Genomic DNA, 136341 nt, shown 5'->3' with positions numbered 1-136341 from the left:
GACACACGGACGGACGCCTGGGACGTGGCTGAGTCCCCGCCGGCCCTGGTGCAGCGGTTTGTTAACTTTGAAAACTGTTGGTGACGCTTCTGTCCCCCCGGCGGGCGGCGGGGGCTTCTCTCGGGCGCCAGAAAATGTCCCCCCGTTTTCCCAGCTTGATGCATGGAAGCCCCGGCCACAGCCTGCGGCCACCTCTAGTCCAGGCTGGTTGCAGAGTCCCCCCAGGTGGCCGTCTCTGCGTGGGCTGTGCAGGGGACAGCCGCGGCCAGCCTCGGAGTGTGGCCGGAGGGTCCCCAAAGTGCCATCGGGGTGGCCGGCCCAGCCCCCTCGAGCAAACCGCGAACACAGCCACCTCCCACCCCCTGCCCGGCCCGACTGCCCACGTGAGCGCTGTCTGCGGACCGCCTGGCCGAGCCTGGGGACAGGCGCCCGGTCCCTTGCGGGGGTTGCCGTGGCAACGGGCTCCTTTGCACAAATGATGCTCCTGACACTCACGGCCGCGGCGGTGGCGGCGGCGTCCTCGGCTTGAGACTCTGCGGGGGACAGAGGGGGGGTGGTACGAGCCGGCCACTCCGCGGCTTTCTGCCTCCTGCCCAGCCCACCACCACATGCTGGGGACGCCGCCCGACGCGGGCACAGGACTGCGGGATCCTAGCAAGGGCTGGGACCTGTTAAGATGCTGTCCCCGGCCGGGCGTGGTGGGCTCACGCCTGTCATCCCGGCACTCTGGGGACACCAGCCTGGACAACATAGCAAGACCCCGTCTCTAAATAAAATACAAAAAATCAGGCTGGGCGCGGTGGTGGCTCTCGCCTGTCATCCCGGCACTCGGGGAGGCCGAGGCGGGAGGATCGCTCGAGGTCAGGAGTTCGAGACCAGCCTGAGCAAGAGCGAGACCCCGTCTCTACTAAAAATAGAAAGAAATGATCTGGACAGCTAAAAATATATATATAGAAAAAGTGAGCCGGGCGTGGTGGCACATGCCTGTCATCCCAGCTACTCGGGAGGCCGAGGCAGGAGGATCGCTCGAGCCCAGGAGGTTGAGGCTGCTGTGAGCGAGGCTGACGCCACGGCACTCACTCTAGCCTGGGCGACAGAGCGAGACCCTGTCTCAAAAAAAAAAAAAAAAAAAAACCAATAATAACAATAATAATAACTCAAGGGGACAATGAGTCCTGTTGCTGGAATCAGAAGGCTCAATTGGTCGTGTAAACTGGAACTTTCTAACCAGCTGTTTCCCCGCACCCACTTCTTTCATGGGCCTCTTTGCTACGACAAATAATCCAAAATACCACGCCCGGCTACTTTTTGTATATACATTTTTAGCTGCCCAGCTAATTTCTTTCTATTTTTAGTAGAGACAGGGTCTCGCTCTTGCTCAGGCTGGTCTCGAACTCCTGACCTCGAGCGATCCTCCCGCCTCGGCCTCCCGGAGTGCCGGGATGATAGGCGGGAGCCACCACTGCGCCCGGCCTGATTTTTTGTATTTTATTTAGAGACGGGGGTCTTGCTATGCTGTCCAGGCTGGTCTCCCCAGAGTGCTGGGATGACAGGCGTGAGCCACCGCGCCCGGCCTCTGTGAATTCTTATTTCTGATTTTAGCGCAGTTCCGGGAGGCCGGTCGGTAGCTGACGGGGGGGGGGGGGGGGGGGGCGGTCACGTAGCTTCGTGTCTACGCGGTAGCAATTATCCCCCGAGTGAAGTCACCCTGCCCTCCTGGATCGCCAGAGTCACCAACGCTGAGCCCGTAGGAGCTTCTTCCTAAATGTTTACCAAAGGCTGTAAAAGATTCTACTAGAAAACATTTCTTTTTTTTGCAGGACGCTACCTAAGCTACGGGAGAGGGCATTCACCGTGTTATGAGCACCTACTGTATGCTATTCCCGAATAATTCCTTCGAACACTTGATGTGATAAAAAGTAACGGATTCCAATAAGTATTCTGCTTCCTCCTTCTAAAAAAAACAACAACAACAACAAAAAAAAAAACCGATGCCCAGGTGAGCTAAGACGCAGACTGAACAAAACGGGAACAGAAGGGGAAGATAAATCTGAGACCGTCCGGTGTGATATTTGCTCTCCGGGCTGTGCAAATGCAAATGGGAAATGTCACCAAGGAACCCAGAAAAGCCGACCTGAGCCTGAGGTTCGGCGGCTTTAGGAAAGGAATATTCGGAAAGGTTCTATTTTCATATTCGCAAATACAGCCCCGGGGATCCAAGCAGCGTCTCATGAATAAAGCAAGCTCGGAGCTAGACAGCAGGAAGCACAGGTCACGCTGCGGGTGGGTGACATTCTGCAATGCGCAGCTGGGACCGAGGACGGTGGTGACGGCCGTGGCCGGGGACACCCTTCTGAGGGGACCAGGGAGCACCTTCCAGGGTCATCTGACCCCACGGCCAACCCCAAGTGACGGAGCTGCTCCCCCCCCCGCCCCCCGTGCAAGGACGGTCCTGCTCTTGCAGCAACCCCGGCGGCCTGACGTCCCCGTAGAAGGTTCCAGATGCTCCTGTCTGGAAGGCAGGTGACGTCCCTTCCTTACAGAGATCGCCGCGGGGCGTGCAGGAGGCTGCCTCTGCCGTGTGGCTCGCGAGAGTGGGCGGCGGGTGAATCGCCACCATCGCGACGGTCAAGACCGACGACTGACTAGCAAAAGAAATGAATCCGGAAGTATCGGAGAAAAGGAGTCGGCGCTGAGGCCCGGGGTCGGAGTTCACGGGAGAGGCACCTCTATGGGGGGAGACCAAGACTTGTGCCCAGGAGCACTTGACCCATGACAAAGCGTGTTTGCAGCATGCTTTTTTTTTTTTGAGACAGAGTCTCGCTCTGTCACCCGGGCTAGAGTGCCGTGGCGTCAGCCTCGCTCACAGCAGCCTCAGACTCCTGGGCTCAAGCGATCCTCCTGCCTCAGCCTCCCGAGTAGCTGGGACTACAGGCATGCGCCACCACGCCCGGCTCATTTTTCTTTTTTTGTAGAGATGGGGTCTTGCTATGTTGTCCAGGCTGGCCTCAAACTCCAGGGCTCAAGCCATCCTCCTGCCTCAGCCTCCCGAGTAGCTGGGACGACAGGCATGCGCCACCACGCCCGGCTCATTTTTCTTTTTTTGTAGAGATGGGGTCTTGCTATGTTGTCCAGGCTGGCCTCCAACTCCAGGGCTCAAGCCATCCTCCGGCCTCAGCCTCCCCAGTAGCTGGGAGGATGACAGGCATGTGTTGTGACTCCCATTTCCCACCGAAGCGCACGCCCGTCCCCGTTTCAAAGTGCCACCTGGGATCCCGAGATCCCCTGTTGACGGAGGAAGTCAGGTGTTTCCGAGGCAACGCCGCCAGCCAGAGCCTCCCAGGCTGCCGACCGCGGACCGTGACACTTTCCGGGAATGTCACAAAATACGAGCCCCGGGAGTGACGCGCAGGACCGTCACGCTGCTGGCGGGCCGCTGTGTGTGTGTGTTACCTCGCAGGCGCTTGGCGCGTGCAGACACACATCCCGGGGCTTCTGGTGACAGAGCTGACAACCGCCGCTTGCAAGACTCAAACAGCCTTCACACCCTTCTCCCCGGCACCTCTGTGTTTGGCTTCTAGCCGCTCAACTCAGCAGGCTCCTTCCGAGCACCCTGCACCGTGACGCCCGCTTTTGCATGCCGGGCCCCGTGACGAGTTGATCGAGAAGCATCCTTTTAGGTAAAATATTGACGGTTTCAAAAATTAAAAAAAAAAAACCAAAAAAAAAAAAAACAAAAAACACACATCCTTCTGCCGTGAGCTCACTGGCTCAGTGATTCATTCAACAAACGTTTCTCCAGAATCTGCAAAGCGGCGGCCACAGGAGCCGGCATCTGGCTCACGGGAAGCATCCAGGAAGCGTTTGTCCCCATGCCAGGCTGGGCACAGTCACTCGTATAATATCCAGCCACCGGCAAAGTAGCACACTCCACGGGACGTCCTATTTATTCTACCGAAAGCTGGTGTTGTCATGGGATGCCGTTAGGATAGCAAAAGATATTGGCTGGGCCGGGCGCGGGGGCTCCCGCCTGGCATCCCGGCGCTCTGGGAGGCCGAGGCGGGAGGATCGCTCGAGGTGAGGAGGTCGAGACCAGCCTGAGCAAGAGCGAGACCCCGTCTCTGCTAAAAATAGAAAGAAATTAGCCGGACAGCTAAAAATATATACAGAAAAAATGAGCCGGGCGTGGTGGCGCATGCCTGTCGTCCCAGCTACTTGGGAGGCTGAGGCAGGAGGATCGCTTGAGCCCTGGAGTTTGAGGCCAGCCTGGACAATATAGCAAGACCCCATCTCTACAAAATAGAAAAAAAGAAAAATGAGCCGGGCGTGGTGGCGCATCCCTGTCGTCCCAGCTACTCGGGAGGCTGAGGCAGGAGGATCGCTGGAGCCCGGGAGTCTGAGGCTGCTGTGAGCGAGGCTGACGCCACGGCACTCTAGCCTGGGTGACAGAGCCAGACTCTGTGTCAAAAAAAAAATAAAATAAAAACAAAAAAAAAAAAAAAAAAAAGAAAAAAACCAAAAAAAAAAAAAACACCACCAAAAAAAAAAAAAAATGAAAAAACCAAAAAAAAAAAAAAAAAAACCCGCAAAAGCCCGATCCCAACCTGCTCTCCCCCACGACCACACTCCACGCCGTTTCAGGTGACCAAGGATGACACCGAAGCTGATGCAACGTTCCCCTTGTACAGATCTACACGTCAGTTTCTAAACTTAAAAGAAAAATGGGAGGAAGGAAAAACTCAAAAAAAAAAAAAAAAAAAAACCAGGAGAGCAGCGTGATGATCACAAGGTCCTAGAGCCGTGTGCACGGAGGCTAGAAAATGTCAAGGTCTGTGAGCATTTGGCCACTGAGGGAGGAACTGTATAAAAAAGCAACAGCTAATAAAAAAAAAAAAGATTGTCAGGTTCTGCGTTTTTTTCCCATCTTCCCAGCCACGACGGGGATAGAATTATCCACGGAGAAGATTGAAAACCTTTCCTAAAACTAATGCAATTAAAGCCTGATTATCCTGCCTGCTCGCTCTGGCTTCCGCGTAAGCCCCTTCTATCTCCTGGACCGATCTCCATGTCCCGAGACGTTGCAAGTGGCTTCCTTTTTTTTTTTTTTTTTATTATCGCCAGCAAAATGCTATGTTAAGGACATCATCATATAGGAAAACCTGGATTTTTTTTTTTTTTTGAGACAGAGTCTCACTCTGTGGCCCGGGCTAGAGTGAGTGCCGTGGCGTCAGCCTCGCTCACAGCAGCCTCAGACTCCTGGGCTCAAGCGATCCTCCTGCCTCGGCCTCCCGAGTAGCTGGGATGACAGGCATGCGCCACCACGCCCGGCTCATTTTTCTTTTTTTCTTTTTTGTAGAGATGGGGTCTTGCTATGTTGTCCAGGCTGGCCTCAAACTCCAGGTCTCAAGCCATCCTCCTGCCTCAGCCTCTCGAGTAGCTGGGACTACAGGCATACGCCACCATGCCCGGCTCATTTTTTCTATATATTTTTAGCTGTCCAGCTAATTTCTTTCTATTTTTAGTAGAGACGGGGCTCTCGCTCTTGCTCAGGCCGGTCTCGAACTCCTGACCTCGAGCGATCCTCCCGCCTCGGCCTCCCCGAGTGCCGGGTGGGATGCCAGGCCTGAGCCCCCGCGCCCGGCCTGAAAACCTGCATTTTTTTTTTTTTTTTTAAATAAAAAGCCACCATCTGCATATATAAGGAGTCTGGACTCCACTGTATCACGAGTCGGGGGGGGAGAGAGCAGATGAGAAAGAAAGACTCATCCGGAAGAATCTCCTCTCCGCCAGCAGAGCAGAGAATGGGTGGTGACAGAGGACCAGGGCGCAGAGGACAGTCACGGGGGACAATGGGTTTCGGGGGAGGGATCTCGCTCTGAGGCTCGTTCTCTTCCAGCCCAGACAGACACACGCCTCCCGCAGCCCGGCCCGGAGAGAGAGGCGCTCGGCGAGCAGAGAGGGAATTGCAAAGAATTGCACAAATAACCAAAAAGAAAAAAAAACAAAAAAAAATCCTTGTGCCCATGAACATATGGGCCGCTGTGATAATTGGAGCCCTGGCTGGCGGAATTTTTTTTTTTTTTCTTTTTTTTTTTCCCATTTCCAGGAATGTCACAGTGCAAATCCTTGTCATGACGAGCCGCAGTGGAACCTGTGCGCGAGGCCGCCCTGGGAACGATTGGCTTTTAAGCGGCCACTCTGAGGGCAGCTCGCAGGGACCCTTGTCATTCCTCGGACTGCGGGATGTCACCGTTGATGAGCGCTTCGTGTTGGTGGCCGGTGCGGTCCGGCTGTCCCTTAACCACCCCGCGGAGGTGGACAAGCGGGTGTCCACGGAGCAAGGGACAAGTTCCCCCCTGTCCCCAGCACCCCGAGATCCAGGAAGCCGGGTTTCCGCCAGGTTCCGAGCCACCGCGCCGTGGAGGGACAAAACCCCCGTGGAAATCAGGCCCCCGGAGCAAACCGTCACTTCCAAAGCTCCAAACGGTGACAAATGATTTGGGGACATTCGTCCGCATTTAGCTGCTTGTCTCAGGCACGAGGAAGAACCGTTTTTTTTTTAACCTCCCAACCAACCATCCCCTCCCACGTCTGAAGCCACTTGCTTTGAAAAATCTGTCATGATCAACAAATGAGACCAAAAAAAAGGGAAAAAAAAAAAAAAAAGAGAGTGAGCGAGTTATCCGATGAATTTTCAAGAGTTGCTGCTTTTTGCAAAAAGGCGTCATGATGTGTCTTTAAATCTCACTTATTTCAGAGGTTGATCCTTAAAAAAAAACAAAGTAGCGAGTGTGGACTTTGATCTCCCTGACTCCCGGGAGAAAAATCCACAATACGACTTTCATGCGTTTATACCGCAAGACATCGCGGTATTATTGTCATTATTTTTACCCAATGCAGCCTAACGAGAGGGAGAAATAGCTTGGGTCTCAGCACCGCCCTGTGGCGAGAGGGAATTTTTTTCTAAAACTAAACTATATAGCAGAGACAGCAACATTTGACACACAACAAAAGGGACCAATTAAAAACCAATCATCGCCGGGCGCGGTGGCTCACTTCTGTCGTCCCAGCTACTCCCATAGTCCCAGCTACTCCTATAGTCCCAGCTACTCGGGAGGCTGAGGCAGGAGGATCGCTTGAGCCCTGGAGTTTGAGGCCAGCCTGGACAACATAGCAAGACCCCATCTCTACAAAAAAGAAAAATTAGCCGGGCGTGGTGGCGCATGCCTGTCGTCCCAGCTACTCGGGAGGCTGAGGCAGGAGGATGGCTTGAGACCTGGAGTTTGAGGCAGCCTGGACAACATAGCAAGACCCCATCTCTACAAAAAAAGAAAAATGAGCCGGGCGTGGTGGCGCATGCCTGTCATCCCAGCTACTCAGGAGGCTGAGGCAGGAGGATGGCTGGAGCCCAGGAGTCTGAGGCTGCTGTGAGCGAGGCTGACGCCACGGCACTCTAGCCCGGGCCACAGAGCCAGACTCTGTCTCAAAAAAAAAAAAAACCCAATTATCTCTGTGCACAGCACGAGCTACAGGGCTGGGTCTGGGGTACCCGCGGTGAGACACGGGAGGGCATGTCCCCAGGGTGACTGGGGCTTGGGCTCCGGGCTTGCCGGGTCCCCTCCCCCCGCCGTGCCGGTGGCGTGTGTCGCTCAGGAGCCTGGGGGACGCGGCCCGGGGACGGCGGCCGGGACCCAGCCTTACCTTCCTCTCCAAGCACCCCAGCTGCTCCTTGCAGAAGGCGTCGCGACGGGCCAGCTCCGCCTCGCGGCTCTCCAGCTCCCTGGCCTGCTGGGGACAGAACGGAGCCCGCGTTAGCCGGCAGCGCGGGTGGCCTGGGACACCCCCCCACCCCCCGTCCCCCGGGGGCTGCAGGGCGTGACAGGCCCCCAACAGTGTCACCGCCATCAAGGCAGGGCGGGGACGCACGGCCCCTGGCTGAGATTGCCACGTGTCCCCGAGCCTCTCAGGGGCTTCCCGAGGCCGCCACCTCCGCCCCGCACAGGTGACCCCGTGCCAACGCCACGCCGTGGGCGTGGGACACGCAGACTCCCGTGGGCTGCCGTTGGTGGCTGTGCGGAGGCATAGTGCCATCTGTCACCACCGTCTGTCCCCGTGCTGGGGCCGAGCGTGCCCAGGCTCCCGATGGCATTTGCTCTCTCAGCCCCCGCAAGAGCACAGCCGGCCGGCAACGAAGGTGGAGGACTGTGGCCCTGGGTGTGCGTGACTTCCAGGTCCTGGGCCTTTCGCTCTGAAGCCACACCATGGTGTCAGCACGTGGGCTGCGTCATTCAGAAAGACAGGGAGACGGGCCGGGCGCGGGGGGCTCACGCCTGTCACCCCGGCACTCGGGGAGGCCGAGGCGGGAGGATCGCTCGAGGTCGGGAGTTCGAGACCAGCCTGAGCAAGAGCGAGACCCCGTTTCTACTAAAAATAGAAAGAAATGATCTGGACAACTAAAAATATATATAGAAAAAATGAGCCGGGCGTGGTGGCGCATGCCTGTAGCCCCAGCTACTCGGGAGGCTGAGGCAGGAGGATCGCTTGAGCCCTGGAGTTTGAGGCCAGCCTGGACAACATAGCAAGACCCCATCTCTACAAAAAAGAAAAATGAGCCGGGCGTGGTGGCGCATGCCTGTCGTCCCAGCTACTCGGGAGGCTGAGGCAGGAGGATCGCTTGAGCCCAGGAGTCTGAGGCTGCTGTGAGCGAGGCTGACGCCACGGCACTCTAGCCCGGGCGACAGAGCCAGACTCCGTCTCAAAAAACAAAAGAAAAGAATTATAAAAAAGAAGGTTCCAGAACTATGATTTATAGTTCCACTTGCGGGAGCTTCACACAAACCCCAGCTCATTAAACCCCGACTCAGGAGAAGCAGCAATAAAAGCAGGAGCGGAAATCGATGAGCTAGAAACCAAACAATAGGAGGATAAAAAAAAAAAAAAAAAGAAAAGAAAAAATCAACCAAGTCCAAAGTGAGTTCTCCGAGAAGATGAACAACACGGATAAATTCCCAGCTAGACCGATGGGGACGAAAAAGGGGAACAGGTGACCCGTGGGTGGAGTGACAAGGGGAGCTACGTGGCCGGGGCACAGATGGCTCAGGCTCCGGGGGACGGGGTCGCCGGGCTTCGAGCAGGGCCTCAGAAAAGTTCATCGTCTCCACCGGTGAGCCGGGACGGCCACCTCGTTGCCATGGCGATGCGCATTAGAGACCGCCGGGGCCCACGCGGAGAGGCCCGGGCCTCCCACGCCTCCACTGACTTCCCCTTCCAAAAAGCACATTTCGATACGGAGCCGGAACCGGCGCCGAGGCAGGGACGAGAGGCCAGCTGTCACCAAGGGGAACCGGTCACCTCCGGGGACGCTGAATTCAGAACGTCCGTGTGGCCGCTCTGCGGGCATCCGTGGAGCACGGAATGTAAGCCGGGGGGGGCCCGGGCTGGGCTTTGCAGGAGACAGAAATGCACACGCTCCCAAAGCGTCTCATTATGGAGGTAGACGGGCTTGAAAGGCCTTGAATGCCGCCTCCAGAGCCGGAACGGTGCCAGGTTCCGCAGCCAGAGAGAGAAAACAAGAGCGTGCACGACCGATCGCGGTGCAAAGCGGCTCCCCGGCCCCTTGCGCACGGCGCCCCGAGGGGCGGATTTCTGCTGGGGGTCTCGGGGGGCTGCGGGCAGAGGCCAGGACGACCCCCCTGCCCCCACCCCCGCCCCCCGGCAGGCAGCTGCCGGGGACAGGAAGCCAGCGTCTTTTTTTGGTGACTATCGATGCCCTAGAAGTGGCTTTGTGACATCCGCCGGGAAAGCTTTCCATTGACACACAAAAAAAAAAATGCAAGAGGAAAATCTATCCGGCAAAAAAAAACCCCCCAAGGTGCTGGAGAGCGTGTTAAAGACACAGACGCCCCCTGCCACCCCCGCCGCCCTCGCGTGAGGGCACAGTAGGGACTTTACGTGACAAGCTCCCGGCCGGATGTGGCGGCGGCTCACGCCTGTCATCCCGGCACTCTGGGAGGCCGGGGCGGGAGGATCGCTCGAGGTCAGGAGTTCGAGACCAGCCTGAGCAAGAGCGAGACCCCGTCTCTACTAAAAATAGAAAGAAATGAGCTGGACAGCTAAAAATATACATAGAAAAAAAAAAATGAGCCGGGCGTGGTGGCGCATGCCTGTAGTCTCAGCTACTCCTACAGTCCCAGCTACTCGGGAGGCTGAGGCAGGAGGATGCCTTGAGCCCTGGAGTTTGAGGCCAGCCTGGACAACATAGCAAGACCCCATCTCTACAAAAAAGAAAAAAAGAAAAACTAGCCGGGCGTGGTGGCACATGCCTGTCGTCCCAGCTACTCGGGAGGCCGAGGCAAGAGGATCGCTTGAGCCCAGGAGTCTGAGGCTGCTGTGAGCGAGGCTGACGCCACCCACGGCACTCTAGCCCGGGTGACAGAGCCAGACTCTGTCTCAAACGAAACAAAACAGAACAAAACGTCTTCCCCACGAAGGCTCGAGACTGGTGACCCCTTCCTGCCCAGGGCCCCGCAGGGACCGACCTTCCCCAGCCACCCTGGGGAATCTGCCAGGTGGCGCCACCTCCCGCGGTGGGTTGCAGTACACGCCACCACCCTGCGTGCTCGCCGCCACCCAGACACATGTTCCGCTGTCCCCGGGGCAGGGAGAGCAAAGCCCCCTGGTCGCCCACGGCTGCAGAAACGCAGCTCATCAAGGCTCTGGGCCACGTGCCCGATCGGCAGAGCAAGAGAGAGAGGTGGGGAGGGGGGAGGGGAAGAGGAAGAGGAAGGAGAAAGAGAGGCCGGAGCCTGCCCATCTCTATCTGGCAGAAGAACGGCCGGGGGGACCCCCGGGAGGCTGAGACAAACCCTCTGCTCGAGTCCCTGGCCCGGAGGGACGTCCCGGCCAGTGTTTACACGGACTCCACCCCGGGGCTCGGCGCCGGCCAATGCCCCGCGAGCCGGAGCTATGCCAGGCATGCAGGCGGGCTGCGGCACGCTCCCCGGAATGTCGCCGAGCCGGAGCGATCCAGCTGCCGGGGCCCGAGCACCCCTCCTCCCCTTCCTCCTCTCCTCCCCTTCCTCCTCCTCCTCCCCCTCCTCCCATTCCTCCTCCTCCTCCCCCTCCTCCCATTCCTCCTCCTCCTCCCCCTCCTCCCATTCCTCCTCCTCCTCCTCCTTCTCCCCCTCCTCCTCCTCCCCCCTCCTCCCCTCCTCCCATTCCTCCTCCTCCTCCTCCTCCCCCCTCCTCCATTCCTCTCCCCCTCCTCCTTCTCCCCCTCCTCCCTCCTCCCCCTCCTCCCATTCCTTCTCCTCCTCCTCCTCCTCCCATTCCTCCTCCTCCTCCTCCTCCTCCCATTCCTCCTCCTCCTCCTCCCCCCCTCCTCCATTCCTCCTCCTCCTCCTCCTCCCTCTCCTCCCATTCCTCCTCCCCTCCTCCTCGTCCCCTCCTCCATTCCCCCTCCTCCTTCTCCCCCTCCTCCCATTCCTCCTCCTCTCCTCCCCCTCTCCTCCTCCCCCCTCCTCCCATTCCTCCTCCCCCTCCTCCTCCTCCCCCCTCCTCCTCCTCCCCCTCCTCCTTCTCCCCCTCCTCCTCCTCCCCCTCCTCCCCCTCCTCCTTCTCCCCCTCCTCCCCCTCCTCCCATTCCTCCCATCCTCCTCCTCCCCCTCCTCCCATCCTCCTCCTCGTCCTCCTCCTCCTCCCCCTCCTCCTCCCCCTCCTCCTCCCCTCCTCCTCCCCCTCCTCGTCCTCCTCCTCCTCCCCCTCCTCCTCCTCCTCCTCCCCCCTCCTCCTCCTCCCCCCCCTCCTCCTCCCTCCCCCCCCTCCTCCTCCTCCCCCTCCTCCCATTCCTCCTCCCATTCCTCCTCCCCCTCCTCCTCCTCCTCCTCAGCTGCCAGCGGGGGGGGGGGGTGACAGGGTGGCCCTGGGCTTCTCTGCAGAAATGAGCGAGGACGGCCACGTCCGGGTACACCCCAGCCTGAGGTGCCGGCAACCCAGCAGGGCCGTTTAGCACGGCCGAGTTCAAGCCACTGCCGTGGTAGGTGACGTCTCCATGTCCCTCTGCTGGGCTTTGCAAAAAAAAAAAACAAACAAACAAAAACAAAACAAAAAAAAAACATCTATCTGGCTGCCAAAATCGTGGCCGTCCCTCCACCCACGAGAGACTCAGAATCTGCTTGTTTTGCAAAAGGGCCACCGGCTACCGGGAGAAGGACTTGTTTCTGGAAGGGACCCCCCCTGGCTCCCTGCCACCTGCTAGGAGACGGCCACAGACTCGGCTCCGATTTGGGCCTCAACCTCAGGTATTTTTGTTGAGACAGAGTCTGGCTCTGTCGCCCGGGCTAGAGTGCCGAGGCGTCAGCCTTGCTCACAGCAACCTCAGACTCGTGGGCTCAAGCGATCCTCCTGCCTCAGCCTCCCGAGTAGCTGGGACGACAGGCATGCGCCACCACGCCTGGCTCATTTTTCTTTTTTGTAGAGATGGGGTCTTGCTATGTTGTCCAGGCTGATCTCAAACTCCTGCCCTCAAGCGATCCTCCTGCCTCGGCCTCCCAGAGTGCCGGGGTGACACGCGTGAGCCACCACCGCACCCGGCCCAGACCTCAGGTATCTGGCAAGGAAAAGCCAAAGGTCACATGCCGGGGCTGGGCACACAGAAACCCGGGTTCGAGGAGTGCACGCCCCAGAACGCGATCGTGTCTCATTCCTCATCCGATCCCGACTGTTCCTCCTCCTCTGCGTTTTTCTGGTCCCCAAGCCGAGCCACCGGGAGGAACCTTCTGGGTGGGGGGGGAGGGGAGGCGAGAGAAGAAGGGAGCCCCTCCCCCCGCCGGTGGCATTAAAAGGGGCCGGGAGGACAGGACAGCAGGGCGGCCAGTCCCCCCCCACGGGGACAGCACCAGCCTGGTGATCTGCACCTGTCCCCCCACCCCGGGGGTGGCCACACAAAGGGACGTCACGCAAGGCCAAACATCCAAGTCTCCCAACAAAAGGGCCAGGTCAGGCTCGGGGATAAATCAGCGTCAAAGCTGCCACTTAGGGGACCTCATGGGGGGACGGCCCCTCTCTGTCCCCACTCTGCCTGCCCGCGGCCTTCTCCCCAGCATGTGGCCCGGGACTGCCACCTAGCGGGGTCCCGTGGACCTGCAGGGCAGGGTGGGGACAGAACCCAGCAACGCGGCCGCTCTGACCGGGGTCCTGCCCAGGCCTCGGACACTTCCTCCATCCGCAGGGCTCCCTGCGGTCCTCTGGGGCGGCGGCCACCACCGTGACGGCCGGGGACCGACCGGTGACAATGACAAACCGCGGTGGCCTTCCCCCCCAGCCTCCCTAAAGCGAGGCGAGCGGCTGCATGCACCGGGGACAGGCGCGGGGATCGCAATGCACCTGTCCCCGACGTGTCTCCCCACCCGGACCCCGGGTCCTGGGCTGTCCCCACCCCCTCCCCCAGACGCTGGCCTGGAACCTGAGATTTTGACACGGCGCCGCTCAGAGAGCTTTTTCCTACGTCATCTCCAGTGTCGCCGCCACAGCCCAGGGACGGGGCCCGGTCACCACCCCCATTTGACAGACGTCACGGCAGAGAGACCTAAGTGACTTCCGCAAGAAGCGTCACCAGGAAGCAGGCTTTGAACCCGGGACCCGGGCGACGTGGCTTCTGAGTCCCAATCACGTCGCTGCCTCCGATCCCAGCCGGCGGACAGAACAGAAGAATACGTGAATTTACAGCCCTCACCCTGCCTGTCACCCCGGCACTCGGGGAGGCCGAGGCGGGAGGATCGCTCGAGGGCAGGAGTTCGAGACCAGCCTGAGCAAGAGCGAGACCCCGTCTCTACTAAAAATAGAAAAAAATTATATGGACAGCTAAACATATATATAGAAAAAATGAGCCGGGCGTGGTGGCGCATGCCTGTCATCCCAGCGACTCGGGAGGCTGAGGCAGGAGGATGGCTTGAGCCCCGGAGTTTGAGGCCAGCCTGGACAACATAGCAAGACCCCATCTCTACAAAAAAGAAAAAAAGAAAAACTAGCCGGGCGTGGTGGCGCATGCCTGTCGTCCCAGCTCCTCGGGAGGCTGAGGCAGGAGGATGGCTTGAGCCCTGGAGGTTGAGGCTGCTGTGAGCGAGGCTGACACCCCGGCCCTCTAGCCCGGGTGACAGAGCCAGACTCTGTCTCAAAAAAAAAAACAAGAGCTCGAGCTGCAGTCGGGGACCCCTCCCGACTCCCCCGGCCGAGAACGGGCTCAGCCGGGGACGCCCCGACGAGGAATTCCCCCGGCAGCTTCTGGGCGAGTCGTCCTTGCTCACAGAGACACGGGGGCGGCCGCACGGTCTCTCCTTGTGCCGAGAGTCTGCCTGGGACCTATGGGACCGCGGGGACAGCCGGCCTGAGGACGCAGCGGCGTATTGAGGGAGGACCAGGACAAGAAGCAGCAGGGACCGGAGGGTCCCAGCGAGCCACGGAAGGGGGGAGGCGCTTGGAGACCCTCTCGTGTTGGAAAATACATGCTGCACGGAAGCGCGGAGAGTTGTGACCCACAGCCCCGTGTCAGTGACACGGATTAAGAGCCACAGCGCAGGTTCGCGATCTGCCAGGCGTGTGCCCTAAACGCTGGGCGGGTTTGACCCGAGCCGGGAGCGCCCAGCTCGGATTGGCACCCAGCCTGCCACGCTCTGGACGCCACGCCCTCCGTCTCTTAGACGGCGTCACCCCAGGCCCCCCGTCCTGTCCCCTCGCCCCCTCCCGGCACACACAGGCCACCGTAGCCCGTGACGGCTACAGAGTGTCCGAGCTGAGGGACACCAGTCGAGCCATGCTGTCCCCTGCCATACAGCCCTGCGGCCCAGAGAGGCTAAGGACTCAAGCCGAAGGCTGCAGAGCGCGTCGGTTACAAATAAGGTCAGCAGAACCCGATTCCCGGCTCCCACAAAGATACCCCCCGACACGGGGGCAAAGCTCAGCCATCGGATGTCACCAGGGCTTGTGACAGAGACGCCCCACGTCCCAGGGGCGGCCTCTCTGCGTCCCCCGAGTGCCGCACGAGCCCGGAACGCCGGCTCGTCGCAGCCACGCTCACCTGCCGGGCTGACTTCTGCTTCTCGGGCTCGACGTTGCCCTCCCCACGAGGCAGGGACACCTTGGGGTGCTTGGTGGCAGGCTCTCTGTCCCTCTTCGCCACCTGGAACGGCTCATCCTGGACGGCGGCGTGCTCCTGTTTGTGCCTGGGAGGAAGAGAGAGAGGGGGAGGAAGAGACAGAGGGTCTGAGTGGCGGCACGCAGCCCACAGGAGGTTTGGGTGTTCGCGACGGCCACCGGGCGGGACTGAGGTTTGTGATTTGTGGGCCGGCCGGCCAGGGAAGGGGAGCACCCCGCTATTTCACCCCTGAGGTCAGGGGTCAGCGACAGCCCCCAAGGCCAGGGGAGACCAGGCCACTGAGCCAGGACAACAGGGACTGGGAACAGAAGGGGCCCTGGTCACCAGGGGAGGAGGAGTCAGGCAGCCACAGGCCCAAGGACAGACTCGCAGGGCAGGGGCTCAATCCCGTGCGAGCCCCTCCTCCAAAGGGGGTGAGCGGGCTGGGAGCCCCACCCACACCGGGCTTCCACTCCAGAGCTTGAACATTTTGGATAATGGCAATTCTTTGCTTGGAACATTTAACGCTTTTTTTTTTTTTTTGGGACAGAGTCTCGCTCTGTCGCCCGGGCTACAGTGCCGTGGCGTCAGCCTCGCTCACAGCAGCCTCAGACTCCTGGGCTCCAGCGATCCTCCTGCCTCAGCCTCCCGAGTAGCTGGGACTACAGGCATGAGCCACCTTGCCCAGCTAATATTTGTTTTTTGTAGACATGGGGTCTTGCTATGTTGTCCAGGCTGGCCTCAAACTCCGGGGCTCAAGCCATCCTCCCGCCTCAGCCTCCCGAGTAGCTGGGACGACAGGCATGCGCCACCACGCCCGGCTCATTTTTTTCTCTCTATATTTTTAGCTGTCCATATAATTTCTTTCTATTTTTAGTAGAGACGGGGTCTCGCTCTTGCTCAGGCTGGTCTCGAACTCCTGACCTCGAGCGATCCTCCCGCCTCGGCCTCCCAGAGTGCCGGGGTGACAGGCGTGAGCCACCACGCCCAGCCAGTCCTGGCTTCTTAAAACGGATTTTTAAGGACATGAGCAATCGGCTCCCTCATGTCCCCTTTGGCATTTTGTCATCTTTAACCTAGGACCGGTGTCATTTGTACCGCAGGGCTGGCCTTCAATGCCAATGAGGAAAAAATGCGGGACACAGCCTCAGAGGCTGCAGGCCAGGGGACGGGTGCCCGGTGAGGGGCGAGGCTTTCCAGCGGAGCACGGGGCCAGGCGTCCGCGGGCTGTCGGGCTCACCTCTCGAGACCCTCCTTAGCCCCTGAGACCAAGCGCTGGCCACCGCTGCCGTCCAACTGCGGCACTTTGGATTCTGCAAGGAAGGAGGAAAAAGGGTCTGTCAGCCGCATTCTGGGGTCAACCAATGCACGGAGGTCACCCGGAAAAGGGCTCAGGAACCCACCCCCCGGGATGAACCGGCTCCCAAGGAAGACTGTCCCCACTTGCTTGGAATCTAGGTCACCTCCTTCTTTTTTTTTTGAGACAGAGTCTGGCTCTGTCGCCCGGGCTAGAGTGCCGTGGCGTCAGCCTCGCTCACAGCAGCCTCAGACTCCTGGGCTCAAGCGATCCTCCTGCCTCGGCCTCCCAAGTAGCTGGGACGACAGGCATGCGCCACCACGCCCGGCTCATTTTTGTTTTTTGTAGAGATGGGGTCTTGCTACATTGTCCAGGCTGGCCTGAAACTCCCGGGCTCAAGCCATCCTCCTGCCTCAGCCTCCCGAGTAGCTGGGACCACAGGCATGCACCGCCACGCCCGGCTCATTTTTTTTTCTATATATATTTTAGTTATCCATATAATTTCTTTCTATTTTTAGTAGAGACGGGGTCTTGCTCTTGCTCAGGCTGGTCTCGAACTCCTGACCTCACGCGATCCTCCCGCCTCGGCCTCCCAGAGTGCTAGGATGACAGGCCTGAGCCACTGCACACGCCTGGCCTGATTTCTTGTATTTTATTTAGAGATGGGGTCTTGCTATGTTGTCCAGGCTGGTCTCCCCAGAGTGCTGGGATGACAGGCGTGAGCCACCACCGCGCCCGGCCCAAAAAACGGTTTTAAAAGTAAAAGAAAAATCCTAACGTCAGCCAACTTCGGTCCATTTATGCCGACTCCTGGGCATCCAGAAACTCAAAACCTCACCCCCCATCATTTAAACGGCAAAATATTTTGTTAGACCTAAAACCGAATGACAAAAGGATCTCTGTTCTTCGTTTTTAAACTGCTGAAACGCACAAAAACTGACGCAAATGCTTCTTTTTTCTCCCAGCGCTGAAACTGATGTGTAACATACATTGGCAATTTCCATTTAATCATCATTTTCTCCCTGTCATGGGGTAGTCCGGTTTATTACGACGCGCTACCCTGGACCCTGGGTCCACTTAGACCCTCTTCATCCTTCTCCACCAGGCAGCCAGAGAGAATGTGGGGAGGAAGGAACCCCCTTTTGGCAGAGGACGGCGGCCTGGTGTGGGACGTCCAGAGATTTCCCTCGGCCCCTTCCTTGCTGGATGTTCAGGACAATCTCAGCGTGGGTCCGAATCCGGATGCGAATCGGTTCTGCTGTGTGCGGGAAACCCCGAGGCAGGTGACACACGGGGACAGGTGTCAACACGCCCAGATGGCACCCCCGCAGCCTCCAGGAGGAAGCCAGAGCTCTCTGGCCACTGTGAGGACGGCTCCAGGGCCCGGCTCCCGCACCCGGCCGCAAGGTGTCCCCTTCCGCTGTGTTTTGTGTTGCAGAGACGGGAAGCTGCTCCTCCGTCCCCAGACGGGCCGGGCTGCGCCACCCACGCCTCGGGGGGCCTCCGCTGCAATGGTCACCTGCCTGTGGTGACCGTCCACCGCCATTGTGTCTTGCAAAAAGCCAGTGAGCCGCTCCCTGAGAGCGAGACCCAGTCCCTGCTCGAGGATCGGGCAGGACCCTCACGCTACATCGGGACCCCCCGAGCCGGGGGGTACCAGGAGACAGGCTCCCTGTCTCCCTGTCACTGCGTCCTGGCACGAGGCGCAGGACCTGGCCCGCGGGTGGCCGTGAGCAAACACCAGGTGGGCAGGATATACCCACCACCTTCTAAGCTCTCACCACCTAACAAGGAAGATCAGCACAAAACTCCGCCACGAGGCTATGCCTGGGACGAATAATCCGGTGAACGGTTCCACGCCGTGGCACAGGGTCTGGCCTCGGCGGTGACAATGGCCCCCTCTGGCCGACCCATTTTCTTTAAAAATCAACTTAGGCCGGGGGCGCGGTGGCTCCCGCCTGTCATCCCGGCACTCTGGGGAGACCAGCCTGGACAACATAGCAAGACCCCGTCTCTAAATAAAATACAAAAAATCAGGCCAGGCGCATGCGGTGGCTCATGCCTGTCATCCCAGCTACTCGGGGAGGCCGAGGCGGGAGGATCGCTCGAGGGCAGGAGTTCGAGACCAGCCTGAGCGAGAGCGAGACCCCCGTCTCTACTAAAAATAGAAAAAAATTAGCTGGACAGCTAAAATATATATATAGAAAAAATGAGCCGGGCGTGGTGGCGCATGCCTGTAGTCCCAGCTACTCGGGAGGCTGAGGCAGGAGGATCGCTTGAGCCCAGGAGTTTGAGGCCAGCCTGGACAACATAGCAAGACCCCATCTCTACAAAAAAGAAAAATGAGCCGGGCGTGGTGGCGCATGCCTGTAGTCCCAGCTACTCGGGAGGCCGAGGCAGGAGGATCGCTGGAGCCCAGGAGTCTGAGGCTGCTGTGAGCGAGGCTGACGCCACGGCACTCTAGCCCGGGCGAAAGAACGAGACTGTATCTTGAAAAAAGAAATGACCGTGAGCGACACCAGCAGTCAGACGGGGTGTGACGACCACGCTCTCTGCCATTCTTTCTCCTTCCGCTCCCACGTGCACAGAATTGCTGCAGGCCACCAGACCTTTCTGAGGGGCCTTCAGGGAGCCTTCTCCAGGGCCACAGGTGGGCGGCGGAGCAGCGGCCGGTCCAGGGGGGGGTCGCCGCGCTTCGGAAGGCTGGCTGGGATTCCTCATGCGGTTAACCACGTTTTCCGACAGCTGCGGGGGAGAATCGAAAAAGGGGAAAAGACGGAGAAGAAAAAGTCAAGCCGCAGAAACCACAGAAAATGAAGGTTCCCCTTCCTTCACGCCCCAGATTGACCAAATATCCTGCTTCCCCCAGACCGACTGCAAAAAATAAAACTCTACCCAAAGACCTCTCACGGGGCCGGGCGCGGTGGCTCCCGCCTGTCACCCCGGCACTCGGGGAGGCCGAGGCGGGAGGATCGCTCGAGGTCAGGAGTTCGAGGCCAGCCTGAGCAAGAGCGAGACCCCCGTCTCTACTAAAAATAGAAAGAAATTAGCTGGACAGCTAAAAATATATAGAGAAAAATGAGCCGGGCGTGGTGGCTCACGCCTGTCGTCCCAGCTACCCGGGAGGCCAAGGCGGGAGGATCGCTCGAGGTCAGGAGTTCGAGACCAGCCTGAGCAAGAACAAGACGCCATCTCTAATAAACATAGAAAGAAATTATACGGAAAACTAAAAATATATATAGAAAAAATTAGCCGGGCGTGGTGGCAGGGTCCTATGTCCGCCCCCGGAGCTCGGCTCCATAAAAGGCTTCATCTGGAGAGAAAAATTAGGGAATCCAGGGCTCTCTTAGCCTCAGGGCAGACCGGAGACAGATGCCATTTCTCTGCACGCCGGAAGAGGGCGACAAAGGTCCGGCCTGGCCCCGAGAAATGAAACCCAAGAGAGACCGGTGACAAGGGTGCCTGCTTAAAACAGGTGACAGAAACACCTGTGACCTGCGATGCCCAGAGCACACGGCCCATGCCAGGCTCGGGGCTAATGCATTTCCCCGCGCGGAAGGTGCTTTCGGCATTTTACCGACGAAGCAACCGGACGCACGGAAGTTTTGTCACCTAAGAGCACAGACAGCCTAAATGCTGCGGCCGAGACGCGAACGCAAACCCTGGGCACTTAACAGGGACATCTACGCAAGTAAGGGACGTAACACGGAGCTACTGCGAGGTGACCAGTGACCACCTTCATAAAAGGGCGATTCTGGGCCGGGCGCGGTGGCTCACGCCTGTCACCCCGGCACTCGGGGAGGCCGAGGCGGGAGGATCGCTCGAGGGCAGGAGTTCGAGACCAGCCTGACACTTTGGGGAGACCAGCCTGGGCAACATAGCAAGACCCCATCTCTAAATAAAATACAAAAAAAATCAGGCCGGGTGCGGTGGCTCACGCCTGTCACCCCGGCACTCTGGGAGGCCGAGGCGGGAGGATCGCTCGAGGTCAGGGGTTCGAGACCAGCCTGAGCAAGAGCGAGACCCCGTCTCTGCTAAAAATAGAAAGAAATGAGCTGGACAGCTAAAAATAGAGATAGAAGAAAATGACAAGAATGACAAAAGGAGCCAGGTTTCAGGAAAGCTGGGAGAGAGACACGGGCGAACGCACAGACCCTGTCGCATGAAGCAACCGGGGGAATCTTCCAGGAAGAGCAAGGACATCGTGCAGCCAGTGAAGAGGTCTGAGCCTGGTGGGGCAGGTGAGGGAACTGGCCCGAGATGCAGCTGGACAGGTAAGCGCACACCTGTCCAGGTGAGGCGTCTCCCCACCAGGTGCGTTAGGAATGGGGGGGGAGGGGAGGGAATTATCCCAAGATGCAGCTGGACAGGTAAGCGCACACCTGTCCAGGTGAGGCGTCTCCCCCCCCCCAGGTGCGTTAGGAATGGGGGGGGGAGGGGAGGGAATTATCCCAAGATGCAGCTGGACAGGTAAGCGCACACCTGTCCAGGTGAGGCGTCTCCCCCCAGGTGCGTTAGGAATCAGGGGGGGAGGGGAGGGACTTATCCCAAGATGCAGCTGGACAGGTAAGCGCACACCTGTCCAGGTGAGGCGTCTCCCCCCAGGTGCGTTAGGAATCAGGGGGGAGGGGAGGGAATTATCCCAAGATGCAGCTGGACAGGTAAGCGCACACCTGTCCAGGTGAGGCGCCTCCCCCCCCAGGTGCGTTAGGAATCCATCCGTTGCCAGGTTTGCAGCCAGGGGCTGGCATCTCCCCCGAGTGACAATCGTCAACGTGCTCTCTTGGCGGCGCCGGGGACCGGCGACCGTCGCGGCCAAGCGCGGGCCGTGGGGACCCGGGTCGAGGGGACCGTCGCGGTCGCCCGGGGTCGCAGGCGTCTCACGTCTACACGGCGGGACGCGCGCGCCTGGGGGACCAGGGCGTCCGAGGCGGGGGACACAGGGGAAAACGAAGCCACCTGGGGCTGGACCGTGGCCCCGAGCGTCCCTCGTGGCCCCCAGCCTGCCACCTGCCGGGCTGTCCCCTCCGTCGTCCCCGAAGCCGCGGCGGAGGAGCGGGAAGTCCCCACGTCGCCGCTGTCGCCTCCCCCGCCCCCTGTCACCTCCCCCCCGCCGGGCCGCTCACCCGGATGCCCTGCAGCACCCGGACCCGCTCCTCCTCGTCCGCTCCGAAGGCGACCCCGCGACCCTCGCTGCTCCCCGTGCTCCCCATGGCCGCGGGCGGCGGCGCGGCGCCACGGCAACGAGGCAGACGCCACGGCGAGGGCGCCCCGCGCATGCGCCGCCCGGGACCCGGGCCGCCGCCGCACTAGCCAACAACGCCGCGTCCTATTGGCCGCCGCTTGAGGCTCGACCAATCGGGTGGCGCGGCGCCGCGGTGCCTTGTGGGGGCTGTAGTTCCCGCGTGTCCGCCTCCCAGAAGGGCGGGGGGGGCGTGGCCGTCTGAGCCTTGCAAAGCGGGCTAAGGAGCGCGTTCGCTCTGGAAAGTTCCCTGGAGGAGGAGCAGAGCCTCTTGTACTTCCCAGAGTTTCTTTTTGTGGTTTTTTTCTTTCTTTCTTTCTTTTTCTTTCTTTTTCTTTCTTTCTTTTTTTCTTTCTTTTTTTCCTTTCTTTTTCTTCTTTTTTTCTTTCTTTTTTTTCCTTTCTTTTTTTCCTTTCTTTTTTCCTTTCTTTTCTTTCTTTCTTTTCTTTCTTTTTTTCTTTCTTTCTTTCTTTTCTTTCTTTTTTTTCCTTTCTTTCTTTTTCCTTTCTTTTTTTTCCTTTCTTTCTTTTTCCTTTCTTTTTTTTCCTTTCTTTTTTTCCCTTTCTTTCTTTCTTTTTTCTTTCTTTTCTTTCTTTCTTTTTTTCTTTCTTTCTTTCTTTTCTTTCTTTCTTTCTTTTCTTTCTTTCTTTCTTTTCTTTCTTTTTTTCTTTTCTTTCTTTCTTTCTTTTTTTGTTCCCTCCCTGTCTCTACTTCCTAGACTTTCTAAACAGCAAATCCAGCGGGGCTCAGCCATCCGGCCCTTGCTTGTTTCATCAGCATTTAATTCTTCCTCACCTCTGCCAATCATTTCTGGATCTTCCAGCATTTTCCTAAATACACCAGACTGTCCAGTATCCTCTTATGACTCGTAACATCCGGGCTTTCTACTGTTCAGTTGATCAACCCCGGCTTGGAACTACTGATCCATTTGCACTGCTTGTTTTTGACGTCCCTTTGAGGACAGGTGTGTCTCTTACCTGTGCCTTCTAAGTGTTACCTGAGCATGGCTTGGAACTACTGATCCATTTGCACTGCTTGTTTCTGACGTCCCTTTGAGGACAGGTGTGTCTCTTACCTGTGCATTCTAAGTGTTACCTGCGCACAGACCTAGGTGTCCGGGACGTGCTTGTGGCGTGGAAGCCTGAAACAGGCCCCACGGGCCCCGGGCAGGAGGCGTCGCGTGGAGCAGTCCCTGAATATCGTGACCTGTCCCCAAACCTCCCTGATGAGGGGCTTTCTGCACAAGCAGGCTTGGAAGGGGAAGAGGTGGAGACCCCAGTTGCAATGAACGTGCTATGAAAGAACTAGAGCCCGTTTGAAATCGATGGGAAAACCAGGGGGGACTCCAGTTGGGGTCCGCAGCAAAAATGTGCCCTAAGAAGGGGACATCGAAGCCATGACCTGGCTGACCACGGGAGCCGGACTTGCTGGAGAGGATGTCACTGCAGTGGGGCTGCAGGAACCGAGTACTTTGGGACTGGCTGGCTTAAAAACAACGGAAGTTTCTTTCCCGCCGTTCTGGAGGCTGGAAGGCCCAGAGGTCCCAGCACGGCTGGGTTCTGGTGAGGACCCTCTATCCCAGTTGCAGACTGCGTGTCACTGTGTCCCCACGGGGCAGGGACAATGCAAGCCAGGCAGTCATGAGGGCTCCAGCCTTTGCACGTGTGAAATTTGGGGGGACACAGACATTCAGTCCCTTAGAGAGGAGACCATCCTCCAAAAGTGACGCAGAGCACGTGCAAAGACCCTAAGGCAGCTTTGATGTCCTGCGACCCAGGAACAAAGCTAGAAGCACAGTGAACCACAGGGAGAGTGTCAGGAGATGACACCTGACCGCCAGGCAGGGACCAGGGCCTATCTGCTGGGCTTGGGGGTGCAGTGTCTTTATTGGGGTTTCATCAACTCAGTATCTTTTTGGAGCTTGTGTGATAGAGAAACTCTAAGAAGACGAGACATCCCTGCTCCCCTGCAGAACAGGTATTTTAAGGCGGTTCCAGGGGCTGCTGAGGATCAGGAGGGGACAAGGCAGCGTTCAGAGGCGGGCGGGCCGGGAACGCACGCACGACCCCCGGAAGAGCAGAGGGTCAAGCCGGGAACCGGCCCCCAGCGCAGGGCAGCGCGCCCCCGCGCGGCTGGGGGCAGGCGGCCTAGTTCGCATGCGCGGGATGGGGAGGAGGGGCGGGGCGGAGCGTGTCGGGGGCGGGGCTGGGAAGAGAGGCCGCCCGCGGACCGCACGCGGGGGCGTGTCGGAGCGTGCCGGGGGCGGGGCGAGAGCGAGCGGCCGCCGGCGGACTACAGGCGTGGGCGTGTCAGAGGCGGGTCGGGGGCGGGGCTTGGAGGAGCGGCCGCCCGCAAAGTGCAGAAGGGGGCGTGTCGGGGCGAGTCCGGGGCGTGCCCGGGGCGGGGCGAGCGGCCGCGCGCTGACTGCAGGCGAGGGCGTGGCAGGGGCGGGTCGGGGGCGGGGCTTGGACGAGCGGCCGCCCGCAAAGTGCGGAAGGGGGCGTGTCGGCGGCGTTGTGGGGGCGGGGCGAGCGGCCGCGCGCGCTGGCTACAGGCGAGGGCGTGGCAGGGGCGGGTCGGGGGCGTGGCTTAGACGAGCGGCCGCCCGCAAACTGCAGAAGGGGGCGTGTCCGGGGCGTGTCCGGGGCGGGACGAGCGGCCGCGCGCGGGCTGCAGGCCGGTGGCGGGCGGGGCGGCGCGGGCAGCGTTGGCGGCGGCTCAGCCCCGGGTCTCGTCGCCGTCGCCGACTCCGCCGCCGTCCGCGCCTGGGTTTCCGAGCAGGCCCGGCCTGGGCGACCGCGGAGCCCTGGAGCAGCCGCCGCCGCCGTCGCCGCCGCCGGCGCCGAAGTCGCCGAGGCTGGGCAATGCGGGCGCCGTCCCCAACCGCCCCCTGGGCCGCGTCCGCGGCGTCCCGATGTCGTCGCCGCCGGGCCGCCGCGCCCGCCTGTCGTCGCCCGGCACCAGCCGCCCGCCCGAGGGCCGCGAGGAGCTGCGGCGCCGCGTCCTGGCCCTGATCGAGAGCAGCCGGGTGGTGATCTTCAGCAAGAGCTACTGTCCCCACAGCGCGCGGGTAGGCGACAGCTGCGCCCGGGACCCGCCGTCCCGCCCCCCGGGGTCCCCCGCCGTCCCGCCCCCGGGTGACCCGCCGGTCCCGCCCCCGGGTGACCCGCCGGTCCCGCCCTCCGGGGTCCCCGCCGGTCCCGCCCCCCGGAGTCCCCGCCGGTCCCGCCCCCGGGGTCCCCGCCGGTCCCCCCGCCCCCGAAGTCCCCGCCGGTCCCGCCCCCCGGAGTCCCCGCCGGTCCCGCCCCCCGGAGCCTCCGCCGGTCCCGCCCCCCGAAGTCCCCGCCGGTCCCGCCCCCCGAAGTCCCCGCCGGTCCCGCCCCCCGAAGTCCCCGCCGGTCCCGCCCCCCGGGGGGTCCCCGCCGGTCCCGCCCCCGGGGTCCCCGCCGGTCCCGCCCCCGGGGTCCCCGCCGGTCCCGCCCCCCGGGGTCCCCGCCGGTCCCCCCCCCGAAGTCCCCGCCGGTCCCGCCCCCCGGAAGTCCCCGCCGGTCCCGCCCCCGGGGTCCCCGCCGGTCCCGCCCCCGAAGTCCCCGCCGGTCCCGCCCCCGGGGTCCCCGCCGGTCCCGCCCCCGGGGTCCCCGCCGGTCCCCCCCCCCCGGGGTCCCCGCCGGTCCCCCCCCCCGAAGTCCCCGCCGGTCCCGCCCCCCGGGGGGTCCCCGCCGGTCCCGCCCCCCGGGGTCCCCCGCCGTCCCGCCCCCCGGGGCCCCCGCCGTCCCGCCCCCGGGTGACCCGCCGTCCCGCCCCCCCCCCCCCCCCCCGAGGTCCCCGCCGGTCCCGGCCCCCCCGAGGTCCCCGCCGGTCCCGCCCCCGGAAGTCCCCGCCGGTCCCGCCTCGGGGACGCCACCGGGCTCCGGGGACAACGGTGGGAGTCCCGGGAGGTCCCCGTCCTGCGCAGCCCGTGCCCACGGGGTCCCCCTCCCCCCCCCCGCTGCCTGGTAGCAAAGAGTTTATCAAGACAGAAAAAAAGATGATTTTTTTAAAAAGTTCTGGCTTGGTAAAGGGGCGGTTGGCCGGAGCTGGGTTCCAATCCCCCTTCTTCCCGGGGTGACCTTGACCCCGGTTGCAGCGCTCCGCCCAGCCTCGGTTTCCAGCCACGTCTTGCAAAAATGAAGAAAAAGGACGGTTGTCAGGATGGTAGAATTAATAGGAGGTGACGTCAGCTCCGTAATTTTGGGGGGCGAGCTAGGAATCAAGCATTATTATTTTTTATTGTTATTATTTTTTGAAGATGCAGGTACTCGGAGTTTAAAAATAACCCGCTTAGGCCAGGCGTGGTGGCTCGCGCTTGTCATCCCAGCGCTTTGGGGAGACCAGACTGGGCAACATAGCAAGACCCCATCTCTAAATAAAATACAAAAAAATCAGGCCGGGCGTGTGCGGTGGCTCCCGCCTGTCACCCCAGCACTCTGGGAGGCCGAGGTGGGAGGATCGCTGGAGGGCAGGGGTTCGAGACCAGCCTGAGCAAGAGCGAGAACCTGGCTCTACTAAAAATAGAAAGAAATTATATGGACAGGTAAAAATAGAAAAAAATGAGCCGGGCATGGTGGCGAATGCCTGTAGTCCCAGCTACTCGGGAGGCCGAGGCAGGAGGATCGCTTGAGCCCTGGAGTTTGAGGCCAGCCTGGACAACATAGCAAGACCCCATCTCTACAAAAAAGAAAAAAAGAAAAATTAGCTGGGCGTGGTGGCGCATGCCTGTCGTCCGAGCTACTCGGGAGGCCGAGGCAGGAGGATCCCTTGAGCCCAGGAGTCTGAGGCTGCTGTGAGCGAGGCTGACGCCACGGCACTCACTCTAGCCCGGGCGACAGAGCCGGCTGTGCCGCTGTTCCCGGCCCCTGTTTGCGTAGCAAGGCTCTGGTTGTTCAAGCCACCAGAGAATGGGATACATTGTCACTTCCCTTGACCGTTTCCCTACCCAAGGGACAGGGACTGTGTCTTGTTCATTATTATATCTTGAGTGCTTACGACAGTAGGTGACCCCCTTCAAGGTGCTGGGTGGATAAAAATGTGCCGAATGATTTAACGGGTGTTGAAAGGAAATGCAGAAAGAGGAACAGATACGTGGAAGATCAGTTGCATTTTGGGGGTGTCGCCTGAGAGGTCCAGACCTCCAGGTGGAAAAATACATGTCGCCTGTCTTGAGTTCAGGAAAGAGGTTTGGGCAAAAGATGGAGATCTCGGAGTCACACGACAGAGTCAAAAGAAGGCAAAGGGGTGGGCTGAGATTATTCTGGGAAAGTGTGTTGAGGAAAGGGGAAAACACTCCTATTCCTAAGGAAACTCTTATTCCGGGCAACCCTATTTCACAGCTGTGGAATCCTCCGTGGGAATGAAACTTAGCTAATTTTTTGTTACAGGTTAAAGATCTCTTTTCATCTCTGGGCGTCGGATGTAACGTCCTGGAACTCGATCAAGTTGGTAAGTAGAACGGTTACGGCGTAGCGTTCTTTGTGGTAAATACCAACGAGATGGAAGATACCGAATAAGGTATTCTTAAGAAGTCCTGGCCCGGGCCAGGCGCGGTGGCTGACGCCCGTCATCCCAGCACTCTGGGGAGACCAGCCTGGACAACATAGCAAGACCCCGTCTCTAAATAAAATATAAAAAAATCAGGCCGGGCGCGTGCGGCGGCTCACGCCTGGCATCCCGGCACTCGGGGAGGCCGAGGCGGGAGGATCGCTCGAGGTCAGGAGGTCGAGACCAGCCTGAGCAAGAGTGAGACCCCGTCTCTACTAAAAAAAATAGAAAGAAATTAGCTGGACAACTAAAAATATGCAGAAAAAATGAGCCGGGCATGGTGGCGCATGCCTGTCATCCCAGCTCCTCGGGAGGCTCAGGCAGGAGGATCGCTTGAGCCCAGGAGTCTGAGGTTGCTGTGAGCGAGGCTGACGCCACGGCACTCTAGCCCGGGCGACAGAGCCAGACTCTGTCTCAAACAAAAAAATAAGTAAATAAAAAGGAAGTCATGGCCCAGTTTTATCTTTAGGGATGGAGGATAAATTTTAGACGGTGATCATAAAGATTTTTCTGCTATAATATTCATCATAGGAAACATTTTCTGAGTTATTGTTACAACAGATTTTATCTTGATGTGTTTCTCTTTAAAGAGAGTTCTTATCTGTTTATCTTGCCGTGGTCATTGAATTGTATATGAAAATCTCATTTGGGATTATTTCTTTTAAAAGGAATCAGTAGACTGACCTTTATTTTTTAAAGTTTCCTTTAAAAGCACGGGAGTTTTCCCTTCTTGAGTCACCGTTTTACCAAGTTATATAACACACTTCTACAGGTACGTACATGTGAGCACTTGGATGTTGCAACACTTCAGCTCACAAAGGTTTGGATCGTTTTCAAAATTTTTATTTGATTTTTTTTATCCTTTAGATGATGGGGCCGGTGTTCAAGAAGTGTTATCAGAGATCACTAATCAGAAAACCGTGCCCAATATTTTTGTGAATAAAGTCCACGTGGGCGGGTGTGACCGGACGTTCCAGGTAGGAATCACAGTACTGTATGTTCTTCAGGGCTGTTTGTTTCCATTTTATTTTAAAAAGTACATAACAAGAGGCCGGGCGCGGGGGCTCACGCCTGTCATCCCAGCACTCTGGGAAGACCAGCCTGGGCAACATAGCAAGACCCCATCTCTAAATAAAATATAAAAAGTCAGGCCGGGCGCGGTGGTGGCTCATACCTGTCATCCCGGCACTCTGGGGAGATCAGCCTGGGCAACATAGCAAGACCCCATCCCTAAATAAAATATAAAAAGTCAGGCCAGGCGCGGCGGTGGCTCACGCCTGTCATCCCAGCACTCTGGGGAGACCAGCCTGGACAACATAGCAAGACCCCGTCTCTAAATAAAATATAAAAAATCAGGCCAGGCGCATGCGGTGGCTCATGCCTGTCATCCCAGCACTCTGGGAGGCCGAGGCGGGAGGATCGCTCGAGGTCAGGAGTTCGAGACCAGCCTGAGCAAGAGCGAGAACCTCCACCCCGTCTCTACTAAAAAGAGAAAGAAATTATAGGAATAAATAAATGGTTTTGAAACTTTGAAGTCATGCGATACTCTTTCACCTCGCTTTAAACCGTAGGCCCATCAGAGCGGCTTGTTACAGAAGCTCCTTAAGGAAGACTCGGCATACGAATATGACCTCATTGTCATCGGCGGTGGTTCCGGCGGCCTTGCGTGTGCAAAGGTATGACCATAGAAACGCTACTCTACGACGACATCTATACTCCGAGATCATTTTCCTGGTGATGACCGTGAGCATTTCTGCTGCTGAAAAATAATTACAATGTCGCGATCTAAGTTTTTATCGTAATGGCAAGTTTAATTCTGGGAAAAGACTCTGTTATCCCACAAAAACGGTCTGTTGTCCTTTAGCGGAGAGAAAAATTGGGGGAGTGTGTCAGGGAAAATGATGAGATCTTTATATGTAGCCTTTTTTTTTTTTTTTTTTTTTTTTTTTGCAGGAAGCTGCTATTTTGGGAAAAAAAGTGATGGTGCTAGACTTTGTGGTCCCGTCACCTCAAGGGACATCCTGGGGTAAGCCGTTTTTCTTTGTTGTTCTCTGCGCTTTACTTGCCATTGTTCACCGTATATAATCTCATTTAATCCTCCCAACAACCTCAACAGCTACGACCAGCCTGTTTTCGTAAAGGAGGGAATTAAGTCTCAGATTACAGTTAACAGGTAGTGACGCTGGAGAGATAATCGAAAAATTATTGAGTGAGAGTTTGCAAAACGAAAAAAAAAAAGAATTCTAGGACCCTTGTGTTCTTATGCTTCTGCCGTAGTTTTTTTGCACGTGTGTGCTAATCCTGTTACACAGCTGTGTAGACCGTGTCATGGTCCCTAAAGTTGTCATGAACATTTTTCTGTGTCTCTGCATCGGTTTTACAGTGATGACTTTAAGAGCTGCACGATAGTTGATTGAGTCAGTGAGTGTAATCATTTCATCATTACTTTTTTTTTTTTTTTTTTTTTTTTTTTTTGAGACAGAGTCTGGCTCTGTCGCCCGGGCTAGAGTGCCGTGGCGTCAGCCTCGCTCACAGCAGCCTCAGACTCCTGGGCTCAAGCGATCCTCCTGCCTCGGCCTCCCGAGGAGCTGGGACGACAGGCATGCGCCACCACGCCCGGCTCATTTTTCTTTTTTGTAGAGATGGGGTCTTGCTATGTTGTCCAGGCTGGCCTCAAACTCCAGGGCTCAAGCCATCCTCCTGCCTCAGCCTCCCGAGTGGCTGGGACCACAGGCATGCGCCACCACGCCCGGCTCATTTTTTCTATATATTTTTAGCTGTCCAGATCATTTCTTTCTATTTTTTAGTAGAGACGGGGTCTCGCTCTTGCTCAGGCTGGTCTCGAACTCCTGACCTCGAGCGATCCTCCCGCCTCGGCCTCCCAGAGCGCCGGGGTGACAGGCGTGAGCCCCCCCACACCTGGCCCCCAGAAAACTTTTCCCATCCGTATTTTCGCTCATCCCCGGGTCTCCGGCCACGGCTCCTTGGTTAAAAGCTTGGATTCATCCCTGGTGTGATCAGTTCGGAGGGAGGTGTTGTCTATATCTCCATGCAAGCTTGTCACGAATGTTTTAATATGATAACGCTGTGTGCGTGTGTGAGAGACCACAGACACACGCACAGACACACGCACACACACGCGGATGAAACGTTACAACCGTCCTTCTCTCTCTCAGGTCTGGGGGGCACCTGCGTAAACGTGGGCTGTATCCCTAAGAAGCTCATGCATCAGGCGGCCCTTTTAGGGCAGGCTTTGCAGGACTCGCGGAAGTTTGGCTGGGAATATAATCAGCAAGGTGAGTGACGGCAGAGACGGGGAAAAGAAGGAGGAACGAATTTTCTAGATAAAGACTCGCCGCGGCCGGGCGCGGTGGTGGCTCAGGCCTGTCACCCCGGCACTCGGGGAGGCCGAGGCGGGAGGATCGCTCGAGGTCAGGAGTTCGAGACCAGCCTGAGCAAGAGCGAGACCCCGTCTCTACTAAAAATAGAAAGAAATTAGCCGGACAGCTAAAAATATATAGAAAAAATGAGCCGGGCGTGGTGGCGCATGCCTGTCGTCCCAGCTACTCGGCAGGCTGAGGCGAGAGGATCGCTTGAGCCCTGGATTTTGAGGCCAGCCTGGACAACATAGCAAGACCCCATCTCTACAAAAAAGAAAAAAAGAAAAATGAGCCGGGCGTGGTGGCGCATGCCTGTCGTCCCAGCTCCTCGGGAGGCCGAGGCAGGAGGATCGCTTGAGCCCAGGAGTTTGAGGCTGCTGTGAGCGAGGCTGACGCCACGGCACTCTAGCCCGGGCGACAGAGCCAGACTCTGTCTCAAGAAAAAAAAAAAAAAAAAAACGCTTGCTGCGATTTGCATTTTTATATTTGAGTTTGCAATTCGTTTCACAAACATTCGTCCGTGTGTCATCCAGGCACGGAGGATGCAAAGAGGGCCTCGCTCTCGTGGGCCACCCTGCAATGGCCGAGGCCGGGGGGATCATTTCCTGGATAGGAATTCCAGACCCTCAGAAAGATTAAATTATCAGTATTTTCAGATTTCTTGCAAGAACGGGGCACCGCCCCGGGAGCGGGCGTTGCTCGGGGAAGGGGCCATGTCACAATCCGCGATGCGGGTGGCCCGGGACGGAAAGGAAGACAGAGCCTCCGCGTCTCAAAGGGAGGGGGGGGTCGTGATTGTTCCCAAATGATTGTCCCTTGGTTGCAAAGGGGGACAGCGAGGACCACGGCGGGCTGGGGCCGGGCAGGCAGCCGCGGGGCGGGTGTCGTCCTGCGCAGGTGTTCGCTGGGTGAGGTGTCTTGATGGCCTTTGCGGAAAGCTGTGCGTGTTGCAGTGTTTGGTGACACTTTTGTCACCAGGCACACACACGCGTGCCTCCGAGCCCGCTCTCCGTGGGCCTGCGGGAACGGAGAGGACTGGAAAAGACATCTGTGTCCCTGCAGCCCCACGTCCCCATGTCCCCAGGTGACCGGGGGGCTTTTCTAGGGAGCCGTAGGCGGCGGGACGAATCGCCCAGCAGGGTCCTCGACCACGTGTGTTGCAGAGAAACGTGACATGTTCAATGTCATGAAACCTCCGTCCGGCGAGCCCAGCGGGCGTGGGACCGCCGTCTGGCAAGAGGGGCCTGCCGTGCTCCCTGACTTGGGGGTCTTCTCCCCATCTAAGGGGCCAAGGAAACAGCAGGAAAGGTCCCCAAGGACATTGGACCCTCCTGCCTCGCACCGTGGCGGGCATTGCCAAACGAGGCCCATTGTCCGCCATTTTCTCCTCCCTGGCCTCTTGCCTACTTTTCTTGTTTACAGAACTTTGCTTTTTACATATGATGTGCAATGCACACCGGGAACAGGTAGGAACCGTAGCTGGTATAAAAAAAAAGATTTCAGTTGCTAATTTTCCCTGCCCGCCTCTAGACAACGTGTATAGCGTGACTCACGTGTAGTGTTGCGTATCATGCAGCGTGAAAAGTAAAATTCGCTTTTCCGTCCTCACCCTGACGGCCTCTCCTCAGCGAGGCACAACTGGGAGACCATGGTGGACGCCATTCAGAGCCACATCAGGTCCCTGAACTGGGGCTCCAGGCTGTCCCTGCGGGAAAAGGCCGTGACCTACCTCAACGCCCTCGGAGAGTTTGTGGAGCATCACAAAATAAAGGTACGGTTTGGGTTTCCCGTCTTGCTCATTGCCTTTGCTTGTGACTGCACCTGCCTTGAACAAAATCTCCATGTTGCACACTCAAGACCGTAGCTGTCATGTACGCACACGCACGCACACACACACACACGCACACACACACACATACACACACACAGCCATGTGTAAGCGTTCCATTTCTCCCCCAGGGTTCGTACCTTCCACAGGTCTGGCTAGATGGAAAAAATTGTATTTTAAAGAACGTTTAGGCCGGGCGCGTGCGGTGGCTCACGCCTGTCATCCCGGCACTCTGGGGAGACCAGCCTGGACAACATAGCAAGACCCCGTCTCTAAATAAAATATAAAGAAATCAGGCTGGGCGTGTGCGGGGGCTCCCACCTGTCATCCCAGCACTCTGGGAGGCCGAGGTGGGAGGATCGCGCGAGGTCAGGAGTTCGAGACCAGCCTGAGCAAGAGCGAGACCCTGTCGCTACTAAAAATAGAAAGAAATGATCTGGACAGCTAAAAATATATATAGAAAAAATGAGCTGGGCGTGGTGGTGCATGCCTGTAGTCCCAGCTCCTCGAGAGGCTGAGGCAGGAGGATCGCTTGAAGCCAGGAGTCTGAGGCCAGCCTGGGCAACATAGCAAGACCCCATCGCTACAAAAAAGAAAAAAAGAAAAATGAGCCGGGCGTGGTGGCGCATGCCTGTCGTCCCAGCTGCTCGGGAGGCTGAGGCAGGAGGATCGCTTGAGCCCAGAAGTCTGAGGCTGCTGTGAGCGAGGCTGACGCCACGGCACTCTAGCCCGGGCGACAGAGCCAGACTCTGTCTCAAAAAAAAAAAAAAAAACTAACTTTTAAAGTTATGTGCCTTTGATTTTTTCCTTGCCATCTTAAAAGAGAAAATATTTAGACTAAACAGTTGAAAGTTCAAAATATTAAAAAGATCAAAATTTTATATGACTGGAATCCTTTTTTTTTTTTTTTTTTAACAACGAAACCTTCACTAGAACTCCGATATATATATTATTCATAAAACCATTGATAAAAGTAGTATTAGATAAGTTTATATCTGTAACGTTGGCAACATATCACGAGATCCGTGCCTAAGGCAAATGAGGTCATTTTGATGAACACACACATTTTATTGATTTTTCTTATTTTTTTTTTCTTTTATTTTGGCATATCGTGGGGGTACAGATGTCTAGGTTACGGATACTGCCCCTGGCCCCCTCTCCGCCACCGCCCCCCGAGTCAGAGCTTCAAGCGTGTCCGTCCCCTAGACGGTGGGCGTCGCGCTCGTCATGTATGAACACACCCATCCCCTCCCCCCACCCACATCTGCCCGACACCCGGTCAAGGTTATTCCAAATTTGCTCTTAGTTGTTGATCAGTTAAAACCAGTTTGATGGTGAGTACATGGTGCTGCTTGGTTTTTCCATTCTTGGGATACTTCGCTTAGTAGAATGGGCTCCGGCTCCATCCAGGAAGACACAAGAGGCGCCATATTGGTTCCTACAGCTGAGTAGAACTCCTTGGTGTCCATAGACCACATTTTATTAATCCACTCATGGATGGATGGGCACTTGGGGTGTTTCCACGTCTTCGCAATGGTGAATCGTGCTGCTATAAACATTGGGGTGCAGGTATCTTTGTGATAGAATGTCTTTTGTTCCTTTGGGTAGATGCCCAGTAACGGGATTGCTGGATCCAATGGCAGGTCTACTTGAATCCGTTTAAGGCATCTCCACATTGCTTTCCACGGGGGTTGCGCTAGTTTGCAGTCCCACCCGCCGTGTACGAGTGTTCCCGTCTCTCCGCATCCACGCCAGCATTTATTGTTTTGGGGGACTTTTAGATAAAGGCCGTTCTCACGGGAGATAAGCGATATCTCATTGTGGTTTTGATTTGCACGTCTCAACACAGACATTTTTTTTTCTTTTTTTGAGACAGAGTCTCACTCTGTCGCCCGGGCTAGAGTTCTGTGGCATCAGCCTCGCTCACAGCAGCCTCAGACTCCAGGGCTCCAGCGATCCTCCTGCCTCAGCCTCCCGAGTACCTGGGACGACAGGCATGCGCCACCATGCCTGGCTAATTTTTCTTTTTTGTAGAGATGGGGTCTTGCTATGTTGTCCAGGCTGGCCTCAAACTCCTGGGCTCAAGCCATCCTCCTGCCTCAGCCTCCCGAGTAGCTGGGACTACAGGCATGTGCCACCACGCCCGGCTCATTTTTTCTATCTATATTTTGAGCTGTCCAGATAATTTCTTTCTATTTTTAGTAGAGACAGGGTCTCGCTCTTGCTCAGGCTGGTCTCGAACTCCTGACCTCGAGCGATCCTCCCGCCTCGGCCTCCCTGAGCGCTAGGATGACAGGCGTGAGCCACCACCGCACCCGGCCAACACAGACATTTCAAATCGCAGTTAGGAAAGACGATCAGACGCTCATCCTCCCCATCCCGTTGATTTTTGTGCTTGGTTTGGCCGGCCCGGCGGGAGATCCCGGGGGTGAGATTTTAGATGACTCCACAGCCCGTCGTTAGCTCAGCTCCGAAAGCTGCAAGGTGGTGTCTCGAAAGCTGCCCTTCTTTTAAAGCCTGGCATGGGCCAGCTTGAATTGCGTTAGCCACGTGCAACACGGCACAAAATGCCCGTGAGTTTTGTTTCTGAAATTGCCTGGCACCCGTGGTCGAATAAGCCCAGCCTTCCCCAACCAGACCTGCCTCTCCCGTGGTCCCCATGGCTCCAGAATCCTCTGACTTTGCTCGCTTCCCCCCAGACAGTCCGTCACTCCTTCCTTGCAGCCACCCTCGCTTGGCTTTCCTGCGTGCCACCCCGTTCCCACTGTCGTGCACTGATCAATATTCCCTGAAGACTCCTAGCTCCCACGCGGGTGTTTAAACCGTTACGTTATGCATTTGTGCACGTCCGTTGTTCCCGTGGAACGAGCAGCCCCGTGGAGGGTGGTGACTGTTTCTGTCCAGGTCGCGCGACCCTCGACGGCGTTGGTGGAATAAACAAGGGAGATCTCGCTGTTCTTTTTTTTTCAAGGCGACCCATCGGAAAGGACAGGAAACGTGTCACACGGCTGCAAAATTTGTCATCGCAACGGGTCAAAGACCGCGGTATTTAGGGATCCAAGGAGATAAAGAGTACTGTATTACGAGGTAAAATTAAATCAACCGTTTAACTTTTTTTTTTTTTTGAGACAAAGTCTTGCTCTGTCGCCCGGGCTAGAGTGCCGTGGCGTCAGCCTCGCTCACAGCAACCTCAGACTCCTGGGCTCCAGCGATCCTCCTGCCTCAGCCTCCCGAGTAGCTGGGACTACAGGCATGTGCCACCATGCCTGGCTAATTTTTCTTTTTTTCTTTTTTGTAGAGATGGGGTCTTGCTATGTTGTCCAGGCTGGCCTCAAACTCCAGGGCTCAAGCGATCCTCCTGCCTCAGCCTCCTGAGTCGCTGGGACGACAGGCATGCGCCACCATGCCCGGCTCATTTTTCTTTTTTTCTTTTTTGTAGAGATGGGGTCTTGCTATGTTGTCCAGGCTGGCCTCAAACTCCAGGGCTCAAGCGATCCTCCTACCTCAGCCTCCCGAGTAGCTGGGACTACAGGCATGCGCCACCACGCCCGGCTAATTTTTCTTTTTTTCTTTTTTGTAGAGATGGGGTCTTGCTATGTTGTCCAGGCTGGCCTCAAACTCCAGTGCTCAAGCGATCCTCCTGCCTCAGCCTCCCGAGTAGCTGGGACTACAGGCATGCACCACCACGCCCGGCTCATTTTTTCTATCTATATTTTTAGCTGTCCAGCTAATTTCTTTCTATTTTTAGTAGAGACGGGGGTCTCGCTGTTGCTCAGGCTGGTCTCGAACTCCTGACCTCGAGCGATCCTCCCGCCTCGGCCTCCCAGAGTGCCGGGATGACAGGCGTGAGCCACCGCGCCCGGCCTGCATAGATATTCTTTTTTTTAACTTCTGTTTTTCAGCGATGATCTTTTTTCTCTGCGCTACTGCCCTGGCAAAACGTTGGTGGTGGGGGCCTCGTACGTTGCCCTGGAATGCGCCGGCTTCCTCGCTGGCCTGGGCCTGGATGTCACCGTCATGGTCCGCTCGATCGTCCTTCGTGGCTTCGACCAGGAAATGGCCAAGAAAGTGAGTTCCTACATGGAGCAGCGCCACGGCGTGAAGTTCCTCAGAAAATTCGTACCTGTCATGGTAAGTCCGAATGACGTCTGGAATTCCTTTGGTTTTCTTTCTGATTCGCTCTTTAATATTTTTATTTTACCCCTCCTTGCTCCATCTCATTAAATAACTCAGTCTGAACTAGCATCGTGTTAAAAATAGTATTTGCAGCCGGGCGCGGCTCATTTTTTCTATTTTTAGTTGTCTGGCTAATTTCTTTCTATTTTTAGTAGAGACGGGGTCTTGCTCTTGCTCAGGCTGGTCTCGAACTCCCGGCCTCGAGCGATCCACCCGCCTCGGCCTCCCAGAGTGCTGGGATCACAGGCGTGAGCCACTGCACGCGCCCGGCCTGACGTTTTGTATTTTATTTAGAGATGGGGTCTTGCTATGTTGCCCAGGCTGGTCTCCCCAGAGTGCCGGGATGACAGGCGTGAGCCACCGTGCCCGGCCTAGGCCTGTAGTTGTAAGCGTCATCCAAATGCCAACGCCTCTCAGATTTAGATCTCCTGCTCGGGCATCTCTGCCGAACTCCACGCTCATTTCCACACCTGCCTGCCGGATACGGCTCCTTGAATCCCTCCTGTGCATTCCAGGTTTAACAAGACAAAAATGAAACTCTGGATTTTTTTTTTTTTTTTTTTAGCTCAGTGCGCCGCCCTGCTAACCTTCCTGGCCCATCCCAGCACTAAGTAAATGGTACCACAGTGTACAACGGTGCTCAGCCAACATCTGGGAGCCTGCCTTCATTTCTCCTTCTGATTTCCGCCGATTTGTTAATTCGTGTCTACCCCCAGAATGTCACTTGTGACAGCCCATGTGTCTCTGTCTCTGGCTGGTCCAGAAATCTTAAATACACCCGCTCGCGTACACACTCCCTTCCCCACACAAATGTACACGTACACACATGTACACAGCCTTTGATCTCTCTGTTTTGGGTCACTTTTAGATAGAATCATTGCGTTATTTATCCTTACTAGGTTCAACAGCTGGAGAAAGGTTCGCCCGGGAAGCTGAAGGTAGTGGCTAAATCCACCGACGGGCCAGAAACCATAGATGGAATATATAACACGGTAAGTTTTTTCTTTTCTTTTATTTTTTTAATCAGCACTAAGTGATTCAACACGCTCATAAATGAGCAGAGCTGAAGCTTCTGGAAAAATTGTACCGGGATTAACACGTCTTCATTCTTCGTCAGAGTATAATAAATACGGAAAATAGTTTGGCTGCTGGCGTTTGAGTTTGCAGTGATACGTAGAGAGGGTTCACGGTAAAACATACGTGTGTGAAACTGCGTATAGAACAAAATCTGGACACACATATATCCACATGTCATCAGTGGCTACTTCCGGAGAATTAGGTATTTTATACATTTCTTCATTTTTTTTTTTTTTTTTTTTTTTTGGAGACAGAGTCTGGCTCTGTTGCCCGGGCTAGAGTGCCGTGGCGTCAGCCTAGCTCACAGCAACCTCAGACTCCTGGGTTCAAGCCATCCTCCTGCCTCAGCCTCCCAAGTAGCTGGGACGACAGGCATGCGCCACCACGCCCAGCTCATTTTTCTTTTTTTCTTTTTTGTAGAGATGGGGTCTTGCTATGTTGTCCAGGCTGGCCTCAAACTCCAGGGCTCAAGCCATCCTCCTGCCTCGGCCTCCCGAGGAGCTGGGACAACAGGCATGCGCCACCACGCCCGGCTCATTTTTTCTATATATTTTTAGCTGTCCAGCTAATTTCTTTCTATTTTTAGTAGAGGTGGGGTCTCGCTCTTGCTCAGGCTGGTCTCGAACTCCTGACCTCGAGCGATCCTCCCGCCTCGGCCTCCCAGAGTGCCGGGGTGACAGGCGTGAGCCACCGCGCCCGGCCTCTGTCTTCTCTTCTTAAAGGACACTAGTCCTGTTGGATTATGTATACGACCTCATTAGGCCCTAATTACCATTTTAAATGCCCTGTTTCCAAATACAGTCACACCCTGTGGTCCCTGCCGTTAGGATTCCAACATCCCAATTTTGAAGGGACCCAATTTAACCCATATCTTAAGTTTATTCAGACTTCTGTGTGCGTGACTTTGGTAAATTTTGTCTTTTAAGGAATGTTTTACCTAAGCTGCCAAATTTATTGGCCATACGCTCTTCGTGACATTGTTATTATCGTTTTAATGTTTGAAGGCTCCCTAGTGACATCGCCTGTTTCATTACCGATGTGGGTAATTGGTGGTTTTTGATCCTTTTATCAATATAGGTTTTGTTGGCAATTGGTCGTGACTCCTGTACCAGGAAGATAGGCCTGGAGAAGATCGGTGTCAAAATTAATGACAAGTAAGTACACGTGGTCTCATCCTGCACAAGCACCTCTTAGAAATTGTCATTTAAGGCCGGGCGCGGTGGCTCAGGCCTGTCATCCCGGCACTCTGGGAGGCCGAGGCGAGAGGATCGCTCGAGGTCAGGAGTTCGAGACCAGCCTGAGCAAGAGCGAGACCCCGTCTCTACTAAAAAAAGAAAGAAATTAGCCGGACAACTAAAAATATATATATAGAAAAAATGAGCCGGGCGTGGTGGCGCATGCCTGTCGTCCCAGCTACTCGGGAGGCCGAGGCAGGAGGATGGCTTGAGCCCTGGAGTTTGAGGCCAGCCTGGACAACATAGCAAGACCCCATCTCTACAAAATAGAAAAAAAGAAAAATGAGCCGGGCGTGGTGGCGCATGCCTGTCGTCCCAGCTACTCGGGAGGCCGAGGCAGGAGGATTGCTTGAGCCCAGGAGGTTGAGGCTGCTGTGAGTGAGGAGGCTGACTCCACGGCACTCTAGCCCCGGGCCACAGAGCCAGACTCTGTCTCAAAAGAATAAAAAATAAAAATAATGGTGCAGATATAGTCACCTACCGTCTATGATTGAGAGGGACTTTTCATGCCCTTGGTCAGGCGAGGAGGAAAAATCCTAAAGCTCCAGGTGCAGCTGCAGGGAAAGTCTGGAAATTTCCTAGGCATCCAGGAAGCCCGCACAGTTTCACCAGGCAGATTTTTCTTTTCGAGCTACAGAAACTTTTGTTAACTTAAGTCGTTGACTTTGTAGGCAAATAGAACCGAGGTGCACGAGTTCTTAGAAGCTCTTTCCCTGTGTGCTCAGTCTGGGAGCAGCGCTGGTCATCCGGCCGTACAGAGTCGGGCGTAATTATTTTTTTTTTCCCCTTTCCAAAAACCTAACAGGAACGGCAAAATCCCTGTCAACGACATGGAGCAGACGAACGTGTCCTACGTCTATGCCATCGGGGACATTTTGGAGGGGAAACCGGAGCTCACCCCCGTTGCCATACGGGCCGGGAAGCTCCTGGCCCGAAGGCTTTTCGGGGCCTCCTTGGAAAAGGTGAGTTTCTCCCTGTTGTTTTTGAGATGCTATCGCCATCAAAATCACGATTTTGGCCGGGCGCGGTGGCTCCTGCCTGTGATCCCAGCACTCTGGGGAGACCAGCCTGGACAACATAGCAAGACCCCGTCTCTAAATAAAATATAAAAAGAATCAGGCCAGGCACGTGCAATGGCTCACGCCTGTCATCCCGGCACTCTGGGAGGCCGAGGTGGGAGGATCACTCGAGGTCAGGAGTTCGAGACCAGCCTCAGCAAGAGGGAGACCCTGTCTCTACTAAAAATAGAAAGAAATTATATGGACAACTAAAATATATATATACAAAAAAAAATTAGCTGGGCGTGGTGGCGCATGCCTGTCGTCCCAGCTACTCGGGAGGCTGAGGCAGGAGGATGGCTTGAGCCCAGGAGTTTGAGGCCAGCCTGGACAACATAGCAAGACCCCATCTCTACAAAAAAGAAAAAAAGAAAAATGAGCCGGGCGTGGTGGCGCATGCCTGTCGTCCCAGCTACTCGGGAGGCTGAGGCAGGAGGATAGCTTGAGCCCAGGAGTCTGAGGTTGCTGTGAGCGAGGCTGACGCCACGGCACTCTAGCCCGGGCCACAGAGCCAGACTCTGTCTCCAAAAAAACAAAGAAAAAAGAATCAGTCACCCTTAACTGGACTCATTTATGTTCCTTTTATAAATATAGGCAATAACAGATTTTTGCTGCAAGAAAAGGATCACATGATAAGACACTGTGATTTGTTTTTGTTTCAGTGTGATTATATTAACGTTCCAACCACGGTGTTCACCCCTCTGGAATACGGCTGCTGTGGACTCTCGGAAGAGAAAGCCATCGAAGTCTATAAAAAAGAGAATCTAGAAGTAAGCCTGTGTTTTATTATTTCCTTTTTAACGATTTCTCTTTTAACGACCTGTTTGTCGTTACAGCCACGATTTTATTTTTGTCGTTTTGCACGTTACTGTAGTGGTTGTATTGTAGGAAATAATATTCCTATTTTAGGAGAATGAGAAATTAATTCAAACCCCCTCTCTCTATCAAACTGATAAGAAGAAGAATACGGTTGAGGAAAGAGGGAAGTATAATGTATAAGTTAGGACTTTTGAGTTACAGGTAATAAAAATCTCCCAGGCCGGGCGCGGTGGCTCACACCTGTCATCCCGGCACGCTGGGAGGCCGAGGCGGGAGGATCGCTCGAGGTCAGGAGTTCGAGACCAGCCTGAGCAAGAGCGAGACCCCGTCTCTGCTAAAAATAGAAAGAAATTAGCTGGATAAGTAAAATATATATATAGAAAAAATAAGCTGGGCGTGGTGGCACATGCCTGTCGTCCCAGCTACTCGGGAGGCTGAGGCAGGAGGATGGTTTCAGCCCCAGAGTTTGAGGCCAGCCTGGACAACATAGCAAGACCCCATCTCTACAAAAAAGAAAAATGAGCCGGGCGTGGTGGCGCATGCCTGTCGTCCCAGCTACTCGGGAGGCTGAGGCAGGAGGATGGCTTGAGCTCAGGAGTTTGAGGTTGCTGTGAGCGAGGCCGACACCACGGCACTCTAGCCTGGGCGACAGAGTGACCCTCTGTCTCAAAAAAAAAAAAAAAATAATAAAAAATAAAAGTAAAACCTTATGAGATTATTTTAGGCAGTTGTTTTCAAAGTTTACACTTAGAGAACATTATTTCCTCAGTGTTTCTAATTAGCTCCCTGTTCTGATGAGCCGTCCTTTTTGCAGTCGTGAACTTTTACCTGGGTCTTGGAAAATGGGTGGGGATAATTATGGACTTAAGGCTCCGTTTGAAAACATTTTGAAATTAATGGGAAATTAAGGTCCAAAGGTCGCAGGCGCCCGAGAGGGAGCATGTAGAAGGCCATGCCCCGGTCTTCATGGAATCAAAGAGCCTCTCAAGGAGTGATTTTCAGATACATTAATCTTCGTCTTTTGTCTTCCAGGTGTATCACAGCTTCTTCTGCCCCCTTGAGTGGACAGTGGCTGGCAGGGAAAACAATGTTTGCTACGCGAAGATCATCTGCAATAAATTGGACCACGTATGTAATGTCACTGGAAGGTGAAATACTTTCATTTAATTTAATTTAGAGACAGAGTCTGGCTCTGTCGCCCGGGCTAGAGTGCCGCGGCGTCAGCCTCGCTCACAGCAGCCTGAAACTCCAGGTCTCAAGCGATCCTCCTGCCTCGGCCTCCCGAGTAGCTGGGACAACAGGCATGCGCCACCACGCCCGGCTCATTTTTCTTGTTTTCTTTTTTGGAGAGATGGGGTCTTGCTATGTTGTCCAGGCTGGCCTCAAACTCCGGGGCTCAAGCCATCCTCCTGCCTCAGCCTCCCGAGTCGCTGGGACGACAGGCATGCGCCACCACGCCCGGCTCATTTTTCTTTTTTTCTTTTTTGTAGAGATGGGGTCTTGCTATGTTGTCCAGGCTGGCCTCAAACTCCAGGGCTCAAACCATCCTCCTGCCTCGGCCTCCCGAGTCGCTGGGACTACAGGCATCGCCACCACGCCCGGCTCATTTTTTTTCTATATATTTTTTTTTAGCTGTCCAGCTAATTTCTTTCTATTTTTAGTAGAGACGGGGTCTCGCTCTTGCTCAGGCTGGTCTCGAACTCCTGACCTCGAGCGATCCTCCCGCCTCGGCCTCCCCGAGTGCCGGGATGACAGGCGGGAGCCCCCGCGCGCCCGGCCTGGCCACTGCTCGGCCGCAGCCTGACGCCAGGAGCAGGGCATCCTGCTGCCTGGGCTGGTGATCTCTGCGTCTCCAGCACAACCTGCCGCCTTAGAATTATTCCAACATTGGACTTGAATTCAGATTTACTCTGTTGCTGTGTCGCCCTGTCTCAGCATAATTGGGAAATCGACATCGTACTAATGAACTCCGTCACGCAGTGGGTAATGGGTTGTTCTAGTAGATTTGAGTGCAAATTAACTCTCCATGGGCATTTCCTGGCTCATTTACCAGATCCTTCCAGTGACTCAGTTTCACGGTAGCGTTTTTTCGCTCGCTCGAACACTGGAGCGCTTTCCCTAGAGCGGACGCCGTGAATTTTAGCTGTGAGCTTGCAGGGAACGGATTCCGGCTCAGACCGTTCACCCGCCGGGTTTCTGTCTGATTTGTCCCTGTGTTAAAGGACCGGGTGGTAGGATTTCACGTGCTCGGGCCAAACGCCGGCGAGATGACCCAGGGATTTGCCGTCGCGATGAAATGCAGGCTCACAAAGCGGCTGCTAGATGAGACCGTTGGAATTCACCCCACTTGCGGGGAGGTAGGAAACAGAGAGGTTTAATTAATTTTTTTTTTTTTTTTTTTGAGACAGAGTCTGGCTCTGTCGCCCGGGCTAGAGTGCCGTGGCGTCAGCCTCGCTCACAGCAGCCTCAGACTCCTGGGCTCAAGCGATCCTCCTGCCTCGGCCTCCCCAGTAGCTGGGACTACAGGAGTAGCTGGGACTAGAGGAGTAGCTGGGACTGTGGGAGTAGCTGGGACTAGAGGAGTAGCTGGGACTGTGGGAGCAGCTGGGACTGTGAGAGTCGCTGGGACTAGAGGAGTAGCTGGGACTGTGGGAGTAGCTGGGACTAGAGGAGTAGCTGGGACTAGAGGAGCAGCTGGGACTGTGGGAGTAGCTGGGACTAGAGGAGTAGCTGGGACTAGAGGAGCAGCTGGGACTGTGGGAGTCGCTGGGACTAGAGGAGTAGCTGGGACTGCGGGAGTAGCTGGGACTAGAGGAGTAGCTGGGACTGTGGGAGTAGCTGGGACCGTGGGAGCAGCTGGGACTAGAGGAGTAGCTGGGACTGTGGGAGTAGCTGGGACTAGAGGAGTAGCTGGGACTAGAGGAGTAGCTGGGACTAGAGGAGTAGCTGGGACTGTGGGAGTAGCTGGGACTGCGGGAGTAGCTGGGACTGCGGGAGTAGCTGGGACTGCGGGAGTAGCTGGGACTGTGGGAGTAGCTGGGACTGTGGGAGTAGCTGGGACTGTGGGAGTAGCTGGGACTGCGGGAGTAGCTGGGACTAGGGGAGTAGCTGGGACTGTGGGAGTAGCTGGGACTGTGGGAGTAGCTGGGACTGGAGGAGTAGCTGGGACTGGAGGAGTAGCTGGGACTGTGGGAGTAGCTGGGACTAGAGGAGTAGCTGGGACTGTAGGAGTAGCTGGGACTGGAGGAGTAGCTGGGACTGGGGGAGTAGCTGGGACTGGGGGAGTAGCTGGGACTGGAGGAGTAGCTGGGACTGGGGGAGTAGCTGGGACTACAGGCATGTGCCACCACGCCCAGCTAATTTTTATATATATATATATTTTTTTTTTTTTTAATTGTCCAGCTAATTTCTTCCTATTGTTTTAGTAGAGACGGGGTCTCGCTCTTGCTCAGGCTGGTCTCGAACTCCTGACCTCAAGCAATCCTCCCGCCTCGGCCTCCCCGAGTGCCGGGATGACAGGCGTGAGCCACTGTGCCCAGCCCAGGAGAGGTTTTTTTTTAAGTGGCTTCCATGGGTGTGGTTTGAAAAACGATCAGAAAACACATTCTCAGATTTTGCGTGACTCACCGCTTTGTGTGTTTAAAGGCATCGTGTCAATGGAATATTCAGCGTGCGTTTTCTTTCTTTTTCTTTTTTTTTTTTTTTTATTTTATTTGTATTTCCGATGATTCCACACTGCTCTATCAGCATGCGTTTTCTTAGACCACTGCTAACGCGTAACTCTGTATATTTGTTTTTTTTTTTGTTTTTTTTTTTTCCTTTTGCCCAGGTGTTCACCACCCTGGCCATCACAAAGTCATCGGGCCTGGACATCACGCCGAAAGGCTGCTGAGGCTAGCCCGGCTGCTGTCCCGTCTCCCTTGTCACCGTGTCACGCTGAGCCGTGCCCGTTGTCCCCGGCGCCGTTGCTCGGGGACCGGCACCGGTGACAAGGCGGACAGGGGGACGGCACGGCAGCAGGCGGCGGCCCCGCGGCCCGGCCGAGTGCGAGGAGCAGCTGCCCTGCTTTCTTGACGCCTTCGCTTGCAACCCTGTTGTCACGAGGTGAGCGCAGGCCGACGACGCTTGCACCCCAGAGCCGAGCCTGCCGCCGAGACGCCTTCCAGTGGCCCGATGCGTCCTGCGTCAACCCCCTCCGGTGGCTGAACTCGATCCCCTTTTGCTTTCTGTGTCTACGACCCTATTTATTTTTGCAGTCACGGAAGCCACTAGAACGTGGTTTCCCGCTGCGTGGGCATGCAGTTCCCACATGCTCATGGTCCCTGGAGGTGCAGGTGGGTGGCTGAGGGCACAGGGCTGGGATGCGGGGACGGGGACTGCCACACCCTGCGTGGGTCCCCGTCATCTCCTTGCAACCTCCCGTCACCATCCTGCCTGTCGCGCTTCCCGACGGCAATGACCTTGACGTCGCTCTCCTCTCGTTAGTACCTCTAGACCGAGCAAAAAAAAAACCATCTCACGCCAGGAAAAAACACACTTGAATTTCTTTTCCACGTTGATCCTCCCAGTCATATTAAAAAAAAAAAAACGAAAAACGTTTTCAATTCTGTATCAGGTATAATGTCATTTCAAGCCGCTCAAAAGGACTCAATCGTAGTCTCTGCAACGTTGAGCGGCTTCCAAGAAGGAGCAGGGGACCGAGAGAGGTCTCGTGGGCGTTTGCAAAGACGTCAGCCTCCAGAAGGCCCTGGAACGGGGGGAGGTCTCTCCAGGATCCTTCTGGAAGGCCACACCACACGGCAGGCTGACGGAAGGTCTTTAGGCCACTTGCGGGCTTGAGCCACCATTCAGCCCGGTGCCGGAGGAGTGGATAGGTCTATGGTCAGAATTTCCGGGCACGAGTCTTTTAACAAATGGCTTAAAAGCCGGCTGCGCGGCGGCTCATGCCTGTCATCCCAGCACTCTGGGGAGACCAGCCTGGACAACATAGCAAGACCCCGTCTCTAAATAAAATATTAAAAAATCAGGCCAGGCGCGTGCAGTGGCTCACGCCTGTCATCCCAGCACTCTGGGGAGACCAACCTGGACAACATAGCAAGACCCCATCTCTAAATAAAAGTTAAAAAATCAGGCCGGGCGCGTGCGGTGGCTCATGCCTGTCATCCCAGCACTCTGGGAGGCCGAGGCGGGAGGATCGCTCAAGGTCAGGAGTTCGAGACCAGCCTGAGCAAGAGCGAGACCCCGGCCTCTGCTTCCTTTTAAAACCCGGAGTCTCCCGACAGCACAGGTGGCTTCTCCGGGCCTCTCCCACCTTGTGACTCTCCGGGTCCCTTTTTGGTTTGTTTCTATTTTATATTAACAGCAAAGCAGCTGCGTTCTTGAGCAACCCTAGAAGTACGAGGACTTTCTTCTGGCCTGGAAAGCCTAAAATCTTGCTTTTTTAAGTAAAGCAAATGTTGAGCAATTTTTTTTTTTTTTTTTTTTAGCAGCCCCCTGCCATGGCTGGCGCACGCAGCCGCCGGCCGCCTTGAGCATCCCTGTCCTGAGGGTGACTGTCCCGGGCGGGGAGGCCGGCCCGGGTCGCGCGGGAGCAGCACCTGGCATGCGTGCGATTCTCGCTCCGGAGCGGCCCCCCGGGGGACCCGGGGTGACGCTGTCTCCATCTGAGGCCCGGCCTTGCCCGGGTTCCTCCCACCACCCCCCACCCCGCACCCCTGCCTCCTGCAGCCCCTGCCGCTCCTCTGTGACCCCCCCGTCGTCTGGGGCGCCGCCTCCAGGGACCCCAAGCTATCAGAGGCGTTCCTTGTGTCTGCCTCCGTGAGGCGAGCCCTAGAACATGCGAGCAGAAGGGGACGTGGTCCCCTGCTGTCCCCTCCTCTCCGGGCCGCCCGATCCTTAGAGCTAACCGTGCAACCGGCCGCGGCCACCTCCCCCCTGGCTCAGGGGCTCCAAGCTGGATGCCAGCCACGTGGCCCGGCAGCCGGGGTCTCGCTCATTGTGACTTCAGGGGTTTCTGATGTCACAGTGAGCCTGCGGGACCCGTCTGGCCCGGGCCCCGGGCTGTCCTCCCGCGGTGGCGCGGCCGCCAGGGCCATGGCCAGCTCCAGCCCTGCTGGTGTCACCTAGGCCCAGCCCGGGGTGTCCTGCCGCCCGCTGGCTCGCGTGGTGCGTGGGGCCCGTCCTCGGCGGGTGGGAGCTCCCTGGCGGCCACGGCTGCTCTCTCCAGCCTGCGTCTGCCCAGGCGGGAGCAGTTCCAGAACCTTCTGAGCCGGGATTCGGGGCGGGCGGCCCGGTGAGCTCCGGTGGCCTGCGTGGCTGGGAGGAGGCAGGGGCTGGTGGTGGAGAACTGTCACCCGGCCGCCCTGGGCCCTGCACGGCCCGGTCCCCGCGGGGGGGGGAGGCAGGCTCAGCTGGGTCGGTTGGCAGGGCCACCCGATCGCGTGGAGGGTCGGGCAGTTGGGGACACGGTGGGTGCGGGGGGGGGGTCCCCTGCCTCCCTGGGGACCCCTGGGTGCTGCGGCCTTGGTCCTGGGCTGTCTGAGGCCGTGGGGCGCAGCAGCAGGGGACAGACCCCACACCCCAAAGCCCACCTGCCGTCCCCACGCGCTGTGTGGCCGCGGGCAGGGCTGTCACCTCCCAGAGCCCCGAGCTCCCTGCCTGGGGCACGGGGGCGGGGGGGGAGGGCGATGGTGGCATGTTCTCCATCGGGTCCGGGGATCACGTGACCACACGGTGGCCCCCAGCTGGGGCCCGGCCACCAGGGTCGGGGTGGGGGGGGTGACGGGGGCCGCTGCAGAGCCCGCGGTGGGCAGGGGGTCCCTGACTCGGTCCGGGGGGGACGGGGGAGGGGAGGCCGGCTGTGAAGCCGCCCGCTGCAAGTATAGACGGGCCTGGGGCCCGGACGGGGGCTACACTCTGGGCACAGACCGCAGACCAAGGCCACGGCCGCTTGGAGGGCCGCGTGTGGAGCGTCCGTGTGAGTCTGTGACCATGAGCAGGAACCTAAGCGTGTGACCACGACGGGGCTGGCACCCAGAGAAAGGGCCACCACTTGCTCCCGCCCCGGCTCGGGTGCAAGGACCCAGCCCCCACGGCCTGGGACCCCGCCCCCCCCCAGACCAGGAGTCAGTCCCCTTCCCGGCCGGGCCTTGGCCGTCAGCTCAGGGGACCGAGCGTGGCGCCGGGCTGCGGGCGGGCGGCTGCGATGTCGGAGTGTCCAGGTCACTGGTTACTGCTCGGTAGCGAAAGGGGACGAACCGCAGAGGCAGCTCGGTGGGTCTCAAGGACACAGCAAGGAGAAGCAGGGGAAATTGCAGGGAAAGGGCACACGCACACGCATGCACACGCATGCACACACACCCATGCGCACACATGCACACGCATGCACACACACCCATGCACACATGCACACGCATGCACACATACCCATGCACACATGCACACATACTCATGCACACCATGCACATGGATGCACATGCACGCACACACACATACACACAGATGCACATTCATGCACACATGGACGCACACGCATACTCATGCACACGCATGCACACATGCACACATACTCATGCACACGCATGCACACACACTCATGCACACATGCACACGCATACTCATGCACACGCATGCACACACACTCATGCATACATGCACACGCATACTCATGCACACGCATGCACACACATGCATGCATACATGCACACGCATACTCATGCACACGCATGCACACATGCACACATACTCATGCACACGCATGCACACATGCACGCATACTCATGCACACTCATGCACACATACACACATACTCATGCACACGCATGCACACATGCACACATACTCATGCACACGCATGCACACATACACGCATACTCATGCACACGCATGCACACATGCACACATACTCATGCACACGCATGCACACATGCACACATACTCATGCACACTCATGCACACATACACGCATACTCATGCACACGCATGCACACATGCACACATACTCATGCACACGCATGCACACATGCACGCATACTCATGCACACGCATGCACACATGCACACATACTCATGCACACATGCACACGCATACTCATGCACACACACGCACACGCATGCACACACACATGCACACACATGCACACACATGCACACACACGCACACGCACACACACGCACACGCATGCACACGCATGCACACACACACACACTCACGCAGACGTATGCACACTCGTGGCAGACCGTTGGGGGCAGGCAGCACCCCCTCCTCACCGGGCACCTCTGTCGCTGCCACCCGCCCCCCTCTGACGTCCCCTCTCGTCCCCTAGCCATGCCTGAGAGGCCCCCCCAGAGCTTACCCTCCTCCGCGATGGCCCCGGGGACCAGGAGGAAGACTCGCCCGGGTAAGGCACGGCGGAGCAAGGCCCAGGAGCTGTTCGCCAACACGTTTCCCTACAGGTGCGAGACGCCCGGACCCCCCGGGGGGTGCCACGCCCCGCCTCGTCCCAGGTCACCCCCGGGATCCCGGGAGCAGGAACGCGACCTGCCGGGCTGCGGCCAGGGACGGGGGGCGTCTCCTGTGCACCCAGGGCTGGGCGAGGGGACGCCGCGGTGGGGCTTGGAGAGCTCCAGGTGGCCGAGAGCTGCCGCAGGCGCCGATGGCCGCAGGGCCACCGCGACCTTCCCGGCGCCCCGTTGCAGGTTCTCTTGGGGGACGGAGCCGCCCCCGGAGCCCCCGCAGCGCTGGGAGGCCGTGACCAGCCCGGCGCGGGAGCGGCTGTCCCTCCAGAAGACTCTGGTCCCCACGCGGTCCATCCCGGTCCGCGGGTGAGTTCCCGGCCCGCGTCTGACGGCCCCGCGAGGAAACTGAGGCACAGAAGGGCCCAGCTAGAGAAAGCCAGGGGCCGCTTCTCGGGGTGGCCAGGGGACAGGTCACCGAGGGTGCTGAATGCCAGCGCGGGCCTGGGGGGACCGCAGGCGCCACCCAGGCTGCAGGGCCTGCGTGTCGCTGTTCCGGAAGGCGGGCTGGAAGGAGGGGCGGGAGAGACAGGGCGGTCTCGGGTGGAGGTGGCCTTTCCAGGCGGGGGCGGGCGTGACATGGCACCTCCGGCAGGCGCCAAGGAATATAAGGTCACTTGGACGATGTCCCCAGCCACACGTGGGGCGGGGCCCTGCTAGCTCTGGCTTGGGCGTCTGGGTAGCCGGAGCGGTGGGGGACAGGTGAGCATGCAGTCCCCGGGCGGGGCATTCTGGGATGCCTGGGGCCATCGGGGGGCTCCGCGTGGGACAGGGACAGGATGTGGTTGGAGCCCTCCCAGACGTGGTGGCCCTGGCCGACTTCTCTGGTCCCCCGCCGGCGGCAGCCCGCATGGCTCTGAGGCCCAGGTGTGGCTCCGTGTGGCTTCCCTAGGCTTGGAGCTCCGGACTTCACGGCACCGTCCAGCCCCCGCCCGCCGTGGCCCCCGCTGTGCCACCTCTGGGAGCTCAAGTTACTGAGTCACCGCTTCCCGCGACGAGGCGCTCTGGAGCTGGCCCTGCTGCTTGCAGACGCTGAGCACCCCTGCGCCGCGGAGGTGCCGGGGACGTCCATGGCCTCCCCTAGAGCCCCCCTTGGTCTCAAGACCCCCTCCAGGTGGCGTGGTCCAGGCAGCGCCGCGGAGACCCCCCGGTGAGGGCAGCGGCCTTCCCGGCCACCGCCACCGGGGAGCTCTCCAGGATTGCCTAGGATCCACGCCGTGTCAATAAACTCACTCACTTCCACTCGGTCCGCACACGCGGCCTCTCTGAGCCTCCGTTTCTCATCTCTAAAATGGGCGTAAGGCCGGGCGCGGGGGCTCACGCCTGGCATCCCGGCACTCTGGGAGGCCGAGGCGGGTGGATCGCTCGAGGTCAGGAGTTCGAGACCAGCCTGAGCAAGAGCGAGACCCCCGTCTCTACTAAAAATAGAAAGAAATTAGCTGGAAAACTAAAAATCTATATAGGAAAAAGTAGCCAGGCGTGGTGGCGCATGCCTGTCGTCCCAGCTACTCAGGAGGCTGAGGCAGGAGGATCGCTTGAGCCTTGGAGTTTGAGGCCAGCCTGGACAACATAGCAAGACCCCATCTCTACAAAAAAGAAAAAAAGAAAAATGAGCCGGGTGTGGTGGCACACGGCTGTCGTCCCAGCTACTCGGGAGGCCGAGGCAGGAGGATTGCTTGAGCCCAGGAGGTTGAGGCTGCTGTGAGTGAGGCTGACGCCACGGCGCTCTAGCCCGGGCGACAGAGCCAGACTCTGTGTCAAAAAAAATAATAAAATAAAATAAAATGGGCGTAATAATGATCTCGCAGAGCCGGTTCGAGGATCGAAAAGGGCGTCACTGTCCCTTCTAGGACTTACAGTCACAGATGTGAGAAAAGATATTCCAACGGTGCTGTTCGTTGGAAATGGCAAAACGCTGGAACCCGCCTAATGACAAACTGTTAGATTATGCCACCACCCCGCCCCGGAGCTCTTTATAGACCCATCCGGATGGTCTACGAGGTCCGCGAAGATTTGGGTAAGAGCTCGGCGCAAGGACGCGGGGCACGACCTCCCCACCCTGTCCCCCTTCTGCCCCTCCCCCGCTGTGGGCTGTGACGTCCCCAGGCCCCTGCGATCACTCTCACGCGATCTTCATAACCGCCCGGCGTTCTTGTGCCATTTGGTGGCGGAGGGGACAGGCTCAGAGACTCAGCAAGTTGTCCAGTGGGGGACAGTCCCCGTCCCCCAGCGCAATGACGCAATGAAGCAGAGAAACTCCAAAAAAAGGCAGAAAGTAAGAAAACACGTTTATTTCCAACACATGACCGCCCGGGCTCGCCAGGGTCCTGTAAAATTTGTCACCGTGTGGCACCGTGGGCTCCCCGCTGGCGTGAAGCCGGAAGACCTGTCATGGTGGCCACATGCATGGCCTGGGCGGGGAGAGGTGGCCCCGCTCTGTGACCACAGAGAGAAGACAGCTCGCAGCTGGCGCCCGCGATGGCCCAACCCCAGGTCCTGCCGAGGGCGGACTTCTCTCCTGGGCCCGACTGTCCTTGCCAGGATCGGGGCGGGGGGTGGTGGCCTGGGTTGGGCCACCGGCCATCCGGGAGCCGGGCAGCAGCACTGTGCTCTGTTGCAGAATTCGGGGACAGGGGCCCCCAAAAGTGGCCTCTACAAACCGAAACCACTGACTCTCAAGTGCTGGCCCAGCCAAGGGGACTCACCGGGGAGGGGTCTGTCACCCGGAGCAGATAGACGAAGGAGGTCTCAAGTGACAGGCAGAGGCAGACACACACAGGTGGACGGCCACCCGGGGTGGGCTGCACCTAAACCTGGCCAGGTGTTCCCTGCACCCAGGCAAGGGACAGCGTTGCAGGCAGGGGACCGTGTGAGCGAAGGCGGGGTGTCACCGCGTCTGAGCTGCCCCCGTGGGGGGGAGGGGAGGGTCCCCCAGCTGGGGCTGGGCCTCGTCCCTGCCAAGGTGCCCTTCTTTGCTCGTGTGCCAGCCGGGCAACGGTGCGCGCAGTGGTTCCCAAACAGGGGTCCCTGGGGATCTGGTCAGAAACGCGCGCGCGCTCGGGTGCCACCGGGGACGTCCAAAGCAGCGGTGTCGCAGCCCCGACCTCCCGGGGGACACCGGGGCGCTAGCGCAGCCGCAGGTAGGAGGGGACCGAGTAGTTGAAGAGCAGGAAGTCCATCTTGTAGAGCTCGTACAGGCGCCGCTGGTAGAAGGGGCTGATGTCCCCAAAGAGGCGCGCCGCCAGGTCGCGGGAGGAGGTGGCGGCCGCTCCGGGCCGCGGCGGCGCGGGGAAACTGAGTCCCGGCGCGCCGGCCAGGCCCAGCACGAAGGCGGCGTCCTCGGCCAGCGTCTCGAACTTGCCCACCACGTCGTAGCGCAGCCGGCACGGGTGGCACAGCAGGTGCGCGCGCTCCCAGTGCTCGTTGAAGGGCCCGTCGCGCCGCGTGCGCGGGTCCAGCAGGTAGGCCAGGAACTCGGCGAAGCGCACGTCGTGGCCGCGGGCCACCGCGTCCGGGTGCGCGCCGGGCCGCAGCCGCCGCACGATGCGGGTGCCGAAGCGCCGCTGGAAGGCCACCGCGGACGGGCGCGCCAGCTTGCTGCGGTAGGCGGACGCCAGGCGCGCGAAGGGCTCCCGCACGAACAGGAAGGCCAGGTAGGCGCGCAGGCGACGGTTGACCTCGGCGGGGCCGAAGTCGGCCAGCGACGGCAGGCGACCCGGCGCGTGCGCCTCGGGCGCGGGGATGGCGCGCGGGTCCCCCCGGGCGCGGCCGCTCAGCGCCAGCAGCGCGCGCTTCCAGCTGGTGCAGGCCACCTTGGGGACGTAGCAGTACAGCAGCCCGTGCGCGTCGTCCACCAGCACGTGTCGCAGGTCCTCGGGCCGCAGCAGGCGCTGCCGGCGCGCGTGGCGGCTGCAGGCGGCGCGCAGCGAGTCGCGCCGCTGCCGGTGCACCTCGGCCAGGCCTGAGCGCGGGCCCTGCGTTGGAGGGGACAGCAGGGGACCATGGGCAGGGGCATCCGGTGGGCTCCCGGACTCCGGTGCGCCCCGGGGACTGGGGACCGCGGCTGCGCGCGGGGACTGGGGACTCCAGTGCGCCCGGGGACTGGGGACTCCAGTGCGCCCGGGGACTGGGGACCGCGGCTGCGCCCGGGGACTGGGGACTCCGGCTGCGCCCCGGGACTGGGGACTCCGCGGCTGCGCCCGGGGACTGGGGACTCCGGCTGCGTCCGGGGACTGGTGACTCCGGTGCGCCCGGGGACTGGGGACCGCGGCTGCGCCCGGGGACTGGGGACTCCGGTGCGCCCGGGGACTGGGGACTCCAGTGCGCCCGGGGACTGGGGACTCCAGTGCGCCCGGGGACTGGGGACTCCGCGGCTGCGCCCGGGGACTGGGGACTCCGGTGCGCCCGGGGACTGGGGACCGCGGCTGCGCCCGGGGACTGGGGACACCGCGGCTGCGCCCGGGGACTGGGGACTCCGGTGCGCCCGGGAACTGGGGACCGCGGCTGCGCCCGGGGACTGGGGACTCCGGTGCGCCCGGGGACTGGGGACCGCGGCTGCGCCCGGGGACTGGGGACTCCGGTGCGCCCGGGGACTGGGGACCGCGGCTGCGCCCGGGGACTGGGGACTCCGGTGCGCCCGGGGACTGGGGACTCCGGTGCGCCCGGGGACTGGGGACTCCGGTGCGCCCGGGGACTGGGGACCGCGGCTGCGCCCGGGGACTGGGGACTCCGGTGCGCCCGGGGACTGGGGACTCCGCGGCTGCGCCCGGGGACTGGGGACTCCGGTGCGCCCGGGGACTGGGGACCGCGGCTGCGCCCGGGGACTGGGGACTCCGGTGCGCCCGGGGACTGGGGACCGCGGGTGCGCCCGGGGACTGGGGACTCCGGTGCGCCCGGGGACTGGGGACCGCGGCTGCGCCCGGGGACTGAGGACTCCGGTGCGCCCGGGGACTGGGGACCGCGGCGGCGCCCGGGGACTGGGGACTCCGGTGCGCCCGGGGACTGGGGACCGCGGCTGCGTCCGGGGACTGGGGACTCTGGTGCGCCCCGGGACTGGGGACCGCGGCTGCGCCCCGGGACTGGGGACCGCGGGCTGTGCCGGGTTCTAAGAGCAAGCGCTGCCACTGAGACTGGGGACCCCGGATCTATCCGGCACCTGGGCTTGGGGACAACGGAATCCAACTGTGGCCGATGCTCACGCGTGCGCAGAGGCGCGCTGACGAGGAACCGGGACGGCACCGGCGTCACCAAGGGCGCACACGCAGCGCGCACCGTTTACCAAGGATACGACGCCGTGTGCGACGGTCACCCTGTTTGAGTCCGCGCAGAGTTGGAAAAATGCAGCCACTTGCTGTCCCTTTGGGTCCCGACGTCTCCCTCCGTCCCTGTCCCCACCCCCCGCCCCCTGTAAGATTCTAATCTCAGCGCCAGGGGCGTCTGAGCCTGTCTGTGGCGGAGCAACAGCCAGCATTTATGTGGCACCTGCTGTGTGCCGGCCCCCTTGCCAACCCGCCCCCGAGACTCGCGCTTGTCGCTGCTCTCTGGGGTCGCGGAGGGATCCCCGCTGGCCCCCCCCCCCCCGCTGTGGGTCGGGTCCCACGACAGCAGGTCTACACCGGGGCTGCGGGGTCCCCACGGTTGGGGACACGGACAGTCCTCCCCCCGGGGTGGGGACGTGGCCACCTACCTGGTACAGCTCATGGAGCCTCTGTAAGGGACTCTTCCCAGCGAGCCAGCCGGAGCCCAGGGCGCGACTTTCAAATGCTGCGGGGGACAAGGACAGAGGTGTCGCCACTGCGTCAGAGGGACCCACGTGGAGCTCCGGGCGGGGGGAGGGGCTTGGCCAACCATCTCATCACATGTGACCCACTTCCGGGACTCAGTTTCCCTCTGGTGGCCTGCCTACCTTTGGGGGGCTTAGTGGAGAACAGTGACAGGGGCCCTAACGCCTGTCCTTGGGGACAATGGCGGCAGTGTCATTCCTTGGTGTCATTCCTGTCCCCGTTATCCTGCTCTCTGAAGCTGCAGGGTGCCGGGCAGGAAGGCACGAGTGGGCAGGTGGGACGCAGCCCACCGGCCACCCCGGAAAGGCCCCAAACCCATCCGCTGCTGCTGACGATGTGACCGTCCCACTGTGTCCTCGGAGTCACAGAACATGGAACACGCCCGGGAAGAGCATTGCGGGAACTCAGGAACACGTCCCAGCCCTTGGACTGGTGGCTCTGGACTCAGACTCAGGGAATCTGGACGTGTCCCCAGGGACACCTCTGTCTTCAGAAAGCGAGCAGATGACAGAGGGCAGCCGGGTCGGCCAGTCCCCTCAAAGCGCGGGGAGGCCACAGGCTGGGTGTGGCCACCACCGCTGGCCCGAGTGGAGCAGCCGTCACCGCCTGCTGAGCTGGCACCGCTCAGGCCGCTGTGACAGGAGGCGGGGCCTCCTCCCCGTCCTGTAGATGACAGATATCCCTTTCCCCCCGGGGGGCCGAGGCTGGGGACTGAGACGACGCGGTGCCCACCAGCCCGGGTCTGTGGGCAGCGGTTGGACGAGCTGCCCCAAGGCCCCCGCCGTTGGCAGGTTCCCAGCCTTCCGGAAACGCCAGCTCTCGCCTAGGGCCTCTCAGTTCCTGGCCCGACCACGGCCTGCAGGACACTGTGGTCCCCGACAGACCCCAGGGGCCCGTGGGTGGAGGGCAGGAGGGGACAGGAACCAGAGAGAGGCCCGGAATAGCTGTGGGCAGTGATGACAGGGTTGAACCGCCCTGCAGAGCCCCGCCCTGGCCACCGCGCAGACCCCAGGAGCTCCGGGCCCTGCGGACGGGGCGGGCGGGCTGGCACGCAGGGGACAGATGGGCGCCTTGCAGACCCTTGGGGACAACCCCCCACTCCCATCGCCCCCAACCCAAGCCCCCTTGGCCTGTGTCCTCTGTCCCCCGGCCCCTGCGCTGGGTCGGAAGGGGCAGGAGCAACAGGGAAGGAGCTGCCCACAGTCTGGGAGAGCCCAGGACGTACACACAGCGGACGGGCCAGTCCCGGACTGGAAGGCAGGTCTCGGTCCCCAGCCAGGGGACACCCTACAGTGCTCAGCCCCCGGCGGGCACGGTGCCTACCGCGCTGTGGGCACAGCAGACCCCTGGGGCGGCGAGGGCCCAGCGCTGTGCCTCACGCTTTGCGTCCCTTGACGCGCTTGCTTCTAGCAGGTAGAAACTCACATCACCCCCCATTTAACAGATGGGGAAACTGAGGTCCGAGAGACAGAGAAACTTGCCAAGGCCTCGCAGCTTACTCGCTGTGCCAGAAATGGCATCCACCCCCAGGGCCTGGGCGCCCCTGACTGCACTCTGACGCCCGGGCCGTCCTGCCTCTCGGGCACCCAGTCCCCGTGCGCACATTGTCAGTGCATTTGGACGGACAGCTCAGGGAGGGACAATGGGCCGGTCGGCAGAGGACACCTGCAAACACCACGGCCACCCACCCCCCCCACCAGGGAAGGGCTCACGCGTCCCCCTTGCAGGGCGGAGGGGCACAAGTCACCTTTGGCGGGGACACTCTGAGTGCAGCCAGCGCAGGTTACGACACGGCTGCTGGTTAATCAGTTCCAGCCGGGCGGTGTCGCAAGGGCCGGAGAGCGGGAGGGGCCGGGGGCCGGGGGTGGGGGAGGGGCCTCCCTGCTGGGTCCCCTCTGCCCCCCTCCCCCTCCCCCAGGGGAGTTCTGGGGTGACCTTTTGCGCCCCAGAGCCAGAGACATTCCTTCTGGGCATCAGGCCCAGGGAGGGAGGGACTCCCACTGGGCAAAGCCCTTCACAAGTAAAAAGCAATTCTGAGTTAGTTTTTTTTTTTTTTTGAGAGAGAGAGACATAGAGATCTCTCTGCACCACCACCACCGCTAGCCGGGCCCGTGGCTCTGCCTGGGACAAATGTCCCCTCTGCAAAGAGGGCCCGTCCGAGCAGTCTAAAGCAGGACGCCACGCCAGGACCTTCCCCGCACCCTGCTCTGACATATGCCTGGCAGTTACTCCTGCGGAATCATCGGGTTTGTGCATAGCTTGACCCTTCCGGAAGGTCCGTTCTATGAGGAAAGGGACTGTTTTGCTTCCCTGTCACCCTTGTCCCCTCACCCAGTGTCCCTGACTATTTAAAGACCGATAATGGTCACAGCCAAAGGAAGGGCTCCTAGCCCGGCATTCAAGGCCGTTCACGACTGAGCCTCAGCTGAAAGGATCTTTCCGGCTTCCACACCCCCCAGCCCTCCTTCTCAAGGACCCAGACCTCTGCCCACGACACGTCCCTTAACACACCAAGGCCCCATGCTTTTGTCCGGCCTTTCCCCCTGTCTGTAGTTCCCTGTCCTCCTTGTCCCACCCGGTAAACTCCTATGCAGCCCTCAAAGCCCAAACACAAATGCCCCCTGCCCGGCAGACTAGAAAGAAAACCCAGCCGCAGCTGTCAGTGGGGCTGCCGAGCTGGTGAGGCTGAGGGGTGAGGCCGCCGCAGAGACCGGCCGAAGCTAGAGCTGGAGCTTGTGATCTGAGCCCTGGGGTCGGTCTGTGTCCATGGCAGGGACACCTGGACATTTGGGTCCCATGCACAGACAAACTCGCCCCTGGCCGAAGGGTGTCACAGTTGGGTTTGTCGTCTGGTCTCCGCTCTCAGGCAACAAACCGCACCCCTGCAGCCTCTTCCCTCTGGGGCCATGGCTGCGGGGACATTCAAGGTCCCCTCTTAAGGCCATTTCCAGAGGCCACGGGCGGCGGGGTCCCTGTCTAGCAGGACTGGCCTGGCAGGAAAAGACCCCCCATCCCAGCTGTGTCCCCCCCCTTCAGCCGGGGGTGGCAGGAAAGAGCGGCTGGACGGCTGGACGAGTTGGTTACGTTAACCCTTTTGTCTGCCTGAGGCCCAGGGTCCTGTCGCTTCCCCCACTGCGGCCGAGCCCTGAGGGGACAGAAGCCACTGGGGCCTGCCCTGTCCCAGCTCCCGGGTGACCATCTGTGTACTGAATAGGGTGGACGGAGACGGGGACGGCGGCACCCCAGCCTGCGGGGAGACAGGAGGAGCAGCCCCAGGTGGCCGGGTGGCTCCCAGGTGGCGGGAGCTCCACGCCCAGGGCTGGCCTGCCGGGTCTGGACATGCAGGGCACAGGGGACAGTGACGATGACAAGGCGGATGGGCAGGGGAGTCCCCAGCCCTGCTCTCCTCCCCGCCCCCACTGCCCACGGTCCCCGCCCGCCCTGGGGGTGGGGGGGTGGCCAGTGACTCCCTGGGACTGCGTCCGCGAGGCTCCAGGGGTCAGCCGCAGATTGTCACAGAACTGTGGGGGGGGGGTGGGCGGAGTCGGGACTGACTGCCTCAGTTTCCCCGACCAGCCCTTGACGGAGATGCAAAGGAGCCCCCCCACCCCCCGCAGAGTCCTTCCCAGTAGGGGCTCCGGGGCGCTCAGGGAGTGGGGACAGGGGACAGTGAGGCCACCTCCCGCCACTGGCCGAACGCCCGCGCCCACCCGCAGCAGACCGGGACCCCGGGCACCCGAGGGTCACCTGTCCCCGGGGCACTGGGGGACCCGCTTCCGACGGGGAGCAAAGCGGTTGTGGCGCGCGGCGGGCGCGGTGGCTAAGCCTTCCTGGGCCACCCCCGCAGCCCTGCCCTACCTCCACCCCAGGTGGCAGATGTCCCTCCCCCCATCCCCCCGTCCCCCCACCGGCCACCCCGCTCCGTCCGTCCAGGCTCAGAGCAGCGCGCACTCACCGGGGCGCAGCGCACGGGGCGCGGTGGCTAAGCCTTCCTGGGCCACCCCCGCAGCCCTGCCCCCCCCCAGGTGGCAGATGTCCCTCCCCCCATCCCCCCGTCCCCCCACCGGCCACCCCCCTGCGTCCGTCCAGGCTCAGAGCAGCGCGCACTCACCGGGGCGCAGCGCACGGGGCGCGGCGCACAGGAGCAGCAGCGCGGCGACCACCCAGGCCAGCGCGCGCCACCGCCCGCGGGGTCCCCCCATGCTGTGCCGGCGCCCGGTGGCCGCGGTGACCCGCTGGGGACCGAGGGACCTGACCCCGGGTCCGCCCGGGGACCTTCAGCCAGCCCCGCCCGGCGGCGCGTACCAAGGCGCGCGACGCGCGGGGGAGGTGCCATGGCCCAGCCTCTGGCGACAGGGAGGCGGGGACGACGACCCCGGGTCGCCTTTTCAGGTCCCCTCCCCAGGGAGTGCAGGGGAGCCCTGTCGCCGCCGGTAAGACCCTGTCCCTAGCGTTTGGCGGCATCCACCCAAGGTCAACAAGGGTGGTCACAGTGGCCTGTCTCCCCCCCCCCAGGGCAGTGTCCTTGTCACCGTCCTGTGCGTGGTGGCTGGACTTCAGAGTATCCCCCCGGTTCTTGGGCTCCCGGCTCTGGGAAGAATCAGGAGCCCTGGTCCAAGTGTGCGTCAGGAATTCTCTGGAAGGGCGAAGTTGAGGTCTGTCTACACTCGCGGAGACAGACCCTGTAGTCTGTGTTTTTCCTTTTACACGCGGGCAGGATATGCTGATGCAAAAAGGTCCTTATAATTCCTTGTGACTCTCTGTCACCGGTGTTGGGGGTCTGGCTTGTTCCAGAGAGGGACATAACTTAAACGTTAGGTTCCAGACGTTTCCTTTTGCCCCAACACGTGTGATGGGAAAAGTCACCGTTTACGGTGTTTTCCTGGGTTCTGACTGGCGGCCTAATTACCCGGTTCTCCAAGAGCGAAATAACTGCTTTCTCTGGTTATTTTTTCTGTGACTAGTTCCTTCTTGCTGTTTTTCTTTAACGCTTTCCTCCTCTTTGTTTCCCTGCCTCTATCAATCATTCGCCTCGTCACCTCTAGTTTTTCTGTCCCTAAACAGCCTCTTGCCTTTTCGCCGCCTGAGATACCAGAGTCCCCCCCCCCCCCCCGCCCTCCCCGGGGCCACCCTGGGCTCAGCCAAAGCTCCTTAGATGCCCCCACTGCTCAGCTGTGTGACGTCGAGAAAATCGCTGACCCTCTCTGTTCCCTGCACCGATTTATTTGCCGGTGGCTGCCTTTTTCCGGCAAGCGACGCTGGTGTCTGTGACAGTGGCGATATAAGAATTCTTTGCTGTCCCATTGATTCATGTTTGAAAGGTCTATGGAAGGAAGAAGTTTAAGGAAATGGTGGTTCCGCTGGCAGTTTTTTTTTGTTTTGTTTTTCTTTAATTTTTTATTTATTTATTTATTTTTATTTTTGGAGACAGAGTCTCGCTCTGTCGCCCGGGCTGGAGTGCCGTGGCGTCAGCCTCGCTCACAGCAACCTCAACCTCCTAGGCTCAAGCGATCCTCCTGCCTCGGCCTCCCGAGGAGCTGGGATGACAGGCAGGCGCCACCGTGTCCGGCTAATTTTTCTTTTTTGTAGAGATGGGGTCTTGCTATGTTGTCCAGGCTGGCCTCAAACTCCGGGGCTGAAACCATCCTCCTGCCTCAGCCTCCCGAGTAGCTGGGACAACAGGCATGTGCCACCACGCCCGGCTCATTTTTTCTATATATATATTTTACTTATCCAGCTAATTTCTTTCTATGTTTAGTAGAGACGGGGTCTCGCTCTTGCTCAGGCTGGTCTCGACCTCCTGACCTCGAGCGATCCTCCCGCCTCGGCCTCCCAGAGTGCCGGGGTGACAGGCGTGAGCCACCGGGCCCGGCCTCTGCTGGCTTTAAGACATGGTTCCAAACGGTGACAGTGGTTCTCGAATGGCCGAGGGGCGGGAAATCCAGTTCCCAGGGAGACTCACAAGCTCCTGATCGTGACTCCCGGCCTTGGGGACCCTGCCACTCACACCCGGGACACAGGGATGCCCAGCGTCCTCACTCCCTGCCAGTCCCAAATTTCACCTAAACCTCAGTCGCCGCAGGTCTGCCCCGGGGAGCCCTGAGTGTGAGTCTTGGCTGCCACCTGGTGGCCAATGTGGAGAATAACATTTCAGCCCATCTTTGGGGACGTTCCCGGAGATGCCGCCACTGGGGAGGGGGCCACGACGGGAAGGTCTTGGGGTCTTGGCCAGGGACAGGCTTGAGGAGAAGGTGACATGGCAGCAGAGATGTGACTCGGGGGGGGTGTGTGTCATGCAGGTATTGGGGGGGGGGAGTTCAGCCTGTGCAAAGGCCCTGGGGTGACGTTCCAGTGGCGGTGACTCCGTAACACATTTATGGCTTTAAAACAACCATTTGAACCTTGGTCGCAGTTTTGGGGATCCCGGCTGCGTGGCCATTTGCCGACCCGGCCCGGGGCTGGCATCTGTGGGTTCCCCGAAAATCACAAAGCCTGGCCCAGATTCGAGGCAGGGCCACCCCCCAACCCCAGCCTCGCTTGCAGAAGTGCCCAAGAATGTCTTGTCACCTAGGAAACCCCAGGAGACTCGAGAGCTCCGTGTCGGAAGCTCTGATGACTCAGGCCATGACAAAGGTCTCAGGCCCTAGGACTTAGGGACCGTGTGTGTCAGGAACCGGGCAGAGACCGACGTACATATGTTTCTTACTGTGTCTGCATACCACACCGGTCACGCTGTTCCCACGGCTCCCCGGGACCGCTGGAACCCAACTGTGGCCGCTTCCTGGCCGTGCAACCGAGACTTGAGCCTCAGTTTCCCCATCTGTAGCACTGGGCCGAGCCAAGCAGTGCTTTCTGGAGGAATCATGCATAGATTTGGGGACCACGACCAGGCCCCGGCCAGGCAGGACCGTGACAAAGAGCTTTGGGGGGATGGGGCGCCACGGGGGTCCACCTGTGGCGGGGGGGGGGGCTGGGGGGAGGGGTCCCGCCACACCGGTCAGGTGGCAGGGAGGAGGGGTGGTCGCTTTCTGGGCCAGATTCGAAGTCACGTGGCTCCCGATCGTGAAGACACAAATTGCGACATCGCTTGCTTGCTGGGACGCCCCCGTTAAGACTGCCATGAGACCCCCGCCCCCTCCAGTCCCCCCCCCCCCGGAGTTGTATCAGACAAAACACAAGCCCTCAAGGCCAGCACCCCAGTTGCAGGGGTCCACTTAGCCCGTCTGCTCTGAAAGGAGACTGTCCCTCCCCCAGAGCGCTGCCCCTCCCCCCTGCCAACACTGCAGGTGGCCTGCCTGGAGGCCGGTGACCCTCTGACCGACACGTGGCTCCGTGCGGCACAGGCCCTGGGCCCAATGAGGGGCTCGGGGAGGTGGCCCTGGGGTGGGTGGCGGTCCCCGCCCTGCTGGGCTGTGACTGCCAGTCTCTTCCTGGCCTCCCGCGGAGCTGGCCTCAATCCCAGCTCGCCATGGCCGGCCTCCAGGCGCTGTGCTCCGGCCTGCCCCTGCGTCCCCTCCCCGAGAACCGAGGCCGCCGGGCTGGGGTCCCGCACGCCCCGGTCAGGACGCCGGGCCTCAGCCCTGCGGAGCAGCAGGTAAGGAGCGGGGGGGTCCCCCCACTTCCGGCTGTGGCCCCTTAACTGCCCATCCCCCACCTCTGGGGGCTCCCGGTGGGGTACGGGGTGCCATGTGTGCTGGTCTCTGTCACACTCACGGGTGCAGCCACCCTTGGGGTCACCCCTGGGTGCGGGATCACTGTCCCCAGTTACAGATTTAAAAAAAATTTTTTTTTTTTAGAGATGGGGTCTTGCTATGTTGTCCAGGCTGGCCTCAAGCTCCTCCCACCTCGGTCTCCCAAAGTGCTGGGATGACAGGCACGAACCAGCACCTCCTCCCCAGCTGGTTTTCTTTGTAAACACCCCAGTGAATTTGCATACACGGGACTAGGACTCTATTGTGGTTTGGGGGTGCTGGGGCGGGCCAGGGCAGAAGCTGGATGTCCCCTCACCTGATCGCCCCACTTTATCTACGAGGAAACAGGCCCAAGAGGGAGGGCCGCTTGCCAGGGGGTCCCCCACGCTGCTGAGCCCCACAAGAAGTCACTGGCCTTTGGGAACCCCGTTTTTCTCACTTGGAAGCTGGGGTCCTGCAGAGAGAGTGACAAGTGGCACAGAGCTTTCGCCCACTTGCTCTGTAGTCAGAATTATTCGGGGATTCCAGAACCTGGGGGGGGACCTGGAAGATACAAACAAGCACAGACGTTAAAAGGGGAACCTGCGACCCCCAGTGAAGACCCTGCACTTTGGCCCCCGCGGCTCCTACACCGCCCACCCCTCCCCCAGTGCCGCCCACGCAGGCGGGGGGGGGGGGCGCCGCAGTGGGGGGGGGTTGCTGGGGGGATCTTGGGGGCGGGGCGGGGCTGGCGCTGGGGCTGGAGGGGGGGGCAGGGGCGGGGTGGGGGTGGGCATAGAGGGGGATGGGGCAGGGCTGAGATGGGGGGCGCGAGAGTGGGGATGGGATGGGTTAAGGGGGCGAAGCTGGGCTGAGATGGGGGCAGGGGGGCAGGGGTGGGGGATAGGGGCGGGGTTGAGCTGGGATGGGGCGGGGACGGGGGCAGGGCTGAGATGGGCGGGGCGGAGAGGGGATAGGGGCGGGGCTGAGATGGGAAGGGGGTAGAGGCGGGGTGGGGATAGGGGCGGGGCTGAGATGGGCGGGGCGGGGATAGGGTCATGGTTGAGATGGGGCGGGGATAGGGGCGGGGCTGGGCTGAGATGGGGCGGGGGTGGGGCGGGGTTGAGATGGGGCGGGGATAGGGGCGGGGCTGGGCTGAGATGGGGCGGGGGTGGGGCGGGGCTGAGATGGGGCGGGGATAGGGGCGGGGCTGGGCTGAGATGGGGCGGGGGTGGGGCGGGGCTGAGATGGGGCAGGGATGGGGCGGGGCTGAGATGGGGCGGGGATAGGGGCGGGGCTGGGATGGGGCGGGGGGCTGAAATGGGGCGGGGCTGAAATGGGGCGGGGATAGGGGCGGGGCTGGGATGGGGCGGGGATAGGGGCGGGGCTGAGATGGGGCGGGGCTGAGATGGGACAGGGCGGGGCTGGGATGGGGCGGGATAGGGGTGGGGCTGAGATGGGGCGGGGTGGGGCGGGGCTGGGATGGGGCGGGGATAGGGGCGGGGCTGGGATGGGGCAGGGCTGAAATGGGGCGGGGATAGGGGCGGGGCTGAGATGGGGTGGGGATAGGGGCGGGGCGGGGCTGAAATGGGGCGAGGCTGGGATGGGGCAGTGATAGGGGCGGGGCTGGGATGGGGCGAGGATAGGGGCGGGGCTGAGATGGGGCGGGGCTGAGATGGGGCAGGGATGGGGCGGGGCTGGGCTGAGATGGGGCAGGGATAGGGGCGGAGCTGAGATGGGGCAGGGCTGAGATGGGGCGGGGCCGGGGCGGGGCTGGGATGGGGCGGGGCTGGGGTGGGGCTGGGATGGGGCCGCGGTGCCCTGCCCCTTGGCTTGCCCCTCTGTCCCCCAGTCCGCGACGTCCAGGCAGTGGTTAATGTTACTCCACCCTTGGTCACCTCCCCGCTGGGCGCCCATGGCTTGACCTTCGACCTTCGACCTTCGTCCTGCGGGCTGGAGGCCCTGCCACCCGCATGGCTCACGTGGTCCCCTGGTGAGCTGGCGATGGGCTTCCCTGTGCCGGGAGCAGGTGCGGACCAGCTGGCCGCCATCTGCTGGAGGGACACAGAGCCCCTGGGGTAGCAGAGGGACCTGTGAGTCTGGGGACCTCAAGCCTGAAGGGGCTGGATCTTCCCCCTGGTTCGGGGACAGCCGGCCTCCAGCTGCGCCCGAGCCCAGAGCCAGCCGGCCCTGCAGCTTGCTTTGTGCTGTGGCTTCTTTTCTGCTTTTTTGATTTTTATTTTTTTTTTATTTAAATGCATTTCTTCGATTTTTTTTTTTTTTTTTTTTTTTTTTTTTTTTTTGAGACAGAGTCTCACTCTGTTGCCCAGGCTAGAGTGAGTGCCGTGGCGTCAGCCTAGCTCACAGCAACCTCAAACTCCTGAGCTCAAGCGATCCTCCTGTCTCAGCCTCCCGAGTAGCTGGGACTACAAGCATGCGCCACCACGCCCGGCTAATTTTTTCTATATATATTTTTAGCTGTCCATATAATTTCTTTCTATTTTTAGTAGAGGTGGGGTCTCGCTCTTGTTCAGGCTGGTCTCGAACTCCTGAGCTCAAACGATCCGCCCACCTCGGCCTCCCAGAGTGCTAGGATTACAGGCGTGAGCCACCGCGCCCGGCCGATTTCTTCGATTTTTGACATAAATTTTAAAGGTAATTTTATAAGATAAAAACTCAGATATGGCCGGGGCATGGTGCCTCACGCCTGTCATCCCAGCACTCTGGGAGGCCGAGGCGGGAGGATCGCTTGAGGTCAGGAGTTCGAGACCAGCCTGAGCAAGAGCGAGACCCCGTCTCTACTAAACATAGAAAGAAATGAGCTGGACAACTAAAAATATATATAGAAAAAATGATCCGGGCGTGGTGGCGCATGCCTGTCGTCCCAGCTACTCGGGAGGCTGAGGCAGGAGGATCGCTTGAGCCCAGGAGTCTGAGGCTGCTGTGAGCGAGGCTGACGCCACAGCACTCTAGCCCGGGCGACAGAGCAAGACTCTGTCTCAAAAAATAAAAATTAAATTAAATTAAAGTCCCCAACTTGTGTGTCGAGCCCCAGAGGTGTCCTTGAATTGCACCCGCTGTTCTGACCTCTAATTGCACACCTTGGCCGTGCCTGCTCTGGAACTTTCCATAGATGCAATTGTGCGGCATGTTCCCTTTTGAGTCAGCGTCTGTCACTGACTTTGCGTCTGGAGATTCGTCCCTGCGGCCGGGTGTGGCTGCGGCTTGTTCGTTACCATTGCTGTAGCGCAGCGGTTCTCAAAGTAGGGTCCCGGGCCAGCAGCACCGGCACCCTCTAGAACTTGCCGGAATCACCAATCGGAGAGGGAGCGGGCAGCCCTCTGGGTGGTGCCAGAACCGGGTGACCCTGATGCCTGCTGGAGTCTGAGAGCCCCTGTCACCTCCTGCCTTCCTGTCTGGACCCTGTGTCTCCTCCTAGCTGCACCCCAGTAGCCCTCAATGGAGGTTTGTTGAGTGACTGAGTGAGCACATTCACCACACCCGGCTCCTCCTGGCCCCTGATGCCCGCAGCTGGGCAGCAAGCAGGGTGCCCAGGGAGGGGGACGCTTCTCTGCTTTTGCACAGGGCGCTTGTGGCTGGGGCAGGCTGTCTCTGCATCTCCCCCATCGGGTCACGAAAGCAGAGGGAAGGGGCAATCAGGGCGGGCTTCCTGCAGGAGGAGACATTGAAGGTGGACCGCGGGGGGGCCGGGGACAGCCAGGCGGTCTCCGGGTGGGACAGTAAGGCTTCTGAGCACCGCAGAGGCACATCCAGGTGGGGGAGGGAGGAGGCCATCACGGCGGCCTGGCCTGGAGCCGGGGACCCCGCTGACTGGCCCGCCGTCCTCCCCAGCTGGCGCTGAGGAACGCCCTGCGCTATTTCCCGCCGGACGTCCAGGAGCTGCTGGCCCCCGAGTTCGCCCAGGAGCTGCGACTCTACGGGCACATCTACATGTACCGGTTCTGCCCGGACATCGAGATGAAGTGAGCGCCGGCGGGCTGGAGGAGGGGGAGGAGCAGCTGGGAGGAGGGGGAGGAGGAGCTGGAGGAGGGGGAGGAGGAGCTGGAGGAGGGGGAGGAGCAGCTGGGAGGAGGGGGAGGAGGAGCTGGGAGGAGGGGGAGGAGGAGCTGGGAGGAGGGGGAGGAGGAGCTGGGAGGAGGGGGAGGAGCAGCTGGGAGGAGGGGGAGGAGCAGCTGGGAGGAGGGGGAGGAGGAGCTGGGAGGAGGGGGAGGAGGAGCTGGGAGGAGGGGGAGGAGCAGCTGGGAGGAGGGGGAGGAGCAGCTGGGAGGAGGGGGAGGAGCAGCAGCGAGGAGGGGGAGGAGCAGCTGGGAGGAGGGGGAGGAGGACCTGGGAGGAGGGGGAGGAGCAGCTGGGAGGAGGGGGAGGAGCAGCTGGAGGAGGGGGAGGAGCAGCTGGGAGGAGGGGGAGGAGGAGCTGGGAGGAGGGGGAGGAGGAGCTGGCAGGAGGGGGAGGAGCAGCTGGGAGGAGGGGGAGGAGCAGCTGGGAGGAGGGGGAGGAGCAGCTGGGAGGAGGGGGAGAAGGAGCTGGGAGGAGGGGGAGGAGGAGCTGGGAGGAGGGGGAGGAGGATCTGGGAGGAGGGGGAGGAGCAGCTGGGAGGGGGAGGAGGAGCAGCTGGGAGGACGGGGAGGAGCAGCTGGGAGGACGGAGAGGAGCAGCTGGGAGGAGGGGGAGGAGCAGCTGGGAGGACGGGGAGGAGCAGCTGGGAGGACGGAGAGGAGCAGCTGGGAGGAGGGGGAGGAGCAGCTGGGAGGAGGGGGAGGAGCAGCTGGCAGGAGGGGGAGGAGGAGCTGGGAGGAGGGGGAGGAGCAGTTGGGAGGAGGGGGGGAGGAGGATCTGGGAGGAGGGGGGGAGGAGGATCTGGGAGGACGGGGAGGAGCAGCTGGGAGGACGGGGAGGAGCAGCTGGGAGGAGGGGGAGGAGGATCTGGCAGGAGGGGGAGGAGGATCTGGGAGGAGGGGGAGGAGCAGCTGGGAGGACGGGGAGGAGCAGCTGGGAGGAGGGGGAGGAGCAGCTGGAGAGGGGGAGGAGGAGCTGGGAGGAGGGGGAGGAGCAGCTGGGAGGAGGGGGAGGAGCAGCTGGGAGGAGGGGGAGGAGCAGCTGGAGGAGGGGGAGGAGCAGCTGGGAGGAAGGGGAGGAGCAGCTGGGACGAGGGGGAGGAGGCGCTGGGACGAGGGGGAGGAGGAGCTGGGAGGAGGGGCAGGAGGAGCTGGGAGGAGGGGGAGGAGCAGCTGGGAGGAGGGGGAGGAGGAGCTGGGAGGAGGGGCAGGAGGAGCTGGGAGGAGGGGGAGGAGCAGCTGGGACGAGGGGGAGGAGCAGCTGGGAGGAGGGGGAGGAGGAGCTGGGAGGAGGGGGAGGAGCAGCTGGGACGAAGGGGAGGAGCAGCTGGGACGAGGGGGAGGAGGAGCTGGGAGAAGGGGCAGGAGGAGCTGGGAGGAGGGGCAGGAGCAGCTGGGAGGAGGGAGAGGAGCAGCTGGGAGGACGGAGAGGAGCAGCTGGGAGGAGGGGGAGGAGGAGCTGGGAGGACGAGGAAGAGGAGCTGGGAGGGGGGAGGAGCAGCTGGGAGGAGGGGGACGAGCAGCTGGGAGGAGGGGGAGGAGCAGCTGGGAGGACGGAGAGCCTGAGGACTCGCCGTGCCTCGACTTCCCCTGGCAGGGCCTACCCGATCGGGCAGTACCCCTGCCGCACACAAGCCGCCGCGGCCATCATGCACATGATCATGAACAACCTGGACCCCGCCGTGGCCCAGGTAACAGCCGGGGAAACTGAGGCACGGCGCTGTCCGGCGGACAAACGTCACGTTTTTAAGCTTGTGATTTTGAAACAGTGACAGATTCATGGGACGTCGCAAAGCCGGTGCGGAGAGGTCCCCGTGTCCTCTCGACATTGTCACCAGGGAATGCGTGTGGCGGCCTCAATTTTGTAGCAATGCCACGAAAAAGAAAAAAGACACGGATTTCATTTATCCTCATACGGCCAAAATATTGTTTTAACGTGTCATCGGTACAAACATTAGTAATGAGAATTGTCACTTTGTTTTTTCACACTGAGTCGGACATTGGGGGTGTATTTCACACGCGTGTGGGTGTGTGTGTGCTCAAAAGCCACGTGCAGCCGGTGGCCGCCACGTTGGGTGACCTGAATCTGGCCACACGTGCCCACCCTGGGCATCCTACGAGAGCCATCGTCACCCATATTTCAGAAAGGGCAGTTTCGGGGAGGGGGAGTCCCCGAGTTCCTTGGGGACAGCGTGTGGCTGGGATGTGACCGCTTTGCCTAGAGGCGAGAAGGTCCCCGGACCTTCGTCACGCCTCTGACGCCAGGCTGACTCACAGAGTGACCCCAGACCCGGATGGGACCCGAACCTCAAGCTGAGCCCTCGTCCCGGTCACAGACCTCGGGCCAGCGTTCTTCCAGCTGTCCCTGGTCCCCTGGTGGCCTCTGCCCTTGCCTCCACTCTGCTCCCACGCTCCTTGCCCCGTGGGGGTGACAGGTGACAACCTGCGCTTCCCCGCCTGTGGCTCTGCGGGCCCCTCCGGGACCCTCCTCTCAGACGCCACCCCGTCCTGTCCAGTTTCCCCAGGAGCTGGTGACCTACGGCGGGAACGGGCAGGTGTTCGGCAACTGGGCTCAGGTATGCGGGGGCCGTGGCTTCCCCTGCGTCCCACCGACCGGCCTGTCCCCTGGGCTGGTCCTCCGGTCTGGGCAGAGCCCACAGATCCACGGCTCTGGGGACTCAAGTCACCTCCCGGCGGCGGCGTCTGTCCTGGAGATGCTTTGTGGGGGGTGGGGGGGGGCGTTTCAGTTTGCGGGAACGAGCTGGGGATGCCATTGCTGGGTGGCCTGCAGCAGGGACAGGCCACCCCTGCCCCCCGTCACCGCTGGGGCCGGCAGGAGCTGTTTGGGCCTGGGCGGTGGCAGGGGGCGGTGGCAGGGGGCTGCCACCTCCGCTGACGGAGCCCTCCCCGCTCTGCTGTCCCTGCAGTTCTGGCTGACGATGTCCTACCTGTCGAAGATGACAGAGGAGCAGACGCTGGTCATGTACAGCGGCCACCCGCTCGGGCTCTTCCCCAGCAGCCCCGGGGCCCCCCGGCTGGTCATCACCAACGGGATGGTGCGTCCCACGCAGCCGGCACCGACCTGCCCGGGGGGCTCCCAGAGGGGGGTCCGCTGGGGTGGGGAGGAGGGCCAGGCACCCCGATCGCCCTCCCGGACCCCCGCCTACCGCCTGGCCCTGTCCCCCTCTCCCAGGTCATCCCCAACTACTCCTCCAGGACGGAGTACGAGAAGCTCTTCGCCTTGGGGGTCACCATGTAAGTTGCCATTTCAAGTCTATTAACACGGTGACCCCCGCCCCCCGCCCCCAACCGCTGGCATGTGTCACTAGAAAGCAAAATGACCGGGAGGCCGAGGCCGGAGGATTGCTCGAGGTCGGGAGTTCGAGACCAGCCTGAGCAAGAGCGAGACCCCGTCTCTACTAAAAATAGAAAGAAATTAGCTGGACAGCTAAAAACATATAGAAAAAATGAGCCGGGCGTGGTGGCGCATGCCTGTCGTCCCAGCTACTCGGGAGGCTGAGGCGGGAGGATGGTTTGAGCCCCGGAGTTTGAGGCCAGACTGGACAACATAGCAAGACCCCATCTCTACAAAAAAGAAAAATGAGCCGGGCATGGTGGCGCATGTCTGTCGTCCCAGCTACTCGGGAGGCCGAGGCAGGAGGATCGCTGGAGCCCAGGAGTCTGAGGCTGCTGTGAGCGAGGATGACACCATGGCACTCTAGCCCGGGCCACAGAGCCAGACTCTGTCTCAAAAAAAAAAAAAAAAGAAAGAAAGCAAAATGAAGTGATAAAGGCGAAACCCTCAGCACGGTGACGCGGAGAGAGCTTGGTAGACACTGTGCTCGGATGGGTGTGGGCCCCCCCCGAGACCACACTCCATGGGGGAAGGGCGGGAGGGGTCCCCACCCCCCCCTGGTGGGGTCTGGGAGCTTCACCTGACTTCCTGGGTGGGTCTTTATTACATTAGTATTATTCTCTTATGTTGTGTGATAATCATACGATCTTTCAACGTAAGGATACGTCTGCCCATTTTTTTAGAAGAGGAAACAGAGGTTCTGAGTGGTCAAGTTCCTCGGGTAGGTTACGAGATAGGCTTGGTATTCAGGCACAGCTTTGTGAGACCCCACTCTTGACCCATAGCGGAGAGACGAGGGAGGGGACAAGGGGCCGGCGGAGGTCTCAGAGGGACAGGAGCCCCCGCGGGGAAAGAGATACGAGCTGGAAATTGACAAGGATGAAAAGTGAGCGGCGATATAAGCCCCGGAGAGCGTCCCCGTCCCCGTGGGCCACCACGGCGCCCAAAAGGGAAGTGGTTGATAATTAACCGAGTGACAGAAAAGCAAGCGGGCTCGTGCACGGCTGGCGACAGGCACTGTGGAGTTGGACGGTGTCTGTCAATATTTGAAATGTTTGTGCCCCGTGACGCAGCGGTCCCCTCCCCGGTTTCTACCCCGGAGGGCGCGACCCACAGGCCCGGGGGGGTGGGCAGGAGGCCGATCACGGCAGCACTATTCACGTAGCAGAATCGGAGCCATGGCAGGACCCCCAGGGAGGTGGCGGGAACGGAGCCCTACAAATAGTGCTCCTGGGTGTCCCTTTCCGTCCCTCAGCCCCATGGCGGGGGGCGGGACTCTGCCCATCTTCTCTGCCTCGGCCTCCCGAGTAGCTGGGACCACAGGCATGTGCCACCACGCCCGGTTCATTTTTCTTTCTTTTTTGTAGAGATGGGGTCTTGCTATGTTGTCCAGGCTGGCCTCAAACTCCAGATCTCAAGCCATCCTCCTGCCTCAGCCTCCCGGGTAGCTGGGACGACAGGCATGCGCCACCACGCTCGGCTCATTTTTTCTATATATTTTTAGTTGTTTGGCTAATTTCTTTCTATTTTTAGTAGAGACGGGGGTCTCGCTCTTGCTCAGGCTGGTCTCAAACCCCTGGCCTCGAGCGATCCTCCCGCCTCGGCCTCCCAGAGTGCCGGGGTGACAGGAGGGAGCCACCGCGCCCGGCCTGCTCTGTTTTTCTTAAAGGAGAATGTTCGAATGCATTTTTGGGGAGATAAAAACGGATTTTGAACCTCCCAGAGGGGGCGGCTGGGAGGAGCTGGGTGCAGCCCTGGGCTCGGTCCCCTCTCTGTGGGCAGGTACGGCCAGATGACCGCGGGCAGCTACTGCTACATCGGTCCCCAAGGAATTGTCCACGGCACTGTGGTGAGAGACCGGGCCACCACGGTGGGACGGGGAGCCGGGGGGACGTGTGGGAGGGGGCAGCCGGTGCCCTGTGGCCTCTCCCCGCAGCTCACCCTGCTGAACGCCGCACGCCGGTACTTGGGCGTCGAGGACTTGGCCGGGAAGGTCTTTGTCACCTCTGGGCTCGGTGGAATGAGCGGCGCCCAGGCCAAGGCCGCGGTCATCGTGGGGTGCATCGGCGTGATAGCAGAGGTGAGCTGTCCAGAGCGCCCCGTGTGTCCCGCTGAGTCCCCGGAACGTAGGTGACGGAAAAGACGTCGGTTCCGCAGCTCAAATGACACGCCGGGGCCAACATCTCTAGAGTCTCTTGTGCTTTCCTCGAGGACACAAAATTGCTGCTGCAGCCCCAGCCATCGCACGCACCCTCAAGGCAGGAAGAAGTGAGAAGGGACGCGTCAACTGTCACTGACTATTTTAGCAGGAAAATCATGTCTTGAAACCTCCTTTTTTTAAATCTCCTTGGTCAGTGTCTGATGAAATGGATGTGGTTTTTTTTTGTTTGTTTGTTGTTGTTTTTTTTTGCTTGGTTTTTTTTTTTTTTTTTTTTTGAGACAGAGTCTGGCTCTGTCACCCGGGCTAGAGTGCCGTGGCGTCAGCCTCGCTCACAGCAGCCTCAGACTCCTGGGCTCAAACGATCCTCCTGCCTCAGCCTGGGACGACAGGCATGTGCCACCACGCCTGGCTCATTTTTCTTTTTTTCTTTTTTGTAGAGATGGGGTCTTGCTATGTTGTCCAGGCTGGCCTCAAACTCCAGGGCTCAAGCCATCCTCCTGCCTCAGCCTCCCGAGTAGCTGGGACGACAGGCATGTGCCACCATGCCCGGCTCATTTTTCTTTTTTGTAGAGATGGGGTCTTGCTATGTTGTCCAGGCTGGCCTCAAACTCCGGGGCTCAAACCATCCTCCCGCCTCAGCCTCCCGAGTAGCTGGGACGACAGACATGCGCCACCATGCCCGGCTCATTTTTCTTTTTTGTAGAGATGGGGTCTTGCTATGTTGTCCAGGCTGGCCTCAAACTCCGGGGCTCAAACCATCCTCCCGCCTCAGCCTCCCGAGTAGCTGGGACGACAGGCATGCGCCACCATGCCCGGCTCATTTTTTCTATATGTTTTTAGCTGTCCAGCTAATTTCTTTCTATTTTTAGTAGAGACGGGGTCTCGCTCTTGCTCAGGCTGGTCTCAAACTCCTGACCTCGAGCGATCCTCCCGCCTCGGCCTCCCAGAGTGCTGGGATGACAGGCATGAGCCACCGCGCCTGGCCGAAATGGATGTTCTTATGGACAAGGGAAGGCGGACATAGGGGACGGTTGTGATTATTTTGCATGTGGATCCTCCCCCGGGGCCGAACGGAGTCACCGTGAGCGAAATGTGGGTTCTGTGGATACAGGAGGAGGAGGAGGAGGACCGTACAGTGAAGGCAGCTCGCAGCGTCTGCCCTGAGACTGTGTTTTGGAAGTGGGTGATGCCTGGGCACAGCCCCGAGATACATGCTCGGGGGTGGCAGCTGGGTGACCCCGTGTCTCTCGGTCCCAGGTGGATAAAGCCGCCCTGGAGAAGCGTCACAAGCAAGGCTGGCTGATGGAGGTGACCGACAGCTTGGACCACTGTATCGAGAGACTCAGGTGCAGCCGTGGGGGGAGGGGTGGGCTCCGACCCCTGACCCACGCATGAGGGGACCCTTGACTGCCTGTCATCCGGCCATGCCAGGGGCCCACCCCCGGGTGCCGCGGGCTCAGACACTCGGCTCTGATGGGTCCCGGGTTGTCCCCTGGTGTCTCCGTGCTCGGCCACAGTTCTGGGGAGCACGTGGCTTGTCCTGTCCACTGTGTCCCCGGCACAGTGTGTCCCCTCCACGTGCCCACGCGGCGGCTGCTGCCGGGCCGTCTGTGGGCGTCAGGGCAGCGTGTCTGCTCCTGAGTGGGGTCTCCGGGGGTCCCCAGAGGACCGCTGGGAAGACTGCCCCCGGGGGGTCCCGCTCCGATGCCACTTTTGAAGCCTCCTCCCAGCGAATTCGCCGCGGAGGGCGAGTCCCGTTTGGGAGGACCCGTTAGGGCGGTGGCGGCCACCTGGCCGCGATGACAGTCACCGCAAGGGGTTGGAAGTTGTTTGCTATAAAAATGTTAACTTCGGACGCGGTCCAGTGACCTTCCGCTGTCCCCATGATCCCGCAACGGATGCCGTGTTGACACGGACGTTTCTGAGATACGGACGTGACCACCGTGGAGCCCACGGAAAACGCTCAGATTCCGGAGCAGCGGCCGCGGGGGAGACGCCAGCCCCGGGGGGGGGGTGACTTCCTGGGCTTCGCCTGGGTCCAGTCCCCGCCCGTGCGGGACGTTCGGCGCGCTGAGCACGGGCGCGCCCACACACGGGAACACACGCGTGAACACACGTGACCACACGCATGTGAAAACACACGTGAACACACATGAACACACACGTGAACAGAATATGCACATACACACACTCTCATACACCTGCACACGTATGCATAAACACCTACACAACACACATACACAACATATACACACACATGTATATACACACAACACCCACACACAACACATACACACAACACACACAATACACATACACAACACACACAACACATACACACACTCTCATACACCTGCACACATACACATAAATACCTACACAACACACATACACAACACATACACACACACACACGTATATACACACAACACCCACACGCAACACATACACACAACACACACAATACACATACACACAACACACATGTACACACACATACACACAACATGGATACACATAATGCATACTCACACACACTGACACACATACACACACAACACACAATACACATACACACATACACAACACATATATACACACAACATACATACACATAAGACACACAGTCTCACACACACCTACACACATAGACACATATACACAACACATACACACACCCACAGACACAGACACAGACATACAACACCCACATACATGTAAACACACACAACACACGTAAAACACACACACATATACAGACTCACACACACCTATACAGAACATATACACACAACACACACAGACACAATACACACCCATGTATACACAACACACACAGACACGTACACACACAGTGTCAGACACACACACCCCTACACACAACACAATACACATAAACACAACACACACATACAACAGAACACACACAACACACACACACATAATACACACGTACTCACACACACCGACACACATAAACACATACACACAACACACACATAACACACAGACACGTACGCACACACCCCTACATACGACACATGATACACATAAACACAACACACAACACACATACCCATAATACACACATACTCTCACAGACAGCTACACACAGACACATATACACAACACATACTCAGACACACACAACACCCACACACACATAAACACACAGAACACACACACACACACACAGACTCTCACACAAACCTACACACAACACACACACCACCCAATAGACATAAACACAACACACACACCACCCAATAGACATAAACACACAACACACACATACAACACACATACACAACACACATACACAACACATATATACACACATTCACACACGCACACACACACACGTACCCACATACGTACACACACCCCCCAAGGCAGAGGGGTGACCGCCTTGTGCCCGCCGCCCGCCCCCGAGGCCCGCTCAGATCTTTTGTCCCCAAAACGCGCTTTGATTTCTCCGGTCCTTCCGTTCAGCGGTTCCCACGTGGCTTTGGGGGTGACCCTGGTGAGCCCCGCAGCTCTAGGACCCGGCCGAGCGAGAGCCCCGCAGACCCCCGTTAGGGTCCCGACAGCCTTGCTCTCCAGGTCGCCTGGGAGGGGCTGTCACTGCCGCTGCCTCAGTTTCCTGCTCCGGGGCGCCCGAGTCCGGGTTCCCCGTTACCGTTCTGCGTCCTGGACAAAAGTCGGGGTCCCGAGAGGACACCCCCGTCCCCTGCCTGGCTCTCACGCACACACGATGCTGGCGGTGGCCCCGGGCGGGCCGTGTGTCCTCCGCGCGCGCAGGTGGCCGCGGGCGGGTGTGGAGGGGCCATCTGTCCCCCCCTTGTGTCCCCGCTAGGGAAGCGAGGACCAAGAAGGAGGTGCTCAGCCTTGGCTACCATGGCAACGTGGTGGACCTTTGGTGAGTGCGGCGTGGGAGGTGGCAGCCGTGGGGTCCCCCGGGGAGTCCCCTGTCCCCAGGTGCTGCTGGGAGACGAAGCTCCAAGGCTCTCAGCGGGGTCCCCAGCCTCGGTGGCCGACGTTCCCCTCCACCCCCAGGCTCTGCCGGCGAAGCGGACGGGACGCGGTCCCCACCTGGGGGGTGTGTGCGGGTGGGTGACAGGTCGCAGCCTCCGCGCGGTGGCCGTGCCTAGACTCGGGCACGGGCTGCCTGGCCAACTGTCCCTCGGCGTCTCCAGGGAGCGCCTGGTCCACGTCCTGGACACGACGGGGCAGCTGCTGGTGGACCTGGGGTCAGACCAGACGTCCTGCCACGACCCGTTCAATGGCGGCTACTACCCCGTACAGCTCGGCTTCTCCGAGTCCCAGAGCCTCATGGCCTCGGACCCCGCCGCCTTCCGGCGCCTGGTGCAGGAGAGGTGACGCAGGGTGCGGGAGAGGTGACCCAGGGTGCGGGAGAGGTGACCCAGGGCCAGGGCCACTCCGTAGCCAGGGCAGGGGGGCAGGAGCGTTTGGTCTGGGCAGCTCACCTGTCCTGCTGTGTGGCTTTGAGCAAGATTGTGCCCTCTCTGAGCCTGTGTCCCCACGAGGCTGGCGGGCGGAGACCGGCAAATGCTTGTTAGGGGACTGGCAGGGTGGGGAGGGTTTAAACGGATGACAAGGGACAGGGGGCCACTCCCAGGCAGGTGGCACCGTGGAGGGGCAGACCTGAGGCGCCAGGGGCTCCCCAGGCCGCTTGGTGGGGTGGGCTGGGGTGCCGGCCGTCGGAGAGTGGGGTGGCGCTCAGAGCTGTCACCGTGCAGGGACGTGACCCTCTGCTCCTTGCAGTCTGCGGAGACAGGTGACAGCCATCAACAGGCTGGCCAAGGAGAACTTCTTCTTCTGGGACTACGGCAACGCCTTCCTCTTGGAGGCCCAGCGAGCAGGTGGGTGACGGGAGCAGGGGTGCGCCAAGCCCGGGGGGCTTCCTGTGTCCCTGCCGAGGCCGCCTGGCTTAGCCTCCCTGGGCCTCAGTTTCTCCATGTTCTCGAAGAACACAAAACGCCATCCAGAGCGCGGGTGTCCCGCATCCCCGGGGGCGGTGGTGACTGTCTGGGGGGGGGGCCGTGTCCACAGGAGCGGACGTGGGGAAGGACGGGGACACTAGGACGGAGTTCCGCTACCCCTCGTACGTCCAACACATCATGGGGTGAGTGACGCGTCCGGCGCGGCTCGTGACACCCTGACTGCTCTTGGGCAGGGATGGAGCTGAGGAAGACAGATGTCACTTTGCACCCTCAGGGCCACCGTGGGGTGCACAGAGCCAGGAGGGGGCGGCCACCGCCCCAGGGGGCAGCTGGCTGTCTCTGGGCGGGGAGCAGGGGGACTGGGGGGGCCCATGAGGGGTGCCCCCTGTGACCTGGCCAGCGCAGGAGCCGGTGGCAGGGACTTGGGGGTGGCCAGGCCACCGCACCCCGCCACTGTCATCTGGGAAGGTGAGTTCGTCCAAGGTGAATTTCTGGCGGGGGTCAGCCCGGGAGCCCCAGGTGACGAGGCGTTTTGTCCTCGTAGGGACATATTCTCCCAGGGATTCGGGCCTTTCCGCTGGGTCTGCACGTCGGGGGACCCCCGGGACCTGGCCGTCACGGACCAGCTGGCCACGTCCGTGCTGGAGGACGCCATTGCTGGCGGAGGTGACAGCGCTTGGTTGCTTGTGGGTGGCGGTCCCCCCAAGCTCCCCTGCCTCCATAGTGACAGGGCCGCCCCAGAGCTTGGCAGCTGGGTGGCAGCTTCTTTGTGGGTGGGACCCCCCAGGCCCCGATGGCTTTGGGGAGTGTCCGGTGGACACTCCGCTGGGGACCACAAGGGACTCTAAGAATCTTGAGGCCAGCCAGGGAGGATCTGGGTCCCCAGGTGGCATCTGGAGTCTCCCACGCACAGACCCTGCGCTACACGAAGCCACCGCCGTCCAGAGGACTCTCTGGTTGCATGTCACAAAAAGCCACTCAAGGTGGCTGAAGCACAGAGGGCTTCGGAGCTCGGGGAGCTGGGCCGTCCCCAACAGGCCACAGCCCTGTCTGGCCCTGCCTGTCCCCTGCACGTGGCCGCAGGTTCATGCCCGTCACGGATGCCACCTGCACGCAGGGGACTCCGTCGGCTCCACACCTGCCGGGTCCACGCAGGTCCCCGTGTGTCAGGGTCCCCCACGCTTGCCTCGGGGTCTGCTGATAGGGACTCGGGTGACTGTGCTCCTTCCGTCCCCTGTTCTAAACCACAGGGGGTCCTTGTCGCGTGTATTTGATGCTCTTGTGCGTAACGGGGAGAACAGACGGCAGCTGCTCTGCGAACCTTCTCGGTTGTTCGAGTCTCACCCCCCCACCCCCTCCCCCCGTTTCTCTGCAGCTTCCCTGCGGGTGGGCGTGGCCTCCCCGTGTGTGGGCGTGGCTTCCCCGTGCGGGTGGGCGTGGCCTCCCCGTGTGTGGGCGTGGCCTCCCCGCGTGTGGGCGTGGCTTCCCCGTGCGGGTGGGCGTGGCTTCCCCGCGTGTGGGCGTGGCTTCCCCGTGCGGGCGGGCGTGGCTTCCCCGTGCGGGTGGGCGTGGCCTCCCCGCGCGTGTGGGCGTGGCCCCCCCGCGTGTGTGGGCGTGGCTTCCCCGTGCGGGTGGGCGTGGCCTCCCCGTGTGTGGGCGTGGCTTCCCCGAGCGGGCGGGCGTGGCGTCCCCGAGCGGGCGGGCGTGGCCTCCCCGAGCGGGCGGGCGTGGCCTCCCCGAGCGGGCGGGCGTGGCGTCCCCGTGCGGGCGGGCGTGGCGTCCCCGTGCGGGCGGGCGTGGCGTCCCCGAGCGGGCGGGCGTGGCGTCCCCGAGCGGGCGGGCGTGGCCTCCCCGAGCGGGCGGGCGTGGCGTCCCCGTGCGGGCGGGCGTGGCGTCCCCGTGCGGGCGGGCGTGGCGTCCCCGAGCGGGCGGGCGTGGCCTCCCCGTGCGGGCGGGCGTGGCCTCCCCGTGCGGGCGGGCGTGGCCTCCCCGTGCGGGCGGGCGTGGCCTCCCTGAGCGGGTGGGCGTGGCGTCCCCGTGCGGGTCGCCAGTCTTTGCCACCTGCTCGACATGCCCAGGGCCCACTGTCACCCTGCTGCCAGCTGCCACCTTCCCCAGCCCGCCTATGGGGGTGGCGGGGGCCCGAGTGGCGTCAGGGAAGGGAGAGGGGGCAGGGGGTCTCCTCGTGGGAACCTGCTCAGAAGCCCCCCAGGCTGCCCTGGCGGTGAGGACAGTGGCACGGCCCTGCGCAGGCCGGCTGGCCGGTGGGTGACAATTAGTCCCCCCCCAAGGAAGCCGTGAGCTTCGCCTCTGCCATTGCCTGTGGTGTGAACACCCCCAGCCCGGCCGGTTTCGAGCCTCGCCCGAGACCTGGCTCCGTGTCTGCGGTGACACCAGGCAGACGTCACGGTGACGCCTGGACACCACAGTCCCTAGCAAAGGGCAGGAAAGGACAGGCGCTGAGATTTGAGAAGTACTTTCATTTTTTTTTTTTGAGACAGAGTCTGGCTCTGTTGCCCGGGCTACAGTGCCGTGACATCAGCCTCGCTCACAGCAACCTCCAACTCCTGGGCTCAAGTGATCCTCCTGCCTCGGCCTCCCGAGTAGCTGGGACGACAGGCATGCGCCACCACGCCCGGCTAATCTTTTCTGTATATATTTTTAGCTGTCCAGCTAATTTCTTTCTATTTTTAGTAGAGATGGGGTCTCGCTCTTGCTCAGGCTGGTCTCGCACTCCTGACCTCGAGCGAGCCTCCCGCCTCGGCCTCCCCGAGTGCTGCGATGACAGGCCTGAGCCACCGCATGCGCCTGGCCTGATTTTTTTGTATTTTATTTAGAGACGGGGTCTTGCTATGTTGTCCAGGCTAGTCTCCCCAGAGTGCTGGGGTGACAGGCATGAGTGCCCGGCCTACTTTCATTTTTAATAGAACTGTTTTACAGTTGAGTTTATTTAATTGAAATGTTGAATCTGCATTCGCCCCTGGCTCACTCCGTTCTGGAAACATCCCCCCTCTGTTCTCATGAGCTGGTCCACGCTGACCCCTCCGTGTCTGAGCTCGGCTGGCTGAGCCTATTCCCGCCGCGGGGCCTTTGCCGTGGCTGTTCCCTGTCCCCAGAACTCTGTTCCCTGCTAGCTCCGTGGAACTCGTTCCTTCCCAGCTTGGCGTCGGCCCCGTGGTCACCCTAACACAACCCGCAGGGACTCCCTCGTCACACGCCCTCATTGTCTTCGTGGCCTGCGGCTGTCTTTGTTCCTGGCGCCCTGCATGGTGTCTGGTATACAGCAGGCGCTCAAGAGCTGTTGGGGAGGGGATGGGTGTCCCAGGCGGCAGACTGCACAAGTCCACTCGTTAACTCGCGCGACGGCCGCTGGGGCTCTGTGGCTGGGGCTGGGCGCCCGGCCCTGTGTCTTCTCTCCGGGGACGAGGCGGGCGCAGAGGTGGCGTGTGTGTGTCCCCGGGGAGGGCTCCCAGCGCCTGTGACAGTCCCCTGCGCTCTCCCTGCAGTGAAGGCATCCGTGAAGCGTCAGTATATGGACAACATCCGCTGGATCCGAGAGGCCGCCAGGCACCGGCTGGTGAGGGCTGGGGTCTGCGGGGGGCAGGGGTGGGCCCCGTGCGTTTGTGACATCAGCCCCCCACCCCGGGTGGCCAGGCTGCGTGGACAGAGAAACGCAATGTGTCACACGCACGCCCATCGGAACATCAGCCATAGCTGGACGCGAGGCTTTGCCGCAGGACACAAGCTTTCGGGCACCCAGCACCTCGGGGGTCCGCCTGGGCTGTCCCAGAGGGGCCTCAGGGTCCTGCGGGGGGGGGCTGTCTCCCTGTCCCCGGCGCCCTGACCCTGCCGGCTCAGGCCACCGTCGCTCTCCCCTCCACAGGTGGTGGGCTCCCAGGCCAGGATCCTGTACTCCGACCAGAAGGGCCGGGTGGCGATTGCGGCGGCCATTAACCAGGCCATCGCGCGAGGGGACATTAAGGTGAGGTGTCCTGTGCTCTGGGCGGGGACTTGCCTGAAGCTGCTCCTGTCACCTCTCCCCCCACCCCCCGGCGTGGCCCTGGGGCTTCAGCCTGCCCATCCCCCCCCGGCTTTCGGGGGAGGCCCCCCCAAATCGATCAGCGTCAACAGCCACTGTTGGGGGACATTAACGCTTCCCCGGCTGAGCCCCAAACCGCCACCTTTTTCAGAAAACCTGGTTTCCCTGAAAGCTTTCGTCCCTGGGACCAGGGTGGCGGAGGGGCTCAGGGATGAGCCGTGCCCTGTTGGGGACGCAGGCGTGGGCGGCTGTCGAGGAGGTGACAGGGACCCAGCTCTGTGCTGTGTGTCGGTGTCGGGGGGCGGGTGCCTGGGGCCGGGCGCCATGAAGCTGGTCCTCAAACCCAGGCCGCTCACACTGTGCTGTGTGGCCTTGGGCAAGTCACATGCCCTCTCTGAGCCTTGGATTCCTCCTCCTCTGAACAGAGATGATGTTAACAAACCTCAAAGCATGTGTGTGCGTGGGAATGAAAGGAGTTGACTTCTGCAAAAGCGACTTCATGCATCTTTTTTTTTTTTTTTTTTTTTTTTGAGACAGAGTCTGGCTCTGTCGCCCGGGCTAGAGTGCCGTGGCGTCAGCCTCGCTCACAGCAGCCTCAGACTTCTGGGTTCCAGCGATCCTCCTGCCTCAGCCTCCCGAGTAGCTGGGACGACAGGCATGCGCCACCACGCCTGGCTAATATTTTCTATGTATTTTTAGCTGTCCAGTTAATTTCTTTCTATTTTTAGCAGAGACGGGGGTCTCGCTGTTGCTCAGGCTGGTCTCGAACTCCTGACCTCGAGCGATCCTCCCACCTCAGCCTCCCAGAGTGCTGGGATGACAGGCGTGAGCCACCGCGCCCGGCCTCACTCATAGATTCTTGCGTGATGGCAGCCCCCGGGTGCCACCCCTGTGTGAGCTCCCTGAGTGTCCGGACGGTGCCACCCTGTCCAGAGAGGCACGGCTTTGATCACGGCCATTTTACAGACAGGAGAACTGAGGCTCGGAGAGTGAAAGAGACTCGCCCAACATCACGGCGTTAGGCCTGGACGCTGAGCTGAGCCCTCAGTGTCCAGAACATTCTAGAACATCGGGCGGGAGGAGTCTGTTTCATTGCAAAGGTGAAGCACTCTGGGAGGCCGAGGCGGGAGGATCGCTTGAGGTCAGGAGGTCGAGACCAGCCTGAGCAAGAGCGAGGCCCCGTCTCTACTAAAAATAGAAATAAATTAGCTGGACAGATAAAAATGTATATAGAAAAAATGAGCTGGGCGTGGTGGCGCATGCCTGTAGTCCCAGCTCCTCGGGAGGCTGAGGCAGGAGGATCGCTTGAGACCTGGAGTTGGAGGCCAACCTGGACAACATAGCAAGACCCCATCTCTACAAAAAAGAAAAATGAGCCAGGCATGGTGGCGCATGCCTGTAGTCCCAGCTCCTCGGGAGGCCGAGGCAGGAGGATCGCTTGAGCCCAGGAGGCTGAGGCTGCTGTGAGCGAGGCCGACGCCACGGCACTCTAGCCCAGGTGACAGAGCCAGACTCTGTCTCCAAAAAAGAAAAAATAAAAAAGCTATGAGTCACTACCGATGACGTCGGAAGTGGCCGCGCTTCCTCTTGCCGGAGAGGGTCTATTTTTGAGGAGGAGAAATCCAGGGGGTCCCAGCGTGGCCTGTCCCTTGTGTCCTCCCTCTGCTGGGCAGTGTGGACAATTGCCGGCATCTTTTATCCTCCTTTGGCAGGCTCCGGTGGTCCTGAGCCGAGACCACCACGACGTCAGCGGCACCGATAGCCCCTTTAGGGAGACCTCCAACATTTACGACGGCTCCGCCTTCTGCGCAGGTGACAAAGACAAAAATCTGTCTGTGTGGTTTTTTTTTTCATGTCGTGTTAGATTTGTATTTTATTTACAAATGAGTCGATTCATTCCGTAAATCACGTGGTTGTGCAGAACGTTCTGGCATCCTAGAGACTTGGCGGGCTGGGGTGACCAACCCAGCACCGCGGGGTCTGGGGCTTGGGGACGTCCGGTGCTAGAACCGGGCCGGGGCCAGCACGCTGGGTCTGTTGGATGTCTCCAGACCGGGGTGTGGGTGGGCCCTGTCGCTTGCTGGGTGACACTCAGGGTCTCGCCTTTCCCAGGTTCTAGAGCTGCATTTTTTGCACGTCTTGGCTCTTGGCTCCTTCCCCATCCTTGTCACCCGGCTCCAAAAGGAGGAGAATGTGCTAATTTTTTTTTTCTATATATTTTTAGTTGTCCAGATCATTTCTTTCTATTTTTAGCAGAGACGGGGGTCTCGCTCTGGCTCAGGCTGGTCTCGAACTCCTGACCTCGAGCGATCCTCCTGCCTCAGCCTCCCAGAGTGCTGGGGTGACAGGCGTGAGCTACCGCACACACCCGGCCTGATTTTTTGTATTTTATTTAGAGACGGGGTCTTGCTATGTTGTCCAGGCTGGTCTCCCCAGAGTGCTGGGGTGACAGGCGTGAGCCACCGCACACACCCGGCCTGATTTTTTGTATTTTATTTAGAGACGGGGTCTTGCTATGTTGTCCAGGCTGGTCTCCCCAGAGTGCTAGGATGACAGGCGTGAGCCACCGCACACACCTGGCCTGATTTTTTGTATTTTATTTAGAGACGGGGTCTTGCTATGTTGTCCAGGCTGGTCTCCCCAGCGTGCTGGGATGACAGCCGTGAGCCCCCGCGCGCCTGGCCTCTCGTCTTTTATTCTCTGGCTCCTTCTGCATCCGGGCGCCTCATGGGGACGGCAATAGCAAAAGATGACAGGGCCAGAGATGCCATGTGTCCCTAGCTCCCTGCTTGCCCTGTTCTCCAGGCCTCAGCCTGTCTCGGCCCCGCGCCCGCCCGGCGCAGGCAGTGACAGGCGGTGGCTTCTTGTCCCCCAGACATGGCCGTGCAGAACTTTGTGGGCGACGCCGTCCGCGGAGCCACCTGGGTGGCTCTTCACAACGGAGGGGGCGTGGGCTGGTAAGGAGGTCTCCGGGGATAGAACGGGGGATGGGGGGTGGCCGCGGAGAGACCCGGAAACCCGTCTGCCTCTTGCAGGGGCGAGGTGATCAACGGGGGATTCGGCCTCGTGCTGGACGGGACCCCCGAGGCCGAGCAGAAAGCCAGGCTGATGCTGGCCTGGGACGTCTCCAACGGCGTGAGTCCCCCCCCTGACGCCCCTGCACCTCCTTCTGTCCCCGTGGGTGGCTGTCCCCGTTCACCCTGCAGTCCCGAGAGTGAGCTTTCTCCGCCGCTCCCCGGAAAACGAGAGCTCGTCTTGCCCATTCCTGCGTCCCCGGCTACTTCCAGGGCTCTCTCTTTCTTGGGGACATTGCCAGGGCCTCCTTGGGGTGTCCCTGCCTCTGTCCACGCAGGCGGCCTCGGCCGTCCCAGCCCTGCTTGGCGGAGCCCCCGTGCTGGCGGTGGGTGGCTTTTGCCTTAGTGTCCTCTCTCCTGGCCTCGAAGCTGGGACAGAGGGAGCAGGTGAAGCTGCGGGGGTCTCCGGCTGTGCAACGATGACGCCTCCCCTTGCTGTGACACAGCACGCTCTGGGGGTGGGGGACAGGGGGGCTGGATTGGTCCCCAAGGCCCCATACAGGCAGGCGGGAAGTGGGGACAGGCAGGGCTGAGACCCCAAAGGAGGGCAAGAGAGGGGAGGCCTGGGCTCGGGGCCAGGCGAGGGCAGACAGGGACAGCATCCGAGGTCCCTGACGGGGACGGAGCCGGGACACACGGGGACCCCGGTGACAGCCACGATGACCGCCGCATCCTCTTTTCCCAGGTGGCCCGGCGCTGCTGGGCCGGGAACCGGAAGGCCCACGACATCATCTGCCAGACCATGCGGGAGAACGGCGGCTTGGAGGTGACACTGCCCCATGAGGTGGGGGACGAGCGTGTGCTCCGGCAGGCCCTGGGGCTCTGAGCTGGGGGGGGCCACAGTCACAGCCTCCAGGCGCCCCCTCCTCATCTTCCCGGCCACCGTGCGCCTTCCGGCCCGCATTGCTACCACCGGGCCCATTTCACAGACGAGCATGTTGAGGCCCAGAGAGGCGAGGCCGTTTGTCCGGGGCCACACAGCTGCCCTGGGAGCCCAGGAGGCCGGCGACAGTCTCGTTCAGGGCTGCTTTGTCCTCAAGCCTCCAGGAGCCTGGGGGTGCCAGCCAGGCCCCTCCCGAGCCCCCCTGGGGTTCTCTCTGGCCGGGTTTGTCACTAGCTGGGCCTCTGGGCCTCCGGCATAGATGGAGAAATAAACAAGTAAACAGATGGCTGTGGGCTCGTTTTAGCTGCCCCTAAGGCTAAGTGACAGTTTGCTGGGGACAAAGGAGAGGAGGAGGGTCAGTCCCTCAGGCCAGCCCAGCAGGGACCTGGGGACAACAGCAGCCCGGCTGCTGACAACAGAGGTCACCCGGGGGCCCCGTCTGGGACCTGGGGCCACGGAGGAGCCATGTTGGCCCCCAAGGCCAGGGTCTTGCTCCCCTCCCCCCCTGGGCCCCATAACCCAGGGATGGCTGGACCCAGAGCCCCAGCCTCCTGTGGACATCGGCGCCACCGGAGCCAGCCCCTCGGTGTCCCTGTCACTTGGAGCCCGGCTCTGACACAGCCGTCCCCTGCTCCCCTGAGCTCACTGTGAGGGTCCAGGCAGCCTCGACAGGGAGTGTCATCCCCGTAGCTGGGCCCCACGACGGACTGGCAGGGACTCACCCTGGGCCGGGCGTGGTGGCTCACGCCTGTCATCCCGGCACTCGGGGAGGCCGAGGCGGGAGGATCGCTCGAGGTCAGGAGTTCGAGACCAGCCTGAGCAAGAGTGAGACCCCGTCTCTACTAAAAATAGAAAGAAATTAGCTGGACAGCTAAAAATATATATAGAAAAAATGAGCCAGGCGTGGTGGCGCATGCCTGTCGTCCCCGCTACTCGGGAGGCTGAGGCAGGAGGATCGCTTAAGCCCTGGAGTTTGAGGCCAGCCTGGACAACATAGCAAGACCCCATCTCTACAAAAAAGAAAAAAAGAAAAATCAGCCGGGTGTGGTGGCGCATGCCTGTCGTCCCAGCGACTCGGGAGGCCGAGGCAGGAGGATCGCTTGAGCCCAGGAGTCTGAGGCTGCTGTGAGCGAGGCCGACGCCACGGCACTCTAGCCCGGACGACAGAGCCAGACTCTGTCTCAAAAAAAAAAAAAAAATTGCTTTTCATAAAACATTCACCTGGTCAGGAAGGATGTGCCGGGAGTCTGGGCGTGCAGCAGTGAGTGACAGGGAGCTCTGTGCTCCGGGAGCTGCCACGCGGAGGGGACCAGGGACACGTCCCAGGATTGCGTGATGAAAGCTCCCAGGGGAAGCAAGGAAGATGGGGCAGGTGGGAGATGCAGAAGGGGGTGGGTCAGGTCAGTGGAGTCCTCCCGGGAGGAATCAGCAGGTGTGCAAAGTCTGGGGGGGGGAGGGGGGAGGGGTGACATGAGAAGCGAGGGCAAAGGGCAGGAGGCGGGCCAGTCCAGCAGGGCCACCAGGGCCAGCACGGAGCAGGGGCAGGGTCGCGAGAACTAGATTTGCATTTTGGGGAGAGCCCAATCTTGCCCCTTGGAGCACAGATGGGGACAGGAGGAGGGAGTGGGGGGTGGGTGGGAGGACGGAGTCATTTGTGCAAGGTCCTGGGAGCAAGACAGGGGTCTGGGTCTGGGCGAGGGGGAGGATGGGGGGGAGGACGGAGAGACTCTGGGGGTGCTTTGCGGGCGGGCACGGAAGGCCAGGTCCGGGGAGCAAGGAGCACTTCCGCTGTGCGGTGCCAAATGACAATTGCAACTGCGGGTCCCATGGGGGGGGGGCCCCTGGGGGTCGGGAAAGGACCCGGGAGATGCAAGCGAGGCCGCTGGAGCAGCGGCGGGGGCGGGTTCCCCTCCCCCACCCCCACCCCCGGGTTCCCCTCCCCCACCCCCACCCCCCCCGGGTTCCCCTTCCCCACCCCCCCCCGTTCCCCTCCCCACCCCCACCCCCGGGTTCCCCTCCCGACCCCACCCCCCGGGGTCCCCTCCCCCACTCCCACCCCCGGGGTCCCCTCCCCCACTCCCACCCCCCGGGTTCCCCTCCCCAATCCCACCCCCTGGGTTCCCCTCCCCACCCCCACCCCCGGGTTCCCCTCCCGACCCCACCCCCCGAGTTCCCCTCCCCCACCCCACCCCCGGGTTCCCCTCCCCCACCCCACCCCCCGGGTTCCCCTCCCCCACCCCCACCCCCCGCAGGGAGCTCCCCGGGGAGGGGTCCCGCCGGGATCTGCCAGCAGAGGGCTGTGTGACCTCGGGCAGGGCGCCGCACGTCTCTGTGCCTCGGGCAGCGCGCACACCGGGTCCGCGAGCGGATATACGGAAAGCACTTTCGGGGAGGGCGGACGGGACGTCGCCCGGTCGTACTCGCCGCCCCTCTGCGGTCCCCAGATAACGGCAGTGGGACTCGGAGTCAGACAGGCCTCGGTTTCCACGCCGGGAATCGGACCACGGCGCGGGCGAGAGGAGACGGGCCCGCCCCGCCCCGCGAGACCACGCCCCCGCCCCGCCCCGCCCCGCGAGGGCCCGCCCCTACCCGCGAGGCCCCGCCCTCTAGGCGAGGCCCCGCCCCGTGTCGTACGATGCGGCCCGTGATGTACGTCCCGCCCTTCTCCGTGAGGCCCCGCCCCGTGACGTACGCCCCGTCTCGTGTAGTACGTCCCGCCCCTCTCCGCGAGGCCCCGCCCCATGACGTATGCCCTGTCTCGTGTAGTACGTACGCCCCGCCCCTCTTCGCGAGGCACCGGCCCCCCCCCCCGTGACGTACGCCCCGGCCCGTGGCGTACGTCCCGCCCTTCTCCGCGAGGCCACGCCCCGTGACGTACGCCCCTCCTCGCGTCCTACGCCCCGCCCCGTGACGTCACGCCGCGCGCCGTCACGCCCCCTCCCGGCCTGCCTCACGCCCCGCCCCGGCTGCTCCCGCGCACGCGCACCTCGGGCCCGGACTCTGCGCCGGGCGTCAGCGTCGGCGCCGTCCGCGTCACGGGCTGGGGAGGGCGGGGAGAGAGGGGCGGCCGTACGGCGTCACGCGCGCGCGCACGCACGCAGCTGGGCGGGGCGGGTCGCGTCGCGCTCAGTTGGACGCCGCGGCTTCCCGACGCCGCCGCTGGGCCCGACATGGACCTCCCGACGCTGCTCGCCGCCCAGACCGCGCGCGGCGGCGACAGCGACGGCGGCGACGGCGACGGCGACAGCCAACATGGCGGCGGCCCCGGCGGGCTCCGGCGAGGCCAGGGGGGGCCTCCGCTGGGCGCGGACGCCGCGCGCCGCCGCCTGCTCGTGCTGAGGGGCCCGGAAGACGAGGGACCCGGGCCGAGCCCGCCGCCGCCGCCGCCCCCCGGTGACGCCGCCGGCGGTGACGGAGGAGGTGGCGGCGGCGACTCCATCGTGGTCCTGCTGCAGGTGGCGCTGGGCGCCGGCGCCGCCGCGGAGGACCCCGGGCGGCCGGAGGGGGACCCCGGCCCCGCAGGCCGCCCCGAGCAGGGCCTCAGCGGCGCGGCGACAGCGACAGCGACAGCGACAGCGGCCACCGCGCTCACGGGGACCGTGACCATCCACAACCAGGACCTGCTGCTGCGCTTCGACCCCGGCGTCTTCACGCTGGCGGCCGCCGCCACCGCGCCGCCCGCGCCCGGCCCGCCGCCGCCGCGCCCCGCCGAGGGTCGCCGCGGGGCCCCCTCCTCCGCGACGGCGACGGCGACGACGACGCCGGGCTACCGCTGCCCCGAGCCGCAGTGCGCGCTGGCCTTCGCCAAGAAGCACCAGCTGAAGGTGCACCTGCTGTCGCACGGCGGCAGCCTGGCCCGGCGCCCCTTCAAGTGCCCGCTGGAGGGCTGCGGCTGGGCCTTCACCACGTCCTACAAGCTCAAGCGCCACCTGCAGGCGCACGACAAGCTGCGACCCTTCGGCTGCCCCGCGGGCGGCTGCGGCAAGAAGTTCACGACCGTCTACAACCTGAAGGCGCACATGAAGGGACACGAGCAGGAGGGGACGTTCAAGTGCGAGGTGTGCGGGGAGCGCTTCCCCACGCACGCCCGGCTCAGCACGCACCAGCGCAGCCACTTCGAGCCCGAGCGCCCGTACAAGTGTGACTTCCCGGGTAACGCGGGGACGGGGTGGGGGAGGGGGGGACCCCCAGACTCGGCCCCCCGATGTCCCTGCACAGTTCAGACCCCCCCACTCGCCCCCTCCCCCCCGTCCCTGCACAGTTCAGACCCCCCACTCGCCCCTCCCCCCTGTCCCTGCACAGTTCAGACCCCCCACTCGCCCCCTCCCCCCTGTCCCTGCACAGTTCAGACCCCCCACTCGCCCCTCCCCACTCGCCCCTCTCCACTCCCCCCTCCCCCCTCTCCACTCCCCCCTCCCCGCTGTCCCTGCACAGTTCAAAGGGGGGGGGGGCTGCTCGATGTCAGCGAGGGGTGGGGTTTGCGAGCTGCGGGGGTTTGTATGTTGCTTCCTTCCAGGTGATTGGGTCCCCCCCTGCTTGGGGACACACACGGAGAATGACAGCCAGCCGCCCTTGTCGGCGGTGGCGGTGACAGGTGTGTCTGAAGCCGCTTTGGTCTAATTGCAGGTGGTGACGCGTCTTGGCGAGAGTTGCACTAAGTTCCGAGTCAGGGCCTTTGTTTTTCTCAGTCTCCCCGGTTAGAAGTTCACGGTCATTGCGTGGTTTCTTTTGTTGTTTTTTGTTTTTGAGACAGAGTCTGGCTCTGTCACCCAGGCTAGAGTGCCGTGGCGTCAGCCTCGCTCACAGCAGCCTCAGACTCCTGGGCTCCAGCAATCCTCCTGCCTCAGCCTCCTGAGTCGCTGGGACGACAGGCATGCGCCACCACGCCCGGCTCAGTTTTTCTACATATATTTTAGTTGTCCAGCTCATTTCTTTCTATTTTTAGTAGAGACGGGGTCTCGCTCTTGCTCAGGCTGGTCTCGAACTCCTGCCCTCGAGCAATCCTCCCGCCTCGGCCTCCCCGAGCGCCGGGGTGACAGGTGTGAGCCACCGCGCCCGGCAGTCATTGGGTATTAACGAGGTTGTGGTGAGAACATTTAAGATCTACCATGTTAAGAATTTTCAAGTATCTGTTACATTGTTACTAAGTACAGTCACCGCGCTGTACCATAGATGTCCAGAGCTTACTCCTTCTAACTGATACTTTGTATCCCTTGAGCTCCGTCCTGGAGGAACAAGGATGACCACGGCCAGATCCCAGACCTCGAGACACTGAGGGTGTCATCGCGGGTGTACGGCGGCGGGTCCCTCTCTTTGTGCCTTTTGTACCTTGGTTTCCTTTGGACTTCGCGGTGTGGCGGAGTTGGAGAAAGGATCCTCTTTTCAGGTTTAGAAACGGTGCCCACTTTACAGATGGGCAGACTGAGGCTGAGCACGGTGGGCAAAACCCACACCTGCTGGTTGTCCCCGCCCCCGCCGTCCCTGGGAACGTGAGACCTCAAGACGGCGAACTCCTCGCCCAGGGTGGGCAGGGGCCACGCGCTCTCGGAGGGACCGAGTGGCTCTAGAGGAGCCGGAGGAGCTCCCTGGCGGGGAAGGGAAAAGCGTGTAGGAGTTCGCGCAGGGCAGTTGGCGTATGGGGGGAAAATGGGGCGGGGGGGGTCGCCGCCTGTCCCCACATCCCTCTTCTTGGAGAACGTGGCTTGGGGCCATGACCGGGAGCCTCTCAGCCGTGCAGGCTCGTGGGAGTCCGGTGGTGGCAGCGTCATTCTGTGGGTGACACTGGGAAGATGGGGGATGCCACCTGCTCGGAGGCATGAGGTCCCCCCCGAGGGTTCAGTGTCGGCTGACTTGTGTGACAGAGGTGGCTGGGACCGGGAAAGGAACTAGCGAATGGCCCCGAGGGCCTGAGCCAGGCTGCGGCCATGGCGATGGCGTTGGGGACACCTCCAGGCGCGAGATCGCAGAGGTGGAATCAGAAGGCGCGATGGCTGATGGGGGCGGGGACGGGGGACAGTTCTCGCTAAGGCGGAGAGAGTCCCTGTTCGGATTTAAGTGACCGAGCATGTGGATACCCCCAAGCCCGGCAGGGACAACCTGTGGGACGCGGGGACCAGACTGAGGCCAGAAAGGATGCCTTTGGGGTCTCGGGGAACATCACCCTGTCCCAGTGAAGTGTTCCTGGGGACGAGCAGGTGGCTGACACCTGCCCGGCTGCGCGGTGATTCTCAGGGGTGAGGGTGTGGCGTTACAGGAGCCGCCACAAAGACGCCTGTCAAACGTCCCGGGGTGCGGGGTGACGCCTGGCAGCTGGGCCCTGCGGGACAGAGTGTCGTTCCTCAGTGCCGAATTCCTGCTGCGGGGTTGTCCTGGTTCCCCGGGAGCAGCAGGGACCCCTGACCGCACGGAGGGGACCCTGAGTGTGGCACGCAGGTGGCTGCGATTGGGGCACGGTCTCTCGATCCGCCACTCCGTCCCCAGGTGGTGCTGCCTGCGACAGGTGGCCCCGCGTGTGCCTGTCAGCTGCGGTCGGCCACCCCGATGGCAGCCGTCACACAGCCCAAGGCGAACGGTCATCATCGCTTTGGAGAGCTCGCTGCTGGGTCGCGTGTTCCCTCGCCTGCTTTCGCGGGGACGGTTGCCCCGGCAGCGGGTGGGGGGGGCGGGGGTCGGGACGGCGTCAGCCGCGTCCCTGGTGCCCGTGACGCCGCGGCGAGCAGGCTCTGCGTGTGTGTGTGTGTGTGTGTCCACGCAGGCTGCGAGAAGACGTTCATCACCGTGAGCGCCCTGTTTTCCCACAACCGAGCGCACTTCCGGGAGCAGGAGTGCTTCTCCTGCTCCTTCCCCGGCTGCAACAAGCGGTACGACAAGGCCTGTCGCCTCAAGGTCCACCTGCGAAGCCACACGGGTGAGGAGCCGCCCGGCCAGTCGCGGGGCGCTGGGGACCCAGGGCGCGCTGGTGTTGCAGTTATAATCATGCCATGCCACGTTTTTTTCTTTTTCTTTTTTAAATAAGGTGAAAGGCCGTTTATCTGCGACTCCGACAGCTGCGGCTGGACCTTCACCAGCATGTCCAAACTTCTCAGGCACAAAAGGTAATTAGCTCGCAGGGTGGCCCGTGTCACCGGCTTGGAACACGAACGGCCTGCCGGCAGCAGAAACCCACAGGCATCGGTTCAGTACAGATGCTAAAGTATCTGTGGTTGTTTTTATTTTTCTTTAAGTTACTAAAGTATATTAAAAAGCTCTTAAGAGTATATCAAATATGCTCTTTAAGTCTGTTAAAAAGCTCAATGTAGGCCGGGCGCGGTGGTGGCTCACGCCTGTCACCCCAGCACTCTGGGAGGCCGAGGCGGGAGGATCGCTCGAGGTCAGGAGTTCGAGACCAGCCTGAGCAAGAGCGAGACCCCGTCTCTACTAAAAATAGGAAGAAATTATATGGACAGCTAAAAATATATATAGAAAAAAAATTAGCCGGGCATGGTGGCACATGCCTGTCGTCCCAGCTACTCGGGAGGCTGAGGCAGGAGGATCGCTTGAGCCCAGGAGTTTGAGGTTGCTGTGAGCTAGGCTGACGCCACGGCACTCACTCTAGCCTGGGCAACAGAGTGCGACTCTGTCTCAAAAAAAAAAAAAAAAAAAAAAACTCAATGTAGGTAATTTGGAAAATTTAGAAAACCATAAAAAGAAAATTACTCAGAATCTGATCACCTAGAGACAGTTTTTTTCTATACTTTTTTAAAAAAACTTCATTGGCCTACTTTATTAAAAAAAGACAGTTCCTTTTTTTTTTTTTTTTTCTTTAAACTTATTGTAGAGTAAGTTATTTTCACGATAGCTCTGAAGCTGATATTCTTATGCTCCTGGTTTTACGGTGAGACTCGGTGAGGTTGGGTGGTTAGTCTGAGTTTGTACAGCCGGGGGCCGAGGGGTTTAGTGTAGAAATGACACTTAGGAAAAGATGCCGTCTTTATGAGTTGACTTAAAGAGGGTCTTTTTTTTTTTTTTTTTCAAATTTTTTTTTTTGGAGACAGAGTCTCGCTCTGTCGCCCGGGCTAGAGTGCCGTGGCGTCAGCCTCACTCACAGCAGCCTCAGACTCCTGGGCTCAAGCGATCCTCCTGCCTCAGCCTCCCAAGTAGCTGGGACTACAGGCATGTGCCTCCATGCCCGGCTAATTTTCCTTTTTTTGTTTTTTGTAGAGATGGGGTCTTGCTATGTTGTCCAGGCTGCCCTCAAACTCCCGGGCTCAAGCCATCCTCCTGCCTCAGCCTCCCGAGTAGCTGGGACTATAGGCATGCGCCACCACACCTGGCTCATTTTTCTTTTTTGTAGAGATGGGGTCTTGCTATGTTGTCCAGGCTGCCCTCAAACTCCCGGGCTCAAGCCATCCTCCTGCCTCAGCCTCCCAAGTAGCTGGGACGACAGGCATGCGCCACCATGCCCGGCTCATTTTTTCTATGTATATTTTTAGCTGTCCAGCTCATTTCTTTCTATTTTTTTAGTAGAGACGGGGTCTCGCTCTTGCTCAGGCTGGTCTCGAACTCCCGACCTCCAGCGATCCTCCTGCCTCGGCCTCCCCGAGTGCCGGGGTGACAGGCGGGAGCCACCGCGCCCGGCCTGATGATTTTCTTAAACGCAGAGAGTTTGTGGTTTGGTGCATTTTGCGGAGTTTTAAACGAGGAGTCACCGCTGAGGCCCGTGCGTGTGAGTCGCGTGAGTGATCACCGCGCCGCGGTTTTCCCGTCCTGGCAGGAAGCACGACGATGACCGGAGGTTCACCTGCCCCGTTGAAGGCTGCGGGAAGTCGTTCACGAGAGCGGAACACCTGAAGGGCCACAGCATCACCCACCTGGGCACGAAGCCGTTCCAGTGCCCCGTGCAAGGTAGATTTTAAAACCTCGCTTTGAGCTATAAAAAGGCGCCAATGTTTCCATTGTCAGTTTCGCTGGTCTGAAGGTCATTTTCAGTTGGTTAAAGAGAAAGTAAGCGTGAGTCGCAGTATTTTGCTTGGCTTGTTGAGCGAGTCCTGCTGTCTTGGGAGCAGGATAGAAAGAGCGCACGGGGCCGGGTGCGGCGGCTCGCGCCTGTCATCCCAGCACTCTGGGGAGACCAGCCTGGACAGCATAGCAAGACCCCGTCTCTAAATAAAATACAAGAAATCAGGCCAGGCGCGTGCGGTGGCTCACGCCTGTCATCCCGGCACTCTGGGAGGCCGAGGCGGGAGGATCGCTCGAGGTCAGGAGTTCGAGAGCAGCCTGAGCAAGAGTGAGAGCCCCGTCTCTACTAAATATAGAAAAGAAATGAGTTGGACAGCTAAAAATATATATAGAAAAAATTAGCTGGGCATGGTGGTGTGTGTCTGTCGTCCCAGCTCCTCGGGAGGCTGAGGCAGGAGGAGGATGGCTTGAGACCTGGAGTTTGAGGCCAGCCTGGACAACATAGCAAGACCCCATCTCTACAAAAAAGAAAAATGAGCTGGGCGTGGTGGCACATGCCTGTGGTCCCAGCTACTCGGGGAGGCTGAGGCAGGAGGATGGCTTGAGCCCAGGAGTCTGAGGCTGCTGTGAGCGAGGCTGACGCCACGGCACTCTAGCCCGGGCGACAGAGCGAGACTCTGCCTTTAAAAAAAAAAAGCACACGTTCGACACTCAGGCCCGGTTAGACCTGAGGCCCTGGCACGGCCAGGTCTGTGGCTCTGCTTGGTTACCTGTTCGATTTGGGCGTCGGGGGGCGGCGAGCTGGTCTCGGACGGTCGTGAATGACGGTTCTGGTTCCGCCACTCCCGAATTGGACGGCTTCAGGCAGGCCGCTTCTGCAGGCCTCGGTTTCCCCGTCTGGAGAAAGGGGTGCGAGGCACCGTTGGAGGCCGAGACCAACTCTTAGAACACGAGGAACGTCACCTAAGGGGTGTGACTGAGACACAGTGCCCACTTCCGTCACGGCTGGGGGTGCAGACAGGCGCTGCGGGAGCCCCCGGCCTGCTTGTGGGGTGGGCTGGGTCGCCCAGGCGGCCGGGGGAGGGGAGGAGGCTTCTCCCAGAGGTGCAGGAGCAGCGGGCTGGGTGCTGGGTGCCCAGGCGATGAGTGCGGTGAACAGCCAGGGCCCGAGGGAGGTGCTGCAGCCGCCCTGGGGACGTGGGCGGTGCCCAGGCTGGGACAGGCAGCCAGAAGGGAGCTGGGAGCTGCCAGCAACTGCGGGAAGGACCCAGCTCTTGGGGGACACTCGCTGCTGGGCGTTGGGTTCGCAGCGGTGACATGAGAGGCGTCGGGACTTTGGATGTCCTCGTGGTCCTCGCTCTGTCTCTCTCGCCTTTTATAGACGGTTTGCTTTTGACCTGACTTCCCCGTGTCACCGCTCCCAGGGACGTGTGGTCTGTGTCCCTTGGCCGGCGGCCGGCGGGGGACTCTGAGCCGACCCGCGGGGACGTGTCGTTGGCCCCTGGGCCCCGGGTGGCCGTCCGCTGCGCGCTGGTGGCCCTCGCGCTCTGTCTCTCTCTCTCTGTCTCTCTCTCTCGCAGGGTGCCGCGCCCGGTTCTCGGCCCGCAGCAGCCTCTACATCCACTCCAAGAAGCACGTCCAGGACGTGGCGGCCCCCAAGAGCCGCTGCCCGGCGTCCGGCTGCAGCCGCGTCTTCCGCTCCAAGCACAGCCTGAAGGCGCACGTGGTCCGGGAGCACAGCCGGCGCCAAGGTCTGCGCCCGCGACCTGCCCCGCGGGCAGCCGGGGCCGCGCGTGTGCCCGGCCGGCGGCCAGAAACGGGAGCACAGCCGTTCCTCCCATCCCTGCCGAGGGCTCCGGGACGGGGACGGCGTGGCGTCCTTGCCCAGCCGGTGGCCTCCCGTGCACCCTCTCCTGCCACCGGCTTCCCCGGACCCTCCAGTCCCTCCAGTCCCCCCGCCTGGCCTGTGAGGTGCAAGGACGTTCAGTCCGCACTGAGCCGGCCTCCCTGGCACCTGTCCCCTCCGCCAGTGGCGCCACGGGACCTGCGTCCCCAATGCCGAGCCAGTTCCTCTCTTCCCGGGTCTGGTTCTCTCTCTCTGAGCCCCCGAGCCCGTCTCCTGTGTCCCAGTGGGAAGGTGCTCCCGCTGCCCGGGGCTCGGTTTCCTGCAGGAAGCCGGCCCACGGGAGCGAGGGCTGGAGGAGAGTTGATGGCTTTTTTGTTGTTTAACTTTCAAGTAATATGGCAGCTAAAGAAGATACATTCTGTGGCCGGGAGCGGTGGCTCAGGCCTGTCATCCCAGCACTCTGGGGAGACCAGCCTGGACAACATAGCAAGACCCCGTCTCTAAATAAAATACAAAAAAATCAGGCCAGGTGCATGTGGTGGCTCACGCCCGTCATCCCGGCACTCTGGGAGGCCGAGGCGGGAGGATCGCTCGAGGTCAGGAGTTTGAGACCAGCCTGAGCAAGAGGGAGACCCCGTCTCTACTAAAAATAGAAAGAAATGATCTGGACAGCTGAAAATATATAGAGAAAAAATGAGTCGGGCATGGTGGCGCATGGCTGTAGTCCCAGCTACTCGGGAGGCCGAGGCAGGAGGATCGCTTGAGCCCAGGAGTCTGAGGCTGCTGTGAGCGAGGCTGACGCCACGGCACTCTAGCCCGGGCGACAGAGCCAGGCTCTGTCTCCAAAAAAAAAAAAAAAATGTATTCTGAATCCGATTTTTTTTCCCCTAGAGTAGATTTCCTTTATGGGTGAGCATTAGGGGCGCTCTGGCTTGGGTGTTCACAGCTGCAATAGTAAGAGTTTGGGGTCGGCTCCCGGTTGCCGTGGGAGAAATAAAAAGCCAGAGAACCCGGAGAACCTTTTCCCTCCCCCCGGGGGCCGGGCGCTCGCGGGCTCCGGAAGCCGCAGCGAGTTCTTGGGAAAGAAAAGCGCCGAGGCCGTATTGGCTCTTTGGCCGAAGTTCATTGCCCTCCCATCTTACTCCCTGCTCGGTGCCTAAAGGGGTCCTGTCATTTGGTCCGATCGCTTGTGTTCTCGGCCACGCACCCACCACTGCTTGAATATCCACTGCCATTTTTTTCTTTTTTTTGAAGTATGTTAATGTTTGTTCTTCTCCCAAGGGTATTTCTTTTTTTTTTTTTTTTTTCTGTTTTTTTTTTTTTTTTCAGACAGAGTCTCACTCTGTCACCCGGGCTAGAGTGCCGTGGCGTCAGCCTCGCTCACAGCAGCCTCAGACTCGTGGGCTCAAGCGATCCTCCTGCCTCAGCCTCCCGAGTAGCTGGGACTACAGGCCTGCGCCACCACGCCCGGCTCATTTTTTCTATATACATTTTTAGTTATCCAGCTAATTTCTTTTTATGTTTAGTAGAGACGGGGTCTCGCTCTTGCTCAGGCTGGTCTCGAAGTCCTGACCTCGAGCGATCCACCCGCCTCGGCCTCCCAGAGTGCCGGGGTGACAGGCGTGAGCCACCACATGTGCCTGGCCTGCTTTTTTGTATTTTATTTAGAGACGGGGTCTTGCTATGTTGTCCAGGCTGGTCTCCCCAGAGTGTCGGGATGACAGGCGGGAGCCACCACCGTGCCCGGCCCAAGGGTATTTCTGATGGTGTAAATTACTCAGTTGAATAACAGGCAGCTATTTAATGGCCGAAAGCTTAGACCCCGGATGAAGAGGGTTCTGTAGGATTATTTCTGCTCATCGTTCGGGGCTACACGCTTGCTTCCGTCCGTGTGTGTGTGTGTGTGTGTGTGTGTGTGTGTTTGGTCACCGGGGAGGCCTGGCGATAGCCGGGCGTTGGTGTCCGGGAAGGGGACAGCAGGTGTCCCCGTCGGGAGGCGCTTGGGACCGTCGTGAGCGAGAGCAGGATTTCTGAGTCCTCCGAGGCCGTGGAATAACCAGACGTCCGTTCCTTTTTCAGATCTCTTACCTCAGCTGGAAGCTCCGAGTCCTCCCTTGCCCGCCGGTGACCTGGGCGGCCCCGGCCAGAGCGAGCTCGCCAGCATCGACCTCGCCGCCCTCTTCTCCGACGCGCCCGCCGTTGGTGGCGGCGGCGGTGACGGTTCCGCGGGCACCTCGGACGAGGCTCTGAACTCGGGGATCTTGACCATCGACGTCACTTCCGTGAGCTCGTCTCTGGGCAGGGACGACGCCGCCAGCGGCGGCCCCGCGGGCCAGATGGACCCGCTGGTCCTGGTGGCCCACGGCGACCTTCCTGCGAGCCTGGACGGCCCCCTCATTCTGGGGACAGCGGCCAGCGTCCTGCAGCAGGTCCGGGCCAGCGTGGAGGACGCGGCTGTGACCGCGGGGACGTTGGGCTGTCTGGTGGCTCTGCCCGTGAACAACCTGGCTCAAGAGCCGCCACCCCCCCGTGACCTCCGGGGACGGCTCGGCGGCGGTGGCCCACGGCGCCGCGCCAGCCTCTGTGGGCAGCCCGCGGGCAGGTGGCAGCGTCCCCACACTGCTGGCCGCGGTCAAGGTCGAGCCGGACTCGCCCCCCGGCCCTGGGGCGGCCGGGCCCGGGTGGCAGGACGGAGCCCCAGGGCTGTCCCCGGCTGTGTCGCCCGGCCCGGCGGCGGCGGCGGCGGAGGAAGGACACGGCGGTCCCCGGGAGGCAGAGCTCACGGTGGCCACCGGCGGCCTCTACCTGGTATGAAGCGCCCCGTCCCGCGGCCACCGCGTCACTCTCTTCCCTGACGCTCGGCTCCGAGGAGATTCTGGATGGTTCCTTCTCTGTGCAGACGCTTCTCGCTGGTCGGCGGGAGGACGGAGCCCTGGGCTGCCGGGTCCGGGAATCCGCATCTGACCTTGACCTTGACCTTTTGCTCCCGCGACCTTGAGCAAAAAAAAAAAAATCACTTAACCCGAGCCTTAAATTCTCGTTTGTTTCTAAAATTGAAGGGGATTTGGCTAGATGATCTCTGAGGTCTTTTTCGAGTCTTGGAATCCCGGGATCCCGCGATTCTTTTTTGTGCAAAAAAAACCAAAATCGAGGTGTTTCCTAACGTTGAGATATTTCGCCTTCGCGCTTTTCAGCTAACGACGAGGCCCAGACGAGGAGCGATCGTGACTTTAAACTACCTTTAAAGGTTTCCTGGAAACTTTAAAACCACGCCAAACTATTTTTGTTTTTTTTTTTTTTTAAAAGATCAGAATTAACAAGGAAAAAAAAAAAGTGTGATCCTTCCTTCTTGGAGAATTTTTCAGAGAACTTCTCCAATTCTGAGGCTGGACGGTTCATATTAACTTTAATTGTATTTATATCAATTAATGCATTTAATATAATTTAATTCACAGTAATTTAATTCAACTTTCTTGGGGGTGGGGGAGGGGAGAGTGTGGCTTTTTCTCAGTCTCAGATGGGAACGATCGAGGAGGGTTTTTTTTTTTTTCCTTGTTTTTTTTTTCTTTTCCTTGTTTTTTTTTTCCTTTTTTTTTTTTTCCTTGTTTTTTTTTTTTTTTTTCCTTGTTTGTTTTTTTTTCCTTGTTCGCACAGGTTAAATTGCCGGCGACCTCTTCTCGCCTTCAAAATGTTAAATGTCATTTTTACCACGACTTTTGAAAAAGTGTCAAGGGTTTGAAATGCAGGACAGATCGCGAGGGCGCGTGGGAACGGGTCTGTCGGGGGGCCAGTTTGTGTCTTCTCCTGCAGTCTGTGCCATGGACGATCTCTGTCCTTTGGGTTCTGATGTCCCCCCTGGTGGCATTTGCTCGGGCTGTCCCGGCAGCCGTGGCGTGGGCAGGACGGGGCAGGGGACCGCCGGTGGCCGCCGGGCAGAGCCGAGTGGGGGCTTGGTAGCCCTGGGGGGTCCTCTCGGGGTCCCCGCGATGTCACCAGAGCTCGAGCTACGGCGGGCAGGGGGGCAGGCGGAGCAGCCGGCCAGACCCCGACCCTAACGCCTTGTTCGTTCCCTCGCCGGCTGTGTGACGTGGGGCCCCCTGGCTTCTCTGGTCACACGCGGTGCGCGGGTCACAGTTACGCCACGGGCTGGCCGGGGCCGCCCGTCCCCTCTCTGTAGCGCTAAGCATGAAACATGTTTTCCCTTCAAATCGTTCGCACATTGGTGACAGTTCTAACTCCCCTCTGAATCCCCGATGGCGTGTGGCTCTCCCGGGGGGGACACGTCCTGAGCTTTGGCCAGTTCCCATCTTGGTGACGTTTCAGACGTCGGGTGCGGTGGCCCCGTCAGGCGGGACGGACGTGCCCCAGGCCCGCTGCTGCGCGGGGTGTGCGGCGCCGTGACGACGCCAGGGAGGTGACCCTGGGTCCCCAAGGGCCGGGCGGGCTGGTTTCAGAAGGCAGAGAAGCGTGTGCGTCATTTTATAACCGTCTCTGTGTAAGATATTTTAACATGTTTTCGACTTTGGAGAAATAAACGTTGCTTCTCTGGATACTAAAACTCCCGTCTGTCGTCCCACCTGTGGCGTTTGTTCAGCTGTCCCCATCAGCGGGCGCGTGGCGTCTGGCTTCCCCGTGTCCCTTTGGTGGCGGCTCCGAGGGGGTCACACCAGGAGCTGCCCTAGGTCCCCGGGGGGGAGCTGGCTCGCGGCCCGGCTGTTGTTCCCTTGTTCCCTCCCCTCCCCTGGCGGTCTCCACCCAGTGACTGACACCCTTTTCTTTGGTCTCAGGACAGTGGGGCGTCCGCGGGAAGTGATTGCCAGGCCGCGCAACTAGACCAGGAAAAAAAGCAGAGAGGAAGTCACAGCGCAGCAGGTGAGGCCGTGAGCGTGACGGTCCCCCCGGGGTGCCCCAGGGGCCGGAGTGCGCTGTCGCGCAGGAAAAACAGAGCTGTGTTCCTCGTCGTACCTTTCTGTTCCGAACACCCTCGTATCACCTCCTTAGCTTTATGTGAACCGCAGGAGAAAAACGAATAACGAAATGCCTGGCGTCGGTGTAAATGGTTTTTGTTTGTTTGTTTGTTTTGCCTAAAAAAGCTATGTGAGGCCGGGCGCGGTGGCTCACGCCTGTCATCCCAGCACTCTGGGGAGACCAGCCTGGACAACATAGCAAGACCTCGTCTCTAAATAAAATACAAAAAATCAGGCCAGGCGCATGCGGTGGCTCACGCCTGTCATCCCGGCACTCTGGGAGGCCGAGGCGGGAGGATCGCTTGAGGTCAGGAGTTCGAGGCCAGCCTGAGCAAGAGCGAGACCCCATCTCTACTAAAAAAAAAAAAAAAATTAGCTGAACAGCTAAAAATATATATAGAAAAAATTAGCTAGGCGTGGTGGTGCATGCCTGTAGTCCCAGCTACTCGGGAGGCTGAGGCAGGAGGATTGCTTGAGCCCCCGAGTTTGAGGCTAGCCTGGACAACATAGCAAGACCCCATCTCTACAAAAAAGAAAAAAAAATGAGCCGGGCATGGTGGCGCATGCCTGTCGTCCCAGCGACTCGGGAGGCCGAGGCGGGAGGATCGCTTGAGCCCAGGAGTCTGAGGCTGCCGTGAGCGAGGCTGACGCCACGGCACTCTAGCCCGGGTGACAGAGCCAGACTCTGTCTCAAAAAAGAAAAGAAAGGAAAGTTAAGGGTTCTTACACAAGCGTCAGGTACCTGGAAAAAGCTACTCAGGTAAATGAGCAAAGCCAGGTGTCGGGAAAGCAGGGAGGGGCCGCTGGCCCTGCTGACCTTGGCGTGGCAGAGACCCTGGGGGGGGGGGGGCTGCTGCCACTGTCCCCAAGGGCAGCGGTACCCGGAGCCACCCCTTGTGACCTGTGGCAGGGTGACTTCCAGTCCTGAGTGACGTTGAAATCTTGTTTAAAAATGTCAGCAAGTTAGTTGAATTTTTTTTTAAAAAAAAAAAAAAACAAAACACCTCGTGGACCAAACACGACTCGGTAGGTGGTGGCCTCGTGCGCCTGTCTCTTCCGAAAATGGGACAGGGGGACACAGTGCTGGGAGGAAACCGGTGAATCCCTTTGTGAAAGAATCAGTGAATTGTTACAATGTATTACTTTGTGTATTTCATGTGTCTTGTAGATTTATTTAAAGTTTATCCTGGACGTATTAAGAGGTATATTAAGGTAATATTAAGAGGATCAGTGACAACGATCTTCTGTCTCTCCCTCTCTAGTTTTAATCGTACACCGCGGCTTCTCACTTAAAATAAATAACAACTGCCTGTGTTTTGTTAATCCGTTTTCTGAATGCGAATATTTCCCTATAACGGACGTTGTAAAACGCCGGCGTAGATTATGACTTAGGAAGAGACACCTCCACGGCGCAGGAAGTGCCAAAATGGAACTTTCAAGGTGACCGCAGTGCGGCGGTAGAAATGTCTAGAAAAGTTCAGCGCGGACCGGGCAGAGTTCGTGAAGGCGGCCAGGTGTCTTTATTGAACCTGGTAGATAGTCTTGAACTTGAACGGGAAAAGCGTACTGTAGACGTTCAAGTTTAGAATACACGTCGCATTCAGTGTGTTGCATGGAGTACCATCTTTTTTATTGTTTTTTATTTTTTTTTTATTTCAGCATATTAGGGGGGTTCAAAAGTTTAGGTTATGTATATTGCCCTTGCCTCCCCCACCCCCAGCCCCCCCGGGCTACCATCGGGACAGATGGCTTGATCTTTTGATGACCGTTCTTGTTAAATAGTTCAGCGTTCCGTTTAAAAAAAAATAAGGACACTTTAAAAAAAAAAATGATAAGCACCATTTTTTTTTAAACCACGATGTCACCATTTAAATGATGACGTCACCATTTAAACGATGTCACCATTTAAATGATGATGTCACCATTTAAATGATGTCATCATTTAAATGATGATGTCACCATTTCTTTAAGCCAGCGTTTGCTGAATATCAGCACCTAGCAAGCCTTGCAATTTTGTCAGTCGTCCCCAATGCCACCCGCGTGTTGTGACGGTTGCCGTCCGGATTCTAATGAGGTTCATGCATCCCTGTCGGTTGATAAAATGTCTTAAGTCTCCTTCGCAGCCGGAGTTTTGTCCTCTCTCCTCCCCCGGGTTTTCGCGGAACAAACGGAGTTGTTTGTTTCTGTCGAATTCGCCAGTCTGGATTCTCCCGATGGCGTCAACCGTGACGTAGTTTTAACGGGTCCCTCCGTTTTTGTGTGTGTGTGTGTGTGTGTTTCCTATAAACGGTGCATTCTACCTAGAGATGTGATCTGATGGCTGGGCGGTGGCGGGGGGGCTCTCGCAGGAGGCCCCCGGCCCCTGGTGGCCTGTCCTGTGTTGTCAGCAGCCGCCGATGACGAGCGGCCAGGTCCGTGAACTCTCCGGGGGTTGCAGAAGGGTGACACTCTGATCCCGTCGTTCTTCTAGAACATACCTGCGAACAGCAACGCCTGACCCTTTCTTTACCCTGAGCTACGCGTTTGTACAAGAAAGTCCAGGCGTTTGAATCTTTTATCAGGTTTCAAATGGTGACTTGGTTTCTTAACGTCGTCCAATGATGGTCAGAGTATTTTAACACACGTTGGTTTAGACATTTAATGGCCTGGGACCTGCCAGGTATCTGGTTTCACGTGTGAAGACAGTGGAGAAACGTCCAGGTAAGGGTTGGGGACCTCTTGCCGCTCCAAAAAGCCCCCTCAAAGTACCAGGAACGGCCCAGAGAGACAGGGATCTGAGGACAGGCCACCGTCCCTTGTCCAGAGCCTTTGGGGCCAGCTGTGTTTTTCCCCCGATGTTTCATTTTCTTTTTTTTTTTTTTTTTTTTCTCCTTTGAGACAGAGTCTTGCTCTGTTGCCCGGGCTAGAGTGCCGTGGCGTCAGCCTCGCTCACAGCAGCCTCAGACTCCTGGGCTCAAGCGATCCTCCTGCCTCAGCCTCCCGAGTAGCTGGGACGACAGGCATGCGCCACCACGCCCGCCTCATTTTTTCTATATATATTTTTAGTTGTCCATATAATTTCTTTCTATTTTTAGTAGAGACGGGGTCTCGCTCTTGCTCAGGCTGGTCTCGAACTCCTGACCTCGAGCGATCCTCCCGCCTCGGCCTCCCCGAGTGCTGGGATGACAGGCGTGAGCCACCGCACGTGCCCGGCCTGATTTTTTGTATTTTATTTAGAGACGGGGTCTTGCTATGTTGTCCAGGCTGGTCTCCCCAGAGTGCCGGGATGACAGGCGTGAGCCACCGCACGTGCCCGGCCTGATTTTTTGTATTTTATTTAGAGACGGGGTCTTGCTATGTTGTCCAGGCTGGTCTCCCCAGAGTGCCGGGATGACAGGCGTGAGCCACCGCGCCCGGCCTGATGTTTCGTGTGCTGTGACATTAGACTCAGAGGAAACCTGTGTCCCCGGGGACTGGTGCTGTGTGCGTATTGTCACACCTTTGAGTCCTCCAGCCTCCCCGGGTGACGGTGTCCTGCGCTGGGGAGTGTGTTCATCCAGGCTGTGCCACCGTCCTGGAGCCGGGTGACAGTGCCCGTCTCTGCCCCAGACCGTGTGTCCAGGCTCCCACGTACCTGCGCTTGTCATCTGTCCCTTCCCCCCCCACCCCGGCCTGTGTCACGGCCTTAGCCCACGCTTGCCTGCCACGGCGCCTTTGCAGAGGGCGGGTCCGACCGTCCCTGCCCGCCGGTGTTCCCGGCGCCTGCTCGTCACCAGCGTGAGGCTGGCGTTTGCTGGAGCTGCAGGCGAGACGCCGTCCCCGCTGCGTCCTGTCGGGGTCGGGGGAGGGGCTGTGCTGTCCCCGTGCGGCGGGCGGGCCGACCTCGGTCACTGCCCTGAGCGGTGACCTGGCAGGTTCCTCCACAGTCAACTTGTCACATTTCCCCTTTATGATTAATAAATGTTTATCTTGCGGTAGAGCAAAGTTGGGGGGGGGGTCCCTAAGACCACCCTTAGCTTCAGTAATTTTCTAGACGGACTCGGTCGAAAGCCGTTGCGCTCACGGGTGTCGCAGGCAAAGGACAGAGATCGAAGCCCGCCAAGGGCAGACGGGCCCGGGGCAGAGTCCCCGAGGGCCTCCGGCCGGATATGGCGCAGACTGCCGGGAGAGGGCCACGGCCAAGGTCAGCAGACAGACACTCTGACCAGGGGAGGCCCCTCCGCTTGTGTCCTGTCGACGTGGCCCGTGCTGGCTTTTTGTTCCGAGAACTTCCAGAAGGCACCGCCAGGCTGATCTTGTGTAGACCCTGTCCGCTGCCCTGGCTCCCTTTTCTGGGAGACGGGTGTTTAGAATCCAAGACACGGAGACGACACAGGCTCGAGGCGGCCACGTGTCACCGTGCTGGGCTGTCCCCGGCTGGTGCTGGGACGTGTATTTGTGTCTGTTAGCCCACCCCAGCTGTGTTTGAACTCAGGCTATTTCAGATTCCAGAACGGTAATATGTGGTATGTGTGTCACCTGTTACTCAACGCCCCTAGTGACTACATTGGGGCTTTTCAAAATATACCTAAGTGGGCTCGAGTAAGACCGTAAAGAGCTTCACATCAGGTCAGGTTTTTCTGCTAAATTATTATTATTATTATTATTTTTTTTTTTTGAGACAGAGTCTGGCTCTGTCGCCCAGGCTAGAGTGCCGTGGCGTCAGCCTCGCTCACAGCAGCCTCAGACTCCTGGGCTCAAGCGATCCTCCTGCCTCAGCCTCCCGAGTAGCTGGGACGACAGGCATGCGCCACCACGCCCGGCTCATTTTTCTTTTTTGTAGAGATGGGGTCTTGCTATGTTGTCCAGGCTGGCCTCAAGCGATCCTCCTGCCTCAGCCTCCCGAGTAGCTGCGACGACAGGCATGCGCCACCACGCCTGGCTAATTTTTCCTATATATATTTTTAGCTGTCCAGATAATTTCTTTCTATTTTTAGTAGAGACGGGGTCTCGCTCTTGCTCAGGCTGGTCTGGAACTCCTGACCTCGAGCGATCCTCCCGCCTCGGCCTCCCCGAGTGCCGGGATGACAGGCGGGAGCCACCGCGCCCGGCCTTGTCCTGGAGGTTCTCAACGTTGAAGTAAAGCAAACAGTAATACAGACCTATGGGGAGGAGACCAGTGATTTAGAGATGATTTGACAGTTTATTGGAAAAGCAACCAGAATCACCAGAAAAAATGAGTAAAACTCAGACTCCAGTGGTCAGGGGCAGGGGAGCCTTCAGAGAAGGTGCCGGGAGGTAAGAATGGAGCCTCGGTCCCTGTCCCTGGGCCCAGGGGACAGCCGGGCATCCCTGCAGAGCCTGAGGCAGTTGCTGGAGCGACTGAGCTGGGGGAACGTTCTAGAAGGGCCAGCCAGCTTGATGAGGGCCTCGTACGTCATGGAGTTGGACGGGAACACAGCAGAGGGTATAATTAGAAAAGCGATATTCGAGAGGGTGATTCCAGGTGCTGTTTTGAAAATAAACTCACGGGCGGCACAGGAGGCGGCCGGGGAGCCATTAGGAGCGAGTCTGGGAACGGGAGCCGAGGTCTGGGCGGTGATCGAGCAGGGGCCGGCGCTCGAGTCCCCGGCCTGTCCTCAAGGGACTTTCTGCAGACAGGCCACTCTGCCCGCAGTTGCCTTTGAAAGTCCAAGGAGGTCTCGGGATAATTGTGTAAGGCAGGAATCCCTAAGGGGCCAGGTGCGGGGGCTCCCGTCTGTCATCCCAGCACTCAGGGAGGCCGAGGCGGGAGGATCGCTCGAGGTCAGGAGTTCGAGACCAGCCTGAGCAAGAGCGAGACCCCGTCTCTGCTAAAAATAGAAAGAAATGATCAGGACAACTAAAAATATACAGAAAAAATGAGCCGGGCGTGGTGGCGCATGCCTGTTGTCCCAGCTACTCGGGAGGCTGAGGCAGGAGGATTGCTTGAGCCCTGGAGTTTGAGGCCAAGCCTGGACAACATAGCAAGACCCCATCTCTACAAAAAAGAAAAAAAGAAAAATGAGCCAGGCTCGGTGGCGCATGCCTGTCGTCCCAGCTACTCGGGAGGCTGAGGCAGGAGGATCGCTTGAGCCCAGGAGTCTGAGGCTGCTGTGAGCGAGGCTGACGCCACGACACTCTAGCTCGGGCGACAGAGCCAGACTTTGTCTCAAAAAAAAACAAAATAAATAAAATACCTCAAATGTCCAGTAAAACTGATATACTTTGTGCATGTGTTTTGCTGTCTGTGTTTATTTAAAAAAAAAAAGAAAAAAAAAGCTGGGTGTGTTGATAATAGACGCGTTGGTGAAGGTATTTGCCTAGAAACAAAAACGGCAGGATATATACAACCGCACACAGATGGTTTTATTTTATGAGCGTGGAAGTTGTGGGTATTTTGTTAGGAGCATTTTCTACCTTTGTGTTTGAAAAACACATTGATTGTGTAATTAGGAAGTTCACACCAGAGCTGCTGTGTAAAATGCCAACCCACAGAGGGGCTTTTCCTCCGGCTCGGCCTTGGGACACTTCCGTGGGCCTCCAGGGGTCCTGACCCAGAGATAGGAGTGGTGGGGACCCCCAGTCCCCGGCCCCTGGGCCACGGCCCCGTGCCAGTGGGTGGCCTGTTAGGAAAACGCCTGGCATCAGGGCCTGAGCTGTGTCTCACCCCTCCCCTCCCTGCTCCTCCTCCCCTCCCCTCCCCTCCTCCTCCTCCTTACCCCTCCCCTCCCCTCATCCCTCCCCTCCCCCCTCCTCTTATCCCTCCCTCCCTCACCTCCCCCATCCCTCCCCTCCTCCCCTCCTCTCCTCCCTTTCTCTCCTCCTCCTCTCCCCTCCTCCTCTCCCCTCCTCCCCTCCCCTCCCCTCCTCCCTCCCCTCCCCTCCCCCTCCCCTCCCCTCCCCCTCCCCTCCCCTCCTCCTCTCCCCTCCCCCCTCCCCTCCTCCCCTCCACCCCTCCCCTCCTCCCCTCCACCCCTCCCCTCCTCCCCTCCACCCCTCCCCTCCTCTCCCCTCCCCCTCCTCTCCCCACCCATAGAAAACTGTCTTCCTTGAAACTGGTCCCTGGTGCCCCAAAGCGCGGGGACCGCTGGCCTGCAGTCTAGGAGTGGCTGGATCGCGCCCTGACATGAAGTCGGGGATCTCATTGTTACCACACGTTTTCACTGTCAACATCTCAAGGCGTCTGAGCCGCCAGCCTCCTCCCCTTTCTTCCTGCAGGGTGGCCTGGGCCGTGGCTGTCACCTAGCTGGGAGTTACTGTCCCCCGGCCTCTTCTGTTTCACGTGGCACAGGCTTCGGAAATGTTTGAACCAGAATCCCGGGCTTTCTGTTGTCTGGTTTGGTTTTGTTTTCACCTCCTGCCTCGGGATCGTTCCTGCTGAGTGACTGCACGTGGTCGGGATCCGCCGTGCGGAGGAGCAGGTGACGGGGAGACCGTGTCACCCCCTCCGCGGCGCGGCCTCAGCGAGGACGGGGCCCCGACCGGGCGACCGTGGATGGGCCGCGCTGGTGTTTGACCTGTTTCGTTGCAGGAGCCTCCGAGTCTCCGGAAGGGACCGTCACCGACGGCAGGATCGGCCCCCCGCAGGTCCACGCGTGCTCGGGCGGCCTCCCGGTGCCTGGCGCGGTGGCAGCCACAGCCGGGGCCCCGTGTGCCGGGATGTCACTGCTGCAGGTGAGAGCCGGGGACGGGGGACACGCGGCGTCCGGCACCCCTCATCTCGGCTGCCCCGTGTCCCGTCCTGAATGCCAACCCTTCCCAGCCTGCCCCCTCCGCTGCCCAGGGCCCCAGGCAGGGGGTGGGGGGTGGGGGGGCCTGTCTGCAGCAGAAGCGGGTAGACGGTGTCCAGGATCCGCAGATATTTGCATTGGGCAATCGCGTCCCCACCCCGAGACCCCCCGCCTGTGCCTTGAGGGGCTGGAATAAGGGACTGAGATGACGGGGAAGGACCAGGACAGAGAGAGAGGAGACGTCACAGCTGCGAGGGTCTAGCTCGGGCCTGGCCCGGTCACCAGGTCGCCCCTGTGTCGTTGCTTTTCGCTCCGGGAGCTGGAGATCTCCCCAGGGGGCGGGGAAACGCCATCACAGATGGCGTAGAACCTTCCAGGGCCGAGCGAGCTCTGACTCTGAGACTCAGAAGAAGAGTTTCGAGACCAAAAAAAAAAAAAACACCTCCGGGGGGCCTGGCGCGGTGGCTCCCGCCTGTCACCCCGGCACTCTGGGAGGCCGAGGCGGGAGGATCGCTCGAGGTCAGGAGTTCAAGACCAGCCTGAGCAAGAGCGAGACCCCGTCTCTACTAAAAATAGAAAGAAATTAGCTGGACAGCTAAAAATATATATAGAAAAAATGAGCCGGGCGTGGTGGCGCATGCCTGTAGTCCCAGCTACTCGGGAGGCTGAGGCAGGAGGATGGTTTGAGCCCTGGAGTTTGAGCCCAGCCTGGACAACATAGCAAGACCCCATCTCTACAAAAAAGAAAAATGAGCCAGGGATGGTGGCGCATGCCTGTAGTCCCAGCGACTCGGGAGGCCGAGGCAGGAGGATCGCTGGAGCCCAGGAGTCTGAGGTTGCTGTGAGCGAGGCTGACGCCACGGCACTCTAGCCCGGGCGACAGAGTGAGACTCTGTCTCAAAAAAAACTCCGGGGTCTGTAGTCCGGGAGAAGCTGCTGAAGGACACGGGCCGGGCACAGGGCGCAGCTGAGAGGAGGGTGGCCTGGGTGGTGCAGGCTGGGGAGGCCGGCAGCTGGCAGGGGCCCCCAGCGCTGGTGGGAAACCAGGATGGGTCAGGGTTGGGGACCCAGAGGCTCAGGTATGTGGCGATGAGCCAGAACGCCTGTCCCTTGTCCCCAGGTTTGGGAACATGGGCTGGCGCAGCTTGGAGCTTGTGCAGAGTTAAGAGCTTCCCAGAGACGGGGACCGCAGGGGGCTGGAGGGTGGTTTGAGGGCCCGAGGTCACGGTCACGGCCACCAGGTCAGAGGTGGGGCAGGTAGGACCAGAGGCTTCGCTGGTGTCCTGGTGTCGTGGGCACAGAGGAGCAGATTGGAAGGGCGTTAGCAGGGGGTGGTTTCTCTAAGAGACACCCAGTGAGAGAGGCGGGCCGTGAGGACAGAGCCGGCTGGGTTGGAATCCTCCTCCCGCCCTTGACCAGCCGGGTCCTGGGCTGGTTCCTTGAGCCCTCCGGCCTCAGTCTCGTCCCCTGGGGATCGGTGCTCAGCGCTGGCCACGTGGCCGGTCCCCAGGGCGGCAGGAGCATCGAGAGGTGGCCGGGGCGGCGGCCCCAGGAGGTGACCGCTAGGCTGTGGATGGCCAGGGTTGGACGTGCAGGGACAGGACACTGTCCCGGTCCTTGCCAAGATGCCGAGGGGCCCAGCCAGCACCCCTTCTCCTCAGGGACCCCCTCCGTCCGCCCCGGTCCCTGCCAGCTGGCCTCTGGGTGAGCTCGGGCACGGGGTGCGAGGGGGTGCTGGAGAGCACCTGCGGAGAGTTCTGGAACACCCCCCAGGAGGGCAGCTGGCATGTGGGCTGACTGCAGGGAGGACTTCTGAGTGTGGAAGGAGAAGGAGCCCAGATAGAAGGTTTCAGGCCCAGCCGAGGCCACTGGCCCTTGGGCTGGAATCGAGGCGAGAGCGTGAGGGCCGGGTGGGGAGCGAGCAGCCCCCAGCCCCCAGCCCCCCGATAGCTGTCACCGCTGGGTGCCCGGGGCCACCCTGGAGCACGGTGAGCGGGCGCGACAGTGACAGGGACTCCGTGGGCCAGGGTGCGGGCGGCGTGGCCCGTGTCTGCCGCGCCTGTGAACAGCCTCTCTGCCTTCCCTCCCCAGGACGAGCCCTCCGGCGACGGCGTCCTGCCGGTCCCCAGCCTGCAGCTGCCCGAGGTCACGGTGGACCTGCCCCTCTACGTCCTCCAGGTCTGGGGGCCGCGCGGCGGCCTTTGTCTCTGTCACTTGGGGACCGTGGCCGAGCTCCGGGCTTCCCCGAGGGCTGCGGGTCGGTGGCGGGGATGTCTCGGGGACGGCGGGTGGAGTGAGGTTCAGGTGCGTGGTCCCTGCGAAGCCAACGTCAGTGCCGAGAAATCAGCCCAGGCGCATCCGGCAGGCGACTCAGTGAGTGGTTAGGTTAAGCTGAGGACGGGGCCACGCGCGAGCGTTCAGAGTTGCGTATCAAACAGTGAAAGCTGAAGCTTGTCACGTTTCTAACAACCGGGCTTCAGTGCGTACTTCTTTAAACCCGTGCAAATGGAAATGGTAGTTTTTTTGTGTGTTCAAATTGGGCTATTCAATATTTCCCTTAACATCAAAACCAAATTTTTTTTTTTTTGGAAGGGGAATAGTTTTTTTTTGTTTGTTTGTTTGTTTTTTTTGAACGGGAATAGTTTTTTTTTTTTTTTTTTTGAAGGGGAATAGTTTTTTTTTTTTTTAACGGGAATAGTTTTTTTTTTTTTTTTTTGAAGAGGAATAGTTTTTTTTTTTTTGGAAGGAGAATAGTTTTGTTTTTTTTTTTAATTAAAAGTTTTATTTTTTTTTTATTCTTATTTCAGCATATTGTGGAGGTACAAAAGTTTAGGTTATGTATAGTTCCCTTGCACCCCCCCCGCCCCCCCACCCCCGAGTCAGAGCTTCAAGCGTGTCCATCCCCTACACGGTGAGCATCACACTCATCGTGTATGTGTACACCCATCCCCTCCCCCACCCACATCTGCCCCACACCCGATCGCTGTTACTCCTAAAGGTGCTCTTAGGTGATGATCAGGGAAACCAGTTTGACGGTGAGTACACGTGGTGCTTATTTTTCCATTCTTGGGATACTTCACTTGGTAGAATGGGTTCCAGCTCTTTCCAGGAAAGTACAAGAGGTGCCAGATCACCATTGTTTCTTATGGCTAAGTAGAACTCCATGGTGTACATACACCGCATTTTATTAATCCACTCATGGATGGGTGGGCACTTGGGTTGTTTCCATGTCTTCGCAATTGTGAATTGTGCTGCTCTAAACATTCGGGTGCAGACGTCTGGGTTATAGAATGTCTTCTGTTCTTTTGGGTACATGCCCAATAAAACCAAACGTTGAGATAGAACTCAGGAAAACCAGCAAGGAAAAAAGATCAAACCACACCCCATTCAAAAGTGGGCCAAGGGCACGCACAGAAACTTTTCAAAAGAAGACTCATGGCCAAAAAACATATGAAAAAATACTCAACGTGTCTAATCGTCAGGGAAATGCAAATCAAACGCACAATGAGATCTCACTTATCTCCAGTGAGAACGGCCTTTATCTAAAAGTCCCCAAAACAATAAATGCTGGCGTGGATGCGGAGAGACGGGAACACTCGTACACGGCGGGTGGGACTGCAAACTAGCGCAACCCCTGTGGAAAGCAATGTGGAGATTCCTTAAACGGATTCAAGTAGACGTACCGTTGGATCCAGCAATCCCGTTACTGGGCATCTACCCAAAGGAACAAAAGACATTCTATCACAAAGACACCTGCACCCCAATGTTTATAGCAGCACAATTCACCATTGCAAAGACGTGGAAACACCCCCAGTGCCCATCCATCCATGAGTGGATTAATAAAATGTGGTCTATGGACACCATGGAGTTCTACTCAGCTGTAAGAACCAATATGGCGCCTCTTGTATCTTCCTGGATGGAGCCGGAACCCATTCTACTAAGCGAAGTATCCCAAGAATGGAAAACCAAGCACCACGCGTGGTCGCCGTCGCATTGGTTCTAACAGACCAACACGTACGTGCACAGAGAGTAGTGACGCTCACCGGGTGTCGGGCAGGTGGGAAGGGGAGCAGGGGATGGGTGCGTTCACACCCAGTGGGTGTGGTGTGCACCGTCTGGGGGCTGGACACGCCTGAGGCTCTGACTCAGATGGGGCAGAGACATATATATATATATGTAACCTAAACATTTGTACCCCCGTGATATGCTGGGGGGAAAAAAAAAATAAATCCAAATGGCGACCAAAAGGCTGGTGGGAGGCGTGGCCGCCCCCAGGCCGCGGAGGAGGGCAGTGTTGGCAGCCCCTGAGCATGACTCCGTCCCTAAAGAAATAAGGTCGTAAAGAAGGAACTAGCTGGGAGGTGTCCATTGCAGCCTGGAATGGGTGGGGAGCAGGAAGTTTCTGCCAACAGCAGCAGGGCCCGGATGCGGCCGCCACAGTGCGCGGTCCCCAGCCTGAGCCCTGGAGTCGGCGCTCAATGCCTGCCGGGGCGGGGAGCAGGGTTGCTTCCAGAACTAGCTAAAGAGGCTTTTGTTGGCCGGGCGCGGCGGTGGCTCCCGCCTGTCATCCCAGCACTCTGGGAGGCCGGGGCGGGAGGATCGCTCGAGGTCAGGGGTTCAAGACCAGCCTGAGCAAGAGCGAGACCCCCGTCTCTGCTAAAAATAGAAAGAAATTAGCCAAACAACTAAAAATATATGCAGAAAAGATTAGCTGGGCATGGTGGCGCATGCCTGTCGTCCCAGCTACTCGGGAGGCTGAGGCAGGAGGATCGCTTGAGCCCAGGAGTCTGAGGCTGCTGTGAGCGAGGCTGACGCCACGGCACTCTAGCCCGGGTGACAGAGCCAGACTCGTCTCAAAAAAAAAAGGCTTTTGTTTCTGGAACAAGGCACAGAGGTGCTTAAATGTGACAGTCTGCGTCAGTGAGCGTGGAGAACAATCTGGAAACATTGACCGTGTCATCGGGAATTGATGTCCCCTGATTTTTGTTCCTATCTCACACTTTGCCACCAAAGAACGTGTGCTTAAAATAAGGGGAGAAACGTGCCGTTTGCAAGGAGGAGAAGTCGAGTGTCGGGGGCCTGCCGTGGGGGGCTGCGGGGGGCTCCTCGCGTGTGCCTGGCCGGCGGGGCCCAGCGTCCCCGTGCCCCGCGCCACGTCCCTGCCCGTCCTCTCTCCCCGCTCACTGCGCCGCTTGGCTTTTGCAGGACTTGCTGCCCGAAGCCGCCGCCGTGTTCCCGGGAAGCGCCGTGGCCCTACCGGACCTGCAGTGACAGGGGCCCCCGAGGGCCACGTCCCGGGCTGCGCTTCTCCGGAGACGTGGACCACCTGGGGAGGCCGCACGTGGTTCCTTCGCAGAGGGCCAGCCTCGTTCCCGGCAGACTCTGGGGTGCCCTCCTGGAAGGCGTCTTCCCTCGGCCCTACCAGGGAGCAGCTTGGGGTACAGGGACGCTGCGTTTCCCAGTGCAGCGCTTTGCGAGGCAAGGTACGGTCCCAGCAGTACAGCACTTGTGCCGTCAGGAAGAGAAAAGGACTTCAGCAGCGGGCGGTGCCACAGGGTGACGCCCCCCACGCGTCACCTCTGCCGCCCTGCGGGGTGGACGTGGCCCTGGTGGCACCGTGGGGCCGGATTCCAGCCCAGCTGTGACCGAGCTGCCAGGCAGCTGCTGTTGGAAGGAGACGGTGGGCGATGCCCCCTCCTCCTCCCCCTCCTCCCCCTCCTCCCCCTCCTCCCCCTCCCTCCCCCTCCTCCTCCTCCCCTCCTCCCCCTCCTCCTCCTCTTCCCACTCCTCCTCCTCCCACTCCTCCTCTCCCTCCCCCTCTCCCTCCTCCTCCTCTTCCCCCCTCCCCCTCCTCCCCCTCCCCCTCCTCCCCCTCCTCCTCCTCCCCTCCTCCCCCTCCTCCCCCTCCCCTCCTCCCCCTTCTCCTCCTCCTCCCACTCCTCCTCCTCCCACTCCTCCTCTCCCTCCCCCTCTCCCTCCTCCTCCTCTTCCTCTCCCTCCTCCTCCTCCCCTCCTCCTCCTCCCCCTCCTCCCTCTCTCTCCTCCCCCTCCTCCCTCTCCCTCCTCCCCCTCCTCCCTCTCCCTCCTCCCCCTCCCCCTCCCCCTCCTCCTCCCACTCCTCCTCCTCCCCCTCCTCCCCCGCCTCCTCCTCCCCCTCCTCCCCCTCCCCCTCCCCCTCCCCCGCCGCCCCCTCCTCCTCCCCCTCCGCCCCCTCCTCCCACTCCTCCTCCCACTCCTCCCTCCTCCTCCTCTTCCCCCCTCCTCCTCCCCCTCCTCCCCCTCCTCCTCCCCCTCCCCCTCCTCCTCCCCCCCTCCCCCTCCCTCTCCCCCTCCTCTCTCTCCTCCTCTCCCTCCCCCTCTCCCTCCTCCTCCTCCTCCCCCTCCTCCTCCCCTCCTCCCCCTCTCCCTCCCCCTCCTCCCCCTCTCCCTCCCCCTCCTCCCCCTCTCCCTCCCCCTCCTCCTTCACCTCCATCCCCCTCCTCCTCCCCCTCCTCCTTCACCTCCATCCCCCTCCTCCTCCCCCCTCCTCCTTCACCTCCATCCCCTTCCTCCTCCTCCTCCTCCTGCCCCTCCTCCTCCTCCCCCTCTCCCTCCCCTTTCTCCTCCTCCTCCCCTCCCTCCTCCTCCCCTCCCCCCTCCTCCTCCTCTTCCCCCCTCCCCCCTCCTCCTCCTCTTCCCCCCTCCCCCCTCCTCCTCCTCTTCCCCCCTCCCCCCTCCTCCTCTTCCCCCCTCCCCCCTCCTCCTCCCCGTCCTCTTCCCCTCCTCCTCCCCGTCTTCTTCCCCTCCTCCTCCCCGTCCTCTTCCCCTCCTTCCTCCTCCTCCTCTTCCCCCTACTCTTCCCCCTCCTCCTCCCCTCCCCTCCCCTCCCCCCTCCCCTCCCCCTCTCCCCTCCCCCTCTCCCTCCTCCCCCTCTCCCCTCCCCCTCTCCCCTCCCCCTCTCCCTCCTCCCCCTCCTCCCTCCTCCTCCCTCCTCCTCCTCTCTCCCCTCCTCCTCCTCCACCGCATCATAGCTCAGAGCATGCGGCCGGTAGCGTTAAAACTTCAAGATTTTTTTTTTTACAAAACTCTGTATTGGGGAAGAATGTTGAATAGTTATCTGGCCACGGCTTACGCAGCCGTGCGCTGAGTGCGATCCCTCACGAGCCGGACTGTAATTACGGTGCGCGCGCGGCTTCCATTGTCAAGGTCGAAGACGAGCGTAGGGCACATCCGTGCCTTGACGGGGTGAGGGTCATCCTCTGAAAGGACCGGCCGGGACGCGCACGGGTGGGTGGGTTGGTTAAAGGGGCCGACCCAGGGCCCCTCGGGAACGGTTTTTGGTGTTTTGTTTTGTTTTTGCCTTGTGCCTTTTGAAGTATGTGTTTATTGAGATGCTGTTTTGCTCCTAAGACTCGGAATCCTCCCAACTTCTTGTGCGTCTGTGTTTCTTGGATCCTGGGGCCCTGGCTTTCGGGAATGCCACCAACGCCTGGGGCTGTGTCCTCTGTCTGCTGTGCGGCTCTGAGAGGGGGCGGCCGCCCCCGGGGGAGCTCAAGCCCCTTCTGTAAGTGGTGGCTTCCGGGACTCCAGCTCGGGGGCTGTGACTGTCCCCCAGAAGGCTCCTCACAGCCGCCGGGTGGCCTGGGGCCGCCCCTCCCTCCCCGGGGACCAGGCTGTGGGCCGTGGAGCCACGTGCCACCGCCTCCCGGGCCACCGCGGCTCGCTGCTAGCTTTTCTCGTGACATCGCGGCTGACCTCCCGCCACCTCCCCCACGTGGACCTGGCCTCCGTCTCTCTCTCAGCCTGGGGCGCCCCCGCACCCCTCAAGCGTTTGCGTGGGGCCAGTGACCAAAGAGCGGGCCACTGCGGTGCGGTGACAGCGGCCGCCTCGTCACACAGGCTGTCGGGACACGAAAGCGATAGGGGTTTATTTCGGGAGCACAGACAGACGGGGCCCTCCCCGGGGACCCAGCCGGTCCCTCCGCGTCATCCACCGCTGGGACGTGGCCGCGCCCGCCCTGGCGCTGGGGACAATCAGGTGAAGAAAAACAGCATCTCCTCCTTGGCCTTGTCCAGCACCCGGTGGTCCGACGCCGCCCGGGTCTGGAAGGCGGGGGGCCGGGAGCGGCAGGCCAGCCTGCGGCCTCGCTGCGGGGGGGTGGCCTCAGTGAGCTCCCGGGGGTGCGGGGGACGCCCGCCCCCTCGCCCCCTCGCCCCCCTCGCCCCCCGCTGGGCACAGGCCCCGCAAGGGGGGGCCCAGAGGAGACCCCCACGGCGTTTGGCCCTCCCGGGGTGACAGCCTGGGAATGACGATCCCCCCCCCACCCCGGCCTTGCTGGTGTGATGGGGGCTGCGCTGAGCGCCAGGCCCCCGTTGGCCGGGGTCCTCAGGACACTGTGACCGGAGGAGGACCCCACCCTGTGACAGGTGAGGAGCTGGGCGTGGCGTGTAGGCGGGTGGGGGCACCTGGCCAGGCCGGGGGGACAGGGGGACCCGTGGGGGCACGACCGTGGGCGACCCCGCTGCTCCCCGGCCTGGCTCCGGGGCAGCTGCCCCCCCTCCCCAGCCCAGGTATCGGGGGCCTCGGGCTGCGGGCCCTCGGCCACCCAGCCTGCCCCGTCCCCCCGCAGCGACCCCGCCCCCCCAGCAGCGACCCCGCCCCCCCAGCAGCGACCCCGCCCCCCCAGCAGCGGCCCCGCCCCCCCAGCAGCGGCCCCGCCCCCCCGCAGCGACCCCGCCCCCCCAGCAGCGACCCCGCCCCCCCAGCAGCGACCCCGCCCCCCCGCAGCGACCCCGCCCCCCCAGCAGCGGCCCCGCCCCCCCAGCAGCGGCCCCGCCCCCCCGCAGCGACCCCGCCCCCCCAGCAGCGACCCCGCCCCCCCAGCAGCGACCCCGCCCCCCCAGCAGCGGCCCCGCCCCCGGGGCGACCCTGCCCACCTTCTTCTTGACCTCGGCCTGGGCCCGGGCCTGCGCCCGCAGCACGCGCTCCTCCTGCAGCAGCTTCTGCATCCGGGCCTTCTCCTCGCGGAGGCTGGGCCGGGCGGGGGGCGGCCGTGAGCCCCCTGCTCGCGGGCACCGTCCTCCCTCTCGAGAGGGACCCCGCGTCCTCTCGCCCTCGTGTGGCGTCCTGGTGCCCTCGCGTCACCTGCCCCTGCCGCTCACCTCCGACCTGGGGATCCTGGGGGGGCTCCCCGGGCCCCGACACCCCACCCTCCCCTCCCCCGGGCCCTGGCCACTTCGATCCGGCCCGAGGGAACAAGCTAATGGAGCCCTGCCGGGCCCGTTTGTCCCCTGCCTAAGCCCTGTACTGGTGTCCATGCTGGGCCACACTCCCTGGGCACCGTCACCCCCTCCAGGAAGCCTTTCTGGATGGCTCCAGCCGAGCCCAATATCCGCCCCTCCCCAGGGTGTACTCTGGGTGGGGATCCCCCCGGAGGGTTGGGGATGCCCTGGAGGGTTGGGGACCCCCCCAGAGGGTTGGGGATGGAGGGTTTGGGGACCCCCCAAGGGTTGGGGATGGAGGGTTTGGGGACCCCCCAGAGGGTTGGGGACCCCCCGGAGCTCACCGCAGCCGCCGCTCCTTCTCCTTGGCCTTCTCCGCCTGCTCGATCTTGGCCGGCGGCACGTGCTCCAGGTTCTCGAGCAGGTCGTCCAGCTGGCGCTCGATGACCGTCAGCATCTGCACGGTGCCCAGGCTGGCCTCCTGCTGGCCGCCCACGCAGTGGCGGTACACGTCCAGCACCTTGAGGTTCAGGCTGTCCAGCAGCCTGTCCTGCGGGGCAGGGTGGCCTGCTGCGGGGTGACCGGCGGGGGTCTGGGGGAGTCCTGCGCCCGGACCCCGCTCCCCCGGCCCGCCCAGACCCCTGCCTCGGCCGTGGCACGCTCGCCACCCAGGGCGGGGAGTGGCCAAGGGACCCCCCCCCCACCCCCAGGGCCGGCCCGGCAGGCAGCGGGAGCTCTGGAAGCCTGGGCTCACACACAACTTGGGGGACAGGATTTTTCTGGGGCAGAGCCCCCCGCCACCCTGCCCCCCGCCACCATGGTCAGCCGGATCCTGGCTCCAGCCCCCCCCCCGCTGGGGTTCCTGCCTGTGTCTCCCCCTCCCCGAGCTGCTTCACGGAGCCCACCAAGGCCCCGTCCCCTCCTCCAGGGAGCCCACCGAGGCCCCGTCCCCTCCTCCAGGGAGCCCACCGAGGCCCCGTCCCCTCCTCCAGGGAGCCCACCGAGGCCCCGTCCCCTCCTCCAGGGAGCCCACCGAGGCCCCGTCCCCTCCTCCAGGGAGCCCACCGAGGTCCCGTCCCCTCCTCCAGGGAGCCCACCGAGGCCCCGTCCCCTCCTCCAGGGAGCCCACCGAGGCCCCGTCCCCTCCTCCAGGGAGCCCACCGAGGCCCCGTCCCCTCCTCCAGGGAGCCCACCGAGGCCCCGTCCCCTCCTCCAGGGAGCCCACCGAGGCCCCGTCCCCTCCTCCAGGGAGCCCACCGAGGCCCCGTCCCCTCCTCCAGGGAGCCCACCGAGGCCCCGTCCCCTCCTCCAGGGAGCCCGGGACTGCTCCGGCCCCCCCCCCACCGCCGTCCTGCTCACGGCTGCGTCCCACGCGCCTTTAACTCGAGAGGGAACCGGGACGGGGGTCCCCCAACACGCCGCCAGGGTGGGAGACGTGCCCAACCCTCGGCCGGGCTCTGGGAACATCACTCCTTGGCCTCCTGGTGTCTCAGAAGTCCCTCGCCCTCCCAGCCCGGCTTGGGGACACCCCTACTCCCCCTCCCCCACCCTGTCCCCGACTCCCGGCCCTACCTGCTCGTCACCCATGTACTCGCCGAAGTGGAAGACCCGGGCCTTGAGCTCCAGCTCGGCGGCGGTTTCCTCCTCCTTGGCGATGGACATGGTCATCGTGGTGATCCACTGCTTCAGGTGGTTGACCTCCTTGTCCCTGCGTGGGGGGACCGGCAGGGCCACCTGCTCAGCGCGGCTCCGGGCAAGTCCCCCTCCCCTCCCCCAGCTGGGTCTGACCGTCCCCAGCCCAGCGCCGTCCCCAAACCAAGTGTCCCCACGCCCAGGGGTCAAGGATGCCGGCGGACTGCGGGGGACAGTTTAAGTCTTTAACATTGATATTAAATAAAATGAATAACTGAGCTATCATTTGCCTATAATGAAATTAACATACCATAAACTCAAAGCGTACAATTCGCTAGTTTTTGGTACAGTCACAAAGTTACGCAAGCGTCACCAACCCTGCCCTGGTGGCTCCCCGAGGAGGGGACTGGGGGAAGGCCGGTGGCCACAACAGCCTCAGGTGGGCTCCAGGTGACAGCCTGGCACCCACCTGGCCTCTGCTGCCCCTCCGGCCGGAACCTGGGGGGCTGCGATGTCCCCAGGGACAAACCCAGACACCTCCGTCCTCTAAGAAGCTCTCTCTGTCCCCAGCCCCTCCTGGGGGACTCACCCCGGGGCCGGGTCCCCCTGCTCACGGCGGCGCCTCCTCCTCCCCCGACCCCTGTCCACGCTGCTGAAGACGCAGCAGCTTCCAGTACCTTCCACGCGACCGACTGCTTGGGGCGCCCTCGGGGATCCGCGCTGGGGGGTCCCGGGAGCCTGGCTGCGCCGGGCGGGGTGGGCGGGGGTTGCTCCGCGCCGCCCCAGGGACACGCCCCCTCCCCAGGCCACGCCCCTAGAGGGAGCACTGCTCCGCCCCTCCCCAGGAAGACACGCCCCCTCCCCCGGCCACGCCCCTGGAGAGGGCCCTGCTCCATCCCTCCCCAGGGGACACGCCCCCGCCCTAGGCCACGCCCCCAGAGGGGGCCCTGCTCCGCCCCGCCCCAGGGGACACGCCCCCGCCCTAGGCCACGCCCCCAGAGGGGGCCCTGCTCCGCCCTGCCCCAGGGGACACGCCCCCACCCTAGGCCACGCCCCTAGAGGGGGCTCTGCTCCACCCCGCCCCAGGGGACACGCCCCCTCGTCCCAGACCACGCCCCTAGAGGGAGCCCTGCTCCGCCCCGCGCCAGGGGGACACGCCCCTCCCCAGGCCACGCCCCTAGAGGGGGCTCTGCTCCACCACGCACCATCTCCAGGCCACGCCCCACCCCAGGCCACGCCCTGCCCCAGGCCACGTCCCTAGAGGGGGCCGCTCCATCCTGCCCCAGGAGGACACGCCCGGCCCCAGGCCACGCCCCTGGAGAGGGCCCTGCTCCGCCCTGCCCCAGGGGACATGCCCCCGCCCTAGGCCACGCCCCTCGAGGGGGCCCTGCTCCGCCCCGCCCCAGGGCCACGCCCCCACCCCAAGCCACGCCCCTAGAGGGGGCCCTGCTCCACCGCGCACCATCTCCAGGCCACGCCTCCAGACCACACACCTCCCCAGGCCACGCCCCTAGAGGGGGCCCTGTTCCGCCCTGCCCCAGGGGCCACGCCCCTCCCCAGGCCGCACCTAGGCCACGCCTCTAGGGAGGTGTGCTCCACCCCACCCCAGGGCCACGCCCCTCCCTGGGCCACGCCCCTAGAGGGGCTCTGCTCCACCCTGCCCCACGGCCACGCCCCTAGAGGGGGCTCTGCTCCACCCCGCCCCAGGGCCACGCCCCCTCCCGGGCCACACCCCTAGAGGGGCTCTGCTCCACCCCGCCCCATGGGCCATGCCTCCTCCCCGGGCCACGCCCCTCCCCAGGCTCTGCTCTACCCTGCCCCAGGGGGACACGCCCCCTCCCAGGCCACGCCCCTAGAGGGGCTCTGCTCCGCCACGCCCCCTCCCAGGCCACGCCCCTGGGGGGCCCTGCTCCACCCCGCCCCAGGGGGACACGCCCCTCCCAGGCCACGCCCCTAGACGGGCTCTGCTCCGCCCCACCCCACGGGCCACGCCCCCTCCCGGGCCACGCCCCTAGACGGGCTCTGCTCCACCCCGCCCCCCCAGGGGCCACGCCCCTAGAGGGGTTCTGCTCCGCCCCACCCAGGGGCCACGCCCCCTCCCGGGCCACGCCCCCTCCCGGGCCACGCCCCCCCCCACGGGTCCGACCGCGTGTGCGCGGGACCCACATGCGGCTCTGCGTGTTCCTGAGCGTGCGGCCCAGGTCCTCCATGGCCTCCTCCGTCTCCTGCGTGTTCTGGATCAGCAGCAGGTTCTGCTCCTCCAGCTCCGTGAAGACGTCCAGCAGCTGCTGCGGCTCCGTGAAGTACAAGTGCAGCTCCTGCGACCCACGCAGCGGGGGGCTGGGGGGCGGCTGGGGGGGACCCGGGGGACCAGGGGGACCAGGGGGAGGGACGGGGGGGCCACTGACCTCCCCGTCGCTGTCGGGGTCCTCCTGCGTGGGGACCGGAGAGCTCGACCTGCGGAGAGACGACAGGCTCAGGGCCCGGCCTGTGCTCTGCAGCCGGGGCTGTGGCTTCCAAATGCCACCAACGCGTCCCACGCCAGCTGGCATGAAGCTTGGCCGCCTCCTGCCACCTACAGGCCACTGTCCTTGCAGCCCCCAGCCACCCCCCCCCGTGCCCAGCACTGGAGGTCACTCCGCCCCAGGGACTGGCCCTACCTCAGGGCCTTTGCACCTGCTCCCCGGCCCCCAATTCCTTTATTTGAGCACGGCCTTCAAGGCCTGCTGCCCACCACCACCCCCTGTCCCCTATCTGGAGCCAGTCCCTGGTGGCCCCACTCACAGCTGAGCCTGTGACCCCGGGGACCTGCCGTTGTCACTGGCCGAGGGGTGGCCGCGCCAGGAACCTGGGCTCGGAGACGCCAGGCCCCGCCCGACCCCACGTCCGAGGCCCTGTGGGAGCTCCCTTGGGGGACGCCTTCCCAGAGGAGGGGCCGTGATACAGTGACAACTAAAGTCCCCTCCCGCCGGGCCTCACACGGATGCCCATTCTATAAGCGAGGACGTCCCCAGCTCTGCCAGCCACCTGGCTCAATGTCACGAGCTTGGGCGCTGGCAGAGCTCCGGTCCTTTTCCAGCTAGAGAAGCATCAGTTGGGGACACGGGACGTTGGGGGGGTGGGGGACACCCAGCTCGAGAACAAGTGGGGGACGAGTCACAGGAGGGGGCCGGGCCGATGCAGAGAAAGGAAGATGGAGAGAGGAGGACCCAGGCCCTGCCAAGGACGGTGAGGTGCCACCAGCCGGGGACAGACGAGGGAGCCGCCCTCCAGCCCCAGGATGTCCCCAGCCGCCACCACCGCCCTCGTCCAAGCCGATAACCCTTCCAGAAGCTTCCAAAAGAAAACACAGGAGAATATCTGTGTTAAATCCCAGCCCTCTTGGGGAGGCTGAGGCAGGAGGATCTCTTAAAGCCAAGAGTTTGAGACCAGCCTGGGCAATATAGTAAGACCCCATCTCTACAAAAAATAAGAAAAATCAGCCAGGCGTGGTGGCGCATGCCTGCAGTCCCAGCTACTCGGGAGGCCGAGGTAGGAGGATGGCTTGAGACCTGGAGTTTGAGGCCAGCCTGGACAACATAGCAAGACCCCATCTCTACAAAAAACAAAAAAAGAAAAATTTGCCGGGCGTGGTGGCGATGCCTGTAGTCCCAGCTCCTCGGGAGGCTGAGGCAGGAGGATCACTTGAGCCCAGGAGTCTGAGGCTGCTGTGAGCGAGGCTGACGCCACGGCACTCTAGCCCGGGTGACAGAGCCAGACTCGGTCTCAATAAACAAAATAAGTAACAGAGAACTGTAAGAAAAAGGCCAAGAATCCAATAAAAACCAGCGGCCCCATCACTCCCTGCGGCATCGGCCTCATTCCTCACGCCCGGTGCCACCAGGCCCTGGTCCCTTCCAGGACCCCCGAGCCCGCTCACCCTTGGGAGCCCGGCGGCTCGCTGGGCTGGCTGCTTAGCTGGGAGCTGCCGTCGGACAGGATGCGTCCCAGCCGCGTCCCCTGCACAAACTTGGAGAACTTCTTGGTGGCCTGGCCCTCTGGAGGAAGCAGGGGGATGGTGTCGTCCACGTGTGCCGGCCCGGGGTGCAGGGGGCCCCCTCCAGCCTGCCACGTCCAAGTACCTCTGGCCAGCGTGGAGAGTATCCTGCCCTTGATCCCTGCGCCTACAGGAAGCAAAGCAGGGGTGCGGGGTGGGAGGAGGTCCCAGAGGGTCTCAGCTGGAGCCAGGTTCCAGGTGACACTGCTCAGAGGACTCCCCCTCCCCCCAGGACTCCCCCTCCGAGGCGCTTGCGGGGACAGCAGCCCCCCGGGTCTGAGTTGAGAGCAAACGCCCTTCTGCAGAGCCCAGGCTGTGAGCTGAGCTCGGGGTCTCAGTGGACCCCTGGCAGAGCGAACCCTGGGGGGGACCCGCGTTCTCTTTTCTGCCACCTTGGTCCGCGGCTGAGGAGACAGCGCCCTCTCTGGGGTCCTCCGCGGCCTCCTTGGCTTTCTTGAGGGCCGAGCGGTTCTTCTCCTGTTCTTCGAACCACTCCCGGGGTGACAGCTTGTACAGGAAGTCCTTGTAGACCTTGTAATGCCGCAGATTGTCTTCAAATCTGGAGATCTCGCTAGGCCCGGGGACAGGGAGGTGGCCCTCAGGCTCCGCCCAGAGCCTGACCTGTCCCCTCCACCCTGGGGACTCTGCCGGCCTCTCTCTCTCTCTCTCGCTCTCAGGCTGGAGCCCAGGGAGCTGCTGAGCCCACCTGGGCCCCCGTCCCGCCGCTGTGGCTTTGGCAAAGTCACTGAATGCCTCTTGGCCTCAGTCTCCCCATCTGTAAAATGGGCAGCAGCGTCCTGGGAGCTTCGAGTCCCTGAGAGGCAGAGGCTGAGGTTTGCAGGGGCCAAACGCCGGAGGGACCAGGGGCCGGGAGCCAGGTCGGCCGGGGACGGGGACGGGGACGGCAATGGGGACGGGGACGGGCGGTGGGGGCTGCCCAGCGCGCCCTTTTGCCCTCACCTTTTGATATTCATGATCTGGATGGTGAGGTCCTGGATCTCGAGGATCTTCTGCATCCTGGCTTTGGTCTCCTTCTCAGCACTGCGGGGGCGGGGAGGGTACAGGGGGGCTGGTGGCAGACTGTCCCCAACCTCCCCACCCCCCACCCCCCGTCCCCATGAGCTGGGGTGGCCCTGCCACTTGGAGCACCGTGGCGCGCTCTGGGTTGGGTGGGTCGGGCCGGGGGGCTTGCACACTGCCCAGGGGACACCAGGGGACACCAGGGGATGATGTCACCGGGCCAGGCGGGGGGCGGGGGCTCACACTCTCATGGCCTGCACGGAGCTGCGGTCATTGTCCCGGAGAAACTCTTCGAACAGAGCCGCGTCCTTCTCCAGGGATTTCTCCGCCCGCTCCAGCCGGGCCTCCTCCCGGGCCGCCAGCATCTCCAGCCGCTGGATCTCCACACGCTTCATCTCCAGGGCGTACTGGGGCGGGGGGGGGGGGGGGGGCGCGGAAGTCACAGCGCCGGCCACCCCTCCGCCCTGGGGACAGTCCCCTCCCCGCCCCGCCCAGGCGGCTGTCCTACCTGGATGAGGAACATCTGCCGCTTCTGCTCCACGTAGCCGCTAGTGTTTCCGGGCTCCAGTTTCCGTTCTACGAAAACGAGAGGCGGCCCGGGCCGCGGGTGAGGACAGACAGCCGCTGGCTTCCCGGGCAGGTGACTACAGGACGGTGACAGGTCGCAGCAGCCCTCTGTCTCCAGCCCAAGGAGAGAAGGCTCCACACTCCCCTCGCCTGGAGCCCCCGTGCCAGGTGGGAAGTCCTTCCTAGGTCTGACTTTGAGTCTCTCTTGCTGTCGCAGCCTCCGGACCCCTCCCAGCCCGTGGAAATTTCAACCTAGCTGAACGTCATAATAAAACACTCCTCACTAGCCACGGTGGGGGCAGGGAGAGACCCCGAGACCCCCAGACCCCCATGGTGGGGGGTGGGGAGGGACCCTCCGTCTCCAGAGCCCGGTCTGAGCGGCGGCGAAGTCTCCACAGCCAGGGTTGAAACCGGGTGGGAGGGGGGACACTGAGGGGCGTCTGGAGAACCTTCCGGAGCTTGGGGACAAGGCCTTACTGGAGAGGAAGCTCCCGACTTTGGAGCCTCCGGGAACTGTGGGAAGAACCTCCAAACCGGGGAGCCCTGGGGCGCGGGCGGGGGCTGGTACAAGGGCCGTGTCCCAGAATCCAGGTGCCTCGCACACGCCCCCGGCTTGGCCTACCTAGGCGACCTTGGCGACGTCTCTGCCCCTCACCGAGTCAAGGTCCTGATAAGTCCTGTACACACACCCGCCGGCTCCAGCCGTCCCCTGCCTCCTGCCTCTCCCCCGCGTCTTGGGACGCAGAGGACACAGGCAGGCACCAAAAGGGGCTCTCCCGGCCCACGCCCCGGCACGTGGGTTATCCCGGCCGGCTCGGACCGCAACGGGCCACACCTGTTCGAGGTGGGCGGCCCTTTCGAGTTTTTTATACTCAATTCAGAGCACCTGTGCTCCCGGGCGTTCCAGGACTTTCCGAGCCCCGCTGCTCTCTGACTCTGTGCTGTTAATATACTTTATTTCTCTGCGTTGCTACAATGTTAACACGCATTCAGGGCTGGGGCGCGGTGGCTCCCGCCTGTCATCCCAGCACTCTGGGCAGACCAGCCTGGACAACATAGCAAGACCCCGTCTCTAAATAAAATACAAGAAATCAGGCCGGGCACGTGCGGTGGCTCACACCTGTCATCCCAGCACTCTGAGGAGGCCGAGGCGCGAGGATCGCTCGAGGTCAGGAGTTCGAGACCAGCCTGAGCAAGAGCGAGACCCCGTCTCTACTAAAAATAGAAAGAAATGAGCTGGACAGCTGAAAATATATAGCAAAATTAGCCAGGCGTGGTGGTGCACGCCTGTCGTCCCAGCTACCTGGGAGGCTGAGGCGGGAGGATGGTTTGAGCCCCGGAGTTTGAGGCCAGCCTGGACAACATAGCAAGACCCCATCTCTACAAAAAAGAAAAATGAGCCGGGCATGGTGGCGCATGCCTGTCGTCCCAGCTACTCGGGAGGCCGAGGCAGGAGGATGGCTTGAGCCCAGGAGTCTGAGGCTGCTGTGAGCGAGGCTGACGCCACGGCACTCTAGCCCGGGCGACAGAGCCAGACTCTGTCTCAAAATAAATAAATAAAAAATAATGCTAACGAACTGGAACAAGGATGACAACACAGTGTGACACAAGGGGACCCTGGTCTCCGTGTCTGCAAACACCTGACCGTGCTCTACACCCCTCCTCTGAGCTGGGTCACTGACACCAGCCCCCGGTAAGGGTCCCCCTGTAGTTTGCCTTTGTGACCAAGGGAGGTGAGGGACACGCGGAAGAGGCCACCCTTCCCCAAGCCCTGAAAAGCATTTCGCACCCGTGCCCGGCGCCTGGCACGGAAGGTGCCGGGCTGTGCAGAAACCAGGGCTGCCTACACGCTGCGGGGTTGTTGGGGGGAGTGGGGGTGACAGCCCAAGGTCCTCCCCGCACCCGCCGGTGGCGGCTGGCCGGACAGCACCTCTGGTGACCCCGAGCTTCCAGAGGACGTTGTCGCGGAAGGCGGCCAGCTGCTCCCCCTCCGTGCGCGCCTCCTGGTCCGCGGTCTCCTCCTCCAGCTGCAGCTGCCGCAGGAGGATGCTGCGTTTGGCCGACACCTTGGCGGAGTAGGTCATCTTCTCGAACACGCGCAGCTGCTTCCTCCGCTCGCGCTCCTGGGGGCGGCAGGCCAGGCCGGGGGTCGCTCTGTGGCCCGGGCTAGAGCGCCGTGGCCTCAGCCTCGCTCACAGCAACCTCAGACTCCTGAGCTCAAGCGATCCTCCTGCCTCGGCCTCCCAAGTAGCTGGGACGACAGGCATGCGCCACCATGCCTGGCTAATTTTTCTTTTTTGTAGACATGGGGTCTTGCTATGTTGTCCAGGCTAGCCTGAAACTCCTGGGCTCAAGCGATCCTCCTGCCTCAGCCTCCCGAGTAGCTGGGATGACAGGCATGTGCCACCACGCCCAGGGCCACCTCAGAGCCTGATCTGGAAGCTGGAGCAGGGTCAGAGAACCTGCATTTCCACCAGCGCCCGGCTGGCTGATTCCAGCGGGCTGGTCCCAGCTGCCCTGGACCCGCTCCTGGAAAGAATCTCAGCGACCTCGAGTCCCCGAGAGCGACCGGGAAGGCTGGGGGTGGGGAGGTGGCGCCCAATCAAAGCCCGGGAACACTGGTGAGGGACTGGGGACGACGGGGACATCTGAGAGCCAGGCGGGGTTTCCACCTGCCTCTGCAGGAAGCGGTGAGCCATGGACTGTTCTATAGGGAGAGTGAACTGAGGAACGTGCTCCCCTGAGAGGGGACATGTGAGCACTGTTCGGCTGAGAGAGGGGGCGGCACCGAGGCAGGGAAGCTGCTCCGCTCTGTCCTTGATACTCACCAAGAGCGCCTTGTCCCGCTCCTGCTGTCTGAGCAGGAAGAAGTCCTCGTCCCCGGACATATGGAAAGGGTTAGACGCACGGGCAGGGGGGGTCCGAGGCTCTGAAAGGGAGACACACCTCGTTGCAGAGAGGGGCCAGCTCTTGCGGGCGGTGGCCTGTGCCCTCGGTCTCCTGTCCCCCCTCCCGCCAGCCCAGCATGTCCCAGCAGGAGCTGGAGCTCTGCTGGATCAAGCCATGCCTGAAGCCCACCCCTGGATCTTCGAGCTCCGGAAAGTCACCTCTGTGGTCTAACCTGGTCTGAGTTGGGCTTCCGTCCCCGGCGTCTCTGAAAGGGACCTTGTGAACACAGTCCCCAGCATTTAAAATCTGTCCCCTCTCAGAGAGGAGGGATTCCGGAGCCTAATGTCTGCACCTGAGGAGCCTGGGGGAAGCAGCAAGCCCGCTCCTCCCTTCCCCCGTTTTACCAGCAGGGAAACTGAGGCACGGGGCAGTTAAGAAACTCCCCCAAGGTCCCCCTGGGCGGGGTACGGTGGCTCACACCAGTCATCCCAAAAACTTTGGGAGGCTGAGGCAGGAGGATGGCTTGAGACCTGGAGTTTGAGGCCAGCCTGGACAACATAGCAAGACCCCATCTCTACAAAAAAGAAAAATGAGCCGGGCGTGGTGGCGCATGCCTGTCGTCCCAGCTACTCGGGAGGCTGAGGCAGGAGGATGGCTTGAAGCCAGGAGTCTGAGGCCAGCCTGGACAACATAGCAAGACCCCATCTCTACAAAAAAGAAAAATGAGCCGGGCGTGGTGGTGCATGCCTGTCGTCCCAGCTACTCGGGAGGCTGAGGCAGGAGGATCGCTTGAGCCCAGGAGTCTGAGGCTACTGTGAGCGATGAGCGAGGCTGACGCCACGACACTCTAGCCCGGGTGACAGAGCCAGACTCTGTCTCAAAAAAAAAAAAAAAAACAAAAAAAGCAAAAAAAAAAAAAAACGCCAAGGAAGCAGGGTGGGGCGAGAGGCGGAGTCTGGCTTCTAAAGCGGAGAACACGCGGAGAACACGCTCACAGCTGCACGTGTGTGGAGGGTCACAGTGGCCCGTGACCCCGGGGGGCAGAGGGACAGGAGGGAGTCCCTGCACTCCAAGGTACGGGATTAACCCCTTTCCCAGGAAGGCTGAGTTGGCACATGGCCAGTTTGGCACAACGTCCCTTTGCAACGTTTCCCTGCCTGGAATCCGCTGGGCTCAGGCCGGCGCTGCAGCAGCCCTTGTGTGCCCGAGAGGCAACCTGGCCGCTGAAAGCCCTAATCCCTTTCTGGTGGGACAGGAAGACCCGGGACCCGGTCACCTCGATGATGTCCCAGAACTGCTGTTTGGGGAGGCTCAGGCAGTCGGACACCGCCTCCGCCCGGACACCGCCTCCGCCATTCCCCACGCGTGGACGAACAAACCAATCCCACTGTGTTGACACCCGTGTTCGTGCAGGACCCCGTGACTCAGTCCCTGATGCGGAAGAAACATTTCCCTCCCTCTTCGCGCCCCAGACCGGCTCTGAGGGGCCCTGGGAGCAGAGGGACAGGGTTTGCCTGCCCCTCACCCACCCCCGGCGTGAAGGTTTACCTTTTTTTTTCGCCCGTTTCTCCGGCTTTTCTTCAGCAATTGGAGAGCTCTCCTGCACGGATTCCAGGACGTGTTCTGCAGGGACACAAAGCGGGGGCCACCCCGGCAGTGACTCGTCTGGCCGTGAGAGCTGCCATCACCGCGCGAGGCAGACACCCGGCGGGGGAGGGGGCTGTGGCCTCGGCGTCCTCATCTGCCCGCCGAGCGTGGCTTCCCCGAGCCTCGGTTTCCACATCTGACACGCTGGCACCGCCTTCGCCGGGAGGCTGGGAGAACTGTGCTGGACACGGGCCTTGACCGTGTCTGACACACACACACACCTGGCTCGCACACGGCAGGTGCGTGGGCCTCTGTTTTTAACCTCCGGTTTGTTCCTTTGAGTCGCAGCGCGGGACCATTTCGCAGATGGACACACTGAGGCCCAGGGAGCCCAAGGGTCCCCAGCCTCGGGCTCCCGGGCTGGTCAGCGCCTGGCCGCCTGGGGCTTCCCTTAGGGCTTGGATGGAGGACTCAGGGACCCCCCTGTCCCTCCGGGACCTCCCACCCCACGGTGAGAAGTGGCCCCCCTAACACAGAACTGGCTCACCCGGGGCGAGGGGGGCTGGCCTGGAAGCCAGGGTCCCACTAGCCCCCCAGACGGTGGCATGTCTCCGTCCCAGGGGTGGGCTGTTCAGCACCCCCGTTTCTGCAGGTGACGTGTTCCCATGGGGACCCCGCTGCCTGGTGTTCTCTGCAATAAGTCCCCACGGGGAAGAACAGCTTTGGCCTGACGCCTCCTCCATGCTGACCCAGGAATGATCCGGAGCTCAGCGACCCCGGGCCACGCCAGCAGGGTAGTAGCTGTCACAGCGTGTCCCCAATCACAGGGCTTCACAGGCAGCTAGGCATCTTGGGGCCAGCTGGGGAAGGGGCTGTGGGCTCCCAGAGTGACCGGGGGTGACCTCAGAATGCTGACAGGGGAGGCAGAGGGTGCAGGGAGGTGGCACTCAAGCCGAGACAGGTGCCCCCATTTTTATAGCAGTGTCGTTCGCCATAGCAAGACGTGGAAGCCACCCCGGGGTCCCATCAGTGGGCGGATGAATGGACAATGACGTCCAGCCACACAGTGGACGCAGCCGTGAAAAGGAAGGGAACGCTGACACATGCCACAACGGGGTCGGACCTTGACGACCTTATGCTGAGCTAAATACGCCAGTCGCTAAAGGGTTAATACCGTGTGATTCCGCCTCCCTGGGGGAACCAGAGCAGTCAAAAATCTGGGAGCAGGCCGGGCGTGGTGGTGGCTCCCGCCTGTCATCCCGGCACTCTGGGAGGCCGAGGCGGGAGGATCGCTCGAGGTCAGGAGTTCGAGACCAGCCTGAGCAAGAGCGAGACCCCCATCTCTACTAAAAATAGAAAGAAATGAGCTGGACAGCTAAAAATATATAGAACAAATGAGCCGGGCGTGGTGGCGCAGGCCTGTCGTCCCAGCTACTCGGGAGGCTGAGGCAGGAGGATGGTTTGAGCCCCGGAGTTTGAGGCCAGCCTGGACAACATAGCAAGACCCCATCTCTACAAAAAAGAAAAGAAAAATCAGCCAGGCGTGGTGGCGCATTCCTGTAGTCCCAGCTACTCGGGAGGCTGAGGCAGGAGGATCGCTTGAGCCCAGGAGTTTGAGGCTAGCCTGGACAACATAGCAAGACCCCATCTCTACAAAAAAGAAAAAAAGAAAAATGAGCCGGGCGTGGTGGCGCATGCCTGTCGTCCCAGCTACTCGGGAGGCTGAGGCAGGAGGATCGCTTGAGCCCAGGAGTCTGAGGTTGCTGTGAGTGAGGCTGACGCCATGGCACTCTAGCCCGGGTGACAGAGCGAGACTCTGTCTCAAAACAAAACAAAACAGTTGCCTGGTTAAATAAATTATGATACAGCCACACTATGGGATGACTATTCAGCTCAAAAGCACAAAGAGCGTAGGGAATTCTTCATTAAGGCTCAGGGACAGCCCCACACAGCTCTCAGGAGGGACCAACCCAGGCCACACCTCCATCCCAGACTTCCAGGCTCCAGAGCTGGGACATAGGAAATCCCTGTGGTTTAAGCCACCAGTTGCTGGCGATACTTTGTTACGCAGTGGCAGGAAACTGTCATCCATGGCGTCTCAGGGGACATGGCAAACTGTGATTCCTCCCCCGTGGCTTAATCTAGAACCATCTGAACCCTCGAGTGAGTCTAGACCTCCCCGTCTGAAGGTTCGAGGCCGTCCTGGAGCTCTGGAAAGCCCACCCCAGTACTTACTGTCGTAGGTGACGCTCTTGGAGACCCTGGTGGACTTTGTCCTGGACATCATGGTCGATGCAAAGTGTGAGCTCGGCTAAAGGAGACCGTCACCTGGGGAGGGACACAGTGATGAGCTGGCCGGTCCCCAGGCGCACACCGTCCTCTCCCGAGTGGCCGACAACAGCTGGGTTCACCACGTGGCCGACTCCTACGTGCTCCGACCTGTCACACCCCTGCTGGGTCCACTGCCCCTTCCCGGATTTGGTTCTTTGCCCTCTTAGAACACATGAACCTCAGTCTGCCTCAGGGCCTTTGCATGTGAGGCTTCCTGGGCCAAAAATATCCTCCCTAGGCCGGGCGCGGGGGCTCAGGCCTGTCACCCTGGCTACTCTGGGAGGCCGAGGCGGGAGGATCGCTCGAGGTCAGGAGTTCGAGACCAGCCTGAGCAAGAGCGAGACCCCGTCTCTACTAAAAATAGAAAGAAATGAGCTGGACAGCTAAAAATATATATAGAAAAAATGAGCCGGGCGTGGTGGCGCATGCCTGTCGTCCCAGCGACTCGAGAGGCTGAGGCAGGAGGATGGCTTGAGCCCAGGAGTCTGAGGTTGCTGTGAGCGAGGCTGACGCCACGGCACTCTAGCCCGGGCCACAGAGCGAGACTCTGTCACAAAAAAAAAAAATGGAGCTCAAATGTCACCCCTTCCCTCACTACCACATCCAGAGTTCTTTCTTTCACCCCACCCCCATGTGGGACCGCCATGAATTCTCTTCTCTGCAATTGCCAATATCTGATGATCACTGTAATTTTTTTTTTTTTTTGAGACAGAGTCTCGCTCTGTCGCCCGGGCTAGAGTGCCGTGGCGTCAGCCTCACTCACAGCAGCCTCAGACTCCTGGGCTCAAGCCATCCTCCTGCCTCAGCCTCCCGAGTCGCTGGGATGACAGGCATGTGCTACCACACCCGGCTCATTTTTCTTTTTTGTAAAGATGGGGTCTTGCTATGTTGTCCAGGCTGGCCTCAAACTCCAGGGCTCAAGCCATCCTCCTGCCTCAGCCTCCCGAGTAGCTGGGACTACAGGCATGTGCCACCACGCCCGGCTCATTTTTTTTTTCTATATTTTTAGTTATCCAGCTAATTTCTTTCTATTTTTAGTAGAGATGGGGTCTCGCTCTTGCTCAGGCTGGTCTCGAACTCCCGACCTCGAGCGATCCTCGCGCCTCGGCCTCCCCGAGTGCTGGGACTACAGGCCTGAGCCCCCGTGCCCGGCCCTGGCGACCACTTTAAAAAGAAATCAGCGCCCGTCTGTTCCCTGCTGGAATGCCACCTTCAAGAGAACGGGGGTCTTTCCTGCCCGCCACGCGCCCTGGCCATCCCTCGACCCCTCGAGGAGCGGATTTTCCCCTTTGCAGGGGGGTCGGCTGAGCTTCAGCCCCGGGGTCCACAGCGACACAGCCGGGAAGGGCTAGAGCGGGACTGAACCCAAGGTCCTTTGACTCTAATACTGGCTTGCGGGGTCCCTGCGACATGCCAGCTGCAGTCCCCTGTGCAGAGGGACCCCCCGTGTCCCAGGGCCGCGCCCCTGACCCCCCGGCTTGGCGGGGCTCCCCCTGGGGCGACAGAGCGAGGTGCGCACAGGGGTGGGGGGACCAGGGAGGGGCCCGGAGGACCAGGGAGGGGCGCGGGGACCAGGGAGGGGCGCGGGGGACCAGGGAGGGGCGCGGGGACCAGGGAGGGGCGGGGGGACCAGGCAGGGGCTCGGGGACCAGGGAGGGGCGGGGGGACCAGGCAGGGGCGCGGGGGGACCAGGGAGGGGCGCGGGGGACCAGGGAGGGGCGGGGGGACCAGGGAGGGGCGGGGGGACCAGGGAGGGGCGCGGGGACCAGGGAGGGGTGCGGGGGGACCAGGGAGGGGCGCGGGGGGACCAGGGAGGGGTAGGGGGACCAGGGAGGGGCGCGGGGACCGGGGGGGGGCGCGGGGACCAGGGAGGGGTAGGGGGACCAGGGAGGGGCGCGGGGACCAGGGAGGGGCGCGGGGACCAGGGAGGGGTAGGGGGACCAGGGAGGGGCGCGGGGGGACCAGGGAGGGGTAGGGGGACCAGGCAGGGGCTCGGGGACCAGGGAGGGGAGCGGGGACCAGGGAGGGGCGCGGGGACCGGGAGGGGGGCGCGGGGACCGGGAGGGGGGCGCGGGGACCGGGAGGGGGGCGCGGGGACCGGGGGGGGGGCGCGGGGACCGGGGGGGGGGCGCGGGGACCGGGGGGGGGGCGCGGGGACCGGGGGGGGGGCGCGGGGACCGGGGGGGGGGGCGCGGGGACCGGGGGGGGGGCGCGGGGACCGGGGGGGGGGGCGCGGGGACCGGGAGGGGGGCGCGGGGACCGGGGGGGGGGCGCGGGGACCGGGGGGGGGCGCGGGGACCGGGGGGGGGGCGCGGGGACCGGGGGGGGGGCGCGGGGACGGGGGGGGGCGCGGGGACCGGGGAGGGGCGGGGGGACCAGGGAGGGGCGCGGGGACCGGGGGGGGGGGGTCGCGGGGGGACCAGGGAGGGGCGCGGGGACCGGGAGGGGGGCGGGGGGACCGGGAGGGGGGCGCGGGGACCGGGAGGGGCGCGGGGACCAGGGAGGGGTGGGTGGTGGCTTTGTGATAAAGCCAGTGCCATGCGAGCAGGAGGGGCGGGCAGGGTCGCAAGGGGCCTCCCCGGGGACGCCTGGAGGGGTCCCCCCGGCCCCGGCCCCGCACGGCCGCCCCCCGCGGTCCCCGTCCCGCTCCCCGCGCCCCGCGCACGCACCCGGCCTGCGCCCGCGTCCGCGCCCCACTTCTCCGCTCCACGCGCCGCGCGCTCCGTTTCACGTCACCATGGCAACCGTTCTTCCGGCCGGCTGTGACGTCACCGAGGCCCGGGCAGGGGGGGCGGGGCCGCGCCGGGCGGGGGGCGGGGCCGCGGGCGCTGGGGACGGGTCCATGCGGCCCCAAACCGGAGGGGCGGCTCTTCCGAGCGGGGTCCCCGCCGCCAGCGGCCTCCGCAACGCTGGGGACCTCGTTAGAAAGGTCACTTTGTAGTCCCCGCCGCAGCATCGCAAGCCCCGCGCGCGCGCGGGGACACCCGGCAGCCGGGTCTGGTGACAATTCCGAGACGCCCGTGGCTGGCCGAGGTCCGGGCGCTCCTGCTCCAGGGGAAGGGACCCGACGCGGGGACAGGCGCGACCGGCAAACGGAGAGGCGAGGGGACGGGGGGGGGGGAGGGGAGAGAGCGCAGGGGTGAGGTGACATCCGAGATCGTCCCAATTTACCAGCTGTTTGCGGCCAGGGGACGCGGGGTGTCCGGTCCTCCCCAGCTCGGCGCCCCTGCCCCTGTGTCCTCCCAAAGCGGCGACGTCAGGAGACCCCTCCTAGAGTTGCCACCGCGATGGCCAGAGTTTCCCACGCGTCTCTGGGGGGTTGAAGGTGGCCAGAGGCTGCTTGGAGCTGGGGGCAGCCCGGCGACGTGGTCCCAGTGGGACTGTCCTTGCTGTCCGCGTCCCGCCATCCCTGCCCCCAAATCTGGGCTGATGCGTCTTCATTGCGGCCCCCAAAGCGAAGGTCATTTCACAACCGGCCCGTGTTGGGGGGTCGGGGGTGTCTCATGAGGACAGGAGCCGTGTCCCGTGTCCCCTGTCCCCAACGCCGGGCGCACGGGAGGTGCTGGATCCGTAGGGTGCCTAGCGAGCGGACGGATGGCGGCTGGTGACGGTGTCGCGTGTCTGCGTAAAGGGCGACAGCGACGCACGGATGGCCGGGGGGGTGGGGCCCGGCTTGGGGACGGGTGACCCGTGCGCAGCGAGCAGGACGCACCGTGGTGTCCTCGAAAGCGCCTTCCTTGCTTAGCCTGCTTGCGGAGATCCGCAGAGGTGTCCGGGAGGGCCCCAAAGCCCGCAGAGTCCCTTTGCCGCGATGCCAACACCTGGGTTCAAATCCTGGCGTGGTTACCTTCTTCCAGCTGTGTGGCCTGGGGCAAGTTACTTGCCCTCTCTGGGCCTCAGCAGATTCTACAAAGCAGGATGACAAGGAGACCCGCTTTACAGGGCTGCGCTGGCATCAAATGGGTTAACACTGGCCGAGCACTCAGCCTGACACCCCCGGAGCACCGTCCCCTACGGTCCCATCATTTCTCAGTTCTGTCCCTTCAGACAGGCCCAACCGCTCACTCTCTGAGTCTACCGTTTGTTTTCTGCTGCCCTTCGTGGAAAACAAGCTCTTTTTTTTTTTCTTTTTTTTTGAGACAGAGTCTGGCTCTGTCGCCCGGGCTAGAGTGCCGTGGCGTCAGCCTCGCTCACAGCAGCCTCAGACTCCTGGGCTCCAGCAATCCTCCTGCCTCGGCCTCCCGAGTAGCTGGGACGACAGGCATGCGCCACCACGCCCGGC

General features: G+C 61.0%; 6 protein-coding genes across 10 annotated transcripts in view; 3 read left to right on the top strand and 3 right to left on the bottom strand.

Moving 5' to 3' along the window:
- Positions 1 to 21682, bottom strand: part of CHCHD6 (coiled-coil-helix-coiled-coil-helix domain containing 6) — a 33261-nt gene extending 11579 nt beyond the window's left edge. Inside the window, exons 1-5 of one of the 2 annotated variants that reach the window (XM_069497703.1) lie at positions 21554 to 21682; positions 19037 to 19172; positions 16371 to 16443; positions 15074 to 15218; positions 7702 to 7788 (exon numbers count right to left, since the gene is read on the bottom strand). In XM_069497703.1, coding sequence (XP_069353804.1) covers positions 7702 to 7788; positions 15074 to 15218; positions 16371 to 16443; positions 19037 to 19172; positions 21554 to 21640 — 528 coding nt within the window. In that variant the 5' untranslated portion in view covers positions 21641 to 21682. The remainder of the gene's footprint in view (positions 1 to 7701; positions 7789 to 15073; positions 15219 to 16370; positions 16444 to 19036; positions 19173 to 21553) is intronic. The other variant, XM_069497704.1, reaches the window with a different exon arrangement.
- Positions 21683 to 24517: 2835 nt separating this feature from the next.
- Positions 24518 to 45110, top strand: TXNRD3 (thioredoxin reductase 3). 3 transcript variants are annotated; one of them, XM_069497682.1, is made up of 16 exons: positions 24518 to 24739; positions 27087 to 27147; positions 28114 to 28223; positions 28818 to 28922; positions 29200 to 29272; positions 30423 to 30542; positions 32255 to 32397; positions 35426 to 35541; positions 36357 to 36585; positions 37530 to 37622; positions 38785 to 38861; positions 39748 to 39904; positions 40663 to 40770; positions 41852 to 41947; positions 43042 to 43176; positions 44649 to 45110. In XM_069497682.1, exons 1-16 carry the CDS (start codon positions 24584 to 24586, stop codon positions 44709 to 44711), a joined length of 1842 nt encoding a protein of 613 aa, XP_069353783.1. In that variant the 5' UTR covers positions 24518 to 24583; the 3' UTR covers positions 44712 to 45110. The 3 variants fall into 3 exon arrangements, with proteins under 3 accessions (XP_069353783.1, XP_069353784.1, XP_069353785.1); XM_069497684.1 differs by lacking the exon at positions 24518 to 24739 and adding an exon at positions 25569 to 25591; XM_069497683.1 differs by lacking the exon at positions 40663 to 40770.
- A 6512-nt stretch (positions 45111 to 51622) lies between these two features.
- Positions 51623 to 59375, bottom strand: CHST13 (carbohydrate sulfotransferase 13). The gene is made up of 3 exons (XM_069497674.1): positions 59227 to 59375; positions 55019 to 55095; positions 51623 to 53306 (listed from the first exon to the last, which is right to left on the bottom strand). The coding sequence occupies exons 1-3, from the start codon at positions 59315 to 59317 to the stop codon at positions 52458 to 52460; spliced, it is 1017 nt and encodes a 338-aa protein (XP_069353775.1). The 5' UTR covers positions 59318 to 59375; the 3' UTR covers positions 51623 to 52457.
- A 3123-nt stretch (positions 59376 to 62498) lies between these two features.
- On the top strand, positions 62499 to 85517 carry UROC1 (urocanate hydratase 1). Its single transcript, XM_069497679.1, has 20 exons — positions 62499 to 62709; positions 66638 to 66768; positions 68459 to 68552; positions 69378 to 69437; positions 69789 to 69917; positions 70055 to 70116; positions 71999 to 72065; positions 72153 to 72296; positions 73635 to 73723; positions 76234 to 76296; positions 76574 to 76753; positions 77163 to 77260; positions 77451 to 77523; positions 77886 to 78007; positions 80848 to 80918; positions 81225 to 81323; positions 83093 to 83192; positions 84256 to 84337; positions 84416 to 84515; positions 85140 to 85517. The coding sequence occupies exons 1-20, from the start codon at positions 62584 to 62586 to the stop codon at positions 85278 to 85280; spliced, it is 2031 nt and encodes a 676-aa protein (XP_069353780.1). The 5' UTR covers positions 62499 to 62583; the 3' UTR covers positions 85281 to 85517.
- A 2990-nt stretch (positions 85518 to 88507) lies between these two features.
- On the top strand, positions 88508 to 114067 carry ZXDC (ZXD family zinc finger C). The gene is given in 11 exon segments (XM_069497664.1): positions 88508 to 89489; positions 92092 to 92244; positions 92353 to 92431; positions 94090 to 94220; positions 95855 to 96025; positions 98200 to 98642; positions 98644 to 98928; positions 100908 to 100992; positions 108598 to 108740; positions 110888 to 110974; positions 114002 to 114067. Coding segments are annotated over 11 exon segments (2625 nt in total).
- Positions 114068 to 115904: 1837 nt separating this feature from the next.
- On the bottom strand, positions 115905 to 135767 carry CFAP100 (cilia and flagella associated protein 100). Of its 2 annotated transcripts, XM_069497713.1 has the most exons (17): positions 134729 to 135767; positions 131964 to 132056; positions 129690 to 129764; positions 128081 to 128181; positions 127183 to 127375; positions 125194 to 125261; positions 124929 to 125092; positions 124626 to 124706; positions 124058 to 124236; positions 123751 to 123792; positions 123549 to 123666; positions 122038 to 122086; positions 121796 to 121947; positions 119570 to 119705; positions 118342 to 118547; positions 117713 to 117806; positions 115905 to 116923 (listed from the first exon to the last, which is right to left on the bottom strand). In XM_069497713.1, exons 2-17 carry the CDS (start codon positions 132013 to 132015, stop codon positions 116810 to 116812), a joined length of 1824 nt encoding a protein of 607 aa, XP_069353814.1. In that variant the 5' UTR covers positions 132016 to 132056; positions 134729 to 135767; the 3' UTR covers positions 115905 to 116809. The 2 variants fall into 2 exon arrangements, with proteins under 2 accessions (XP_069353814.1, XP_069353815.1); XM_069497714.1 differs by lacking the exons at positions 129690 to 129764; positions 131964 to 132056; positions 134729 to 135767 and adding an exon at positions 128374 to 128589.
- Positions 135768 to 136341: the final 574 nt, after the last annotated feature.

This window comes from Eulemur rufifrons, chromosome 22 (assembly GCF_041146395.1).
Source record: "Eulemur rufifrons isolate Redbay chromosome 22, OSU_ERuf_1, whole genome shotgun sequence".
NCBI lineage: Eukaryota > Metazoa > Chordata > Mammalia > Primates > Lemuridae > Eulemur > Eulemur rufifrons.
This window is presented reverse-complemented; position numbering and strand designations above follow the sequence as displayed.

Excerpts from the sequence above, each read along its gene's own strand:
- TXNRD3 (XM_069497682.1), top strand. The coding sequence starts at position 24,584 with ATGTCGTCGCCGCCGGGCCGCCGCGCCCGCCTGTCGTCGCCCGGCACC. Across the intron at positions 24,740-27,086 it reads ACTGTCCCCACAGCGCGCGG|GTTAAAGATCTCTTTTCATC; the intron begins GTAGGCGACAGC and ends TTTTTGTTACAG. Across the intron at positions 27,148-28,113 it reads CCTGGAACTCGATCAAGTTG|ATGATGGGGCCGGTGTTCAA; the intron begins GTAAGTAGAACG and ends TTTATCCTTTAG.
- CFAP100 (XM_069497713.1), bottom strand. The coding sequence starts at position 132,015 with ATGATGTCCAGGACAAAGTCCACCAGGGTCTCCAAGAGCGTCACCTAC. Across the intron at positions 124,707-124,928 it reads TCCGTGCAGGCCATGAGAGT|TGCTGAGAAGGAGACCAAAG; the intron begins GTGAGCCCCCGC and ends CCGCCCCCGCAG. Across the intron at positions 117,807-118,341 it reads GAGAAGGAGCGGCGGCTGCG|CCTCCGCGAGGAGAAGGCCC; the intron begins GTGAGCTCCGGG and ends CGCCCGGCCCAG.
- UROC1 (XM_069497679.1), top strand. The coding sequence starts at position 62,584 with ATGGCCGGCCTCCAGGCGCTGTGCTCCGGCCTGCCCCTGCGTCCCCTC. Across the intron at positions 69,438-69,788 it reads TGTTCGGCAACTGGGCTCAG|TTCTGGCTGACGATGTCCTA; the intron begins GTATGCGGGGGC and ends CTGTCCCTGCAG. Across the intron at positions 81,324-83,092 it reads TCGCGCGAGGGGACATTAAG|GCTCCGGTGGTCCTGAGCCG; the intron begins GTGAGGTGTCCT and ends CTCCTTTGGCAG.
- CHST13 (XM_069497674.1), bottom strand. The coding sequence starts at position 59,317 with ATGGGGGGACCCCGCGGGCGGTGGCGCGCGCTGGCCTGGGTGGTCGCC. Across the intron at positions 55,096-59,226 it reads GCCCCGTGCGCTGCGCCCCG|CATTTGAAAGTCGCGCCCTG; the intron begins GTGAGTGCGCGC and ends TGTCCCCCGCAG. Across the intron at positions 53,307-55,018 it reads GGCTCCATGAGCTGTACCAG|GGCCCGCGCTCAGGCCTGGC; the intron begins GTAGGTGGCCAC and ends CCTCCAACGCAG.